Source organism: Megascapheus bottae, chromosome X, assembly GCF_031878675.1.
Source record: "Megascapheus bottae isolate mThoBot1 chromosome X, mThoBot2.hap1, whole genome shotgun sequence".
NCBI classification, from domain to species: domain Eukaryota; kingdom Metazoa; phylum Chordata; class Mammalia; order Rodentia; family Geomyidae; genus Megascapheus; species Megascapheus bottae.
The window spans coordinates 92,613,182-92,749,312 of NC_143547.1; the positions used below are offsets into that span (position 1 = coordinate 92,613,182).

The following is a 136,131-nucleotide window of genomic DNA, read 5'->3' on the forward strand; positions in this document are numbered from 1 at the left end:
CCATCATTTGAAATTAAGCTCAACTCAGTTATCCCGAAGGAGTCAACAGACAGAATCATAAAGTGTGTACCAGATATTAACGTAACACAGAGCAAACTAGATTTACAACAAAACCAATAAACTCTGTGGTAGTTTGGAGGATAAGCTTACGAGTCAATTAGGTCAGATGGTAATCGTAGGACTTCTCTGGAGCATGCTACTTGACCTTTATGAGTATTGTTTTCCTCATAGTGTTGCTCTGAGGATTAAGGCTTGCATAGAACCAACAACACTTAGCAAATGACAGATATTTATTGTGGTTATTTCCTGCAAAAATATTTAATTTAACATCTTCCTTATACAACTTTGTTCCTATATTGTTTGGGCTAGCCAGAATGATCTTGCTCTAGTGCCTGTTTCAGTGATTCTGATCTTGGAGAAACTTTCCCACTAGCCATCTGGAAATACTTTTCATTGCCACAATCCAGAAGGAAGGTGCTACTAACATCTACTGTTTGAAAGGCCAGGGATATACTACACTCTCAACAATGCTTGGTGTATACACATCAAAGAATTATGCAGTTTACAAAAAAAAAGAGAACGAGAAACAAAAAATAAGGGAAAGAATCACACTTTGAATGTCAATATAGTCAAGATTGAGCACCACTGACTTGGTTGAAGTCTGGGACAGCACCGATTATAAAGTAACATTTTCAATCCCATGAGTGCTATCTTCTAGGGTTGGCCAAGCTACTAGACTGTATGGCAAGGCCAGTTCAAATTTCAGTAATTTTCTTTTCTTTTTCTTTTTTTTTTGTGGGTCATGCAGCTTAGCTGAGCCTGGGTGCTGTCCCTGAGCTCTTCAACTCAAGGCTACTGCCTTAACCCTTGAGCCAAGCCCCACTTCCCATTTTCTAGTGGTTAATTGGAGATAAGAGTCTCAGTTCTTCAACCATCCCATTAAAAGATGGGCCAAAGACTTAGAGACTCTTCTCTGAAGAAGAAACAAAAATGGCCTATAGACACATGAAGAAGTGCTCAACATCTCTGGTCATAAAAGAAATGCAAATCAAAATAACTCTAAGATTCCACCTCACTCCAGTTAGAATGGCCAGGATCAGGAAAACTAATAACAACAGATGCTGGAGGGGATGTGGCCAGGAGTTGGAGTGCAAACTCATTCAACCACTATGGAAAGCAGTATGGCAGTTCCTCAAAAGACTAAACATAGAGCTCCCCTATGACCCAGCAATTCCACTACTTGGCATTTACCCAACCATCCAGAAACAAGGACATACGAAGTCCACTAGCACAACAATGTTCATTACAGCACTATTTACCATAGCAAAGATATGGAACCAACCTAGATGTCCCTCAGTTGATGAGTGGATCAACAAGATGTGGTATTTGTACACAATGGAATTCTATGCTGCTGTCAGAAAGAATGACATCGCCCCATTTGTTAGGAAATGGAAAGACTTAGAAAAAATCATATTAAGTGAAGTAAGCCAGACTCAAGGGAACTTAGGCTCAATGGTTTCCCTCATTTGTCATGATCAGTAGAAACCCTGTGCTCTCCTAGCAGAGATTTGCAATAGAGCAAAACCTTGATACATAAGGCCATATAGTATGACGATAAATGAAAGGACCTCTAGGATATAGAAACAAAATCCATATAATGAATGATTGTTGTCCTTAAGGTACTATGGTATCTCTCATCTCTTTTGCTGTCCCTTGGTTATCTCATATTGTTACAGTATCTCACCTTGTTACCTGATGTATCGGATATATTTGTATTTGGTAATTTGAAATTGGTTAGGGAAGGGGAAAAACAAGATGAGGGGTGGGAGTGGGGGGAGGGAAATGGGGACCAAGACATGTGAAAGGGTATCAAAGTATGGGAATTAATGCACCTTCTCTTTGGCAAATATCATGTAACCCTTCTATTAATTAAAATAAAAATATATGAAAAAAAAGTCTCAGTTCCTTTTGTGCCCGGGCTGGCTTTGAACTTTGATCCTCAGATCTCAGCCTCCTGAGTAGCTAGAACTACAGTTGTGAGTCACCCCACCCAGCCAAATTTCAGTAATTTTCTACTGCAGAATATATTGAAGCCATAAAAGGAATTAAACTATTGGCATAACAACCACAGTTGATTTTTTTTGTGGATCATGGCGCTTGAAGCCACAGCCCCACTTCCAGTTTTCTACTGGTTAATTGGAGATAAGAGTCTCATGGTCTTCAGTGCCTGGGGTGGCTTTGAACCGCAATCCTCAGATCTCAGCCTCCTGAGTAGCTAGGATTACAGGCGTGAGCCACCTCACCATGCTCACATTTTAATTTTTTTTTTTTTTGCCAGTCCTGGGCTTGAGCTCAGGGCCTGAGCACTGTCCTTGGACTTTCTCAAGGCTAGCACTCTACCACTTGAGCCTCAGCACCATTTCCGGCTTTTGTCTATGTATGTGGTACCAAGGAATCGAACCCCGGTCTTAGTGCATGCTAGGCAAGCACTTTAACCACTAGGCCAAACTCCCGGCCCCAAATTGTTTGTTTTTTTTTGCCAGTCCTGGGCTTGAGCTCAGGGTCTGAGCACTGTCCTTGGACTTTTTCAAGGCTAGAGCTCTGCCACTTGAGCCTCAGCACCACTTCTGGCTTTTTTCTATGTATGTGGTACCGAGGAATCGAACCCGGGTCTTCATGCATGCTAGGCAAGCACTTTAACCACTAGGCCAAACTCCTGGCCCTCACATTTTAATTTTTATTAGCATACATTAGTTTTACAAAGAGCTCACTCTTGTAACATGAAATAGTATGATTTGACCAAATTTACCCCATCTATATTAGTCTTTCTTATTCACTCTCCTGCCTCCTCCATCTTTATTTGGGTACAGATCCCAGGGCTTGAACTCAGGGCTTGGGTGCTGGCCCTGAGTTGTACAGTTCTATTTTTGTTCAAGGCTAGCATTCTAGCAGTTGAACCACATCCAGTACTGGCCTTTTTTGGTAGCTAAATGGACATAAGTGTCACATGGACTTTCCTACCCAGGCTTGCTTTTAACCAGAATGTTCAGATCTCAGCCTCCTTAGTAGCTAGGATTGCTGGTGTGAGCCACCAGTACTTTACTCCCACGTTATTTTTTTGGGTGCTTGTTGGAATATACATACACACATATGCATATATACATATACTATATAACTATATTACATTTATGTAATATAGTTCTATATTACATATTCCTTGTCATCCCTAATTTTCCCCCTCTTACCACTTGATAGATCCCCCAAAACAGTTTAGAATCTGCATGTGGACAAAAGCATGCCATATTTGTCTTTGTGTGAACTTACTGTATCTTGCTTAATATGGTGATCTCCAATTTCATCTATTTTCCTGCAAATGACATGATTTGATTCTTTTTTATATAAATGAATAAGACACCACTGTATATATACACCACATTTTCTTTATTCAATCATTGGCTATTAGAGACTATATCTGGGCTATTGTAAATATTGCTTCTATAAACATGAGTGTGCAGGTATCTTGTATATTGATTTGTGCTTCTTTGGATTATTCATGCATGAGCGTGGCACAGAAAGATTATATGGTAGCTCTGTTCTTAGTTTTCTAAGGAATCTACTCGCTCATTTTCATAGTGGTTGGACTAATTTACATTTCCACCATCAGTGTACGAGGGTTCCATTTTCCTCACACAAACATTTGTTGTTCTTCTTAGCTATTTTGACTGGAGTCAGATGCACCCAGTGCAGGTATGGTTTTCATTTCCTTTTTTTTTCTTTGTGCCAGTTCTGGGACTTGAACTCAGGGCCTGGGCTCTGTCCTCGGGCTTACTGAAAGCTACTGCTCTACTGGAGCCACAGCACCACTTCCAGCTTTTCTGTGTTATGTGATACAAAGGAATTGAATCCAGGGCTTCGCATATGCTAGGCGAGCACTCTACCACTAGGCCACACTCCTGGCCCTAATTTCCTTTATGGATAAGGATATTGAACATTTGTCTATGTATCTACTAGCTATATTGTAGGTTTTCACTGGAAAACTGTTCAAATAATTTGTTCACACATTAATTGCTCTTTTAGTATTTAATATTTGAGCTCTTTATAGTTTCTGGACTTTAATCATTTGTCTGATGAAGAGCAAAAATATCCTGAATCTGCTCCCTCTTCCCCATCTCTCTAAAACTTTCCCATCGCGTGCCCTACTTCCAGTCATGCCCTGCTGCAGTCCTCTGTCACCATTGCTGCCATGTCAACCAGTTCATGGCATTTTTGTGCTGAAACCTTAGGATGTTTTCCTAGAGCATTAAGAAAGGAATTAATTTCTTTCCTCTTTCTACAAAGCTCAGCATGACCAGATCCTGTTCTTCTCACCAGCCACTCTGCCATTTTTTTTCCTATTCTGTGGCTACTCATGTCTTCTTCAGTTCAAAAAACATCAAAGTTCTTCCTGATTCTGGGCACTTCCATGCCTTTCTTCAATTGATTAATACTCACGTGTCCTGCAAATACACAAGAATGCTTTTTTCCTTAGAGATAGGTTTCCAGATTGTCCAGTCTATAAGGATCATCTGTTATTTATTCTTTTTTTTTGCCAGTCCTAGGTCTTGAACTTAGAGCCTAGGCACTGTTCTTAGATATTTTTTACATCAAGGCTAGCACTCTGCTACATGAGCCACAGTACCACTTTTTTTTTGGCCAGGCCTGGATTGAACTCAGGGCCTGAGCACTGTCCTTGGGCTTTCTCAATGCTAGAGCTCTACCACTTGAGCCACAGCACCACTTCCGGCCTTGTCTATGTATGTGGTATTGAGGAATCAAGCCCGGGCCTTTGTGCATGCCAGACAGCACTCTACCACTCGGCCAAACTCCTGGCCTCACCACTTCTTTTTTTTAGTATGTAGTACCAAGGAATCAAGCCCAAGGTTTTGTGAACGATAGGTGAGTACTCTACCACTAGGCTATACTCCTAGCCCCTGTTATTTATTCTTGTAATACACCATTATATATATATTTTTTTCCATTGGATGCCCCATGATTTCTAGTTATATACTTAATTGGGTGTTCATTTGCTAATTTTCTTTGTTCCCTACTAATATGTTATTTCTCTCCAGGGTCTCGCACTTTTTCACCAATAATTATTTAGCAATGAATGGGCTAATCTTGCTAAATAGCCCGGAAGGGTTTCTATAAATGGAATCTTTAGGAGGATGCTGTAGAGACTGGCCTAATGAGGAAGAAGAGTACTAAAACTACTACACTGGACAGAGTAGAAAGAAGGCAGATGTTGCTTGAATGAATGCCCTCAGGTGATTTTGAAGCAGATGGCTCCAAAATGGGTCTCTCTCTTTGGTTCATGCTGCAAGTACATAATTAGCACTGGATGTTAGGACATGTAACAGCAGGGAACATTACAGGTCATCCTTACCTTCATGCAGTTCATATTTTAATGTGGAAAATAAACAAATAAAGCAATGTACTATAATATAATATCAGGTCTGCAATGATATCCTAGGACTCAGTCTGTCCTAATTATTTGCACTCCAACACATAGAAGTCCAGTAACTATCAAAAGTACCACCTTAGCCTAATCACATTTCTGTCTTCTGTCATAGGTAGAATTTTCATCAGGTCATCTCCCTTTCCGTTTGTACTATGCTTTCCAACCATGCCATGGCTGCACACTGGAATTATCTGTGGACCTGTGCAGCACAGCTAGCACCAAGACTCTCAGTTCAAATTGCAGTATTGTCATAAAAGAAAGAGAAACTTCCCCAAACATGACTATTACTATCAGAATCATTCATAATAGACCTTAAAGTGGCTAAATCTAAAAAATGTATTAGTCGATTAATGCAATATTCCAATACAATGGAAGGGTATTAATTTGTAAAGAGAAATGAAATACTGATACATGCTGCAATATGGATGAGCCTCAAAATAATATGTGAAGTGAGAGGAGATATTTATATAATTTGTCTGGAATGGGAAAGTCTCTAGAGGCAGAACTTAGTGGTTGATATATCTAGCAAAGTCAGAAAAGTAAGGAATGTTTGCTACTGGTTATATGATTTCCTTTTGGGAGTTACAGTGCTCTGGAACTAGAGATGTGATAGTTTTATAACTTTGTGACTATATACTGAATGCCATTGTATTTTATTGTGTAGAAAGATGAATTTTAGGGTAGTGGGTGTAGTCCAATGAGGAGTTTTTGCCTAGCACACATGTAGCCCTGGGTGTCAACCCTAGCATCACATAAAAAGTGAGTTTTATAAGTGAGTATATTATAATATCTGGCACTAGAATGGGGCCTATTATGTGTTCTTTTAATATTACTTGGAGTTATTTTGATGTTTGAGCAAGTTTAAGGAAATAGCTACAAAAAACTATTTGTTTTGTAAATGAAACTTGTATTTCCTGAAATGTTTTCATAGGTTGTTAGAATATGGTTAATTTAATCAAAATCTGAATATATCACACGTTTGTCAAAGAACAATTAAGTATCCTTATGTTTGAGCTGTTTTAAACAATGGGAAATTATCTGTGTATTTGTCAACTCCATTTGCTATTAAGTCTAATTATGTCTCTGTAGTTGGTCTCCACAGTTAACAGATGGGAATTTGTGTCAGCTATTTCTAAATGTTTGCTCATTGTTTTTTCCCACCTTATTACTTCTTTTCTTTTGTTCACACATTGCACATTCTTAACATTTGCATTATTTGTGCAATGTCTTTCAAGAAGGAAAATTTCTTTCCTTTGGACAGCCTTTAAAATATTCAAATTATAAAGAAAAAAGGCAAAGTTCTACATGGATTCTCTTCCCAGAATTAACTTCTATTATGAGTAGAATATGCATACTTTCACATATTTTCTACATATATACAAATGTGTAATTATAATATACCTGCTGTACTTTCACTTATTATGATTAACATTTCATTTCAATGTTTCAAAAATCAACTTGGTTTATCTTGACTTTATGATATTGTATGATATGTATATATGTTGTAGTTTTTTTTGAAACTTAGGCTGTACTCCATTTTGTTGCTTCCCTGTTCTTTAGCCTTTGGAATGAAGATTTAAACATATAAAATACAAAACCATGAATGTATTTATGAAAACATATTTATGACCATGGATAAGGGAGTGCTTCTTAAACCACAGCATGAACTCCAGAAACCATAAATAATATGCCAATCAAACTTAATGGCAGAAAGTTTAAAAGTTTCAGCTGACTCCATTAATAAAGTTAAAATATGTATTAACAGATGGATTAAATATGTATTAACAGATTGGATTAAATAGCTACAGTGCATGACAGAGGTAATATCATTAACGTACAACAAACTCATGGAAAGTATTAAGAAAAATTCAAACTTCAGTAGCAGAGTGGATGAAGGATATGAGTTAATTCGTAGCAAATGAAATATAAGTAGCTTATGAACATAGAAAGCTGTTCAGCTTCACTAATTAAATAAGCACAATGGAAAACAACACTGCAATAATACTTCTTTTAGTTAGTGTTGCCAAATGAAAAATAATTAATCATACCTTGTTTGTGGGAAAATGGGGACTCACTATTATAAAATTGAAAATTGATACAACCACATTAAAAAGAACAATTTCCATTCTGCATCTTGTTTTTTAATAAGGAAGGCTTGAACTCGGGACCTGGATACTGACCCTGAACTCTTTTGCTCAAGGCTACCATTTGAGCCCAGCTCCACTTCTGGTTTTCTGGTGGCTAACTGAAGATTAGAAAGTCTCATGGACTTTCCTGCCTGGGCTAGCTCTGAACATCGATTCAGACTCTCCTGAGTAGCTAGGATTATAGGTATGAGCCATCAGTATCCAGTCCCTATAGCTATTTAAAATGTTCATACTTCAATACATTGGTTACAGTTCTAGCTTATAAAAATGGCATGAATGTATAAAAACATTCACGATAATAATTCTTATCACTATGGTTGATAGTAAAGTACACAAACAATTAAATGTTTTCAGTAGGGAAATGGTTAAAAATAATGGTTCAGTGTTATGCAACTTTTAAACAGAGTGAAGCAGTTCTGCATATACTATGATGAAAAGATGTCCAGGAAGTAATATTAAGTAAAAAATGAAGAAATACATGCTCTGTGATCCTATTTTTTTGTGCCTGTTCTGGGGCTTAAGCCCAGAGCCTAGATATTTCCCCTGAGCAATAAAAACTCAGAGCTAGTGCTCTACCACTTAAGCCACAGTCTCACTTCTGGCATTTTTGGTAGGATATGAGTCTCACAAACTTTCCTAACTGGGCTGGCTTTGAACTGTAATTCTTAGATCTCAGTTTTCTTTTGTTTAAACTCAGAGCTCAGGCACTGTCCTTGGGCTTTCTCAAGGCTAGCACTTTATCACTTGAGCTACAGCACCATTTCCGCCTTTTTTCTGTGTATGTGGTACCAAGGAATCAAACCCAGGCCTTCATATATGCTAGCCAAGCACTCGATCACTAGGCTACACTCCTGGCTCAAATCTCAGTTTTCTGAGTAGCTGGGATTACAGGCAAGAGCCAGGTGCAGAGCTTGATCCAATTTTATATATAAAAAAGATTTTTAATCCCTACCTACTGTTTATATACTACTATATTTAAGCTCTGTGTATGAAACTCTTTCATCTTTCTGTCACACACACACACACATACACACACACCTCCTTTGAAAGATGATGTCTAACAGAAACTACCTCAGGTACCTTAGGTAAGTGAGACATTCACTTTGTGCATACTTTTTACAAATATTCCATATTGTTAGAAATACAAATTTACATTATTTTGTAAATATATTTAGGATATAATTTATATATAAACACATAAAATTTCATTTGTGAATTGTGTTTTTGGAAAAACACAATTTGAGAGCATGAGTAGGGACACAATTAGAGCTAGGCATTAGTTTAATCTAGAGAGTCAAGTATCAAAGAAAAGGAGAGATGGCAGAGACACTGTGGAAAGGAAAATCCATGGACCTGATAACTAATTATTGCAAGTGGAAATATAAGGTGAGTTAAAATAACTTAGGCAGGCTAAGAGAGGTGGCCCATATCTGTAATTCCAGATACTAGTGTGCTGCAAATTGGGAGTCTTGAGGACTGAAAGTGGCCGAGGGGTGGGGGTAGGACTCCCTACCTGAAAGAATAACTAAAGCAAAAAAAAGGAGACTAGGAGTGTGGCTCAAGTAGTAGAAATTGTCAGGCCTCAAGTTAAACTACTGCTCAGACACTGTCCAAAATAACTTCCCACAAAGATTTAATCAGTATAGGAAAGTTATAGAAGTGATTTTGAGGAAAGTAAGTCCTGACTACAGAGTCTAGCTGATGAATTATATATTGACTCATCAGGTGGCAGTTTTGCTCACATGTCTGACAGCTGATGTCAGATTGATGACTGCTCTTCTCTGGGGGTCTAACTATGATTGTTAGCAAAAACATCAACAGGTGATGGATGAATTCTGAAGGAGGAAGAGAGAGATAGAGAGACAGTGAGATAGAGACCAATAGACAGAGAAGGAGAGACAGAGACACAGAGTAAGACAGAGATCGGGGCAGTTGGAGATCTATGTGAAAGCCATATCACCTTTCAAGACCTTGCCTTGATTGTTGCACAGTATTGCCTTTATTATATTCATAAGCCAGGGAAGTTACAAACCCATCTCCAGATTCAATCGTGAGACACCTAGATCTCATTTCCCAGTGGAAAGAGTGTAGCATTGTCAGATCATGTGTGTTAGAGAAATGCATAGGTGTGGCAATTTTGGAAAAGAAATTTATCACAACTCATTAAATTTTCAAATGAACTAAAACTATTAACAGCTCCATGGATTGATTACCTCTAGAGAAGTTTGCCTATAGAAAATAGCCCAATAGCTCACAATTCCTTAATCTACATGAAATCATAAAGGTAGGCTATACCATTCAAAGTGAGGTACATGATTTGAAGAAGAGGGCTTTGGTCTTTAAATAATTCAACGCTTATTTTTATAGTAAAAAGCTTGAAACACTCGAAATTATTTAATATGGTGTATACAAGGTTCTCTAGTTTTCCTGTTTCTCAGGTTTAATCTTCAATCCATATCTTAACTCACACCTCAATTCCAAGGAATGCCACATGTCTAGAAGTAAATTGAATATACTCTAACATCTGCTTTTATTGAAGATCTGAAACCCTTATAATTTACTTTGGGAGCCCCCTCAAGAAGAAATAAGTAAAAGCAGTGTGATGGGGGGGGGGGAAGCAGAGCTGAACAAGGATATGGGCTCCTTTAAATTTAAGCTTTAGTCTGGATCCCCAAAGTTGTGAAGTAAGAATAACACCACAAAGGTGGCTCATCCTTGCAGTAACCTGAGAGGTTGAGACATTTTGAAGACAACTCAGGCAGCAAAGTCCACGAGACTCCATTTCCAATCTACCAGCAAAAAGCCAGAGTAGAGGGATGGCTAAAGGGGAAGAGCCCCAGCCATTGGGCAGAAAGCCAAACAAAAGCATGAGGCCTTAGTTCACGCCCTGCTATGCTGCTGCTTGAGAAAAGGAGATGGCACTGTAAGCAAGGGGACTGCAACTTGGGTGAGAGGAGAGGAACAGGATGACTGTGTGGCTCTTATTCCTGAGAGCAGTTTTCCAGAAAAGAGGAATCAACCATCATTCATAGCAGCTATAAGGTAGGAGTTAGATGCACTGGCCAGTAAAGGAGTCCTAGGCAGACAACCAGCAGGGGCCATTGTACATATGAATCCATTTCAAAGTCTCAAATCCTAACTCCTGTTAGTTCTTTTATCCTGAATGATTGTGTCTCTTTATGAGATAATTATATTCATCTCAGGTCACATTCAGGTACCAGTTCTAGCAGACTGTGCCTGATAACTGGTCAGTTATGCCTTACTTTTTTGTGCTCACATTGAAAATTCTCTCCCCCTCCTCTCCCCTTCCCTCTCTGTCTTCCCCCTCCCCTTCACTCTTTCTCTATTTACCACAATATATTGAAAACATGTGTCTCTATATCAACCTTCCCCAGCAGAGTAGAAGCTCACCAAGACAGGAACCATGTTCTGTTTGTCTTTTTTACCTCAGGCATGTAGGAAAATGCCAAGCAAAGCAGGCCTAAGTAAATAGCTCATGCACTGAACACCAAGTGAGCAACTCTGTGGCCACAAAAAGGCCAGTGAGCTCTGCTCAAGAGATCTTCCATTTGCATGTGGGAAGAGAGAAAATGGAAAGGCTGGAAAGGTATTTGGAATAAATGAAATGATTTATAACACATTGATAGAGATTCTGACTAGACCTAAGTAAGAATTCTATCTTATTAATCTTATAAGACATGTTCTAACATAGTTTCAATGTTGGCAATTTTTAACTGGCCTTAAGGGAAAGAGTAAAAATAATGAAACCTATACTTTAGCAGGAATTAAAATATCCCTTTTATTTATTAGTGGACATGGCTTGGTATAAAAGCTGCTTAAGAGTTTTTCATAACACTGATCCTTCCCAGAGGTTAAAATGGAATCCAAGGCTGTGTAAACACTGAGTCAAATAAAATGCAAAAGGTTCAAACCAAATGTCATGGTTTGGATCTCAAATATTCTTCAAAGGTCATATGTTAAAGGCTTAGTCCCCAGTAACTCATGTTCAAAGGTGATTGGATCAGAGGGGCTCTACCCTCATGAATGGATTCACAGGGCAACAAGTTTGGGGAGAAGGTTTCTGTTATGAAAATCTGCTCACCCTGCTTTCTGGCCACCAGCAGCAGAGCAGATTTCCTCCTCTACAAACAAACTCTCACTATAATGTACTGTCTCACCATGGTGGCCAAATGCAATGATGCCAAGTGACCACGGACTAAAACTGAAACTCTTTGCTCCTTTAGGTTAATTTCTCTTAAGTATTTTGTCATGAAAAAGCAGGAAGGAGGTGAATTAAGAAATACTTAAAAGGCCAGAACTTGATAGAACCTGATAGCTTGATGGATATAGAGTAAAGTTGGAAGAATGTTCTAGATTTCTGAAGGTAGGGCAGGCTGAGGCTGAAGTTGTAGTTAATAGGCTTCCCCCACCACTGTGCTCGGAATCTCTTTCTGTGTCACCTGCTCACTTGGGTCCCACCGAAACAATACTGTTGTTCTTGCCTTGTGAGCTCTTGCCATTGCAGCCCACAGGGGACATGGAGTATTGTCCTCAGGGTGGTTAAGTGATGGGAGGAAAGGTATTTTCCACAGAAGATAGAAAGGGTAAAGATGGAGGTTCCAGAGCTTCAGTCCAGAGGTTCCTGTACCATAGCTTGTGAAAGGAAGTTACCCAAGTGGCAAGACCCACTGAAGATCTTGTGTTGGGGCTGCTGTGGGGACAAGTTTCATCACCAGCTATTTTTAGTTTTAGTTTATGCCACCTCTCAGGGTAACCAGGTCTATAAATGTACACATAGCTTGCTGTGCCTGGGCCCCAAAGGGAACAGCTAAAAAAGGATTGGGCTAGGCCTTGTGCTGAGTACTTGGCTGCCCTTGATCAACAGATGCCTGGAACTTACTTCAATTTGCTCAGTATCCCATCACCATCATCACTCCTCTCCAGGCCTCCCATTAGATTTCAGAAAGAAAGTTCCCCGAATACAAGCAGACCAATAGGTGTCAATCAGCAGGTCACAGCAAACCCACATCCCCAAATGACCTACAAGATGGATAACCTGATGGAAAATCACTTAAGCTAAAAGTGTTCACCTTTCCTCCTGACAGCCATATCCTTAGAACTGTCCTTGTTGCTCCACTGAATCATCTCTCCTCCCCTTCCCTCTGAACAAACACACCCAGTGATCTTGGAAGAGAGCCTGAGACCAAGGCCACATCTGATGCTGACTCCCTGGTAGATACACTAGCTGTTGAAACCTTGAAACCCTTCACTCAAGATAAGATTGTTCTCCATCTCCATCTTACCCCACTTCCACATGTCTCCCTGACTTTACTTCTCTGCCTATCTGCCTAATATTTAAAGGAACCCTAGATGTAAGGGTGTGTGTGTGTGTGTGTGTGTGTGAGAGAGAGAGAGAGAGAGAGAGAGAGAGAGAGAGAGAGAGAGAGAGAGAGAGAGAGAGAGAGAGAGAGAGAGAGAGAGAGAGAGAGAGAGCGAGCGCCATTTCCCCTTCAGCTAGGCAGAAGGAGACTTCATGGCCCATCCCAAGTTTTCCTCCCTATTAAAACCTGTTGGACTGTTGAGTTAGCTTTTCTTCTCTTTTTCTTTGCTTACATCACCCGAGGTCAATTTTTGGGGGAGGGCAATCTCCAGCCTATTGTGTCACTTGAAGCTGCTTGACTCATGCCTTCTGCTCCCTGATCCCTCTGTATCCTGTTCTAATCCGCCCCCCCTTCTCTACGGGTGACCTGGCTCTGTGCTAGGCTCCTTCTCATGTGTATCTAGGCCTCACACTTGCCAGACAGATGTTTGACTCTGCGAGTCATGCTCTCAGCCCTTTTTCTCTTTTGTTATTTCTTGAATAATGTCTTGCTTACTGCCTAAGCCATTGTGGACCACAATTTTTCTATTTATACTTACTTCATGGCTAGACTGACAAGCGCATACCTCATGGGAGTTGTGTGAACTTTCTACCTAGGATGGTCTTGAACCTTGATCCTCCTGACACTGTCTCCAGAATAGCTAGGATTATAGGCGTGAACCACTACATTCAATGAGAGCTTTCTCTTTTCTATCTTATCTTTTTCAGTCTCTCTCACTGTCTTATCCATTTCACCATATCCTGCCTAATAGTCTCCACCAACTTTCATTCCCAAGTTTTATTCATGAGTTCTTGCACGTGATCTTAAAGTTAGATCCTTCAAGAAACCTCCATATGTAACATTCTCACCTTTCACTCTCTCTCTCTCTAGAATATAGGCTCTTTCTCAGAATTTCCATAAATCCTCTAGTTCCTCTCTCATAGCATTTAATAGTATTTTGTCTGCAGTTAATAGTACTTTACCAGGGCATGGGTGGCTCATGCCTGTGATCCTAGCTACTCATGAGCCTGAGATCTGAGGATCATTGTTCAAAGCCAGCTGGGCACAGAAGTTCTTGAGACTCTTATCTCCAATTAACCACTAGAAAACTGGAAGTGGCAGCAGGATGCTGTGGCTCAAGTAGTAGAGTGGTGGCCTTGAGCTGAAGAGTCAGGGGCAGCACCCAGGCCCAGAGTTCAAGCCCCACATCTGACAAAAAATATTTTATCTTCTTATTTGCTTATTTCTCTATAAGAAATACAAATTTCATAAGGGCATAGGTTATATCACTGCTTGCTGTTATCTAACAATTATGTTCAATTGTGTTCACTAGCTTATTCTAGGTTAAGTCCTTCTATAAGTTCTTTGTATTAAAAAGAATCCTATGGAGGTGCTGTTATCATTACTATTGTTTCAGATGGTGAAGGTAAGTCAGAGTGAGTCTAATCTTCCAGCAAAGCTGGAATTTTATTGGTTGATTGATTGATTGATTGTGCTAAGGATGAAATCCTGAGCCTTTTTCATGCTACCCAAGAAGCATCCTCAACTAACCTACATCCTCAACAAGAGCTGAAACATGTGATTCCAAATCCAAGCTATTAACACTTACAATATGTTATTTCTTTTTTCCTCAATGTATCCTCATTTCCTATAATACAAATGGTTGACTCCAGAAACATATGAATAAAACAGAATGATCAAATGAATAAAAATTATATAAGTAACACAATCCTCATATGGAAACAAAAGTAGAATAATACAGTGATTAAGATTAGGAGTCAGTGAAGGTGAACGAAAGTAAATGCAGAGTAGGCCATTGGATTTGGCCAGGAGCAGGGCACTGGGTTTGTCCAAGCAGTTTCCATGGACAGCTGAGGAAGGAAAGGTTCCATAGGCTTCAGGTAGTCAAGCTGGTAGAGAAAGCAGTTAGGGATATTTTACTCATCTTTGCTGAGCCATGAAAGGAAGGAGTTTTATATGTGTGTGTGTGTGTGTGTGTGTGTGTGTGTGTGTGTGTGTGTGTAAGGGGTTAAGTAAGTAAGGTCTTTTTGTCAAGATGTGGGGATTAGAGTTAGTTTAAAGGCAAAAAGAAACAAATCTTTGGACTGTAAGTAGTCAAACTGGCTTTCATAAAAATTACTCCTATATGGTAGTAGGCCACACCATGGCCAAATACATAAAATGTAAATATAGAATAATGTCTATTAATAATTCTGTGAATTTAGTGAAGACCAGGAGAGCAAATACTTGGTAGAAATAGTTTCCTAAGAGGCAAGTGGGAGCCTCAGATACAGGGTAGATGGTATAAATAGGATCATATGATGAAACAGACAAAGGAATTATTTAAGGGACTATTAGTAAATTACAAGCAGATAGAAAGTGAAAAGAGAAATCTGTTATCAACAGCTCACAAGTTCAAGCATTGTGAGAGGCCTTGAAACAAGAAAGGGTAAAGGTAATGAAGCTACAATTTAAAAAATTCATTTACTGGCCAGAGGCCAGGCAGTGAAAACAAGCCTGAAATGTGGGAGCAGATGGGAAGATTTGACTGAGGAAGACAAATATTGAGCAATGTTTCTCCCTAGAAAAATACTTTATAAGGAAACACAAATAGAACATAAGGGAAGTTGCCAAGGCTTGGAGGAGGCAGTTAATTCAAGAGCTTGGTTTAAAAGGGTCTGCTGGAATGCAGATCTAAAAGGTGCTAGATCCATTATGGCACACTGTTTATTACCTTGTTTAGGTGAGGAATGGTAGGCAGGGGGCAAAAGGAGAGGCTGGGTATCCTTACAGGATAATACCCAAACACAAGAGAAGACAATGAAAAACTGCAGACCACAGTAGATTCAATAATTTCTTTCAATAACCATTTAGTGAGCAAGTACTTTGCACCAAGAATTGGTGAGAGACTGAGTGCTCTCAAGGAGTTTATATTCTAGTAAGAGAAATGAGTCCATTCATGGCACCAAAAAACCCTCACAGCACAAGGGAGCTAGTGTTCTGAGTCAGAGAAAGTTGTAAAAAGAACCCTTGAGTATTACTATTGATGTGTACCAAAGAAACATGACACAAAGTTTACTTTGCTTCAGAAAAGGAAGAGTGGTTTCATTGTGAGGAAGTCACTTTGGGTTTGGTTGATGTGATTAAGTACATGAATCCACCAAATTGCTAATGTTTTTGGTATATTGTCCCTATTGCGTTTCTAGTGAGATGTAGGCATTTTTCAGAATCTATGTTTAAATTTCAGTTATATTTGAGCTTGAGCCAAAAAGATGCCTTGTTAGGGAAAAAAACAGCATAATATATTAAAAGGCATTTTCCCATGGAGGGTCTACCCCTGTGGAGCTTGCTTGTCCTTAATCACTAGAGAACAGTGGAATTAAAATTATTTGTGCTTTACTAATGCTCATAAATCATTTTGAAAACTGTTCTTATAGCATTCAACTAGAAAGGACTTTTTCAATATTTTATACATAATTATGAAAATAGCTTCCTTTTTCTGGTTATAGAAATAAAAGGTACTCGTAAAAAAAGTGGAAGAAAGTATAAATGAGATTTTGAAAATAATCATTAAAATACCATTTATGCGCTGTGTGCCCTTGGGCTCCCACTTGAAATCTACTCAGGAGGCTGAGATCTAGAAAATGGAGGTTTGAAGCCAGCCCAGGCAGAAAATGCTGTAAGACTCTATCTGCAAAGTAATCAGCAAAACTCCAGACTGAATGTGTGGCTCAAGTGGTAGAGCAACAGCCAAGTAACCTAAGCTGAACAAGGGCAAGTTCTTGAATTTAAACCTTGGCAAAGAAATTATTCATGAATTGGGCCATATTAAAGCTTAGCATTCCTTATTCATATGCACATGTATGTATTAATGAGGCAGATGTTTCCAGATAATAATCCCTTCCACACCTAATGTTAGTTAAAGTTCTGAGGCATAGTCGGTGTATCTGCCCTGTGTCATCTCTTCTCCTTTAAGTATGTGTGGGACTGGTGGTGTGTCACAATGCTAGAAACTTAACCATGAGAGTTTTCTCTGCTGTCCCTCAAGAAGCAGTAATATTGTGAACAGGCTATGGACAGGACCATGTGGCATGGAACTACAACAGCCAGTGGAACTGTGGGTGGTACAGCCTACATACATACCCCCATAAGGAAAGGAATTCTGAAAACAGCCTATACGAGCTTCAAAGTTGATTGTTTCTCAGTTGGACTCTCAGATAAAAACACAGATTGGCTCATATACCTCTTATGAAACTGAGTAGGAAACTAGCCAAACCCAGACCCCTGACTCATGAAAACAATGGCATCATAAATGAGTGTGTTATATTTATTTTTTGTCATTTAATTTTTGGTACTAGGGATTGAACCCAGGGCATTGTACTTGATAGTCAAGGGCTTTGCCATTGTGCTAAGTTCCAGCCTTAAATGAGTGTGTTCTAATATGTGGCATTCATGTTTTGCAATTTGTTACACAGCAGTAGAAAACAATTATACCAGTGCCCATGACTCCTAAATTTTAAGCTTATCCTATTCTAATTATATTTATACCAGAATGTAAATGGGGGCTTTGAGCATCTGTTTCATTGTACCCCATTAATTCTGTTCCATCAAACTGTCCTGAAATGCATCATGGATAAGAACATCTCTTGTTGTTCTAAATAAATTTTTGTTGTTACCAGGGCTTGAACCCAAGGACTTAGCCTTGCCCTAGCTTGCTTGTTTAGGGCTGTTTTTTACTAATTGAACCATACGTTAAGCCTGGCTTTTTGTTGGTTATTTTGGAACTGTAGTATCATAGACTTCTCTACCTGGCTTCCAAAATCACTGCTCTTGATCTCAACCTCATAAGTAGGTATGCTTATAAATGTGAGTTACCAGGGCCTGGCGTCTGGCTGAAGGTTTTGTTCCCATCATGTTTTCCAACTAAAATTCCCTTACTTCTCATTTTGTCTGTTGTTTATGAAAGGTTGTCAAGACCAGAGGATTATTGCTTCTCTTGTACTTATTAGTCGCATTACTCATTTGTGATTGATGTCATAGACTATCATGCGACTTCTTTTGAAATATTTGTTTCTTTAAAAATGATATTGAATGTGTTACTTGAACCAGGTATATATATATATATATATATTCAATATATATAGAATACCTAGATAAAGATGTCTACATAGAATATACATAAATATGAATATGTATATGAACATTTCTCATTAGAATTGTAAACTAAAGTCCAGTCTTCTAAGTTATATATAGCACATTGCTAGAATTATTCTGTATTATTATTATTATTATTATTATTATTCATGGTGCTGGGTTTTTAGTAGTTTTTGTAGTATGAATCCAGAAATAGTCTACACTTAAAATCTAGGTCACATAGTCAGTCAAGCAAGGTTGATCACTTATTGCACTTTTATGTGGAGTCATATGTAACAATATTCCACATTTCTATACTAACCACAGGGTAGCAGGAATTTTCTTATCAAAACCAAGTATAATACCATGTCCTATAATTATTTCAAGGATTAAGTGAGTCTTCCACGGGTACTTGGCAACTTTATGGTTGCTTAATAAATGTGAGTTCAAGAATATATATTGGCATACTTTCCATTTGTAAAGTCTGGGCAGACTCAACAGTGGTGGATTTGTCCCATACTCCCAATGCTTTGAAGAGCTCAATGAAATGTGGAAGTCTAGTTTAGGGTAACTGGGTAAACTTCAGTTTCTTTTCTGAGTACATATACAGTATGTTGAATACAGGAGAGCAAACGATGGAGAAATACTGATCGAGGAAGGGAGGAATCTAAAGGAATGCAAGTTAAGTGTGGCCAGGAAAGAAATTTCCTGTTTGTGAAGTTTTTTAGTCTTAGCCACTGGCAGGATTGTTGGATTACAGTTAGCAAAGCATTTTCTGCACAGCCTGTGTAGGTATTTGCTTGTATACTTCTGTACAAGTATTGTCCAATTCATTTTTACTTTCTGTAGTATCATCATCTTTGAAAACCAGGAGAAAATCTATCCAAAACACGCAAAGGAATTTTTCCAATGCCTTCCTGTATTCGTAAACTGCTTTGTTAAATGGGAACTTCTTTGTACAACGATTTCAAGATAATAAAAAGGGTGGACACTGAAATTTAAGGCATGGGAGACTCCTTTACCCTTGCACTTTACTACCGGACTGGGTTCAAACTTTAGCTCCCAGGCTTTACTAAAGTCTTCTCTTCTCACTGCCATCTAACGAATATGCAAATGTCCATAATTGGTAGCCAATGGCGTGGGTTCTGATCACGTGGTGCCAATCGTAGGTGAGCGAACTGAAGTTGTGTGTCAGTGAACAGCTTAACGTCTCATTCTGAGACGAGTGCTCCTGTGAGCGCGACAGAATGGTGAGGCTTGTAGTCCTGGCGGCGGGGGCAGTAGTGGTGGCTGGAGAGGGGGCAAGGGTGGGGAGGTCTCGGGGGTTACACTCACTCTTTTAAGTTGCCTTGGCAGCAAAGCAGTTACAGCTGCTAATCGAGGTCGCCAGAAGCAGTCTCATCTGTCCGTCCCGTCTCCCCCTCGTCCTCTTGCTCTCTGCTCTGTGGTTCTGAGAGTTGAGGGTTCGGGTAGCTGTACGTGGCACTAAGGGGAAAAGGGCCAGGACAGTGGGCAGCAGAGCCGGGTGCAGGAGAAGATGCCCATCCTGCTGTTCCTCATAGACACGTCCGCCTCCATGAACCAGCGCACAGATCTAGGCACCTCTTATTTGGACATTGCCAAGGGCGCTGTGGAGTTATTCTTGAAGGTAAAGCAAGGGAAGGGAAGGTAAAGGCTGATTCTCGAGGGACGGGGAGGTGGACTGGGTGCTTCTGTAACGTCTATATTGCTCCCACTCTTTTCCTATGCGACCCCTCCCTCATGCCTCGCCTTGCAGCTGCGTGCCAGGGACCCGGCCAGCCGTGGAGACAGGTACATGCTGGTCACCTACGATGAACCCCCATACTGCATCAAGGTAAGCGCGCCATCGGAGGAATGGGGGTGGGGAGTCAGCGGGACTGCTCGTCCCCTATTTTCTTCCCATTGAGGTCGTGCTTCGTCCAGCGGGGCGTGTGGGCGGGGGTGAGGGGCACAGAGGGCGGGCAGATCAGGGCTGTCTGCAGCTTCTGAGGGAGGGTTGCATCGCCACGATTTGGGGGAAGGAGAAGCGGAGAGGAGAAAACTTGGGGAAAATACTTTAAAAAAAAAGAAAGAAAGGAAGAAAGAGAAAGAAAGGGCCGAGCTCGTGGCGCTAAGGTTGTAGTTGCCATAGAAGATGGCGGACATTTTGCTTTTGTATGAGCTATTGAGGGAGACTGAGGGCGCTGCTGAGATGGAAAGGAAGGAGGGAAGGGAGGACAAGGAAGGAGGTGCCCAGTCCCTTAGGGGGGCGGTTAGGAGCCGCCCCTACAGGGTGTCGCCGCGCGTGGATGCGGTTCGTGGGTAGGCGGGGACTGGGACTCTGATGGGAGGAGCTTGGGGATGCGTGCGCGGACTTTTTTTTAGAGCCTAGGCTCCTCCTAACTCCGTTTCGCTCCGCCCCCAATCCTCCTCCCGATTCTCCCACCCTTCGCCTCCCCTCCCCCTTCCCGCTCAGCTGGTCCTTCTCAGCTTCTCCTACCTCTCCTCTTCCTCTCCCTCCCCTCCCCTTCCTGCCAAGAGCGTGGCCACGCCAGCCTTTTCTTGGCCTTCCAAGAGCACGCTCCTGCTTTTGCACTCAGTGGGCGCGAACCTTCCCCGTCTAATAGGAAACCTGCGTACCCAAGAGGCTCCTCCCGCCTCCCCCACCCCGACCCAGAAACGCTGGAGATCAGGTTCAACTCCGGTGTCAGTTATCTCTGCTATTATTCCTGTGTGACTGAACCACACGGGGTGGGTAGGGGAACAGGGAGATTCTAAGATAAAACCTTTTTAAGGACTTGGTTTAAATCTGGCACAAGAGTCTTAGGCCCCTCGCCTACTTGTCTACAAGCAAAAACTTAAGGCACGGGAACATTCAACTGTGAGCTGATACAGTATCCAAATTCAGTGATTTGCTTCACAGCATCTCACTCACAGGAGAAAAGGGAAATAATAGCCTCTGTGTCTAGTTCATTTATATAGTAAATTTATAGTGAACAGATACAGAATTACTTTGCTTGTACTGGCCATTAAGAATCGTGCTCACATTTACAAAAACTTTTAAAAAGGTCACTCATCACCTGCTGTTTTTCTCCTTAAAATTTTCTCTTAGTAATTCTTGAGACACATAGTTTGAATGGGCTGCAATTCATTTTGGAAGTGAAATGTCTTACTGGGCGATCCCTACCAAACTGAGTAGTTATCCAAAGCATTTCTTCAGACATAAGGAAACTAAGAAGAGACTTTAATTTGCTAACTTGTCGTTTCCAATAACAATTTGATTAGTTGGTTCTCCTTAACATTATTCTACTTTAGTTGTTTTCCTTTCAAGGTGTTTTGTTTTAATAAAAAATTCTAGACAAGTTGAGCTAAACTTTGACCATTGCTTTTGATACACACAAAAGATCTCTGGGCCAAATATATACACATGCATAACACTGGAGGATGGACACTTCAAAGCCAGTCTGAGCTACACATCCAAAATCTCAAAAAATTTCTATCTAGGGACATAGACTGTTATAGAGCTTGTTTACAATGCACAAAGGCCTGGGTTTCATCATCAGAACTAGCCCCCCACAAACAGGTCCAGAATTTGAATTTTTTTACCCTTTAACTAATACCCATACCCACTATATGTAGTGTGGCTATTTGAACACATCCTCCTTAATTTGAAGTAGCACAAAGGTTAAACTATAAAGCACCATGCCTATCTTGGTCTTTTAACATAACTTTTCTTTTTGGTCTGTCCTGAGGCTGGAACTCTCTGCCTCCTGAGCCCTGTTCCTGAGCTCTTCATCTTAAGGCTCCTGCCCTACTCTTTGAGCTACAGGTCCACTTCCAGTTTTCTGGTGGTTAATTAGAGCTGAGTCTCACAGACTTTTTGTGCCTGAGCTAGCTTTGAATCTTAATACTCAGATCTCACCCTCCTGAGTAGCTAGGATTACATAAGTGAGCCAAAGGAGCCAGGCTTAAAGATAAATTTTATTTACCACTTATTAAAAATACTAAGATTGATAGTTTTAAAATTTATTGATCTCTAACAATTACATGAAAATATTTACAGAATTCTTTCTATTTGAAAGGTTAAAAAGAATTTTATCTCACTTTTAACATTATATCTTTAAGCCTAACCTTGTAATCTCACAGAGCATGCCCCCCTCTCTCTCTCCCTCCCCCCTCCCCCCTCCTTTCTTTGCATTATTGCAAGTCAACCCAGGTCTCTAGCATACTAAGCCTTTGCTGTCCCACTGAGGTACACCAAAGCCCCTGTGCATGCACTATTTCGTATTTTTCCTTTCCCATTTATTGTATTCAATAAATGTTCTAGGTTGCCGCAAAATTTTTACTATATTTTTTGCCAGCCCTGGGGCTTGAGCTCCGAACTTGAGCACTGTACTTGGGCCTTCGCAAGGCTAGCACTCTACCACTTGAGCCACAGCACCACTTTCAGCTTTTTCTATGTATGTGGTACCGAGGAATCGAACCCAGGTCTTCAGCTAGGGAAGCACTCTTCCACTAGGCCAAACTCCTGGGTCTTAATATAATGTTTAGTAATTGGCTCTTATCCATATTTATTTGGAAAGCTCCAAACAGAAAAATACTGGATTTTATGTGTAGTGCAAATTTCATGTTCTTTTTGTTCCATTTCCTCATATACTACATTTAAAAATACTTTTATTTTATTTTAAAATATAATACAGCCATTCTTCTGCATCTGACTTTTTTCCTATGTAGATTGGGTATATGCATATGAAAAACATAAACTTATTACACAAACATTATTCATGTAATATGTGTAAGTATTACTGATTATCTTCCTAGATTTTACACTTTTCTAAATAAGTTTCTTTGGTTCTTCACTTTACTTTTAGGAAACATCAACATATTTGAGGGAAAGGTTAAACTTCTAATGACCGTATCATTTATTCTCTACACCAGAATTTCTAATGCTAAGCCATAATGTGGCAATGTTTTTCCACTTCTTATTCATTTTTGGTCATTCCCTTCTTCTTGTGTGCAACTATCCTCTCAGCATTTGATGCATATTTGTTCTTTGGTTCCAGGATCTATCCTGCTTAGGTCAGGAAATGTTAGAGCACCTGGTGACTTATTTCTTAAAATTTAGTGTAGTCTTTCATTTGCTAATAGCTAGGAGCTATAAAAGCCTGGTTCTGTCTGCACTGATTCTCAAATAGATGTTTCTTTGTCAGCAGGCACCTCAGTTTGTACTTAAAACTTTATCCTTTATTAGGAGCATGAGATCCATTCAGCAAAGTGATGTTAAGTATGGCTTTCTTGGTAGCCTGAAGAACAGTGTTTTGTAATTTCTCTGAGGTCGAGAATCTTTATGACTTTTTTGTTTATATTATTTATACCAAATTGGGCTTCATTGTAACCATTTCACACATAGCCATTGGAATCATTTTACTTCTAAGGTCTTGGTTTTAACCAATTCTAAATACTACAAAAAGGAATTTTATTTTCTACTAGAAAATTCTATTTGGTATTGTATTAGGCATGAGTTATGCATTTGGTTGGAAAGTTTTTTTCTTAACAGGCAGGCAATTATTCCCACCATATCCACTTACAAGTGTGCACAATAAATCTTGTAAAAAGTTATTGTGAGTGAAATTTTTCACTTATGTATAGTCTAATGTATGTAAATATAGTATTTCACTGAGGACTTGGTAAATTTTACATACCTCTTAGCACATAACAGTACTTTTTAAAAGAAGAATTAGGGATAGAATTAACCTTGATATGGGACCATATAAAAAGTTTATGAAGTGCAAGTTTTGTGTGTTACATCTGTTTTCAGTGTTGTTTTGAGGCAAGTGATAACACTGCAGCTATGCAAAGCATTTTTATTGTGCACAGCTAATGTGAAACTCTAATATTTATAATTTCCAATATGTCCCTGTAAGACTGATAGTTCATTATAGTCTTGGCTGAAGTTCTGCTGTCTTCTATGTTTTGCTTTGATATAAATAATTTCCTTTTTTTCAGTGAAAAAAGCAAATCTGGAAGAAAGATAGCCAGTAGACTAGGATATACATGCTAGAAAACTTATTCAAAGTGATTTTGCCTTCAAAGTTACTTAAAAATCATTCTTTTCTCATATAAAACAGAAGCACTTTTCTAGAAATAGTTGTGACATGTGTAGTGGCTAGCAGTTACACTTATTTTTATTTTGTTGTAAATAGGAGGAGAGTGCAGCTTAGAGCAATTTTCTAGACTGGTACTTGGAAAACATACATTTGAAAAAAGTGAATTATCTCCTTGAATGGTGCATTTTCACATTCTGTAGCTAGATTTGCTTTCTGGTGTCTGCATGCCTTTGTTAAAGAAAAAAAATCAGAACAAAGCAGCTTTGGGCTTTCAGACTGAGGAAGTAAACTTAAGCTTTTAACTTATTTGATCCTACTTTCCTTTGTGGTATGAGGTTTGAGCTCAAGGCCTGGCCCTTGCTAGGTAACTGTTCTGTTACTTTGTCTAGCCTCCAAGATATTTCATGATCTGGACCTGGGTTAACTTTCCAACAGTGTCTTTCCATTTTCTTCTCTTCTCATGGGGCCAGGCTTTAAAGGCATTTTCTTTGTCCAGATGGGATAATGGGGCTTAAACTCAGGGCCTTGAGTTCTTGCTTGTCCTTTTCGCTTAAGATTGGCAATCTACCACATGAGCTGGGTCACCAATTCTAATGACATATATTTGAATATCTGTATATTTGTACTTCTAGTGCCTAAAGTGTGCCTACAGTTTACCAGGTATTTACTAACAGGTAAAAAAACATGTCAAGAACTATGTAAGAGCCAAAGCTTCTTATCACCTTGATTTCCATGACTCCTCCCTAGAAAGTGATTATCATTAATAATTTAATGTAGTTAATGTTTATTACAGCTAACATTTTTATTTATATGAAGGTTCTGGTTTATAATATAATGTAATTGTGGGTTCTTTTTACAAGAACCCTATTCATTCTTTTGCTAATTAGTATGCTTTATGTAGAGTAGAATAATGGCTTTATATTTAGTAGACTACATGAATCCAGATGGCTTCCTACATTTTTATATTTATGCATTCACATGACCACCACTAAGGTAGAAAACATTTCCATCAATCTGGAAGATGCTTCTTGCATCTTCCTGTAATTCACCCCTCCCCTCTCCATCGTATGCACACACACACACACACACACACACACACACACACACACACACACACACACACACACACACACTGTTCTGACATTTACCACCACTGAACTGATAGTATCAGAATGATGGTTTCCAAGGATAGTCTGACAGTGGATTGCTCCTGTATCCTTCTAGGCATTCATTATCATATGTTTACTGAGCACTTCCTATGTACCTACTTTTTTGCATGGACCTGAAATGACAGAAACGCCTAACTTAAGGAGAAAGTAGAGTAGCAAAAGATACTTAGGAGGTGGTGGGGCTGCAGCTCAGTGGTTGAATGGTTGCCTAGGGTATGCAAGGCCCTGCCTGGGTTCTTTCCTAGCACTGTGCCCTCATAGAAAAAGATAACGGGCCCTGAGAACTGTCTCTGAAAAACATACCCAGAGAGCTGGAGTTGTGGCTCAAATGATAGCATGCCTATCTGGCAAGTACAAGGAGTACACGAGTTCAAATCCCAGTCCTATCATAAAATGGCTAGAGAAGGTAGTTGATGGCAGGAAAGTTATCAAGAGCAGTAAACTCAACCAAAAGACTGGAGATGAGGGAGGAAGAGTACATAGAAGTCTTAGTATTCCATTTATGTGGTCAAGATTGTAAGTAATCCATATCAGACAACCATAGAGTTTGAAACTAAGCTGAAGTTTGTTCATTTCTTCTGATATGAAAAACCGTGAGATGGTCTCAGAGAGACACAGGGTGAACAAGCATGATTGTCCATGTGCTCATTTGGTTATTATTACACAGCATTCCTTGATAGGGACCGCTGGAAAGGGTACTTGAAAGATAGGGCCCCATAGAAGATGTAGTGAAGTCACCTAATTTTAATTTAGTACTGGTTACTTGAAAGTAGTTGGCTTGGGTATTGAGATGAGTAGAAGGAAAATACTTTTAACTTTGCCTTTGTTGGGGAAGATAACTTAAACTACTTAGAACATGAGGTTCTCAGTTTCAGAGTGACCAAACAAGGCAAATTTTCAGCATTGTAGAGAAGAAGAAATGTACTTTCTAGGGAGGGGCGAGATTGAGAACCCTTCATCAATATGTGCAGGCTAAGAGCATAAAGAAAGGAGCTTATTAGTCCTTATGTAAGAAATACTCAAAAGAGCATGTCCTCCCAAAACACTGTAAATGAGACGTCCAACCTGACCCTCTGTGTGTGTGTGTGTGTGTGTGTGTGTGTGTGTGTGTGTGTGTGTGTGTGTGTGTGTACTTTGGGAGCTTAGAATATACATATCCCCTTGGATGAAGGTTGGGAATGATAATTAACTCCCCAGCCCTTCCTTTCCAGGAAAGCATTTATAACTCAGAATGGTCACTTAGCCATGAACTATTGTTTCAACTAGCAAATAGGTTTTCGGTTTCCAACCTGGTGTTTAAAAATACACATCCTCTCCCCTCCTTCATTAAATTCCCAGTGACCTGCTACTTCCAGTGAGAGATGAGGGCACCCAAAACACTTCAGCATAGCAAGTGTGGGTTTGAGGTGGCAATGGAAGTTGTGAGACTCTTCCAAGATGCCAGTTACGCATATCTGCAGATTGGCCATATTTTACTCTTTAGCTAGCATCTACAAGCCCTGTTGGGTTACTGAGCATTTGAGACAACTGCTTGTGGCTCCTTTATAAAGTGTGTCAAACAGTACAAAATAGAATATTTTAGAATATTTGGTTAAATAAGTATTTTTGGGCCATTTTTTTGCTGGTTGTGTGTGTGGCTTGAACTCTGGGCCTGGGCACCGTCCCTGAGCTCTTCATCTCAAAGCTACCACCCTACCCCTTAGGCCATTTTTTTAAAGCTATTGGCTCCCTATGTTGCCCAGGTCTGCCTCAGCTTCCTTAATTCCAATGATTCTCCTGCCACTGTCTTCTCATTAAATGGGCCTATATTATCATAACTGGCTTTTATTTTTTTAATGTAACTGCTTAGAAATACAAAGTTATATATGTAGCTTGCACTGTATTTCTTTTAGCAGTCTAAATTTCTTCTAAAGCTATTTTCAGTTGCTCATGTTCTAGAACTTACTTCTGAAGGAGGTGTGTCAAAGTTCTTTTTAAAATGAACACTACCATAAACAACTCATTTATTCATGAAAGGTTATTGTTGAGTTCAGAACCAATGGCTTGATAACCTTTGGCCCTGAAGCAAAATATGAAAGCATCCTATTCCTGTTTGTCTTGAAAGCCAGTTTGGTTGCTTAGGCTTTTAGATGCAGTTGCCAATCTAACTGGTTGGGTTGGAAGGGTTTTATTTGTGTGTGTGTGTGTGTGTGTGTGTGTGTGTGTGTGTGTGTGTGTGTATTTTGCTTCTCCTGGACCAAATACAACAAAATATCTATATGAGAGCTAATCTAACAGCAGTAATTCAGAATGTCTTAAACACACATCCATTTATGGTAGTTAATGTTGCAGGCTTACAGTAATAATATGTATCATACCACTCTTATATTTACATGGCTCTTTTCCTCAGAATTTTCCAGGACAAGTTTTGTTCAGGAAAAGTAGGATAAAGAAGAAGTTATCTAGTTTGTTAAAACCTAGGAAACAAAGAAGAGTTCGTATTCTTGCTCTTACTAAACTCCTCCTCCTTCTCTTCCTCCTCTCTCTCCTCCCTCTCCTCCCCCCCTGGGCCCCTGTCTTATCCTGGGAAAGCATCAGTATCATTAAAAATAGGGGGAGGTCCATGTCACAGGAATGCTCGCAGGGGTCTTGCAGCTGGCTTTAGTCAACTTTCAGTGGGGCTTCCAGATGTGTCTTATTATGGGTTTTGTTACCAATAATGGGTCCAATTGAAGGAACAAGTACCAATATCTAATTGTGAAGCTGCTAATTAATAGTTTACTATATATAGGCTATTATATGCATTTTATATATTATATAGCATATATAAGAGAAGCTAGGGCTAGAATAAAAGAGGTGATCCAGTTTCGTAGCTATAGTATCGGATTATCCTGAATCCTATCTTACAGTCAAAAGAGTTATCTGACTTTTATAGCATATCCTATATTTTACATAGCAGTTGACTCTTCTGCTTCTTTTTACTAATAGGCAATCACACGGTTGCTTTCTAATAATAGCAACTGACATTTAGTGAGTAATGCTTATGTACAAAGAAGTGTGCGAATGAATGTAATATATTTATTTAGTTTATCTTTCCACTCAGCCTATGTCATAGGTACTATTATTATTGCCATTTAATGGATAAGTATAGGGCCTTATCTGGGGCCCAGAGAGGTTAAGTAACAGAGCTGATAGTAACCCAAGTACGTCTATATTTCAGAATCTTATGAAGTTAACAACTTCCTTTTTCTTTCAATTGTGGCTCAACATTTTTTGATAATTCCTCACAGATAATTTCTCATGGTATATGTCCTGAACCATCATTTTCCAGACAGAATTATCCTATTTATAGCTACTTTTCAATATAATAGTGTTATAATTTAACACATCCAATGAATGAAAATTATTACTGCTGTTACTATTTTTCTTTTTACTATTTCCATGGTTATTTCTGGTGAACTTGTTATGCATTTGTTTGCAAAACCTTTCTATTGTTGATATCCTACTGTGAGTCCTCTCCTGGGGACAGATGTGGAATTGAGATTACAAGTTAATGGAACTCAAGATAGTAGGTATGTGTTGGAGAGTGGAGGGTGTAGCCTCTTGGCTAGGCTGAGGAAGCCCTGTTGGAACAGTGGCAAAGCTCATAAAAACAAGAGTAGGGGCCCAGAAGTTTGGCCTAGTGGTAGAGTGCTTGCCTAGCAAGCACAAAAACCCATGTTTGAGTCCTCGGTACCACATACATAGAAAAAGCTGGAAGTAGTGGTGTGGCTCAAGTGGTAGAGCTCTAGCCTTGAGAAAGTCCAAGCACAGTGTTCAGGCCCTGAGTTCAAGGCCCAGGACTGGCCAAAAAAAATCACAGTGGTCCTCGTCTACCAAATGGCAACCAGAAACTGCAGTGTGTTCTTTCCTTTACCAGTCTCTTGAGAAATGTTTGTCCTGTCGAGAAAACAAAAGCATTCAATATCCTCTTTGGTAGCTATTTGCTTTCTTATAATCCACAACCCACACCCGTGGCAGGATTTTTTCCAAAGGACGTAGACATACCATATTGCCTTTTTGAATTTTGCGTATCAGTTTGTGCCTTAGGCGGATGTGGTGTTCATTCTATCCTGTTCTCAAGCTATGGTTGGTAGTAGTCTATTCTGTTTAGTTAGATGGCTTGGAATGGACTGGTGAGTTTCAGAGAAAAAATGGAAATGCTGCTAGCTTAACCATGAGTTCTTACCTAGAGACATACTTCATGAAGGTATTTCTGGTAATGTGTGACCTATACAACGCTATATCTGAACAAATCTTTATCTTATTATATTATTCATTATTGGTCATCGCTCTTGCATTAACTTACATTCTACTTTGTGGTTCAGATAATTCAGTGAATAGCTATGCTCTGGGTTTCAATACTACAGACTTGAAACATTTTCATTTGTGCAGGTGAAGAACGGTGCTACTTAGAAAAGTAGTTATGATGTAAATGAAGTCTCAAGAGTTACTATAGAGTTACTCTGATTAACTTACTAGTGGATCTTATTTTAGATTTCAAAGTAACTACCCCTGCTCCCAGAAATTTGTCCTCTGTTCTGTATCCCAGTTTCTCTCTTAAAATTATAATTTCTCTTTTAAATTTCTAATTTCTTTCCATTTCTTTCCAATGCATCCTAACTTGTTTGTGGCCTCAAACTTGTCCACTCGATGCTTTACCACCTTTTCTTGGAGGTATTTCAGCTGACTACAGGACAATTCTCCTTGTTATATATTGTATTTTAAGTTCAGTCAGACCTGCAGTGTCTCTAAAACCTGTCACCTGTGCAAGTGAGTTGTTGTTTAGCTTTTATTCTTCACTTCCATATTCTTCTAAAGCCCATCTGTCATTCTTGAAACACCCTCAAGTTAATTTCTACTTAGTTACTTAAATTTAGGTCCTCAAGGTTTTTATGCTTTGACCATTGTACCAGTATTCTAATGGTTTCCCAAGTACCTCCCACATTCCTGTTCTGCACTCACACCCAGTGTTCGCTTTCTTCAAAAGCTAGTTTCATCACATCAGCCTCCCCACAAACCTTCAAAGGCCTTCCATGACTATGACATCAAGTCTAAATTGCTCAGTTAGCCATTCAGAGCTCTCAGGGACCTGCTCCACCTTCCAAATAAAGTTATTTCCTATCATTTTGGCCTTTCTACTTGCTGAGTATGTCTCCCCACTCCTGATGACAGCCCTCCAAACATCCCTTAAAAAAGGAAGATTTCCAGAGCAGGCAGATGAAGCCTTGGGGTGGGGAGGAAAGGATGTGAACTGAAAACACCCCATTAAGGGTGTGACTTGAGGGAAATGATGTGACAGCAGGTACTTTAAAATGCTATTATAATGATGAGAAGTTGCAGGACTGTGTGTGTGTGTGTGTGTGTGTGTGTGTGTGTGTGTGTGTGTGTGTGTAAGGGGAACTGGAAAATGACCTTTAGTAGTTGATTAGCCTGAACCAGACGAGGGCAGTTTGATTTAAATTGGCTTGAAGTTGCCCAGAGGCACAGTGTTTAATGAGAAGCTTCATCTCATTTCTGTCTCCACTAAAGAGAGCCCACATAAATAGGTGGTAGAGTGTAGGATTCTGTGAAGGATATGGAGCCTTTTATATGGCCGTAGCATTGGAAAGCCAGGGCTCTCTCTTGATTTATTTCTTGAACAACAATGCTGATGATATTTAAAGCAAGTTGTTTATTTTTTTCAATTTCCTTGAAATCTTACATGGGCAGACAAACATTGCAAACTCCATTTCACAGTAATGTTTTCTGAGCCATGTGTTAGAAGTAAATTCAGACAACTGTTTACTATTTTTATAAGAATCAGATTTTTAAGTATAGTCATACTATATCCTGTTTGCTAGATCACACCTTCCACCACCTGCTGTGTCATACAGCAAGATGTGTCACTTTAGTAGCTCTATAAAGTGCTAGACTAGAAGGCCTGGAGACCAGGTTCTTCATCCTCAGTCTGCTACTAATTACACACATTACATTGGGCAAGCTACTTAACCTTTTATGGTGTCAGTTTCCTCATCTGTTAAAATGAAAGGGTTAGACTGAATCATTTCCAGGGTTCATTCCAGACAAAGTATAGGACAGAAGTGTGTAACTGAAAGGAAGTAGAAAATTTGAAGCCTGAAATGCAGAGTGATCTCAAAATTACTTTGAACAATTATAAAACAGTTCCTAGATGTGCTTAATATGCTATGTAAAACATATAGTAGCTCAATTGGTAAATGGCATGCTATCTTATTGCTGTTATTTCTGGTTGGGGCTAACAGTTGAGTTTTTCAATAGTTTCTTGGGAATGCTAACAATGAGAATTTGGTAAACAGATAAATTGCTTTTGTATTTATTTTTGTGATTTTCAGCAATTAATGTGTTATTTCTATCATGTAAAAGCATCTCATAATTTTAAAAAATCAGTCTGTGGAGATGGTATATAATATTTACAGAGTTATAAATGGCCATTCTACCAGATGTGTTCAACTACTTTTTTGCATTATTTGTGTGGCTTCCTCTCATTTCTGTCCACCTGTGTTTTTTTCCTAGGCCATCTGAATTACTTTTTATTTTATATAGGGATCCATAATATGTCTCCTTAGAGTCTAACATGGTAGCATATTCCTGGAATCCCAGCATCTGGAAGGCAGGGAAAAGATCATAAGATTGAAGCCAGCATGGGCTACATAGGTTGGACTATAAAGTGAGATCCTGCATAAAAAGAGAGGTTAAATATAAACAAATGCACATGTGAGCGACTGAGTAACATTTTTAGCTGATTGCAAATACTGATTGGTAACTACAGTTGCAATGACCCGAGTCTGGGAAAGGAAACATTTCTAACCCTTGTTCTGGGAAATTTATCTCCAGGCCATCAGTGTGCTAGGCAAGTGTTCTGTCACTAAGGTGCATCTCCAGCCTTGGGCAAAGGAAGCTTTTAACATTTAAATATCACAGAGTTAGATTGAATTCTTAGATATTGTTACAGCTTATTTGGACAAGTGGTTTCTACTGATACAGATCAAATTTCTTTTGATCTTGTCATACATTTAATGAGCATTTTTTTTCTTTTTGCTCAAGGCATTGGAGATGTAACAGCTTCCTCCCTTGCATCTTGTGTTAGGCAAAGTGTTCTACTACTAAGGACATCTTCAAGTCTCCAGTGAACTCTTGGAAGGTGTACTGCTTTCCCTATTATATCCTAATTCCTTGGGATAAGAGTTAATGTATTTTGCAGATTTTCTGCATTCATCCTTATGATGGTTTGGCTTACTGAAAAAAAGGGCATATGAAGTATTTTAAAGAGGCTAATAAGGTACCATGTTGAACATGTCAGTGGAAGCAAAACATGTTTGGTTTTTGTTTTGTTTCATTTTGCTCAGTTCACTTAAAATATGTCCCCGTGAGTCATTAAATGTCTGCTCAAAAACTATGCAGCAGATCACAGGCTGTAGTTTCTGCAATATATTAGGGAGACAATTTCTTAACAACTTTGCTTCAAAGTAGGAAATTCAAATAAACTAGACTTCTTTATATGATCATGACAAGGTACTATTTCCTGAAGCATGCTGGTAGAAATTGGTAAACTGTAGGAAGCATTAAGAGTTCTTAGGAGAGAAGTTATTTAATGAACTATAATGGCTTTCACAAGTTTTAGCGACTGCAGGCCACTAAGAAGGGCCCTTGGGAAGTAATTTTAACAAAAAGGAGCCTAGGAGAATGGCATAGTCTTAGAACAAGTATTGTTTAAGAAAAAGCTATGCTAGTACATATAAATTACAAAAAAAGCATCCTGTCAGTGTATGTGGTAAGTGTATAAATACTGTGAGTCAAATGAGAAAACCACAAACAGGAAACCAAGCCAAATTATGACAGTATTAAGAGAAATAATTGCATCAATAAGGGTCAGAAAATATAATGTAAGCAAGAGTTTTAGAAGGAAGATCAAGAAGCAAGACAATGTCATTCTTATAATGATGTAGCATCTTCCTAATGTATACTGCCTAATTTTAACAGCCTCCTTTCTAGATGTGTTAGCTCTAAATATGACTTTAAAAGATACTTGAACTTTTTAAAGTGATCCAAGTGTCATAGTGTTCACTTATTGGTAGATGTAGCATTCAGATTTAAAGTTCATTGTAATGCTGAGAAAAAAATCCTTGGTAGTGCAAAGGTTTAACTTGTATAAATACTCAGGATAAGGATAAGGGCACTTGACCAAGAGAAAAGTCACTTTTTTTGTCTGCGACGGAGACCGAGTTGATTGGAAAAGCAGTGCTTGTTTTTCACATGATTCTAACATACTAGTCAGTTTACCAACATAGGAAGTTGGTGAAGACAAAGCCAATATATGGAATGATAAATTGATTAAATAAGTAAGTTGCCTAAAATATGACTAAAATTGATTTATTTCAATTGTCTGGGTGGTTGCACAGCATGTTTTCCTCAAACTTATAGACAGCAGATGGAAAAAAGAAAATAGTTTATATTTCAACAAGAGAATTGATGGCCCTGCTAAATTTAGACTCTGGCTTTAACTTGGGACATCTGGGAAAATACTCAAATCCGTTAATCATCTATTTTGTAGCATCTACAAAGAAGCCCAAATCCAGAATAGCCCTCTAACATGAACTTATGAAGACAGATATTATCAGGCTGATTTCATTTCCTTTAATAAAAGAGCTACAGAGAAGGGAAAGCAATATGTATTGTCTCATTCATTGTGTGGGGCTTGCTGGCAAGCTAGGAAGAGTTAGTCTGGGTTTCAGTACCATTCAGGAAATAGGGTGAGGGTTGAGTGGGCCCCAAATGGGTCAGTGCAGTGGTTGAGCATCAAGTTGAAGACACTGGGACACAGGAAATGGTGCCTTTCAATAAAAGTTTTGTGCTGTGTGAGAGAGCCTGACTTGTAACAATCTGTAATGTGATTAATTTTGCTTTTTGAAAGGGCTTTCTACTAGTTCATATAAAATGATGTTAAATGAGTAATTTTTTATTTACAAATATTTAATCTATGTACAGTTTATAAGGGGGCACTTTTATGTGGAAAGTTTTGTATAGCTGCTGTAAATATCTTTATCAGTTACCTTCAATGGGAAAATTAGGACTGTGTTTAGTAAACTTTTATATATTACACTAAGTCAAGCAAAGCCACAAATGACCTTTAGAGAGAGCAGGAGCTCTTTCAACTGCCCTTCCAGAACAGTTGATCTGCTTTTATCTCTTTTACTTGTTTATATTCCCTGGCAATATACTGATAGAAGACAGAGGTCCTCTATTTAAAAAACAACTATAGATAAATAAACAGCAGTAAATCAGCCTTATGCAAGTGGTTCACACCTGTAATCCTAGGTACTCCACAGGTTCAGATCTGATTATGAGGATTTGAACTCAGCCTGTGCAAGAAATTCCATGAGGCTGTTATCTCCAATTAGTGAGCAAAAAGCAGGTAGTGAAAGATGTTGCTCAGGTAGTAGAGCACCCATTTTTAGTGATAAAGCTAAGTGACAGTGCCAGGCCCTGAGGTCTAGCCACAGAACTCACTCTCTGTCTCTCTATGTCTGTGTCTCTGTCTCTCTCTGTGCCTCTCCGTCTCTGCCTCTGTCTGTCTTTGTCTCTCTCTCTGTCTCTGCCTCTGCCTCTGTCTCTCTGTCTTTCTCTCTCTCTCTCTGTCTCTTTGTCTCTGTCTCTGTCTTTCTCTCTCTCTACATACACACACACACACACACACACACACACACACACACACACACACACACACACAATCATTGACTCAGAGAAATGATCTGGCAAAATGAGATGAGGCCAGAAGGATAAGTACTGAAATACTGAGATTTGGGGGAACCACTACCTAATATCTCCTTATATCTCTATTCTACTTGAGAATAATGAGGAAATAGGATACAAGAACAAACCAGACTACTAAATAACTTTATTTCCAATAAAAACCAGATATGAAAATAAAGGTCTAGATGTGTCTTCATGACAAGCTTCCAAATAGTTGACATACTGATAGGTCTCCCTTGTAGATCAATTGTAGGGGCAGAACCTACATCTTAGGCATTACATGTCAGAGAACATGCCAGACAGTTAAAAAGTGCTTTGGCAACAGGACTAGAGAGAACATGCCAGCATCCAGTTTCCAAACCAGCCAGACAGGTTACAAGGTAGAGATGTGGGTACAGATTATAGCTGGAAATATTCTAGGCTGTACTAGTCTAAAAAGCGGAGTGTAAATTCTCCCTATTGTATAATGATCTGATTGAGAAATAAGTAACTACCTAATGGCCTAGCCATACAGGGCTGAGGGCATAACCCAAATCATTGTTAGTCTGAGAAGTCTTATGTTCATTCTTCTGTTTGTGTGAAAAGATATTTTTAGTGGAATATGCAAATTGAAACCAGGTCCAAATTAATATATTCTGAATCAGATCCCCCCCCTTAAGTCGGTTTTATTTAAAGAGTTATTACAAGGTATAGAAGAATAGGGTACATAAGTCCAATTATATAAAAAGTTCTTATCAGATAAAGATGAGAGGATAGAAAACCTGGAAGGGACTTTGAAGTTGTTGGGTTTTTTTTCCCCAGCTCTTTCATTTGCTCAATGAGTAAACAGTGCCTGAAAGGTTAAGTGACACCATGAACCATCCGCAAAGTTAGTATGATAGCCAGAAATAGATCAGAATTTCTAATTCAGAATTCACTGCTCTTCCCTTACCCAAATGTTCTGTACTTTACTTTTTATTATTATCTTTTTTTTTGCCAGTCCTGGGCTTGAGCTCAGGGCCTGAGCCCTGTCCTTGGACTTTCTCAAGATTAGAGCTCTACCACACTTGAGCCTCAGCACCATTTCCAGCTTTTGTCTATGTATGTGGTACCAAGGAATCGAACCTGGGTCTTTGTGCATGCTAGGCAAGCACTTTAACCACTAGGCCTATTATTATCTTAAAACAGTTTTACAGTGAGGTTTCAATGTAACATGTATAAAGCATCTTGATAAAAGTCACCATTTCCATCATTTTTCTCTCCCCTAGTCTAGTCTGTATTTAGCTGTCATGGAAAGTTGACTTAAATGACATGAAATTTGGAAGCTCCATTCAATTAGTTTTAAGCTAATCTAACAAGAAATGTCCATAGGTGAATATATGGTATATGTGGAAAGTGGTTTATACGAGGAAGGCTTCAAAATTAAGCTATTTGGGTTCAAATCCTGACTATATTAGTTACTGGTTGTTTAACTTGACAAGTTACTTATTTTTGATGAACATGTGTCTTCATCTTCAAACTGGACACAATAACATCTACTACGGTGTGCTTATAAGGCTCAGAAGGCTGTGTATAAGATGCTATACATTGAATGAGTCCCTAGCATATGTAGTCACTGAAATATTATCATTTTTTCATTACATCATCATTTTATTTCTGAGAGACCTAGAAAACTTGACCAATTAATGGTATACACACAGACATAGACATTTTCATTGGGTAAAAAGATACGAAACATCATTTTAATAGGTAGTACACATAAAATGAATCATAAGGTAGCTTACATTAGTTTGCAAAGATCTATGGCCTCAAAGCCCTGTATGTAGAGCTGGATGTTAGTTGAGCACTTGCTTAGCATTTATAGGGCCCTGGTTTCCATCTTCAGTCAAATGAAACAAAAGTTCCGCATATATTCCACCCTTGATTTATATATTTCACATCTAGATTTATACTAGCTACATTTCTAGTGCTCAATAGCTACCTGTGGCTGAGAACTGCTGTATCAGATAGTGCATTACTAGGGTGTAACTTGTTTCCCTGCACCCCACAAACAAGAGATAAGTGAACAAAATAAGGCTGGTATGATGACATAAGTGTGAAAGTGTTTGGTTAAGCTGTAGTTCTGTAAAAATATATGGAAGTCAATGGTACAATATATGTTGGCATGTATGAGGCCATGAGTTTGATTGAATTCTTTAGTGCTGAAAAAAATGTCACATTAGCTCTCTGAATACATTTGTGAAAAACACATTTCAGCACAAATGGAGAGTTTAATATGTATTTTTTTCCTGCTGTTTCTCTTCATAATGGCCTTTTGGGTTGAACATTTCATATTAATAAGCTTCCTTTATTAACTGTCCCTGAGCTTTTTCACTCAAGGATAATATTCTACCACTTGAGCAATAGCTCCAGTTTTGGCTTTTTGGTGGCTAATTGGAGAAGAGCCCTACAGATTTTCCTGCCCAGACTGGTTTTGAACTACAACTCTCAAATTTCAGCCTCTTGAATGGCTAGGATTATAGATGCAAGCCACTGGTGCCCACTTGATAAGTTTTAAAGTGATCCCAAATCTCATCCCAGCTTTTTAACAAATAGTCTACTCACTTTTCTTTTTTTTTTCCTTTTTTAAAAATAGTCCTGGGGCCTGAACTCAGGGCCAGGTCACAGTCCTTGGACTTTCTCTACCACTTGAGCCACAGCACCACTTCCGACATTTTCACTGTGTGTCGTACCAAGGAATCAAACCTAGGACTTCGTGCATGCTAGTCAAGCAGTCCATCACTAGGCCAAGATCCCAGCCCCTCACTTTTCTTTAGTTATATTCTAAACTAGTTCATGGCCCTTGAAATATGGCTATAGCCAAGATTATAATTGAGAAGTAAAATTGCTAAATAAAGTGACACCAAATAAAAGATCAAGTTTATTGTAATACTTCTATTAATTACAGTAAAAAAAGATCAACTTTATAAAGTGGCCTTTAGTCACAAGTTGTAAGTTTCCCCATGCCACAGCCCTCACCAAAGGCATGACTCTTTCTTCTCCACCCATCCTTCTAATTAATTACTGAATTCTTACAATTCCAACTCTTGAAATACTACTTTAATTTGCAGCCTCCTCTCCATCTTCACTGTCCTAGCCCAGGCTTTCATCAATTATCATAAGCAATTGCAACAGTGTCCAAACCAGTTTCCCTGCTTCAAATCACATCCTCCCCTCCACCCTACAATTTAGCCTCCAACTCCCGGGAGAATGATCTTGCAAAAAACGTGGATCTGATCACACCACTCCCATAATTAAAACAAAACAAAAAGCTGAGTTATTCTCAGGACCAACAGATACAACCCAAATTACTGATCGTGCTGTGCAAAGTACTCTACAGTCAGAACCCAAATGAACTATTTAGCTCTGCCTCTTGTCATATACCTAGAGCAAAGATAATCAGATTTTTCAAGCTTCCCCAGTAAGGTTCTTGTCCTATGAACTCTGTTTTCTTGAATGGTACTTCATCCCTCATACCAGAGAGGCATCACCTTTAAATTTCTTCAAATGTCCTTATTCTTTAATCACTTTTTCTTTTAGCCTCCATTTCTCCTAGTACTTTGGGAACATGACAGTGTAGTATGGGTAATGGACTAATAGGCTTTCATGAAGTTTAAATCATTTAGCTTATCTTGGCATCATTTACTCTTGCTTTCTGCTTCCTATACTGGCCCAGTTGGTTGGCATCATTATTTCAGCATTCAATGCATCACCTATAGTCCTGAGGTGGTTGTCCATTTACCATGTTGCCAAGCAGTATTATCTGTCTTCAGCCTTGTCAGCCCACTCCTCTATGACCTACTGACAGCTGCTGTCTTCTTTTGACTTCTCTCCTTGGCATTTTGTGAAGCTTTGTTTTTATAGCCATCATCAACCAGGCAGTGCCATGCTTTTCTTCCCTCTGGTCTACAGACCAATCAGTTAAGCATGTTGCTTGTTGACCTTATGGCTTTGGTTCTTTATTGCTATTCATAGCTTCTGGGCATGCCTAAAGAATGTTGCTTTTTTGGCAGTGCTTTTTGATTCTTTTTCTCTTTATTCTTGGGGCTTTCTGGATGCTTGATGACACCAGAAGGGTTGTTTCCAAATCAGTGATTCTAACCCCTTTACTTTGTTTTCTTGTTCTTTCTTTTTTTTCTTTTGGTCCAACACCAGAAGTGGAACTCAGTACCTGACAAACTACCAACTCAGCCATGCCTCCAACTCGCCCCACCCCCGCCCTTTAATTTCATTTAAAGTGAAAATATACTACTCTGGAGAAAGAATGTAAGCAATGTATGTAGACCAGACACACAACAGGCATTCATTTGTCTCCATAATAGTACATTTAACAAATAACTGTTCCTCACTCCTCCCCACCCCCAATCTATGCTTGTTGTCATTGATAGGCTAAAGTAATGGAAGTATTTTGGTAGTTTTCGTTGATGTGGAATAGGAAACTGGACCTTGCATGTCAAAACCCTCTTGTTACAATGAACGAATGTGCTGGTTGCTTGACTTCTTTGTGTTGTCTTGATCTTTAAAGCCAGCAGATCTGTTTGGTGCTGACTGCTTGCTGTGGTTCACTCCATCAGTCAAGGTCAGCATAGAATTCAGTTAAAGAGTGATTTGTCAGTTGGATGCTTACTTTTCAGTGCTTGTTTGCACTTTACATATAGTCATTGTATAATCAGGAATTTCTTTGTAAATGTTTGGTTTTCAGGCTGGTTGGAAGGAAAACCACGCTACATTCATGAGCGAACTAAAAAATCTTCAGGCTTCTGGATTGACTACTCTTGGTCAGGCTCTAAGATCCTCATTTGATTTATTAAATCTCAATAGATTAATATCTGGAATAGACAATTATGGACAGGTAAAAAACACTTTGAGTGAGTACAGATAATTTATTTTGGTGACTTGGGGCAAGAATTCAAAGTTGGGTATGGTTACCAAGATTTCAATTGCTCTTCTCAGCCTTCTCCAAAAGGTTAATATACTTTTAAAATTCATTCTTTAGTCTCCCTCCCCCTCATTGGTCTTTGTATTGTTATTTGATTATGAAAGTGTTCAAGTTGCCTACACTCACATCAATCAGATATCTAAGAATGGAATAAGTAAATGGTTGAGAAACAATTTAACTCTCCTCATTCCAACCAATCTTTTTTTTTCATTCCATCCAATCTTATGACTACCCTATAGAAAAAGAGGAAGGCAGAAAACCATTTGTTGTTGATATCATTGCCTTTAACTGCTTTAAACTTATTTTTTCCCAATTTCCAGAGTCACTCCTCAGGGCTCAGAAATATCATTAGTAGTTCCCAATCTGTGCCGTGATTGTGACTCAGGTGAATGGATTTTTGCATGTGGATAATACTGCCGTTCTATTATCTTTTACTTGGAAAGCAAGAGAAGTTATTTTGAGTGAATGCTATATTGTGAGTTCCTGAATTAGAGGAATTTCTCAGTTTGTACAAATGCTATCTCTTTGGGGAATATTTTGATTCCTACACATTTCAGTCTCTAATTTTGTTGTTGTTGTTGGGAGTGAGGCTTAAACGCTGGGCCTGGGTGCTGTCCCTGAGCTCTTCAGCTCAAGCCTAGTGATCGACCACTTGAGCCACAGCACCATTTCTGGTTTTTTTCTGTGTATATGGTACCAAGGAATCAAACCAGGGCTTTGTGCATGATAGACAAGCACTCTGCCATGAGGCCAAACTCCTGGCACAGTTTGTAATCTTTTTCTTTTCATTTATCCAGGCAACTTTTAGCATTTATTTAAGAGATAATTGACAAGGCAATTGCAAAAGTTTAAATATAATTTTATTACTTTATACAGCTCTAATACTTTTTAAATATATTTTAGGGGAGAAATCCATTTTTTTTAGAACCATCTATTTTAATTACCATCACAGATGGAAACAAGTTAACAAGTACTACTAGTGTTCAAGAAGAGGTGAGATTTTTTTTAATATTTCTGTGGGAGGAATTCGTTTCTAATTAACAATAAAGTTGGACAAACTTCCCATCTTGATAATCTTTGAGAAATTGCTTAAATTTATAGTTTCCTGAAAGACGTTATTCCTTTAACTCTTTCTTCATTTTTTATTGGGTGGTTATGATAAACCTTTTCAAATTTTGCCTTATCAGCTTCATCTTCCTTTGAATTCTCCTCTGCCTGGAAGTGAACTAACCAAAGAACCTTTTCGTTGGGATCAAAGGTTATTTGCACTGGTGTTGCGTTTGCCTGGAGTGGCTTCTACTGAACCAGAGCAACTAGGGAGTGTATCAACTGATGAATCGGCCATCACACAGATGTGTGAAGTCACAGGCGGTATTAATGATGTTTTATGCTTCTGAAGGAAGAATTTATGGATGTATAGTTTTTTGCTTTTTTTTTTTACTGTATCTAGTCTCTGTTCATTTTACTTAGTCCTTTACTTCTGAATTTTAAGCTCATAATTGGTATTATATCCTTGCCAGTGTAGTTAGGATAATTCCAAATTATGTTTTAGGATTTGCAACGCTGCTTGTATTATAAAATGGTTATTTGTTGATCCAAACCTTTGTTTTTCTCTTTGGTATAGGTCGATCCTACTGTGTTAGAACACAAAAAATGTTGAATCAATGTTTGGAATCTCTAGTTCAGAAAGTTCAGAGTGGTGTAGTTATTAATTTTGAAAAAACAGGACCAGATCCACTTCCTGTTGGCGAAGGTACCGTAGATAACTTTTTTAGTCCTGAATTATTGCATGGAAGGATGATCTTAAATTTGGAAGACATTAAACAAGTGATAATAGAGATTATGTTCTTTCCCTCTATGTAACACATGGTTACAAACACATATCAAAAAACTATGATAGGACCATAGCTTATGTATATTTGTCAAAATTCGAACAGCTTTATTTCCTGTTGAATGTTCTTAAGGAAACTCTTCTTTTGCTGGCCTATTTTGTGTATCCTGCTTCCTATATTGCAATTACTCTGGATTAGTTCACCTCTATGTGCACACAGTTTTCATTGTGATGAGACATTTGAGTACTGATCTCTTTTGGCACTTGTGAGCACCAAATTTGCTAAACTATCTTTACAAAATCTGTATTAATTACCACCACACAGCAAAACATTGTGAAGGCTTATTCAGGAATTTACAATATTTTGGTATTTTCCTGGTTACCTTTTAACTGAAGAACCATTTCTACATAAAGGAACTTTACAGAAAGTTTGACATCTAAAAGTAAACAAAGACAGAACTACTTTTGCATAGAGGAAGTTAAGCCATAGTAAATGCCAGGTACCGTTGGTATTTTTGGTTTTTGGTCTGATGGCATATGTGACTATGTATGTATGTATGTATGTATGTATGTATGTATGTATGTATGTATATCTGTATGCATGTAAGTATGTATGTATGTATGTAAGTATGTATGTATGTATGTGTTTGTGTGTACATATATTAAATTGTCCATAATAAGGGATTTCATCATGACATTTTCATGATCCCCAGCAACTTCAGGAAGCCTACTAAAGTAGGCAGGCTGTGGCCAACCCCAGGGGCAGTCCTAAACCAAAGCTCTATCCTAAAAATAACCAGCAACAAGCAGGACTGGTGGCAAAAAGCCAGCCTAGTAAAGGTGAAGCCCTGAGTTCACATCCTAGTTCTAACTTAAAAGAGCATCTAATATAGAGGACTACTGAAGATTCACAGCATAGTTTAAAAGAGTTAAAAGGAGGGCTGTAGTAGTAGCTATGAATGCCTAATCCATCATTTTTTGTGTTTCCTACTTATTGTGAACTGAGTCCAAATTGTAGTGAGATCTAGTGCCATATAAGTAGCTCAGATTTTCTTTCTAGCACCAGTTACCTCCCCTTTGTCTAGTGCTCTTAACCTTTGAGAATCTGATGAAAACAAAGAACACTTTCCTCAGAAAAATACAAATTACTTGTAATTTGGGCCGGGAGTTTGGCCTAGTGGTAGAGTGTTTGCCTAACATGCATGAAGACCCAGGTTTTATTCCTCGGTACCACATAAATAGAAAAAAGCTGGAAGTGGTGCTGTGGCTCAACTGGTAGAGCTCTAGCTTTGAGAAAGCCCAAGGACAGCGCTCAGGCCCTGAGTTCAAGCCCCACAACTGGGAAAAAAAGTGACATTAAAATAATTAAGCTATCTTTAACAAATATAATTTACATTAATTAATCATGATGTAAAGCAATGTCATTCTACCTTTTTTAAAGTAAGGTAGTTTAAATAATTGAAATATATTTATGGTACATTACCTGAGTATTAGACAATAACCATTTCCATGTAGTTTTACTGGTACATTTGGAAACCAGAATGAGTTAGCCATAATAACTTTGGTGTGTGTGTGTGTGTGTGTATTGCCAGTCCTAGGGCTTGAACTCAGGGCACTGTCCTTGGGCACTCTGCCACTTGAGCCCCAGCACTATTTCCAGCTTTTTTTGTGTAGGTGGTTCTGGGGAATCGAACCCAAGGCTCCATGCATGCTAGGTGAACACTCTTCCACTAGGCCACACTTCCAGCCCAGTGCATTTGTTCCCTACCCCCACTACATAAATACATCAGATCATCAGCATGCTGTTTACCATCAAGTGAACTTGGATAGTTTTTATTTCATTTTGTGATTATTAGCTCTGTTGAGTAAAAAAAATACATTTTTACAATCTAATTCTCACAGAAAGTATATACAAATTGAATTTATTATATGGTTTGTCAAATTCCAAAAGTGCAAAAACTATTCCAAGGACAAAATGACTTAATTTGCCTAATTTGGTAATTGAATTCTTGAAAGATGACTGTAATGTTTTGGTATGTTTAATTAATACATATCTCATGAAGTTGAAAAGTAGTTTTACAATAGCTTCCCAGCTAATTCCATATCCTCTTAGTAGATTAAGGATGGTGGAGGTGTTGAATTAGGTAAAAAGAGTCACTAGAGAGAACATTTAACAATATGAGCACTGTCGCTTCTTTTTCTATTTTTTTTCACAAACCACTTACTTTTTTTTGTACTTTGCCTTTAGCTGAAATTTTGTCTAAGAAGATTAGCACTGTAAGAGGAAACTGACGCCTTTGTCTTTTGTTTTATTTTTAGATGGATTTGTGGATTCATCTAGGTCAATCAATTCATTTGCCCCTCAACTGTGGCATAGTTGTCATAAACTCATTTATGTGCGGCCTAACTCTAAAACCGGTGTTCCTGTTGGACACTGGCCAATTCCAGAATCTTATTGGCCAGAACAGACTCTATCTTCACTAGTAAGTATTGTAAAAACCAGAAATAAACATTGTTCTTGTTTTCAGTTTGCGGATTATAGTGAACCTTTTCAGGCTTTTATGCTGTCTCTATCTTCCCTTCTGTGTCTTTCATTTTCTAATAGTAGTCTAGCTTATTCCTTAAAGTAAGGGAGGAAAATTCCCTTTTTAATTTTTTTGCCAGTCCTGGGCCTTGAGCTCAGGGCCTGAGCACTGTCCTTGGGCTTTCACAAGGTTAGAACTCTACCACTTGAGCTACAGCACCACTTCCAGCTTTTTCTATGTATGTGGTACTGAGGAATCGTACCCGGGTCTTCAAGCATGCTAGACAAGTACTCTACCACTAGGCCAAACTCCCGGCCAAGAAAACTTCCTTTATGTTATGGCACTTTTTATTCTTTCAGTTGCTTTTACCACTGGAATATTCAAGCATGGGTATTTTTAGTGCTGTCACAGTCTGTGATTTGCTTTCCATTTTTGAGTTCTGATTTGTTTTGTTTGGTAAATACATTGTCTCAAAAGTACCAGCATTGATTTTCATGCCTAGGGAATTTGAACCTAGTTGACACCTTGTAGAGTTTCTGGAAACAGATGCAAAATACCTCCCTTCCTATGGAGTCCTTAGACACCCATTTGAGCATGGTGGACCTACTGTTCTGTTTTAATCAATAGCCTGTAGCAGTTCACGTTTCAATTATATGGAACCAAGAAATATCTTAAAAACCATCTCTAAGTAAAGACTTGTTCTTTTTTTTAAGTCACTGTTCTGTTTTTTTTTGTTTTGTTTTGTTTTTGCCAGGCATGGGGCTTGAACTCAGACCCTAGGCATGGTCCCTGAGCTTTTCAATTCAAGGCTACTGCTTTCCCACCTTGATCCACTCTTCCACATTTATGATCACTGCATTTGGTAGAAGAAGGTTTAGTATTATAATTACTCCTAGTGCCAGATGAATTGGGTTTTTTAGGGGCTAGTGTGTAATAACTATGAAACATACCCCAATGTAAGAAGGCGTAATTAATCCCTAATGTGTGGATTGGTGCAGAGGTTGGGGTCGCAAACATATTATTGTTACATTAGCTTAACATTTTTTTCCTGTTAATTTCCAGAAATTTCCACAGTAAACTCCATTTTCTCCTGACTTTTTAGGTTCTTGAATTTTTTTTTTTGCAGAAATGTCCTAGAACATAAGAACTAAAGAGCTCTTCTAAATCGTTCCTGATGGTGAGGGCAAAGGTCCTTCTACTGGTATTCTGTCAAGGCCTAAGATGGCAAGCATGTCAAATTTCAGCCTCTTCAATGCCCAAAGTAGAAGCTTCAATGACAGATTTATTTTATTTTTACTTGTTGTAGAGCTTCTTCATTCATTGTCTTTCCACAAGAGTAATTATAACCAAAATCAGGGAAAAATTACAACTAAGGAATTATCAAGTAATCATACATAGTTTGTGTTAGAATTCCATCATCTTTTAGTACTGGAGTTTTAGCTTTGGGCCCTACACTTTCCGGGCACGAGCTATTCTATTTGAGCCACATTTCAACTCTTTTGCTTTAAGGTTTTTTTTTCACAACATCCACAACGGTGTTTTAGTGTAACTCCTCCCCCCCCAAAAAAAAACCAGAATGGGTAAGAATAAACAATCACAATCACTACATCATTAGTGATTAATTCAATCAAAGAAAAAACTAAATTCATTTTGGGGTTACTCATCCAAATCCTTAAGACTCTTATCCTTATTTACCCACCAATGAACCAGAATTGAAGATGTGGCTCAATTGGTAGAGCATTAGCCTTGAGCAAAAATGCTTAAGAATGGTGCCTAGGGTCAGAGTTCAAGCTGCCAAGACTTGTACCAACACACAAAGGAAATGTATGTGTGTGTCCTTCCATGTTCTCTGAATGTTTCAGGAAATAACAAGGGGATAAAGGTGTTAAGACAAGCCGGGCATGATTTAAGGTTTTTTGTTTTTTGATTTTTGTTTTTGTTTTTCTTCAGAAAGAGTTTTGCTTTTTTATCTGGGACAGTGATCCTATTGCTTGTGATTCCCTCCAAGCTGGAAATTACAGGCAGATATCATCACATGCAGCTTGTTTGCTGACATGAGGATGTTACTTTCTGCCAGGGCTAGCTTAGAATCATAATTCTCTTGACATCTGTCTTCCAATTATATGAGATTATAGGAAGGAGCCACCATACTTGACCTCATTCTTTCTTTAAAGGCTTGTAATAATGAAATAAAACAATACAAAAAAACCTAGATGTTTTTGCTGGTCATGGGGCTTGAACTCTGGGCTTGGGTGCTGTCCCTGAGCTCTTCAGCTCAAGGCTAGTGCTCTGCCACTTAAGCCACATTACCACTTCTGGTTTCCTGGTGGTTAACTGTGGGTGAGTCTCATAGACATCCATGCCCAGGCTGGTTTTGAACAGTGACCCTCAGTTCTCAGCCTCCTGAGTAGCTAAGATTATAGGCATGAGCTACCAGTGCCAGGCAACAAAACTCACTTGAGAGCTAATTTTCACAACCCTCAAACATCATGTAAGTTCTGCTGGTTTTGTGCTTCAAGAGGCAGAGTAGTTCCTTCCTAGTATGTGTTAAACCCCAAGTTTAAACCTTACTATTACTAAAAACTGTCTTGTAGGTTTTTAAATGACAAAGACAACTAGATGTGATTTTCCTTTAATAAAGGATGCAAAGAGGGGTGGAATGTAGCTCAGTGGTAAGAATGCTTGCCTAGCATCCGCAAGGCCCTAGTTTCCATTTCCACCACTGGAAAAAAAAGGATACAAAGATATTTTGTGATATTCATTATCTCCTGGATCTGTCATCCTTTGCTGACTGCCTTTCTCTGGTGCTTTCCAGTCACAAAGTTAAAAATGTAATACAGTGGCTTTTCCATTATAACCCCAGTGGTGTCCCAGGCATACACACCTTTGCAGTCCCACTAACGCATCCTTATCACCAGCTATCCAGGTGAAGCATGTGGATATATGCAATTGTGTAAAACTCTATCTAGGCTCTGGAGTTAAGACTTGCTCATTATCAGTCTGTATCTTGCCCATTTTCTATCTTTATTTGTTTTCATCTTGCTTATTAGTGGCTCAAGATCTGTTGTTACCATATTAGGAAGTTTCAAGATTCTTCTTTCCCAGCAGTACCTGGATTAACTAACTTTGTGATACATAGAAATGAAGTCCAGGCTGTACTTTTGGGAGTTGCAAAGAGGATATGAAATCCAGACTTTATCATGTGGATCAACTTGATCATCATCCCGTGACTTTGTCAACATATTCAGAACAGTTCTTTTTTACTTCTCTGAAAATCTAGTTATGAGGGTCATAATCTACTGTTCCTCTTCCCAATGCAAAGTAGATGGTACTGATTAAGATCCTGAACTTACCTCTCCTGAACAATCTCATTGGTGCTTCCTATAACTCAGAATACTAGTCTATATCATAGTGATAGTTTGGCAATGTATACAAGGGCTGAATGAACTGCCAGAATGTAAGCTTGTTTGATAATCATATTTTTCTCTTCATTTTTTTAGCCTCCACGAACCTCTCATCCAATTGTGAGGTTCTCCTGTATGGATTGTGAGCCATTGGTAATAGACAAATTGCCCTTTGACAAATATGAACTTGAACCTTCTCCCTTAACCCAGTACATTCTGGAAAGAAAGTCTCCCCATACCTGTTGGCAGGTACTTATGCTTAACTATTTATAGCCAAATGTGTGTAATTTATATTTTGAGATCTGGGAACTGTTTTAAGACGTTTCAAAGGTTAATCTACAAAGGTTAGACCATGTCTTGTTCTTATAAATGCTATCAAGTAAGCAATAAGTAATTTTAGATTTGTATGAATAATTAATCTACTGTACATTGCTTTAGACTATTTAGAAGGACTACCTAAAACCTATGCATGGACCACAGGTTAAGATCCTTTACCAGTACCAGGTGCTGGTAGTTCTCGCCTGTAATCCTAGCTACTGAGGAGGCTGGGATCTGAGGAGCATGATTCAAAGCTAGCCAAGACTTGGAAAGTTTGTGAGATTCTTATCTCCAGTTAACCACCAGAAAACTGGAAGTGGAGGTGTAGTTCAGAATGGTTGAGCACTAGCCTTGAGTGAAAGAGCTCAGGAACAGCACCTAGGCCCTGAGTTCAAGCCTCATGACCATTAAAAAAAGAGGGCTGGGAGATGGAATATTGGCCTAGTGGTAGTGTGCTTGCCCAGCATGCCCAAATACTGAGGTTCAATTCCTCAATACCACATGCATAGAAAAAGCTGGATGTGGTGCTATATCTCAAGTGGTAGAGCTTTAGCTTTGAGAAAAACCCAAGTACAGTGCTCAGGCCCTGAGCTCAAGCCCAAGACTGGCAAAAAAGAGCCCTTAACCAAAGGATATACTATTAATTTTGTATGGCTTCTGCAGATGAAGCAAGGTTCTCACGAGGTAGCTTAAACTTGACAGATTAGAAGTCCAAGATATATTGGGCAAGGAAACATAAGCCATCAAACTAACTTTTGTATTAATGTAATGCAATAAATCTGTTCTTTCTGTTGTACAAATCCCTCTGATATATGTAGTAGGATTTTATTTGAAGGAGGCAGATACAGAGATGTTGCAAAATTTAGCTTAGAGGACTTTACTGATCGCCTAATAGACTCACCTGTGGAGTTTAATTTCTTCAAATCCAGACATGATAGTCAAAGCCTCCTTTTATGTGGGTACAATATAAAAGTCCTATACTGTAAGAATGGGAAGGAAGGGGGAATCTAGTGAGATATAAGTACACATGAAGTATGCATGAAGACTGATGACATAATCTGTCAGAAAGGCTTGATTCTGTAAATTATGTGTCATTTTCCTAAGTCTATGCTGGTAAGCCCTTCTTTTTTTGGCTATTGCTCTATCACTTTTGAGCCACATCACCACTTCTGGTTTTCCGGTGGTTCATTGGAGATAAGGGTCTCACAGACTTTCCTGACTAGGTGTGATTTGTATCATGATCCTCAGATCTCAGCCTTTTTAGTAGCTAGGATTACAGGCATGAGCCACCAGTACCTAGCAACCCTTTGTTCTTTTGCAAAGTTAATTTGTTTTATTGGTTAGTATCATTTAATAATATAACCCCATTTTATATTATCCTAACAAACTACATGTTTTAATACTGTTGATGTGACTTGTGAACCATATAATTTCCTTTTTAATATAGCATTCAGAAAATTAAAATGCAAGCACATCATATTTGCTGTGATGTGTTGTCATTTAAGCAAAAACCACTGTTCCTATTTTTAAAGTTACAATTAAATTGTGCCAAAATGTTGCTACAAAATGTAGTATGAATCTGCATTCACATAAAATCATTACTGTAACTACATGTTATTTCCTGGCTTTCTAGGTATTTGTTGCTAGTAGTGGAAAATATAGTGAACTTGGATATCCATTTGGTTATTTAAAAGCCAGTACAACTTTAACTTGTGTAAACCTTTTTGTGATGCCTTACAACTACCCAGTGTTACTTCCTCTTTTAGGTGAGTGTGTGCCATTTGATTACAACAAAAACAATAAGTAGATCATGGATTTAGCACTTCAACATAATTAAAAATAATTGATAGGATGGGGAGTTTAGCCTACTGGTGGAGTGCTTGCCTAGCACGCATGAAGACCTCGGGTTGATTCCACAGTACCACATACATAGAAAAAAAAGCCAGAAATGATGCCGTGAAACTATAGAGTTTACCTATTTTTTATTAGTTTTTATTTTTATTATTTGTACATCAAACAGAAGACATACATGACCTCTGTTGTGTGAGTCTTGTCTTGTTCTTCAGCGGTTGGCTTACCCCTCTCCCATTTTTGCAATATATTTGGCTTTTTCTGTGGATTAATTTGTGTTCTCACTATACAGTTTTGGTGGAGTTAACTTTCTAGTAATTCCTATATGCTGCAATGAACTGGAGAACTTTTTCTTTTATCCTTAGAAGAAAAAGAACTTAAAGAACCAAGAACTTACATTTTATAACACTCTAATTCATCTAATTTTATTTCACCAGGACTGAATAATTTATTATTGCAGCAAAAGAAGGAAAATACATAATTGCTTGGCTTAACTAATGTAAAATTTCAAAGAATAGCTCTATATAGAACTTATGTATAGCTTCATTTCTGGAAGTCAACATTAATTTATAAAACTTTAAGAAACAAATAGAGGAGGAATATATATATATATAGGCATTTATAATATTGTGGCAGGTCCCTGATGATGGCTGGGGATAACAATTTTGAATTATAAGTATTTTTTATACTTTGAAGAGCAAATTAAGATGGATGAAATTTTTGGAAACTTTCATGTAGTATATTTAATGTAGTTATATAATTAAACATGTTTTTGGAGTTTTTTTCTTTTGTGCTAGATGTGAGGATTTAACTCAGGGTCTGGGTACTGTCCCTGAGCATTTGCACTCATGGCTGATGTTCTACCCCTGACCCATAGCTCCACTTCCTACTTAATGTATTTAGATTGCTAAATTAATTAAATTTTAAGTGTGAAAAGGTAGAAAGCATTCTTCCAACTTAAGGTAAATATCTTCAAGTATATTGACAAACCGGGTATTGAAGAAACATGTTTGTCCATAAACAATTTTAAACTTCAGTCTACCATCTCTACATACTTTTATTATCACCCAATATCTAATAACTTTTGCTTTAGTTATGCATAATCTAGCTCAAATTGCTCAAAAACATAGTCAAAGAAATGAATAGGCAAGAATATTGGCTAAATAAAGTATGGGCTAATTAAGGAGAATCCAAATGTAATTAGAGCTAGCCCTTCTTTTACTAGAAAAATATTTCAAGTAGAGCACAATCTGCATTTTATTTTGTTATGTTTTATGTAGCTTTGCAGATGGAAGGATCAAATTTTTTCTTGATTTTCTAGAAAAATACAACACAGTTTTGACGTATCAGGTTAAGTCTGATAAACCTAATATAAGTAAAAAGTGCACCCTTTCACACTTAATAACACAGCTTCCTGCACTGAGAATTGCTTCTTAGCCCTTACTATTGCCTGGTTGACTGGGTGTGCACCTCACTACTGCCACCTAGTGTTGGGAGAAAGTATACTACACTGCATATCACTAGATTGGGAAAGGAGGCATTTGAGAATTTGAAGTTTGGTTTTGACTGAATGTATATCACTTTCTCACAGTCAGAAAACTGAAAAATAATAAGTTGAACTGTTTTGAGCCAAAGACAATCTGAACCTAATTTTAGTAATTACAGCCACAAAGAAAGGCAAATAAACAGTAAAATATTAAATCTGAGATTCATAGATATGAGTAGTTTGATTTAGATCATGGAATTTAGAGCTAGAATAATGCAATGCTTTATTTGATTCTCTGTTACAGATGAATTGTTTAAAGTTCACAAACTTAAGCCAAATCTGAAGTGGCGACAGGCTTTTGACAACTACTTAAAAACCGTGCCTCCATACTACTTATTAGTATGTATTTCTGTGTATATATGTACTATGTCAATGATTATTCTTGCCATCAGAAAAAATGAATCAAAAGCTTTTCTCTTGCAACAAGGTAGTTATATTTTTATTTTATAGACATTTGTGTTGTCACTGTCTACTCAAGCCATGCATAAGAGCTTATAGATATCATGATGGTACAAAAGAGTAGTTTTCTTTTTTTTTAACTGCCATGGTTAATTTTTTTGGTCAGTCATGGGACGCAAACTCTGGGCCTGGGTACTATCCCTGAACTCTTCAGCTCAAGGCTAGCACTCTAATCACCATGTCCTCCATGGTTATTAATAAAAACCTCATCTGTGCTCTGTTATTAAAATTAATTTTATGAAATTTGTAAGTTGAGAATTTAAGAATAAATAGGTCTCAATTTGTGTGTTACACGAACTTCCCTTTTTAACTCTAGACATTGTCAATAGGAGATTTCCCTCTGTAAACAAAATTCTGATGACATTTTAGCTCTTAATCACTTGCCAAATATGATCTAAATACATCATGAATGGAGGCATTGGTAGTGGGGGGAATCCAAAAAGACTAAAATATTACTTGGACTCAGTTTTAATAATCTGAGGAAAGTATTTATGATAATTTCTGAGTTGGTAATTGAATCTGAGTCAAGATTATCAGTCCTTTCAGAGATTGAAAGCTAAAAGGCTGACTCTTTCATGGGCTCACTGATGTTACTGAAGAAGAAATTGGGGTATGTTGATATCTTAACATGGCAGGAATTGGGATGCACAACAAAATGCAATTTTGAATGATTTTTATGAATTGGGCATTAAGACTGAAAACAAATTACTTGTTTGAATTTGCTGTTACTTGCTCTTCTTTTCCACTCTCCTCTGATTTTTTTTGTGTTCTGTTACTTCTCTGCTATTTTCATTGCCACTTTTTAATGTTCCATGTTTGGTTTTATGTGCAGCACCTTGACTTCTAAGAAATGAATCATGTTCCTTTGCCCCTTATAACTGAACTTTGAGTATTTTAAGATTTATTCTATTCTTACTGTTGTGTATTTTGTTTCCTTATAGCCATTAAAGAAAGCACTAAGGATGATGGGAGCTCCAAATCTGATATCAGATAATTTAGATTGTGGACTTAGTTACAGTGTTATCTCTTACCTTAAAAAACTCAGCCAACAGGTAGTATTGGTAAAAACAAACAAACAAAACTCCTTTGCCCTCAGAAGTGCATTTCCTTATTCTTTAGTGTAATTGTAATTTTTCAAATTAAATGTGTATATATCTCTACAATTCATGGATTAGTAATAATGTGATTCTCTGTGGCTTCTAGCTTCACCATTAAACTGCAGTTGAGGGTCTGTCAGTATCATTTGATGCTGTGCTATCTCTCCTTCTGCTTGCAGTTTGTCCTGCCCATAGCTGGCTGATATTTGTGGCCTAAGAGGGGCAGAAGCTTAATAGAATTCTCTCATGGGTGACATTTTGTCTGTCCTCAACCTAGTTTCTCTTCAAATCCCTTTGGTAGGTCAGCAAACTGACCTACTGGCCTGGTCAATGAAAGGGCTTCTGTCAAATTTATTTCAAGTGAAAGACATGCTTAGATAAATAGATATTTGCTTTTCCCTGGAGGAGGGGGGCATGAGACCAGTGTTTCCTCAACTTGAAGGGTAATAAGCCCCAAAGGGACCTGGAAAGTGAGGTTCAGCCTCCTATCTCCTTGCCCTCACCTGTTCCTTTATACCCCACTTCATTCACCATTATTCACTTTGTCCCTTGCCTACCCCTCTCTATTAGTACCTCATCCTCCACTCACCCATCCTTATCATACTTCTTACCTCTAGCCCATTCTTATAGGATGCCATTGTTTGGGAAACTGCTGAATGAGATCTCTACTGCCATATAATTCTATTGTGTGACCAATTAATGCACCAACTCTATTCTCTTATGTACAAGTGTATTCATGGATAGAAAACAACAGTAGCATTTTCAGTGACTACGATATTTCAAATTGGAAATGTTTAGAAATTTGGCCTTTAGGAAACTAAGAGTAGTAAAAGTCTCAGATATTGCTGAAGGATCTAAAAGGCTCCACAATTGAGACATTGGCATACATTGCTAGGTGGAAATGTAAATAAGTTCAGGAGCTTACCAGCTCCAATTTCACTGGTATGTTCATAAATGGGAAAAAAGAGTAAAGCCAAACCCAGATTTCCAATGGACCAAGTCTCTCACTAAGTCCTATTCCTCTCTACTAGTAGAGTTTTTGTTTTTATAAAAGCTTTGATTTGGTTGTATAACTTTCTATTGATTTATTATTTTTCTTTTATATTTACCTTATGCCTTTAAGGCTGTGTCAACAGGGTATAGCCACAGGAAGAAAAAAGAACAAGTTGAAACAAGTTCTGGACCTTCAGGGGCACATAACTTGTATAATTGTTAATAAAGGAGCTTTCAAGGTCATTTAAAGAAACAAACCCTTTGTTTGCTCTTGTGTCGCATTTCATGGCTTAAGAATTTTTTAGAGCATGCACACATATATCTATATCTATATTATCTACTTTCAATAATTCAGGGAAATAAAATACCTCTAGCCAAACTATAAGAAATCAAAATTTATTTCAGACTAAATGAATACTGGTGGAATTCTAGCTGTGAATCACTGCAAACATAACTTCTCTATTAATTTATTAACTAATTTGATAGTCATGTCACTAGTAATTCCTTGAACTCCCTCAGAAGCTTCTAAAATCCAAAATTTTCCAACTACCCTGTTACAGTGTACTCAGGCTAAGTTAATTAATGTTATAGGGGTATCTATTAAGAGGATTTTTCAAAGTTAGTGAGAAACTTACAGTGTACACATTATAAAATATTTGCATGGTAGTAGTCATAAAGTCAAGTTTTATTTTATAGGACATTATATAGTCCAATGTCAGTCTGTGTAATCTTAATTTTGCACTACTTTACATGTATACATACAAAGTTTTAAACTTTTATGTTTGGGTCCAAAATGAATATGTTGATTTAAGGTAGAATTTACAGTAAAAATGTGCTTTTAAATATCTATGAATGAAATTCTTATTTACATTTTTTATTCTCTTCATGTATCAATTACAATTTTAACACTGGACAAGATAATTTGTGTAAAATTTACATGTCTTTCCAGCCCCTTTGTGTTTGCTTTGGTAGTACAGAAAATTGTAGGAAAATGCATAATTATGTTTATGACTCAAAAGTGAAAATTGTTGTATGGAGTTCTTAAAGTACTATTTTTCTTAAATAACAAAGTGATAGATAATTTCATAACATACTGTATACTTTCATTTTAGACCAAACTAGAGTCAGAACGAATTCTAGCATCAACGGGGAAGAAACCTCCCCAGGAAATTGGTATCAAAGTGAAAAATCAGTCTGGAGTTGGTGTGCCCTTGGCTCACAGTAAAAATTTTAGAAAACTATTGAAAGAAATCACAGGGGAAACTGTGCTGCAACTGACAGATTGGTATCCCAAAGAATTGGCTGGTTTTCAAGTAGGCCTCTTAAACAAGGTAAATTATATCCTAAAGAGGCTATATATGATGTGTTTGTATTATTTATGTTCTTTAGTTTTGAAATAATGATAGTCCAATTCTGGAGTTATTAAAGGAGCCATTTTGGAATTGTCCTGCCAGTATGACAACATGTAATTAAATGTACAAGATATATTTGGGGGTGATAGTCGTGAATGGCAAATGGAGCTGGGGAGTGAGAGGGAGCCTCCAGGCAACTGAGCTCCCCTAGCACTTGTAAGAGGAGGAGCTCCAGGAATGCCGAGGCCCAGACACTGGTGCGGCTTGGAGCAAGCTGAGGCCAGACCCGTGGGAGCCTCCAGGACCAGCCTTCCGTCTGGAGGAGATGGAGCCACGCGGCAAAGCTGGCTGGGCCTCCCCCGTGCTCTTCACAGCCCCTGGCACAGACAGCCTGGGAGAATCATGTCCCAAGTCAGAGCTACAGGACATCCCTGAAGCCCTGGCCAGGCTCTCAACTAACTGCCCTCCATGAAGGGTCACCATCCCTGTTCTGTAGAGCCATCTCAGCTGCCCACCTCCATGGCTGCCAGAAGAATAAATCTAGGTGACAACCAGTGGTCCTGCAAGACCATCACAGGGATAAATCTCAAGATTTGGAGTTTCAAATGATGTACTGCAAAACAGTGCCCCCAGTGCCAGTAACAACGTGTGTGTGTGTGTGTGTGTGTGTGTGTGTGTGTGTGTGTGTGTGTGTGTGAGAGAGAGAGAGAGAGAGAGAGAGAGAGAGAGAGAGAGAGAGAGAGAGAGAGAGAGAGAGAGAATGAATTCAGAGTAATGAATAATTTTTACTTTGGGAAACTTCTGCTGTTGTTAGTTGTATTGTTTTGCTGTTTTGATCAAAGTACATTATATACATTTATGAAAATAGAATGAAACTCGTAATAAAAAAAGAAAAACATCACTGTCTTTAGTAGGATTTTTAAAAGCCTCAAGAGTAACTCAAATGGTTTATTTCATTTCAAATAGGATGTAAAACCTCAGACATTCAGAAATGCATATGATATTCCACGTAGAAGTCTTTTAGATCAGTTAACCAGAATGAGATCAAATCTGCTGAAAACACACAAGTTCATTGTTGGACAAGATGAAGGTAAATGAACAATTTAGTACTTTTCATCATGAAAATGGCAAGCATGATTTACAACAACATGCTCATTGCATTATGAATTAGAAATAATTTTCTAATGTTCAGAATGCCTGTTTTCATTGGATCGCTATGTCTTCCCAGTCACACTTACTTTTCTCAAGTTTTAAGGCAAGCGTGCCTGAATCAGCAAATATGATTCACTCACTAAACAGCTGTACTTTAATGCATTTTAAAATATCTTTTTCTGGTTGTGTGTGTGTGTGTGTGTGTGTGTGTGTGTGTGTGCACATGTGTGCGTGTGTGCTGGGGCTGGGGCTTGAACTCAGGGACTGATCACAGTCCTTGAATCACTTTGCTCTAGACTAGTACTCTACCACTTAAACCACAGCTCTACTTCCAACTTTTGGGTATTTAATTGCTGGTAAATCTCACAGAATCTCCTTCCCTATCTGACTTTGAACAAGATCCTCATATCTGTCTCCTGAATAACTAGTCTTACAGGCAGAGCCACTGATAACTAGGTTTTATGTTGTTGTTGTTTAACAAACAGTGTTTTAATAAATTTCTTGATTGTATTCATGTTTTATCTATATACCCATCTATCTATAGTGAAAATATTTTTGAGAAATAAAACTTTTTTTTCTGTGTTGGTCCTGTGGCTTGTACTCAGAGCCTTGGTGCTGTTCCTGGATTTTTTTTGCCAGTCTGAGGCTTGAGCTTTGAGCCTGAGCACCTTGGGTTTTCTCAAGTCTAGGTTCTACCACTTGTGCCACAGCACCACTTCTGGAATTTTTTCTATGTATGTGGTACCAAGGAATCGAACCTAGGTCTTCGTGTATGCTAGGCAAGCACTCTACCGCTAGGCCAAACTCCCAGTCCCCTGTTTTTTGTGTTTTTTTTTTTTGTTTTAATTCAAGGCTAGCACTCTACCATTTGGGTCACAGCTCTTCTTCTGGCCTTTTTTGGTGGTTACATGGAGATAAGAATCTTATAGACTTTCTTGCCCTAGCTGTCTTTGAACCAAGAGTCTCAAATCTCAGCCTCTGAACTAGCTAGGATTACAGGTGAAATATCACTCTTTAAGTAGAATTTCTAGAACAGGAGTTATGTACATGAAAATTTTTGTGTATATCAGTCAGTACTGAGGCTTAAATTTTTCCTGCTTGAGCCATGCCTCCACTTCTGGCTTTTTTTGCTGCCTAGGCTGGCATAAGATTGCAATTCTCAGATCTCAACTTCCTTAATGACTAGGATTATAGGCATGAACCACTGGTACCTGGATGAAAACTTTTTAGGACACCAATTACCTAACAAAACCTTTATCAGTTTGTATTCTGTACCCATTAAACTGTTTTTTGGTGATAGTGATAAGAAAGTTGGCACAAAGCAAGGAAAAAAATAAGTGCTTTTGTGCCAAATAATCCAGAGGGCAGGTGATTTGCCTTTAAGGATACATCTTGTTTTATGCAGTTGAACAAATGGCAGTAGTTTCTGTATGGAAGGTCTTCTAAGAAACCCAGAAGTATCAAAAGGTGATTTCACTATTCTTTTAAAGAGACTCTCTACTTCCTGATTTTCTAGCACCTCCAGGTCATCAGTAGGTAATTTGAAGGGTTGTCTGATTAGCAGATCTGTGGATTCGATGTAGAAGGGTACAGTACATATTTGTGCTGCATTTCAGGGTTCAACCCTAGGTCTGTCTGTCGTCTTAGAATCATGGTCTCTGTGTATTCCACACTGTTTTAGAACTCTGATGTGCATCCCAGAGTGCCCTTGAACTCTTGATGTTCCTGCATCAGACACCAGCTTTTAGGGTTACAGGAGTACCACCACAGCCTGTACTCAAGTTCTTTTAAAAATTTGGCTTATAATAGTTATACTGAGGGTAGGGAGATGATGGAGAGTGAGGAGATTGCTTCAGTATTTTATCTCCATACATGTTTATACTGTATTCCTATGAATTTCACATCCGGTACTTTAGTTCTAATAAATCTCAAACAGCCCCAGGAGATATTTCTATACCCATTTTATATACACTGAAATTGTGAGTGAGCATTTGATTCATTTGCCCACATTCAGTCAACTGGAAAATGACAGAAACTAGGACTTAGATTTATGAACCTACACAAGCAGACACTATACCACCCAGTCTACTGTGGAAGAATAATCGAGAATATTTCATGTATATGAAAGTTAAATAAAGCAGATAGTACCCAGGAGAATTATAATTGCAATTTCCCTTTACTGAATTTTGTTTATTTTTAATTAAAATTAGAAAATGTTAGCCTGGCTGGTCCAATGAACTTAGAACGACTTTATGTATAGCTGTTGTTTTCTTTTTTTAAGGAACATATACTACATACTTAATCAAATTCTCAGAGTTGAAGACCCACTAACCAAGGTTCCCTCTCTGCATAACAAGCAAATACTATGTAACTTAGGATCTTATTAATACTCAATTCTAAATGTTGGATTTGAAATTTTCGACTATTTGTTGCCATGATACACATTGCTAAACCAGATGATGATCATGTTCTTGCAAGAGGACCAAATACTTCAACTGCACAGCATCAATTTCTTTACTGGTGGTTTTACAGATTCCCTTCACAGTGTTCCAGTTGCACAAATGGGTAACTATCAGGAATATCTAAAGACATTGCCTTCTCCTCTACGAGAGATCGATTCAGATCAACCAAAAAGACTGCACACTTTTGGAAATCCATTTAAACAAGATAAGAAGGTAGGATAATTATTTCTATGTCTTCCTAAATGATGATGTTTTTGCTATAATTTCTCCTTTGTGAGGAGAATACAAATCAGAGGCAAATATAAAACTAGTTCTCTTTGTGTATTGGAAGTGAGAACCTCCTGATACAAGAAGGTGTTTGTTGAATAAAATAATAGCTGCCATTTATTGAGTGTCTAATAGGAGCTGGTGTTTGGTGCTTTTTGTTGTTGGTTTTGTGTCTTTTGGGGGGGAGGTTGTTTTAGGTTTGGTTTTATTGTGGTAATAGGATTTAAATTCAGGGCCTCATGCTTTCTAGGCAAGTTCTATCCCCTGAGCATTTTTAATTTATCAGATAGAGTCTTGCTTTAAAAAAACAACTGACTGGCCCTGGGTCTTGAACTCAGGGCATAAGCACTGTCTCTAAGCCTCTTTGTGCTCAACTAGCCTCTACCACTTGAGCTACAGCGCCACTTCTGGCTTTTTCCGGGTAGTTTAATGAGATAAGAATCTCATGGACTCTTCCAGCCCAGGCTGGCTTTGAACCTGATCCTCAGATCTCAGCCTCCTGAGTAACTAGGACTATAGGCATGAGGCATCAGTGCTTGCATTTTTACTTCAGATGAAAATCTTTACCTTCCATTTGAGATGAGGTCTCATTGGTTAGTTTTGAACTGTAAGCCACCAAATCTCTGCTTATTTAATACCATGGATTACAGGCATGAGACACTGCATCTGATGGAGTTTGTGTTTTCAGTGATTATACTTTTCCCCTTTACTTATTTTGTCAGTCGCAGGGCTTGAACTCAGGACCTGAGCACTGTCCTTGGGCTTTCTCAAGGCTAGCGCTCTACCACTTGAGCCACTGCACCACTTCTGGCCTTTTCTGTATATATGGTACTGAGGAATCAAACCCAGGACTTCATGCATGCGACACAAGCACTGTACCACTAGGCAACACTCCCAGCCCTACTATTTGTTTACAATAGTTTCTGCAATGTTTAAAGTGCTCACATGAACAAACACTGACATAACTGATAAGAGACAAGATCTGAACCCACATCTTCCTGGTTCCACAATCTATATTCATTCCCACCACTATGCACTAATTCCTTTAATATGTAGATCACCAGTTATTTACTGTCTCCATGAATCAAGTGTGTAGTGCTCTGTTAAGATAGTGATGGGTGTGCCTCTTTAAATGTGAAATACAAGCTAGTCTTATTGTATTTCAGTTATGCAACCAATGACTTAACTGTGGTTGGTATGTGCATGTCTGTGTGTACACATGTGTGTGTGTATGTGTGTGTGTGTGTGTACATGCATGTATGCGCATGCATTTTAGTCTGGCCGCCATTTAAGCATGGAAAGCCATAGACCATTCAATATCTTTTTCATAACGAAAGTGCTCAAATATAAATCAACTCACTATAGTACTCAAGTAATTTGAGGGTTTTTTGGTCTTTCTGAGCTTTATTTCTTCATATATAACAGTAAATAATTATACCTGGTAGAGTTTTGTGCATTATCAACTTAGTGCAGTTAAAGTGCTTGCAATATTGCTGAACATGTAGTAAATGCTCACTGAACATATTTTTGCCTTTTCTGTATGACTTATATTGAAGAAATTCTTAGAAAAATCATTTACCATGATTTTGGTCAAATGTTCTTTGATTAACCTAGGATGAGAACAGCTTTTAGCCAACTTTGTATACTATTGGTTCCCATCTCTTTTTTTTTGCTGGTCCTGGGACTTGAACTCAGGGCCTGAGCACTGACTTTGGGCTTTCTCAAGGCTAGAGCTCTACGCCTTGAGTCACAGCAACACTCCCAACTTTTTCTATGTATGTGGTTCTGAGGAATCAAACCCAAATCTTAGTACATGCTAGGCAAGCACTCTACCACTAGGCCAAACTCCTTTCCTTGGTTCCAATCTTTTATATACCCCCCCAAGAGCAAAAGACATTCTCTCTCCCTGATTTGTAACAATATTTGAGATATGAGTAAATGCATTAGTATTCTGCACAGTGATAATGATGTTTCTTAATAATGAATTTAAAGCACAAAGTAGCACAAGGAGAATGTTTTTCCCTTACCAAGGCTAATGCAAAGTAGCATAAACTTCTTCAAAAATGTGACTAAGTTTATACTATTTTGGCTGATTAGAGCTTCTCATTCCTTGGGTATTCTCATTAATCATAATTAGTACAATTGGCTTTGGACAGGTCAAACTTTCTTCTTGTTAACTTCCCTCTACTTCCTTCAGACTGGATTAAAATTGTTTCATTTTCTGATAGCGGGGCTGGTATGGGGAAATTGGCTAACAATTAGGACATATCTTAGTGATATAATGTATGACTACTGATGAATATAAAGAGTATACTATGTTTTGATAATTGAATTTGTGTTTACTGGAATATGTTAATTGATGCTTTTTAGGGAATGATGGTTGATGAAGCAGATGAGTTTGTAGCAGGGCCCCAAAACAAAGTGAAACGACCTGGAGAATTCAGCAATCCCATGTCACCTAAAAGAAGGCGGAATATGTTCTTGCTGTGGAGGAGACCACCTACACCACCTATCGTAACTAACCATGATGATGGAAAGGGACTAATCTCAGCCTCATGGTTCTCATCTTGTCCGAACCTCAAAAGACTCACTCTTGTACATCCAGGTATGGAGTTGTAGTTGAAATTTCCTTATGGTTCCTAGAAGACTAAGGTACCAAACAGTTTTATTCTACTCTGTATTCTTTTTGTGTTTAGCTTTTGTTCATTAAGTTGACCATTGGTTGGTACAAAAGGCTCCATTGGGAACAGAGGCCCTGCCTCAAGACCCTGCTTCAATTTAAGTCGGATACTTGTGGCTCACACCTGGCTACTTAAGAGGCTGACATCTGAGGATCATGGTTCAAAACCAGCCTAAGCAGGAAAATCTATAAGACTGTTATCTCAAATAAACTACCCAGAAAAAGCTGGAATGCTGCTGTGGCTCAAGTGGCAAAGCACTAGCCTTGATTACAAAGCGGCTCAGGGACAAAACTCAGGTCCTGAGTTGAGGACCAAGGACTGGCAAAAAAAAATGTAAAAGAATCTCATTTTTTTAAAAAAAGAATCTCATTTTATATGAAAGGGACAAAGGACTCATAATTACATAGTAATTACCACATTGTAATAAAATAGTAATAATGCATGATGTAAGTAAATAATACAGTAAGCAATAAATAGACTTGTGAGTGTGTTAGTTACAATCATTTGGAGCAGTTGTAGAGTTAGGAAGGTAAAGCAATATTCTGAGGTGATAAAACTCAGGGGGACTCAGCTGGAATAGTGGCTCACGGTTGTAATCCTAGCTACTCAGGAGACTGAGATCTGAGGATCACGGTTCAAAGCCAGCCCAGGCACTAAAGACCGTGAGACTCTTATCCCCAATTAATCCCTAGAAAATGGGAAGTAGGGGCTGTGGCTCCCGGGGTAGGGCAGTAGCCTTGAGCTGAAGAGCTCAGCAGCCCAGGCCTAGAGTTCAAGCCCCATGACCCACAAAAAATAAAAAAAATAAAACTAGGGGGGACTCATTAACAGGCTGGATCAATTCTTATTCAATATAGTCTATGCTGATTTCTGTGTTCTTAACCCCACGCAAACCATTCTCAGTATCATCATTGTGTGTGGCACATGGCCATTCCTTCTCAGCAGCATTTCTTTGCTTCTTCTTCTGTGAAAACTTTGGCTCCTCATACACTTAGTTTCTTTTTCCCCTTGAATAATGACTCCTTCAGTTTTTCTTCTTTGTTTTTCTTACCATTAGATATTGTAAGTGACCAAAAGATCAGTATCAGGATATCCACTCTTTTCTGCACTGTCTCCTTAGGTGATTTAATTTTATTGGTTTCAACAAATCCCATGATTACACCTCTAGACTATGATTTGCTACTCAAATCCAAACTGTATAGTATCTCCACTTAGGTTTCTGATATGCTTATAAACCTCAGTATGTTTTATATGCATCAACAAAATTCCCATCAGTGCACCTCATAAAACTGCTCTGACTACATCTTTTTGCAGGTCATCCAGTGATGGACTGGTAAAGTTATAGTTGTGGGTACATAGATAAGGTAGAATTCTAGATGCAATTTTTGCAGATTTCCATAGTGTAAATAATGCTATTAATGACACCAAGCTATCTGACATCCCTGAATCACAGTGAGAAAGAAGCAAATCCATTTTCCAGAGCCAGTACTATACTAGTTCTTACACCCTTACACTAATAGTATAGGAGGTCCTGCACACCCACAGTAGAAGTATACTGGTTACTGCACTGTTGACCAACTTCAACAGTCTGTACGATTTTTCTTTTATTTTTTTCTTCCTTAAATCCACTTAGCAAGTCTAGGAAACCTGACATTTAGAATAATCCCTGCATTTCACTAATTCTCTCCATCCTTACACACCATGCTGCCATGATTTCTCATGTACAAACCATGAGAGCCTCTTTTCTGATCATTGTTGCTTCTATGTCGATATTTGTTCTGTGACCAATGAAGAGGTCTGTAGGTAAATGAAATCATGCCATATCATTGTCCTGCTGAGAACCATCCTTCATACTCCTAAGCACTCAGAACACCACCTGCATCCCCAATGGTGGAACACCATTAGGTACCTTCTAGACACATATCACGTTCTCTCCACTAAACCCTGGAAACCTCCATCCTCTCTTTGCCTCTCAGCTTCACTGTGCAGTCTGAGGTTCTTCCTAATGTGGCTGCAGCTCTAGCCCTTACCATATCCTGGAACTCTCCCTCTACATACACTCAAGCCACTTCTGCCTCCTCCTTAGACTCTGCTGAGAGGATTCCTCCCCGATGGGCCTAACACTTCCTGGCACATTGGACATTCTACTGCTCCTTCTTACATACCTGGGCCATTGCCTCTTCACCAACACAAGTCCAGTTGTGAGTGTGCTGCTGCCCACTGTGCACTTCCAGTGTGGTTTCCTTCCCGTGATTAATAAGCTGCAGTAGTGGTTCCTGACTGTCTTGTACACTGCGTGTTGCTAGCTTCTAGTTTACTACCTGCATAGCAGGACATTAATAAATGATATAAAAGTATCAGAATTATAGTGAAATATGCTCCACTTTGATATAGAAGGGAAGGATGAGCAAAATAACATATCTAGCGATACTCGATGATGACGTGGAGACTGCAGAGTTTTCAGTCCCAGTAGGCTCCTGTGTTTTCTCAGCATACTTGGCATAGAAAATAAGTTGAATGTGGTATACAAAAACTGTCTTCAAGCGCAGTAAAGTACGGTCGTTTGTGTGTGACTTTATGAAATCATGACATCAAAGCCTGGAGTGTGGCCTAGTAGTAGAGTGCTTGCCTAGTATGCATAAAGACCCAGGTTCAATTCCTTGGTACCACATACATAGAAAAAAAGCAGAAGTAGTGCTGTGGCTCAAGTGGTAGAACTCTAGCCTTGAGAAAGTCCAAGAACAGGGCTCAGGCCCTGAGTTCAATCCCCAGGACTGGCAAAAAAAATGAAATCATGACATCAATTCAAACTTGCGAAGTAAAACAAGTTAATAGTAAATGATGAGTACCAGGGCCTTGTAAATGTTTCTTATTTGTGCTATCATCTTGGTTTTTATATGTGTTTATAGTGGCAAGGGGAAGGAGGTAGTTTTGTATTATCTTCCTAGTTCAGTTTGAGGGGTTCTCATCTTTGTTCCTTTTTCTGTATTATGAAATAAGTAATTTTTTCAAGGCTTGAGGATCACAGGCATGTAACTGTGGAATTGGCATAGTGCACTTGTCTCACAACTGCTTCTCAATTTGCTTTTCAGATGCCACTGTCATTCCTGGTGTTTGTGAAGAGAAGATGGAAAATGGGCAAAGCCCATTAGACGGCTTGTCAAATTCTGCTCCACTAGAGCTTAAGAACATGACAGGAGATGGAATTTTATCGAATCATGTGGATTCTCTGTCTGATGATTTGACTGGTCTTGGGAAAAATGAGATAATTCACAAGCCCAGTAATAATATACTTGTAGAAGGATCCAAGAATGGCAATCTAGTTGTAGATGATCCAAAAACCATAATAGCACCTACTTTGGAAACTCTGTCAAATTCATTGCAGATCACTCCTGCAATGGCTCAAGGAATCAACGCTGATATCAGACATCAATTAATGAAGGAAGTTCGAAAGTTTGGACGAAGTAAGTAATAAAGTTACGTCTACCAATAATATAATAGGAAGTCACTTTTATTCTATGATTCAGAATAGATGTAAGCTGAATCGTGTATTTTTAGCAATTTTTTATTTCTATAGTTGAAAGCAAGTTCTTTGGCTTTAGCTAAAGTGATAAAATCAATTTTCTCATCTTTTGTGTTGCAGTATTTTTTTTTGCCAGTCCTGGGCTTGAGCTCAGGGCCTGAGCACTGTCCTTGGACTTTCTCAAGGCTAGAGCTCTACCACTTGAGCCTCAGCACCACTTCCGGCCTTTTTCGATGTATGTGGTACCAAGGAATTGAACCCGGGTCTTCATGCATGCTAGGCAAGCACTTTAACCACTAGGCCAAACTCCCGGCCCCTGTTGCAGTATTTTTTAATTTAGTTTTATTGTAAAGATATTGTACAGAGGAATTATAATTACATAAGGAAGGCAATGAGTACATTTCTTGTTGAACATAGTTACCTCTCTCATTTGTCTCCCAACTCCACCATATTCTTTTGTTGCTACAACAGGTTATCACAATATTTATAATTTGCAATACCACTAATTTATTATTTTAAAACATCCTCAGAGTATGAAAGAATTTTCATTTTGCTTGAACAAGTACAAGGACCTCTGGAAATAAAGAGACAGTTTGTTGAATTTGCCATCAAGGAAGCTTCAAGGTAGGTGTTTACTGGAATTTCCCAATATTTGTTGGTTTGATTTTGTTTCAGCAGTAGGGCTCAACACAAGAGAAAGAGAAGGATAGGCCCTGCCTTCATTTTCTCAAGCTCTGGTCCTCATTCATAGTTGAGGCTGTTTCTGAAGGACTTTAGATCAAAAGGACAGAGGAGTTGAATCCAAATAATATCAATCTGAGACTAATGTGACCTTTGACCTAAGCTGACACTTACAGTATTTATTAATCCATTTCTACTGAGGAGAACAAACTTCTAGTTCCATTTAGATAATATGCTGTGCTTTGTATCCTTCCCACTTTCGTTTACCTTTTGAGTGCTCTAAGTATCTTATGGTTAATAAAAATTTCTCTTTATTTTCAGATTTAAAAAACGAGTCTTAATTCAGTACCTTGAGAAGGTACTGGAAGAAATAGATTCCTATAATTTTATCAGCAGTATGAATCACATCAGCAGAAGATGATTATGTGAATGTAAAGACAAGTGAGAAAAATGACAAGTATTCTGTTCTGTAGGATGGAAAAGGATATTGTTGGAACCTCTAAAATATGTGCACCAAGCAAGTGGGAATGGCCTTCCAGAGACTGGGAAACAGCATTAGAGCTTTTTGTTATATGGCTCTCCAGTAGTGAAGTTGGGCTTCTGCCTTAAGAATTGTTGAGAGTATAAATTTTGGTTTGTTTTGTTCTTTTTCCATTTGAGAACAGTCATGTTCTTTAATTCAACAGGCTAAATCCATAAAACACTGATGGCCTCACTATAAGTAATAATGATTCACAAATTCAAGCTTCATTATTCTGGGCATTTTCAGAGTGACTAGGGGCTACCTGCAAGTGGAACCTACATGATTTTATGTCCTTCAGAGTGACCCTATAGAAACAAAGTGGTAATCTCATGTGCTGAACAAAATTTTCATCGATTCCTTAGTGTGCCTTTTAAACCATGCAATATTTAGGATAATCTGAATCAAAAAAATAAAAAGCTGCTATTTAGGTAACTTATTTCTCTCTGGGAACAAGCAGGGAGAGTTGCAAAACAATCTACCTCCAACTCTCTTCTTTTTGTCTAAAGACATTGCAAAGTGCACCTGAAATTTTGCTAGCCTCTCTGACATTTATTCTTGCCTATGACAACAAAGGGTTTTCAGGTGGACTTGTATATTCTGTGCTTTGGAAGCACTAAAAATATGTATATTTCCTTTAATGTTTATATGAAAATTTATATAGAGCAGTATTGTTATGTTTATATTAATTTGTAAAAATGTAAACATTCAAAGAGATTTTGACTTCACATATATGAAATAAATAATTTTATTGATTTTTATAAGTTGTTTTATGATAGAGAAATCTCTAGTTATGTGTCTTGTGATTTGTTATTCATTTCAGAAGAAAACAAGTGATGTTAATATAAGGAGTTAAACTTTTGAACAATAGTCATAGGGCAGTGTGATATTAGTAGAAAGGCACTGTGGGTGTTAATCCTTTGCAAAAATGGTGGCTCACACTGTAATCTTAGCTACTCAGGAGTCCCAAGATTTGAAAGCAATAATATTTCACCAGTGTTTAAGCTATGTATTTAGTACCAGAAGGAAATGAGTAGCTGGGATTACAGGCATAGTCTAGCAAATTCTAGATATAGAAAAACATGAAATACAATATGTCTTTTATGGTAGTACTTGGATTCGAACTCATGGTTTTATGATTGGTAAACTGGTATGCTTGGTCTACACCTTTAGCGTAATTAATAACCTCTTCAAGAAGTCAGTAACCATGCGTAATATTTAGGATTTGTTTAGTATTCGATAATGTTGATTTGAGCAAACAAAAATTTAAAAAGTAAAATTAACAAACTTTATAGGCAAGTGATATTATTAGGCTTAACAAGATTTAGTTATTTTCCTTCCTATAGCAATCCGAGTTCAACTAAGTAAGAATAGTAAACGATAGGTTATTATGTCTGTAACTGTTGCAGAATATGGGCCTTGAGTAATTGTGTAGTTAGTAAGACTTTATGAAGCTACTGTTATCCAATGCCAGTGAGTCATACCTATAATCTTGGGGCTGGTCCAGGATAAAACTGTCCTAGAATGTCTAGTTACAAACAACTCTATCATCACCCACACCTGTCAGTCAGGAAACCCTATAGTGCAGGGTTAGTTGAAATAGCAACCCCAGGAGCCTTGTTTGAACTATAAGAAGTGTAGCAAAAATGTGTCCCCTAGCGAGTACAACAACTGTGTGTTTGCATCACAGACTTTCCTAGGAAATTTTGTGAAGGTTTTCCCTGGGAAGAGTGGCTAAATTGTATCTAATGGTTTGGACATCTATTAGGAACATTACTGCACCTTTTGGGTAAAACGGTATGCAAGTTGTGTTTGTCAGTTTCATTTTACTGCTTTGTCATACTGAGGGAAAAAGAAAGGGGTTTTGGTGCCTTTAAAAGCCCCCCCTTTCCCCGCCAGTCTATGGCAGCCTTGGAGGTGTATCCTTACCACTTAGTTACATTCTAGCATTAAACCTCTCTGGAGTTGTTGAAACAAAAGAAAACTTAGAGATAGGGCTCCAGGCATATTGAGTGGCATGAGTCAGGCTTCCTGGGTGCCTTTGGGCTGGCATGGCAGTTGTGCTGGCCACTAGCCTTCTGCTCATCGGGTTGTGAATAGTTAAAACCTTTAGATTCCCCAGGCGGACTGGGAAGAAACAGATGCTACTGGCCAGTGTATAGGCGGCGTGATCCTTCCATCCTTGGATATATGCATGACTTGTGGGAGAAAGCCTGCCCTGCACTTCCGCCCCCCGCCACGGAGGGCGCACACGTGACCTTGTCTATACCTTGCCGGCGATCCAAGGAAACCCCATAGAACTCGTGACTCGCGGCTTACAGGCTTTCTAACAGCGAAGCTCGCTGCTTTCCGCCATATTGGACCTGTGGTGTGCAGTTATTCTCCATTTTGGAGGTGAGGTGTGTAGCTAAATTGCCAGTTTTGAGGCGCTCTTGGGTTTTTTGAACTTTAGGATGGTATTTCAACCCTGGGGAAGTATAAAGAGGCAAAACCCACTCCTACCAAGCCGTGAGGTGTCTGTCATGGATTGTTTAACGGGATGGGAGTCGTTTTGGGATCTTTTTGGAACTGCATATCCTGGCCATACCCTGAAATTTTCTGAGGCGATGGGGGGTGAGCAGTGGTGGGGGAAGGGGTTTATGAATGGGCATTATTTGTGGAATGGTACGGCTGTGGTGAGTTGACTGTGCTGTTTTATGAGGGTTTTAAGGAGTGATGTCCTGGTTTCTGGATTAGAGGCTTCTATTGGGGCCTGCAATGCAGATGTTTCCTATGTGGACCCGGACATTGGGACTTTTCCTTATTTCCTCTTCCTTGGCGTTATTGGAGATTCCGCTACTCCTTGGACACTGGGGATATTTATCCACAGTTGTATCATGGAACTGGACTAGGTCTTCAGTTGTGACTCCCCCCTTTCCCTGCCCTAGTGACGGAGAATCCTTGGCCAGGATACACAATGGCTGAGAGTTTGGTCTAGTGGTAGAGTGTTTGCCTAGCATATACGAAGACAAAGGTTAAATTTCCTGAGTACCGCATACGTAGAAAAAAAGCCACAACTAGTGCTATAGCTCAAGTGGTAGAGCTCTAGACTTAAAACAAACAAACAAAAAAAAAACCCAAGGACAGTGCTCAGGCCCAGAGCCTAAGCCCAGGAATGGCAAAAAAATCATAAACAGGGGAATTAAAGTTACAAAAAATGAGTACATTTCTTTTTAAACACCATTACCCCCTCCCTCATTTTCTCTGGCTTACCACTTCCCCACTCCTCCCCCCTTCAACTTTTAAAGCTCATTTCTGACATACTGTCCAGTAAGTATCATTGTTGTATTAGTTCGTCCTTTGTTCTGCTAACTGTCATTTTCTTTACCTTCCACGGACCAGATAAGTTTATATATACAAGACAAAGGGTACAGAAAACTAATACAGAAGAAAAAATAGAAGTAACTGCACAGAGGACATAAAAAGGACCTCTTGTTTCTAATTCTTGGAGTACAATACTTATTTCTTCAAATCACTTGCATAAATTTTATTTCTGTATTATATTTAAAACTGTACTTTATTAGATGGTCCAAAAATGTAATTCAACTACTTCAGGAAGAGATCAAGAATTCTTTTTTAAGCCAGCTTGGATAAAAACAGGACTTGGAAAAAATAACTTAATTGAAGCAAATGAGGCCCAGGGAGACAAAGGTTACAACTTGTTCCTCATATATGCTAGAGTTAACATACAAACTAACAAATACATACATGCATGTATTTGGGTGGCATGCAACTGTCTACAAACGTACCAACATGAATATGGTAGATTCAAGGGAAAATTCAAATAACATAATTCCTTAGACAAAAACAAAGTTGAACAAAATGAACAAAAGGAAATAGGTACTTGAAAGGAGTGGAGTAGAGTCATAGGGAAAGCAGTACATGAATAAAAAGTAGGAGGGAGTGAGAATGCAGTCAAGCACTCAATATACATCCTACAAAATAAAGAACAGTCATGGAAGGAGCCAGTTGGAAGGGATCAAGAAGAATATTGAAACAGGTAACATTCATTGAGATGCGGCCTTGTTAAATGGCAACTCCTTTTTACAACTACTAAAAGATAAAAAGAAGTCAATCTAAACAAAAAATAATGTATATGGTTGGTTGCACCTTTTTTCATATTTTTTATTGTAATGGTTGCACCTTTTTTATCGTAACTAGAGGAGAAGCAGATTAGGCAAAGGCAGCGACAGGCTACCCCTTAATTTAAACAAAAGCCCTTAATTGAAAAACAATGAAAGGAAAAAAAAAGGACAGGGAGACTTGGCTCAAGTGGTGGAGTAAATTCAAAGCCTGGTAGTGCCAGATAAACATGGTCTGCAACTGCGTGTTTATTCTGCATTCCTGTCATATATTAAATACATATATAAAAGAATTTTGAAAATATTTTACAATTCCCTGTTTGCTTTCATACTGTTTTAACAATGTCTGTTACTTGAATAAAAGTTCTAACTTTTACTAATGAATATATGCTTGGTGATTAGGACTTTATTCTCTTTCTTTTCTTTTGTGTCACTACTGCAGTTTGAATTCAGGAACTCTCCTTCTCACTTGGCTTTTTTGTTCAAGGCTAGCACTGTACTTCATTTTTTCCTTTTTCCCTCCATATATTTTTCATTGTAATTAATAGAAACGTGCAAAAGCATGCAGTAGAGAAAAGGTTCCATCTCCAAAACTACAAAATGCTAGCCTTCAAGCATAGTTAAGTAGTATGCCATCAGCCAAGAAAATAAGTCAAGTGATTATGAGGCTCTGAGCTCAAATCTTATTACATACAATTTTTAATAAAGTCTCTGAATTTTTTGTAAAGGAAACTGAGGCAATTTCTTATTTTCCAAATTTTTGTTCATTTTTAGGTGTGAATATGACTTGAAATGTAATATATCTTTAAAAAAGATGGGTTATTCTTGCAGTTTTTCCAGATGTCGTCAACATGGACTAATTTTCAAATATTAAACCAGCCTGTGCCACCAGCCTTAAATTTTACTAAGATTATATATATATACTATATATATGAGTTATTTATTTACTTATGCATTTTATTTTTCTTTTTTATATATTTTTATTGTATTTAATAGAAGGGTTACATTATATTCACCAGATAGAAGGTGTATAACGTCACATCCATTGATATCCTTTCTTATGTCTTGGTCCCCATTTCCCTGTCCCCTCATCTTGTCTTCCTCCCTTCCCTATCCAACTTCAAATAACCAAATGCTCATATATACAATATATCAGATAACCAGGTGAAATACTGTAACAATATGAGATAACCAGGGGACAGCAAAAGAGATGAGAGATAACATAGTACATTAAGGACAACAATCACTTGTTATATGGCTTTTGTTTCTACATCCTGGAGGTCCTTTCATTTAGCCTCATCCTATATGGCCTTATGTATCTAGGTTTTATTCTATTGTATATCTCTGCTAGGAGAGCCCAAGGTTTCTACTGATTATGACAAATGAGGGAAACTATTGAGCCTATGTTCCTTTGAGTCTGGCTTACTTCACTTAATATGATTTTTCCTAAGTCTTTCCATTTCCTTACAAATGGGGCGATGTCATTCTTTCTGACAACAGCCTAGAATTCCATTGTGTATAAATACCACATCTTGTTGATCCACTCACAACTGAGGGGCATCTGGGTTGGTTCCATATCTTTGCTATGGTAAATAGCAAATGACATCTTTGTGCAATGAACATTGTTGTGCTAGTGGAATTAGTATGTCCTTGTTTCTGGATGATTGGGTAAATGCCAAGTAGTGAAATTGCTGGGTCATAGGGGAACTCTATGTTTAGTCTTTTGAGGAACTTCCATATTGCTTTCCATAGCGGTTGAACGAGTTTGCACTTCCACCAACAGTGTAGTAGTGATCCCTCCTGGCCGCATCCCCTCCAGCATCTGATGTTATTAGTTTTCTTGATCCTGGCCATTCTAACTGGAGTGAGGTGGAATCTTAGAGTTGTTTTGATTTGCATTTCTTTTATGGCCAGAGGTGTCGGGCATTTCTTCATGTGTCTATAGGCCATTTTTGTTTCTTCTTCAGAGAAGACTCTCTTTTAAGTCTTTGTCCCATCTTTTAATGAGATGGCTGTTTCTTTGGAGATTAGTTTTGGAATGATTCAATTTTTTGAGCCGTTGATAGATTTTAGATATGAGGCCTTTGTCTGTTGTATGGTTAGTTAAGATCTTCTCCCAATCTGTAGGCTTTCTAGTTAGTTTGCTAGCTATGTCCTTTGCCATACAGAAGCTCTGCAGTTTAATGCAATTCCAATTATCTAGACTTTCTCTGATTTGTTGTGATTCTTGGTCCTTATTAAGAACCCCTGCCAAGGAGACCTACTGTGTCTCCTATTCCTTCTTGTAAAGTTTTCAGTGTATTTGCTTTTACCCCCAGGTCTTTGATCCATTTAGAGTTAATCCTGGTGCAGGGTGACAAAGAAGGATCCAACTTTAGTTTTCTGCATGTGCCAGCACCACTTGTTGAAGAGGTTATCTTTCTTCCATTCTATTTTTTTTTGGCTCCCTTAACAAAGATTAGGTGGCCTTTATTTTCAATTTCGTTGAAGAGCTTGAGGAGTATTGGTGTGAGCTCTGCTTTGAAGACCTTATAGAATTCAGCTGTGAATCCATCTGGCCCTGGGCATTTCTTGGATGGGAGATCTCTTATTGCCATTTCTATTTCAGTGCTTGAAATAGGTCTGTTTAGTTGGATTAGATCTTCTTGTTTCAGTGTGGGTATGTTAATCTTGGCTAGAAATTTATCCATTTCTTCTGGATTCTCAGATTTGTTGGCATAAATATTTGAAAAGTATTTCCTCATGATACTCTGGATCTTGGTAATTTCTGTCGTGATATTACCATTCTCATCTGTGATTTTGTTTATTTGGGTGTGCTCCCTTCTTTTTTGGTAAGATTTGCTAAGGATCTGTCAATTTTTTAAATTTTTTCAAAGAACCAACTCCTTGTTTTGTTGATTCTTTCTATAGTTTTTTTTGGACTCCAATTCATTTAATTCTGCTTTGATTTTAATAATCTGCTTCCTTCTACTGGGATAAGGGTTGGTTTGTTGCTCTTTTTCCCAGAGCTTAAGGTGAGACATTAAATTGTTGGTTTGCGATTTTTCCAATTTGTTATTGTAGGCACTCAGAGCTATAAATTTTCCTCTGTGTACTGACTTTGCTGTGTCCCAAAGGAGCTGGTATTTTGTGTGCTCTTTTTTGTTAAATTTTATAAACTGTTGAATATCTGTTCTGATCTCCTCGATGACCCACTGGTGATTCAAAAATGTGTTGTTCAATCTCCATGAGTTACAGGGTTTTCGTTGGTGGAGATTCTTGTTCAGTTCCAGTTTGATGCCCTTGTGGTCTGAGAGAATGCAGGGAATAATTTAAGTGTTTCTAAATCTGCACAGGTTTGTTTTATGCCCTAAAATGTGGTCTATTTTGGAAAATATTCCATGTGCTGCTGAAAAATAACATATATTCTGATGTAGCTGGGTGAAATAATATGCAGATGTCTGTTAGATCTAATTGGTCTATACAGCTGTTCAATTCTGAGGTTTCTCTGATGAGTTTTTGCCTGGTTGATCTGTTTATGGGGGCTGTTAGCTTGATAAACTTTATTACAACCTCTCACTTTCAAAAACTGTTTTTTTGTGGGAAGATGTATCTCTTGAAGACAGCAAAATGATGGATCTTCCTTTTTGATCCAGCTAGGGAGTCTATGCTGGTTAATTAGAGAGTTAAATCCATTGATATTGAGAGTTAGGATTGAAAAATATTTAATAGTTCCTGCCATTTTTAAAAGCTTTCATTAGGGCCTGTGGCTTGACAGTTCTTGCGGTACTTAGCTGGTATGATTTTTAGGTGCCATTTCATTCTCAGTATCACATTTGTGTTGGTTTTCAATGTGTAAAACATCTTTTAGAATTTTCTGTAATGTTGGATTGGTTGCTACGTAATGTCACAACTTTTCCTTGGAATGGAAGTTTTTTATTGTTCCCTCAGTTATGAATGAAAGCTTAGCTTAGTGCAGTATTCTTGGTTGGTAGTTATTTGTCTTAAGGTCATGACATATATCCTTCCAATCTCTTCTTGCTTGCATGGTCTCTGCTGAGAAATATGTGGTTATTCTGATTGGTTTTGTAGGTGATTGTTCTCTTCTCCCTGGCTGCTTTTATGATCCTCCCTTTGGTCTTTATTGATCCTGTACAGATTATAATGTGGCGGTGGGATATCCTATTCTGGTCAGGTCTGTTTGGGGTTCTAAAAGCTTCTTGTATGTGGATGGGCCTGCCCTTCTTGATATTTGGGAAGTTCTCTGAGATGATTCCCTGAAGTATATTTCCAATACCATTGACCTCTTTCTCCAGACCCTCCTCAGTACCAATTATCTTTAATTTAGGCTTCCTAATTGTATCTTGGAACTCCTGAAGCGTTCTCTCATATTTCCTAGATTTGGTTTGAGTCATTTTCTATTTTTTCTCTATAACAACTAGATTATCTTTAACCCCGGAAATTCTCTCTTCTGCATTGTCTAACCTGCTATCAAAACTTTCTACTTTAGGGCCGGGAGTTTGGCCTAGTGGTTGAGTGCTTGCCTAGCATGCATGAAGACCCAGGTTCGATTCCTCGGTACCACATATATAGGAAAAAAAACCTTTCTACTTTATTCTCCATCTCCCTTCCTTTTAATTGCTCATTTTTATGCCTTACATCTCTTGTATTAGATCATGTATGGACTTCTTTAACTCCTTGATTTCCATTTGAGTGGTTAGCTCAGCAGCTTTACTCTCATTGGACATTGTTAGAATTCTGTCAGTTTTTTGTTTGTGGATTCTATAAATTTGTCCATTTTTTTTAAATCCTTCATTATGGCCTCCTTTATGGCCTCCTCTCATTCACATATCACCATGTTTGTGGTTTCATCTTGTTTAGATATGGTTTCCTCAAGTATTTCTTTCTGTAAGTTTTCAAACTTTTCATTAATCATGTTTATCAATTGCATTTATATAGCATTTAGAGGACTTTCCTCTAGTTTTGTCATTGATTGCTCCATTGCCTGTTTATATTGGGTGGTAGATGCTATTCCCTTGATTTGTCATTTTTCTTGAGTTTCTTGTTCTGCCCATTTGAAAATGGGAGCAAGAGTAATACTGCACAAGATTATAATTTTTAAAATATAACCAACCTAGAGCTCTTTAGCTGGCCAGACAATAGAGGTTTACAATTTTAGATTGGTATTATCACTCTCTCTCTTTTACTGCACTTACAGACAAATCTAATACCACCATCAATCACTGTTTTATGACCAAAAAAATAAACCCCTCAATCCAATCTCTATTGTAGTTAAGTCCCTCTGGACCTACAGTATAATTGAACATCTAGATATACAGTATTTCTCAACAACCATCAACTGTACATCCATGCATTATAAAAGTTGAAGGATGAGCAGAGGTCCAGAGATAGAAAAATAGTATGAAAGACAAGAGGGGAGGTAAGAAAAGAGTAATGTAGGAGTGTAAGATTAATATTGTAATGAAGAAAAGAGATAGAGTAAGGATAACTGACCTAAGGTGATAGAAAGGTAAAATAGTTGAGTACAAAATTTAGAAAAAATAAGATAAAACTTATGAAAATAATAATAAGAAGAATATATAGAGAAAAGAGGAAGGTATATATAGGACAGTTCAGTGATAAAAAATTAAAAGTGTAGAAAGAAAAAGAAAACAAGAAAAAGGTGGGGGTAGATCCCACACAATTGTGAGTTCTTAGACAAGAAATACTAGGATTAAGAACCAACATTAAAAAGCAGGTGACTGTATCAATATAGATATTTGTATCCAGTCTGTACCCAGTGCTATCACTATGTTTCTAGGAATGACCACAATGACAGAAGGAAAGTGGAGGGGGGAGGAAAAGAAAGAATGATAACATAAAAAAAAGGTGGCGGTAAAATGGCAAAAAAATAAGAACACATAAAAATGCAAATGAAAAAGGGTAGAAAAAAAGAAAAAAAAGGGTATTCTTCAGTTTGTTGTATTTTTTTTAGGGGGGGACAGGATAGGAAACATGTGACTCCACTAAATTTGAGATCCAAAACCTTCAAAAAGTCTTTTTCTCTTGTGATTTAGGTTTGAGGTTTCTCTGATCAGTTTGCTTGATTGGGCAGAAAAAAAAATGGAGTCACGACCAGGTTTGTTTACCAGGACTGTGGCCCTGCCTAGCAGGAGGAACTTCCGCTAGCTCCAGGGACGGACATCAGGCTAAGCTGCCTCTGGGAAATCATTTGCCCTTTTGAATGATGGTGCTGCCAGCACCACTTCTCAGGCTCCAGTTGGTTTGGCAGGGTCTTTGCCAGCAGTCAAGATGGCGCTGCTCTCAGCTGGTGGGTGAGGAATTCCTTCCCAATGCCGTTCCATGAGCAGAAGTGAAAACTTCTCCACGGAGGTACTCACAAATGGCTGGACTTTCTGGTTCCGTGAAGCTGGCAGGTCCACGCCACAGCTGGATGACGTCTCTGGGCTCGCTCAGGCTCTGTGTGGCTCTGTCTGGAGCCGGCAGGTCTGTGCTGCCAGAAGCACTGTTGCTCAGGTTCAGGAGGGAGGCTTTGTCTCCACGGTGGCTCTGAACGGCTAGCACCCCTCCACACTGTCTTCTTGCACCTTTTTCCTCTCTGACTGAGATCTCTGTGGTGCTAAAGCTTACTTAGGATGGATCTTTGGGTATGAACTTTCTCCTACGATGCTAGAACTGGTACCTTGGCTAGAGCTCAGAAAGACTCATACTGAACCACCGCCATATTCCGCCAATCTCTGCATCTTATTTTTCTGTGGAACTTTTTTTTTCAAATCAAAGGTTCACTCTTTTTTATTAGTAAGAATTTTAATTGTAATGTATAGAGGGGTTACAGTTATATTTACCAGATAGAAGGTGCATTATTTCTCACATATTGATACCCATTCTCATGTTTTTGTCCCCAATTCCTTCCTCCCCCCTCATCTTTTTTCCCCTCCTATTTCAAATAAATAGATAAACATATATATATATACATATATATATATACACATAATATACCAGGTAATAAAGTCAGATACTGTAACAATATCATATTAACCAAAGGCCAACACAAGAGAAGAGAAAAAATTGTACATTAAGAACAACAGTCACTCATAATTAAGCTCTTGTTTCCATGTCCTTGACGTCCATTAATTTGGCCTCATCCTATATGGCCTTATGTATCCGGGGTTTGAGCTATTGTAATCCTCTGCTAGGAGAGTCCTAGGTTTGTACTAATTATTTGGGTCTGGCTTACTTCACTTAATATGATTTTTTCTAAGTCAAAACTTCATTCTTGCTATGATTTGAGCCATGACTCCATTCATTCTATTTATTTAGCCATTCATTCATTTATAAATGGCACTGAGGTTTGAACCTAGGTCCTCTTGCTTGGTTAGCTTGCTTGCTCAGCTGGCATAGTACAACTTATACCATACCTATAGCCTGGTTTTAACTTGGTTCATTGGAGATAGACTCTTATGGAATATTTTGCCTAGGCTGTCTTCAACTGAGTCTGGAGTAGTTAAGATCCACACCTTTGCTACTGGCACCAGGATTCTTTTGTTTCCTTCCCTTTTTGTCTCTCTTCCCCTCACACCTACTACTTTCCTTTTCTTTTCTGTTGTCTTTTCTTTTCCTTCTGTGCTGATCTTGAAGCTTTACCTAAGGAAATAGGCACTGCCCCTGAGGTATTTAGCTCAAAAATAGTGCATTAACATTTCAACCACAGTTCCACTTCTGGCTTTTGGGTGGTTAATTACAGCTAAGAGTTTCATGGATTACCTCCTACCTTAGCTTTGAAGGAAGCAGAATGTTATCATGAATGGATGAATGGAATATTCTCATTTGCTGTTTTCCAGGAAACAATGGCTGATGAAGCAGGTAAGAATTTTGGAGAGCCAGACGGAAACTCAATGAATAATGACGTGGATCTTTCACCACCAGTTAAGAAGAAATATACTGAAGTATTGCCATTCAAAAATCAACTAGCAAATGAGGGAGAATCCCATATTGAGACAATGGCCAAGGAAGAGGGAGAAGGTAATTTTGATGGTTGATATCTGCATATCCATAAGGGGAAAGTACCTCTCTGAAATGATGAAAGTCCTGGAAGTTGCTATGAGCATAAAGAACTGCCTGCAGGTAGGACAGTGGCAGTTTTTACAGAGGAAGCTTGTGCATATCTTTTCAGCCCATGGTCACCTTCTACTCATACTTTTCCTTCCCCCATCATCAGCTTTTCTGCCTGGTGTAATACAAGGGATCCTGCTTTCTTTGTCATATAAAATCTATTGTGGACAGACTCACTGAGCTGATGTTGCCATTCACTTTTCAGCATTATGTTTTCCAGTTGTCCATTCCCTCCTCTGTGGCAACTTCTAGTATTTCCATTCTCCTTGTTTCCTTTCTTATTGGAAAATAAAGATAAGATGAGCATCTTGGACAAGATGTCCATCTTAGTGTTTTCCATTTTCTTCTGATGCAATTGTAATACCTTTTTTTTTGCTGGTCCTGAGGATTTAACTCTGGTCCTGGGAACTGCCTTTGAGCTTCTTTTGCTCAAGGCTAGCACTCTACCACTTGGCCACTTCTGGCTTTTTCTGAGATTTAATCGGAAATAAGTCTTACAGACTTTCCTTCCCAGGCTGCTTTGGACTATGATCATCAGATCTCACCCTCCTGAGTACCTAGGATTACTAGTTTGAACCACCAGCACCTGGCTTATAATAACTTCTACATCACATATTGTTCTTTATTTACTAACTTATGCTAGCGCATCACCCATTAACTCCAGCAGTTTTCTTCTGATCAATCTGCTTTCAAATCCTGCCTCTGACATATACTCTCTCAAGGCTTCCACAGCAACGATGAAACAAGGGGTTACAATATGTCACTGCAGACTATGCTGAAAGCAATCCTCCACGCTCTAAGCATTCTAAACACCATCTGAGACCACAGTAGGATCCACAGGCTGTGCATTTTCTGCATCATCATTCTTGTTCTCTCTTTACCTCTGAGCTACTACTGCAACCTTCACCACATCCCATCACTAAGTCACTACATGTGGTAAAGCCAGCTCTGTCTCCTCCTTGGACTCTCCAAGGATACATCCAAGTAAGAACTGCCACCACCACTGCCATTTTCTCTAACTGCTTCCTTTCACATCCCCAATCTGTGATTAATCAACATGAGACCAACTATTAGCATACATTTTCCCACTGGGTACTTCCTATTTGACATCATCCCACCATGACAGTGTAAGCTGCATTAGGATAAAGGGTTTCTTCTTTTTTTGTCAGTCATGGGGCTTGAGCTCAAGGCGTGGGCACTGTCCATAAGCTCTTCAGCTCAAGGCTAGTGCTCTACCATGTTGAGTCACAGCACTACGTCCAAGAGGTAGTTTCTGATTGTATTCCTCACTGCTTATCTCCAGTTTTTTACTGGGTGTCTGGAACTGCAGGCATGTGTAAATGACATTTAGATGTCATTTGACCCAGAAGTAAGTGTGAGAAGAATCATCTCCATAGGGTTTGGGGGAAATGAGTACTAATTTCATGAATATGAAATATGAATATGTCAAGGCAACAGTTCAGTTTGGATTGTAAGGACCTTGAAAAGTTGATTCGTGGCTGTCCTGTCCACCTAGGTTTTTGCATGCATTCACAGAGCCAGAGGCTATCAGGAAGATTTATTTTTCAATTTGTGGGCTGAGGCTAACTTTCAAGCATGAGTTTTTTTTTGAAACAACTCATCTTCTGAAAACAATTAGTTTATCCCATGAGAAGCACCTCGAGATGCCTGTGGTACCACAAAACCCTCCCACCTCATAGCTTATCTTCTCCATTTGGTTTGCAGGTGCTACTGGCATCCAAGACACCCATGAACAGCCCAAAGAGAAAGGCAAGGGCCCACATAAAGGCTCCTTGTGGAAAAGTGATCCATCAAAACTTATACAGGAGGCAGGAAGCAGCACTCCCTCCAATCCACTGGATTCTGAACAGTCCCCTGGCAACAGAAAAGGTTTGCTTCTCAGAGGTGGTGGTAACAATTTGGGGAAGGAATGTGAGCAGCAATATTTCCACAGATGACTTAGAAGTTGAAGCAATGTCTGCATCAGCCATGGTACCTGATTTTTAAAAACATCTTTATTATCTTCAAGTACTTATACAAAGGAGTTTCTACTGGCCAAAGCAGTTTTGAATACCATGCATCGTGATCAATGTCACTCCTTTCAACATTCTTACCCACCCCTCCCAACCCACCTCTTTCCATACTTATGTTAAATTTAGGTTGTGTTTTGAATTTTTGCCATTTAACAAAGCAGTTTATGGGTACAGTGCATCTTGATCTATTTCATCACTTCAACATCTTCACCCCTCTTCAACCTACCCCTTCCCTTATATTTCTCAATTTCTTACTGGCAGGGCCTGAGGAAATCAATGCTGGTATAAAAATTGAACTCACTAAGGCAATTCAGCAGCTGGGGAAAAGTAAGTAAGAATGGCTAATGAATACCTGGGGGAAATGGTCATGTGGCCATATAAGATATCTGGCCAACTGCTTTAGGAGACAGAGGCCAGATTTGCATATTTACAAAATTCGCATTGGTTCCTCTGTACTGTGCCTAATGAGTCCCAATACATCTTTCTTACTCTTTTTATTTTAATCTTACTGGATCACATTCAACTTTCTTGATTAAGTATGGGCTATTATGAACTGAAGGTTTTCTGTTTTTTTGTTTTTGTTTGTTTTTGTTTTGCCAGTCCTGGGGCTTGAACTCAGGGCCTGAGCACTGTTTGTGGACTTTCCCAAGGCGAGTTCTCTACCACTTGAGCCCAGCACCACTTCTGGGTTTTTTTATATATGTGGTACTGAGGAATCAAACCTGGGTCTTTGCGTATGCTAGGTAGGCACGTTCTCTTACCTCTAGGCCAAACTCTGGGTCCCTGAACTGAAGTTAATTATTTTATTTTATTTTATTTTATTTATTTTTGTGGGGCATGGGGTTTGAACTCAGCCTGGGTGCTGTCACTGAGCTCTTCAGCTCAAGGCTACCATCCTACCCCAGGCTTGGGCATTGTCCTTGAAGTTTTCAGCTCAAAGCTAATACCCTACACTTGAGCCAAGCCCCACTTCCCATTTTCTAGAGGTTAATTGGAGATAAGAGTCTCAGGATCTTTTGTGCCCAGGCTGGCTTTGAACCTTGATCCTCAGTTCTCAGCCTCCTGAGTAGCTAGGATTATAGGCGTGAGCCACTACACCCCGACTATATTTTATTTTATTTTATCTTTTATTGTGTATTTTATTGTCATGATAATGTATAGAGGGGTTACAGTAACATTCATCAAGTACTGGGTACATTACTTCTCAAACATTGATACCCTTTCTTATGTTTTTGCCTCCCTTTCCCTCCCCCAACCCCTTCCCTTGAACTGAAGTTTTGAAAACACCCCTCCACACTACCATTATATACCATGTTATTTAGACAGGCATTCATAAAGATTGTGTTGTGTTTTTCATATTTGAAAAACATGAGTATTTGTTTTGTTTTGTTTTGTTTTTGTTTTGCTTTGTTTTGGTCTATTCAGGTTATACAAGAATCTTCCAGTTACTTGAGGAAGCACAAGGAACTCTGAGAGTCAAGGAGAAAGTTGTTGAATATGCCATCTATGAAGCAATGAAGTGAGTGGCAATAGGAACTGTCCGTATTTTTTTTTTTGCAGCTGGGCCAGGTATGAGGGATAGCCCTTTTCACTGAGCTTCTTAGCCTGTGACCCTCACTCACAGATAATGAATACTGACTTAATTTATGTTGGTTTCTTCTTAACCTGCCTTAGCTTTCCAGGCCCATTCAGCCTGGTTTCACTGGGGGAGAGCTGACCTGAGTTTGGCATTGGCCCTTAAATAACAGTTTTTGTCAGTGGTTTTGTGCCATTCACTATGACAAAAAACTCCTTATTCTCATGTCTGTGGTGGTTTCTCTGCCATGCCCCACAGTACTTACAGATTCACTGGTTCTACCCATGTCTTTTGGTTGATGATCTCCCTCTCTCTTTATTTTCAGATTCAAAAGCCAGTACTTGATTAAGAACTTTATGACGGCTATGGATATAATCGACAACCTGTCCAACAGTGATAATGAGAACCCCAATGAATAACCCTGTTACGAAATTGATTGGTATAAAGCCAGAAGTAGTTAGCTATGTTAGCTAATGTACCAGGCTAATACTGAAGCCTTTCAGCATATGTTATGAGGATTGTATTACAGAGACAAAGAAAAATAACTAGAATCTATAACTGTTGTGAATTTCTGTTAGTAAAAAGTTACTTTGGCACTGTGTTTACCATGCAAGCACAACTTGTGATGTGTTCTTTTGTTCTCTTACCTGTATTGGGACTGTTACTGTCTCCTTGAAGAAATCTTATTAACCTCTTGGTCTCTGCAGCAATTATCTAAGTCATGGGTTATATGTATAATAGTCTTCTTTAGAACTGTCTATCTTGTTTAGATTTGTTATTACTAGTATGTCTTGAAGCAGGTTCTCCCTATGTATCCTCACTGACATAAAACTCACTATGTAGTCCCAGCAAGTGTGAATGTCTGATGCCCCAAGCTCTTGAGTGCTGGAGTTAGAAGTGCGAGTAACCATGGCTGGCTTCCCTATCCATTTCATATTCATTTTGTCCTAAGAGACCTCAGCAGGTCATGGTGCCTGGCATGGCACCATGGAATTATTCACACCAGATTTACTGAAGGGTCTGGGCCATTAAATTTGACTCCCCTGGATAAAAATTTCTCTTCATTCTGTCACAAAACTCAGGAGTACAAAGAAATGCTCTAAACACTCCAGGCATATTACTACTAAGCCCTTGTTCAGAGTCAGTTTCCTTTGAGCCAGGAGTTTTTAATGCAGATTCCATTGTAATCCATTTTGTTCATGATGCACTGGTTAAAGTTTCAATTTCCACACAGATGCATTAATTCTCTTTCTGTGTATGTAACTTGATTCTGCTAGGGAGATCAGGCTGGCATGGAAGCTGGCATGGAGTCAGACTAGCCCTAAATTCACCATCTTTCCACCTCAGCCTCTGAATGCTGCATTATGGACATACATAAACATGCCTCACACACCAAGGTGTAGTTTTGTTTTTGACCACACTGGAGGTCTTACTAAGGACTTTGTTCTTGCTAGGAAGGCACTGTACTACTTGAGCCATGTCCTTAAGTCCAATTGTTCTGTGGTTATTTTCAGCATTTTTTTCATGTGTTACTGTTCTGGCATGAGATCCTTCTGTGCTTCTCTGTACAACTTGACATCACAAGAACATACTACTTTAGTTCAGTCATTGTCCTTCAACTGAATGAGGAAACAGGAATGCCACCATGCCCAGGCATTGATTGAGACAGGGTATTCAGAACTCTTTTTTTGTCCCTACTGGCCATAAATTGTTGATAACTGAGTAAATTTAGGACAGATCCTTTTCCACATCAAAACAAACACGTGTGAGCCCACAGCCAAAAGCTGCTGAGAATAAAAATTTTGCTAGTGGCTATGAAAGAATAATATCGAAAGGAATCCCACACATTATCCTTTCCTTGCTGAAATTGTGAACTCCACATAGCTCATAATAAGAGTTTTCCCTTTCAAGAAGCCAAGAGCACTGATGTCACAAGCCAGAAATCACTGGGGTCACAGCTTAAATGGTAGAGCATCTGCCTGGGCAACATATGGTCCCAAGATCAGACTCTAGAACTGACAAAACTAGGACTATTATTGAAGCTTCAATCATGCTAATGTTTGAGACAACCATTTAAGGATGGTGGTGATTGTGACAATTTGGTGACAGTGTTTCCATGAATCTATCGCTGTAGATTTCATGGAAGAAAGTGCCATGTTTAGAAGTGGGGTAATATGCGATACCATGCTGGTTATGATGACCCTTCCTAACAAGACAAATGATTCTCCCAAAGCATAATGAATAGCAATAGAAATTTAAATCCACAATGAGTATCTAGTCATGTATATACCAAAGTACCTTTTCTCCGATGGAAGCAAAACAAAACAATCTGCCACTTGGAAGCTGATTAAGCACTCTGGGACATGATACTAAACTGGCAAATGCAAAATTGCTTTTCTTATAATTTTCTTCACTTTCTTTAATTACCTTTTCAATCCTTTCCTTTCTTCTGTTCCCTGTTCTTTTTTTCCCCTCAAGCTGCTTTTATCACCTTTCACTTTTCTTTTTTTCCTTTTCTGACCTTTCCCCTTCTTTTATTCTGTTCTTCTTCCTTTTCCCCTCCCCTTCCACCCTTTCCTCTTCTCCCTTCATTCTTTGTCACTCTCCTACCCCCCCTCCCTTCTCATTTCATTTCATTTCATTCTCTTTTATCTATCTGTTTTAAGTTGTTTTGGTGCCTGTAATCCCCTGTGTCAGTCACTTGAATGTTGGAATTGTAGCCATGGTCATAAGACTCAGTTCAAAATGAGCTGCATTTTAACCACGTGTCTCGAGTCACAGGTCCTACATCGTACACGCGATATATACAGAGAGACAAAAAGGGATTTCTTTAGGAAAGTAGATCACTTGACTCAAGAGTAAAGAAAACCCCTCCTAAGAGTACATATGGTAGATGTAGACCCAGGAAGAAAAGTCATCTGGCCCATATCTAATTTCAGAGACAGGGAAATTAATGATGTAACTCTCACTCCAGGGTCATGGACACAAAGACTTGGGTGTGTGTTAGGTGCTATTTTTTCCTTGTGCTACTATAACAAGTTATCACAAAATTTATAGTTTGAAACCACACAACAGAAGTATTATCCTGGTTTGATTTCTCAGTACTATATACATAGAAAAGCCAGAGTGGTGTTGTGGCTTAAGTGGTAGAGCACTAGCCTTGAGGAAAGCCCAAGGAAAGCGCTCAGTCACTGAGTTCAGTCCCCAGAACTGGCAAAAAAAATAAAAAATAAAAATAAAAAAAACAACCTTCTGGGAAAGACCATCCTGCACTAACCTGCACTTCCACTCCAGGCCCCTAGAGGGCACGAGTGCGTAACCTCATCTGCACCCTGAAGGTGCATCTTGGAAAGTCTGTCTGGAAGCGAGGCTTGCAGCTATCTCGCCATTTTGGAAGTGAGGCGCATAGCTGCCGGACTACTTTAGAGGAACTTGCAAGCTTCGAACTTTGGGTCAGTATTTCATCACTGGGGAGGCAGGGGTGGGTTTCTAATTCTGTCCTAAGGTGGCTCTGCCTTCGGGATTGCCTACGCCTTAAAGCATTTCTGGTGGCTTAGCGTCTGTGCTATACAAATATGGGAATGTCCAAACAACTGCAGGGAGAGGAAGGCTTTCCCATCGGGCCTTCTATTGTTTTCAGCTGTGGGACCTGAGGGGCTGCGCTCAGTTCTCCTAGGCTCTTTTCGGGAGTGAGGCCATGAGGGACGACACCTTCTGTGGAGTATCAGCGCATTTGGCGGCGGGGGAATACACACAGTTTTGCAAATATTTTCGTAAATATTCTCTACCACTGGGACTCTTCTATGTTGGTGGCACCTGGCTTCGGTCACTTGGTTCCTGGTATCCGGTCCCTCCTCGGCAGTGGGGGGAAGTTGTTTCTACACCATTTTAGCACTGAAGGATGCTGACCTCTCTTTCTCTGCCTACAAGATGGCAAATTCTTAGCAACGCCACTTTTGTGACATACATGTCCAGAGAGCTGCTTTGTCGAGGCAGCTATAGAGGAGGACCGCTATGCTTTTAGAAAAGCGGCATGGAGAGGTGGCTCAAAGGTAGAGTGCCTGCCTGTCTTGAGTTCAAACCCTAGTGATGGCAAATGAAAAAAAAAAAACAGCAACGTGCTGGGAACTGAACTTTCAAGGTCATGTTGACAGCATACTCTAAGATTTTTTTTTTGCCACTTCTGGAGCTTGAACTCAGGGCCTGGCCGCTGCCCCTGAGCTTCTTTTGGTCAAAACTAGTACTCTACCACGTGGGCCACAGCACCACTTCTCTTTATGTGGTACTGAGAAATTGAACCTAGGACTTCATGCATTCTATCACTAAGCCACATTCCAGCCCTGTGCTAGTCCTGGAGCTTTTGGGGGTTTTTTTGTCAGTCCTGAAGCTTGAACTCAGGACCTGGACACAGTCCCTGATCTTCTTTTGCTCAAGGTTAGCATTCTACCACATAAGCCATAGTGCCACCTCCAGCTTTTATTCGCCCAACTTCCAGCCTGCTCTTCCTCAACAAGTTTCATTGAGATTCAGAAAGTATCACTGTTTATTTTAATTAATTAAATATTTAATAGGATACAAGCATATTTATATTTTATGTTCTATAATGGAATTTTCATGTGTTTTAATTCCCTATATGTGTTATTGTACCCAGAAACTTGAAGCCCCCCCTGATAGCCAGAGACCAAAGATCAATGCAAATTGCAATGAGTCATTTATTGACAAGCTCGAGCACGGGTGTCTGCGCACTGATAGTCGAGTGCAGACCAGAGGCCCCGAGCACAAGATTACAGCCCCTTTTATACATTTTTTGGTAGGGGGAAGGCCCCAGCAAGTAATAGCAACAAATCAATACGCCATGCGGGAAATTTATACTATAATTCCATTAAATGATTGGTGCAATATAAAGCAGGAAAGGGGTCGTGGCTAATCATTGGTCAGTCTAGCTGGCTGTCATTTTAGGAGGATGGTTTTAGGCCAGATATGAGTCTAGGGAGATCTCCATGGTGATGGGCTTGTGATTGGTTGACATCTGCCTTAGTTTGCTGGCCCTCGCAAGTCCAACTTTGTTGGTACCAGATGGCTACAATCTCTAGCTCCCGGCTTGGAATGTGTATACTTCTTACTACAGTGTAGCTCAGTCTGGGAACCAAGGACAAATGGGTGGTTGTAGATTAGCCACAAGGACAGCAGTTGCATTTCTCAGGGTTTTAGCAAGCAGATATACAGAAGCAGAAAGGCAAGTTAAGGAAATACAAGTATAACCATCCAAATGAATACAAGTATAAAAATACAAATGGCTAACATAGGTTTATAGAATATATATAGATATTTTCTATGCTCCTCATTCCCCCCCCCCTTTTTTTTAGTCTAGTCAAATCTTTGACTATTTACCTCAGTATAAAGGGGTTATACCAGGTGTGTAGGATCATCAGTTTGATAACTCCAACCCTCTTTTTTTACGAAGGATATCATCGCATTAATTACACAGGGGGCAATTAACAATAACATTACAATAATTACCAGTGGGCCAATAATGGCTGAGATTAGAGAAGTTGCCCAGGGGGACCAGTTGTACAGCCTTTTATATTATCCTCGGGACCCCTGTCTCTTTTTTTTGTGTTTATCTAGTCTCCTCTTGACAGTTGCCAGACTATTTTATTTTAATTTTTTATTACTACAGCATGGTTTGTTCAAAAGTGACATAGGGTGACACACAAACATCCTTTTTGGAACCCAATAATGTTAAACTCCGTTTTTCTGGGAATCTGAAAGTCCAAAGTTTTTATACGCTGTCTCCACAGGAGTGATGAATTCAGTAGGACTTTTTCCACTACCTTTACAGTGGTTGGAGTGCTGGGTATCACAGTGCAGGTACACTTGAGTGCCAGGATACTGGAAACCAGACGATGAACATGTCCGCAAATCAGCTTGTAAGGCCTGTAAGGACTGGATTGAATCATGGTTAACAATGCCAGATGAGATAATGCATGGCTTGCGGGGCCAGCAATTGTTATCAGACTTGGGCAGACAGCATTTTTTGGTTTGGAGGGACATATAGTGTGCCCTCCCAGTTCTGCACCGAAGAAAAAGCTCTCACAATCCCTCAGGTGGACACAAAGAATAGTTTTATAGCAGTCTACCAATCCTGACCCAGCTTGCATCATGGCTAACTCAATTACATACCTACCAATTTTACTTGTAATTTTTATTTTTAAATTAATGCTCATACCATTGGCCACATACTCAAACCTTTTATAATTTACATGAACATATCCTTTTATTACCCGTTATAAACCATTTTTTTACTCCTCTCCCAAAACCTTTACTACTCTTTTTTTTTTTATCTGAGCCCTTATTTACATTTGCACCTCTCACGTCTAGGCTGTTTAGCACTGGATGGAAAATTTCCTTTACCCATCCAGAGTCACCATAATGGCTGTAAAAACCTAGAGGACTTTGAACTTAGCACAGATAGAATGTCCCATCACCAAGGGTTTAGTTCCAGTCCTCTCAGGAAGCAGCTTTGGAGTGGTAGAATCAGGCAGGACAGGATATGTGGCATCAACCTTGTCTCTCAGCAGTTTCAATGGACTGTCACATCTCCTGCTAGGTCGCCTGCAAATTTTTATATGGACTGGTTAGAGAAGCTTGCCCTGAGGCCTGACTTTGATGAAGTCTTTTAATGATTTTTTGGTTGCTTTACCTGAGCACACTCATTTTTGCAGGCTGGCACCCCACTGGTTTTTAAGACAGTAGAAGGTGAGACCCCAAAATAATTTACTTTTAGTAACCAGATTTCCTTTAAATGAGGCTAGGATTTTTTTTAGGCAGGCATAGAAGACTTGAACCTGTAGCCATTTTTTATAAGTGCAGTCTCCACTCTTGCACATCTGTTACTACTCTTTTTTATATTTTTTAATTTTACTTTTTAAAAATGACTCTGGTCCCTTTATCTAAAGGGGATTGATGGGCGGAGATTCAGCTTCTGTAACTTTTTTAAGTGGACTTAGGGACGTTGTCTCTAACCTTGGCCAGGGACCCTAAAAGCTTAGCCGATTTTACCAAGGGTTGCCAGGATTACATATACAATATTTAACAACTGTACAATTTTTTTGGCTACAATAGTGTAGCTTACTTAGCACCCATTTGCAAAGGTATTTTTTTGATTTTCTGGGGAACTTAATCCCTGTGACCCCAACAATGCCTCAGTTACCTATGTAGGCCTATATACTGATCAATGGGGACATAAGCCTCAGATCCACAAACTTTCCTGAATTTGTGGCTGGTGTCAAATCAAACTTTACTCAGTTAGGACCTTAAACTACTCATTATCACAGATGATTGACAAGTTCCTGCCCAGTTATGAAAGGCACAGGCATTAGTAAGGCATGCTTACAAACTATTTTATGACCTCCCGGCTCTGATTAATATTGAATGGCCAAGCACGAGTGACTCTAGGATCTGACACCATCTCTGCCATCCAAGCAATGGCTTACTTGCTTTAATCCCAATAGTGTCTCTTCACACCGGGATAAACATCCCACTGGCATTTCACTTTGTTGGTTGCTGGACTTGAACTCAGGGTCTGGGCGCTGTCTCTCAGCTCTCCAGCTCAAGGCTAGCACTCTGCCACTTTTAAGTCCCAAACTCAGGGCCTGAGTGCCGTTCCTCAGCTCTGCAGCTCAAAGCTTGCACTCTGCCACTGTGAGTCCTGAGCTTGGTGCTTGAGTGCTGTCCCCCAGCTTTTCAGCTCAGAGCTAGCACTCTGCCGCCTCGAGCTCCAAAGCAACTCTGCCTTAATAGCACTCTGCTGCCAGATTAGACAGCACAGTCTCACAGGGACTTTGCTTTGCCCGGGCTGGCTCAAAACTGCAGCTTTCAGATCAATGAATCCTACAAAAGGCCACATTACTCCAATTAAAGCAACAAGGTGGTCAACACAGAAATAGTCTCCAAGCATGACCTTACCTGGAATCTCTGGGTTATTTTACAGCGTCCGGTAGAGCCTGACAGGACATTTAGCTATGATTTAGATGATCTTTAGTGGTTTAGTACCTTAATTTTAAAATTTAACTTTATAACTCCTAAAAACTTATCTCTATTTTTATTATCTCTTTTTAGGTAGCATTTGTAAAGCCGGAGGCCCCATGTTTTACCTGGTTTCCAAGTCTGGCCCCCTTTTTTTAGCAGTCAATAGTCCCCTGGTGCCGCCCAGACCACCTTAGTCTCAGTCACTATGGCTGTTCCCGCATACCGGCATCCTTGGGAGATAAAGCTACTCCCATCTGTGAACCATACCCAGTCAACATCTGGTAGTGGCTGGTCAGTCAAGTCCTCTCGCGTCCCGTGGACTTGTGCCAGTATCTTTTAGCAGTCGTGCAATGGGGTCTCCAGGTCTGGATTAGGCAGCAAGGTTGCTGGATTGAGTGTCTGCGGTGCCTGAAACGTAGTGTGTGAGTCTGGCATTGCTGAGCCATCGGTCGGGTGGCTGCTTTAAAATTTTCTCTATTGCATGGGGGGTGGTCACACACAGTTCCTGCCCCATAGTTAGTTTGTCTACATCCTTGACCAGGAGTGCAGTGGCAGCGACCATCCTCAGACAAGGCGGCCATCCTGCTGCCACTGGATCTAGTTTTTTTGATAAGTATGCAACTGGTCTCTTCCAGGGTCCCAGATATTGAGTTAGGACCCCCTTTGCCACTCCCTTCCATTCATCTACATGCAGGTGGAAGGGCTTGGTAACATCAGGAAGGCCTAGGGCTGGGGCTGACAGCAAGGCAGTCTTTATGTGCTGAAACGCCTGATCAGCCTCCTCTGTCCATTGGAAGGGCACATGATTTTACCTGAAACCTGGTAAGAGCCAAAGCTACATCTGAATGACGATTGCTGTCCTTCTCCATGGGCCAGCTGGAAATTGCTATAAGGAGACTCACAAGAGCAAGCTAAATAGCAATTAAGCAATTATTTTGGTAGTCGTAATTTTTTTCCCTTGAAACAAACCTTTAGGACAACTTTACTTTTAAATTTCGTTCAGAAACCCATTTTTAATTTTTTTTAAAAAACTTTTACTGATATTTGCTTAAACCATAATGCTTTAGCCTTTATTTGCATCTGAAAAAACTTTAAGGGTTCAAGGAACTCCCTTTGCCTTTTAGAAGAGGCCTTTTTTTTTCTGCAGTTAAGATTACTGCCTAGAACTCCAACTGTTTAAACCTAAATAAGTTTTTCCTTAATGCAAGAACTACAAACATCATCAATGCACTCGAATTATACAGAGATAAGCTTTTAAACATTTCTTTAAAATACTAATCACATTACCCAGATGTTACCATCAGATTTCCAGTGTCAGTTTGCAAAGAAAAAGAAGACGAAGATGGTCCACTCAGTCCATCTGATCAGGTTTAAATGAACAGCTTCTGTGCCAGCTCATCATCTTTTATCATGCATGGATCCTCCCTTAGGGCCTTTTCCACCATGGGAACCCAGAGCTGCACCTTTCCATTCACCTCTCACCTCTAAAGATGGCCACACAGGACTATCCTGTTTTCCCATTCTTTTTCTTCGCATTTGATTACCTAAACAACTTCAGAAGACAGGAAAAGTTTCTGACATTAATAAACAATTTTACATTTAAATTTCTGATACTTATCTCCAAATTTTAACTTGAAATGAATTTTAAATTTCCTACTATCTCTGGGCTAAACAGGATACAATATTTATAATGTAAACAACTCTATGCATTATAATACCAAATTTTTTAATGCAGATTTTAGAATCTTTAGAAAAATTCTATTAACCGCTTCCTTTTAAAATAATGCAATAATTCTTTGAGACATTGTAAAACATTTAAACCTAATAATTTTCTTAAAGTTTTAGGCTTAAATTTACCCAATTGCCTTTGTGTTTCAAGTATGAGCTCATCCATTGTTTTACACAGCATGCTGACAATTTAACCTTGAACATGTTCTCTCACACCCATTCATACACACAATTTTACTCAAAGATCTTAAAGCGTGCAAAATTATAATATCGGCCGTTTATTTTCCGGAAGTTTAACAGCTTTGCCAATTTTACTCTTGCAGGTGAGAACTAGGTTTGAAACAAAACTTTTTTACAAGACAACTTAACTGAAATTTATTTTTCCAGAGCTTGCTTCTGATATCAGACATAATACTTTTTGCAGATGAAAATTGGGTGGGAGTCTTAAACCTAGGAGAACTAAGACTGAAGCCTGTGTTCTGCCACCAACTGACTCCAGACTGCCACTTCAGCAGGTTGTTAGGAAAAAGAAAACTAGATTAATCCTGCAGCTGCTTCCAGGGTGAAAAAGTAAAATTAAACCTAAGTATCTGGAGCATGAGGAAAGGGGGAACCCAGCCGCAACCCGCACAGAAACAGAAACAGTTATCTAGTTATCCAGTGATAAGACGGTGAGAGCCTGTAAGAGAAACTGAAACTGGTTGTAGAGTACAATCAGGGAACTCAGTCCCCTTAAGACACATAACCGACAGTTTTAAACACCACTTGATGAGGCTGCCACCACCAACGAGCAGACAAACAGCTACAACATTTTTACAAGTTACAAGGTAGAGATCTCACAGTCAGAGGCAGCAGTCAGAGGGGCCCTTCCGTCCTCAAGCAAACCTCACCAGACAGATACAAAGACCAAGGGTGGTCTGCAGGGTCCTCCTCTGCACTCTCCTCCTCCCTCCTGCCCCAGGCGCCAGTAGCGCCGCGAGGGCAGGTGAGTGAGCTTTTGGAATTTTTACACCCAGATTGAGTGTTTCCCCTGGCTGCACTACCCTGTCACTCAAAGACACATCAGCCAGATGTAAACCTTTTAAATTTTAGCTGTTGTAGTTAAGACAAACATTTAACAGGACAGATAACCCAAACAAACAGGACAAACAACAAACAACATCTGCCCAATATGCATGCGCGCCCAGACTGCTAACCAGAAGGGAGCTATCAACCAGAGAGGTGGTCGCAGCACGGCTACCCCGAAAATAGCCCCCAGAAGGGCGCAAGGGACGTCTCCCACGGCCCGCTGGCTGTCTTATAGCGCGTCTGCCAAGACATGTTGCCAGCACAGACAGAGCTTGCAAGCAACCAGAAATTATACAGATTGGTTATAACCAGTACAGATCGGCAATGCCTTTGAACTTACCGGCCGTTCCTGACGACTCAGTGACCGGGTGTCTGGGTGTCCGGGGGTGGGGCTTCCCGGCCAATGCACCAAATATTGTGCCCAGAAACTTGAAGCCTATAAACATAGGTTTATAGAAAATATATCGATATTTTCTATGCTCCTCAGTGTGTCCATTTTATGCTGAGTTTTTTCCTTAGTTTGTGCCCCTCTTAGATATTGAACTCTGAGTCTTGGACTCTTGCTCACCTCTTGGCTGTACCATTCAAACCCCACCTCCACTTCATGTTTTTTCTTTTTTCTTCATAATTAGAGATAAGAGTCTCTTGCATTAGTTGGTTGGCATGACTTTTAACCTTCACTCTCACATTTCAGCCTCCTGAGTGCCTAGGATTATTGCCATGAGCCACTAGTGCCCAGCCAATTTTAAGCTAAAAGCAATTCTCATTTATACGTCTTTGATTCCATTCTGTGTCTCCCCTTTCATTTCTAATATTAATAATTTTCAGGTAAGCATTTCCTCCATTAATCTTGCCCTAACTTTGACAAAATAAAAATTCAGTTTCCAAAAGACTCACTTTCCTGTTGAACTATTCTTACCTCCCTTCACCTCATTAGTGTCCCGCAACATTAGCAATAATTAACATAAAATAGGTTTAGGAATAAAATTCCAAGCTACACATTGTAATCTGTGAATTTGATCCCAGCCACTGCAAAAACAAGTAGAGCAAGACAAAAAAAAAAAAAACAAAACAAAGATCCATCCTTCCACATGACTTCCATTTGAATTTGATGTGCTATTTTTTTCTGTATTCCTAAGACTATACAGCATACCAATTTTCAGACTGTTTCCTTTCCAATATTGGCATGTCATATATAAAATGTCTTCTAACTTGTACTTTGTACTTAACCACAGTAACAGTTTGTTGCTGCAATATATTCCTCATGCACAATTGTATTATTTTGATTTTCACCTAGGTTCATTTTTTTAGATTAACAAAAGAAAAGTATTGCCTGGCACGTTTCTAACAACTGAACTCAAGCAACCCTCCTGTCTTAGTCTCTGGAGCAGCTGGGAACTATGATGTGTATATGTGCTACTGCACCAAGCTCCCCGTTGAATTTATTTACACGTGTCAACTTATTTGGAAGACTTTCTGTTTTGGTGGTAGTCACAATCACTCCATTGTAAAGAACATAGTCTCTGAGATAATAAATATTTCCAGGGTTAAGACCTTGGCTAAGAGGGCCAGGAGTTTAGCATAGTGGTAGAGTGCTTGCCTAGCATGCACAAAGAACCAAGTTTGATTCCTTGGTACCATATACATAGAAAAAAGCTGGAAGTGGTGCTGAGGCTCAAGTGGTAGAGCTCTAGCTTTAAGAAAATCCAAGGAAAGTGCTCAGGTCCTGAGCTCAAACCCAGGATTGGCAAAAAAAAGACCATGGCTAAGTTTTTTCATTTAATCTTCAGTTGCATTTATATTTCCATTGGTAGGCATAGATTTCTATTTAAGTTAAGCTCTGTTTTCCTAATGTCTTACCAGTGTTTATTACATTCATATAATGAATTCCGCTATGTCATTTCTACAGGTACATCACCTTGTCTTGGCCCCTTTTAACCTCCCATACCCTAATAATTACCTTTTAACTTTTGTGACGTTCCTTCCTCCAAACTGTGTATGGGTGAGAAAAATTAAGTATTTGCTTTGTAAAACTGGCTCATTTCACTTAGGCTAATGATCTCAGTTCCATCCATTTTCGTGCCAACATTACTTTCTTTTTTATGGCTGAATAAAATACATTTGAGTATGTTTACCACATTTTCTGGAAAATCTTTTTGCATACTCTTACATAAGAGCTAAGAATTTGAGTCCCTTTGCCCTGACTGCCATGTTTTCATGTTTCCGTGGTTTCGTTTCTTTTCTTTTTGTCACTTGTGGAGCTTGCACTCTGGGCATGGGTGTTGTCTCTGAGCTCTTCAGCTCAAGGCTACCGCCCTACCCCTTGAACCACAGAGCCACTTCTGGTTTTCTAGTGGTTAATTGGAGATAAGAGTGTCACAGACTTTAGTACCTGGGCTGGCTTTGAACTGCAATCCTCAGATCTCAGCCTTCTAAGTAGCCAGGCATACAGTGTGAGCCACTGGGCCTGGCTTTCTGTGGTTTCTTGATTATTTAATGATGCATTCACATGGAAGAAACTTAATAGTCACCATCTTTCCAAGTAAACTTTTTGTCCTGTTTCCAATATTGTAGTAGTTTAATCCTATCATGAATGGAATATGTTCATTGCTGTTTTCCAGGACATGATGATGGCTAATGAAGCAAGTGACAGTTCTAAAATGCTTGAAAAGGAACTGAACCCAGTGAATGAAGAAGTCATCATTTCTCTATTGCCTACTAAAGAGAAGCTAACTGAAGAGCTGACATCCAAGAATAAACAGGAAGTAGAAGGAGAATTCCAGCCTGAGACCTCAGCTGAGAAAAAGGGAGAGGGTAATTGTATCTTTGTGAATGAGTAGATACTTGCATATCTGCAAGAGCAAAGAAATTTCTGATGCAATGAAAGACTTGAATCATGCTTTAAACAGAGATAATTGCATGTGGACAGGGACTGTTTTCACACAAGAAAGCAGTTCATTTCTCTTCAGCCCTTGGTCGTCTTCTGTTTATACTTCTCCCCCCATCATCACCTTTCCAGCCTGGTGTACTACAGGGAATCCATCTCCTTCACACAGCACCTATCGTGTGCACAAGACTCACAGTCCAAACTGACAGTTATTCTTTTACCAACAGTATTTGGTCCACTTGTTCACTCTCATTTCTGTGACAACTTTCTAAGGCTTCCTTTCTCTCTGTTTCTTTAAGTTACTTGTATCTGTCTGAGTCTTTTTCTGCTTTCCACATTTTGTTCACCTCTAATGCCAATGATTTAAAATGACACATTTTTCTCTATTTTCTGCTCACTCTAGTATGACTTTTCCCGAGTTAGCTGAACAGTTGCTTTCTGATCCTTTCCCATTTGTATTCTTACCCTTCTGCTAGAATTATGAAATAAGGATGTGATTAGACAATACAAGATACTATCATATACAGTATTCATCCTCCGTGCTTCTAAGAACTCACAACACTAGCTGAATCCTCACTAGAGTCCACATCCTGGGAACCTCCTGCGCCTATCATCTGCTCTTCCCTGAATCCTGGCAACTTCCTTCTACTTTTGTTTGCCTCTGAGCTATACTCTGTGGTCCATGGTTCTTTTCTCTATGGAGGCTTCCCTGGCTGTCACTACATCCTGATTCTCTTCCTCTGCATGTACTCCAGTCAGCTCTGTGTGGTCCTAGGCCCCTGCTTTGAAGACATCTCCTATCAAGCCCTACTACCTACTGGCAGCTGTGAACATAAATTATGCTGCTCTTCATGTCCCTTCTAACTTCTTCACCAGCATGAGTCCAGCTGCACATTTGCTGCTGAATGCTGTGCACTTTCTTTGTGACTTCCCCACGAAGACAGTAGATGTGTCATTAAGGTAGAGGTCACATTAGCTTCCTGCCTTTGTTGCTCACAGTTGATCCCAGCTTTTGCTGTGATCCCAGGAACAGCAGGGCAAGTATAAATGATATAGATATATCAGGCTTGAACTGAATAATCCCTGTTTTAACACAGAAGAGGATCCTGAGCAGAATCATCTTCACCACAGAATTTGGGGTAACGGGGTACAAATATCTGACACTTGGACATCATGTGAAATTAAGCTCTTTTCCAAGCAGATTGTGCCAAGACAACAGCTAATTATAGATTCCAGAGATCATTGAAGGGTTGATTTGTTACTTGTTTTGTCCACCTCAGTTTTTGTAGGTATCAGGAGGAATTATTTTAATCTCAGTGATGAGGTCACATATATAGAAAAAAGCTGGAAATGGTGCTGTGGCTCCAGTGGTAGAGCGCTAGCCTTGAGAAAGCCCAACAACAGTGCTCAAGCCCTGAGTTCAAGGTCCAGGACTGGTAAAACAAAACAAACAACAATAACAAAAATGGGTCTTTGTGTATGCTAGGCAAATACTCTACCACTAGGCCAAACTCCCAGCCCCAGGCATGAGCTTTTTCTCTTACAAACCCTTGTCTTCTGAAAGCAATAGGCAAATCCCATGAGGAACACCCCAAGGTGCTTGTTGTGCCCTGACACCCTCCCACATCACAGTTAATCCTCTCCATCTGGTTTGCAGATGCTTCTGGAGGCCAAGGCACCCATCAGCATCCCATGGAGAAAGGTGAGGGCCTGTGCAGAAGGCTCTTTGTGGGTAAGTATTACATCAAAGTTTAAGTAGGTGGAAGGAGGCAATGCTACCCCAATCCACTGAATTGTGTATGTGGACACTCCCCTAGTAGCAGTGAAGATGCAATGCTTTTATAACCTGGTATCACCAAGTTACACACATATGGGGGAGGATATTTGACTCAAGACCTCCACAGGTGATGTTGCAACAATGCCTGAACTGGCTGTGGTAGAGGATCCATTGCCAGAAGGAGCTGAGGAAATGAATGCTGATATAAAACGTGAGCTCAAGAAGGAAATTCAGAACTTGGGATATGGTAAGTAGAGGGAGCATGGCTGATGATTAAAAGCTTAGGGAAACTATCATTTTATTATGTAGGATGGTTTGTTACTGACTCAGGATAGTCTGCCAGAATACCATTTTTTCACATAATATTTTGTTCTGTATTGTTGCTAAAATGTTTCAATGGAGAATTATTCTTTCTTTTGAATTTGATCTTACTTGGCTGTTTTCTATAAGACTAGGTGATTAGCTATGGGAGAGCACCTCAATATAAGGACTTAAAACATACATGCATTCATATGAGCATATACACACAATGTAACATTCTTTATCATTATTCCTAGTTATTGAGATGGGCCTTAGCAAGATTGACTTGTTTCTTTTTTTAATAATTGTATTTTATTGTTGAGGTACTGGGTAAATTACTTCTAGAACACTGATACCCCTTCCCATGTTTTTTTCCCCAATTTACCACTCCCCACCTCTCCCAATCATCTTGCTTCCCACATCCCTTCCCTATTTCAAATAAACATATATACAATACACCAGGTATCAGAGTCAGATACAGTAACAACATAAGATAAACCGTAAGAAGAAAAGAAAAAAGAGAGAGAAAATTTCACATAGGACATTAAGAACAAAAATCAGAAAGATAAACCTCTTGTTTCCATATCCTGGAGTTCATTTCACTTAGCCTCATCCTGTACAGCCATATGCACAAAGCTTTTGAGCTATTGTGGTCCTCTGCTAGGAGAATCCTAGATGTGTACTCATTATTACAGATGAGGGAAACCAGGGAGCCTATGCTTTTTTGGCTCTGGTTTACTTCACTTAGTAAGATTTTTTTCAAAGTCTTTCCATTGCCTTAAAAATGGGGCAATGTCATTCTTTCTAATGGCAGCATAGAGTTCCATTGTGCATAAATACATCTACTTGATCGATTCATCTACTGAGATGCATCCGGGTTGGTTCCATACCTTAGCTATGGCAAATAATGCTGCAACGAACATGGTTGTTGTGCTGTAGCTTTAGTATGTCCTTGTTTACGAGCATTTAGGTAAATGCCCAGGAGTGGGAATGCTGGGCCATAAGGGAGCTAGCTCTATGTTTAGTCTTCTGAGGAAACACCATACTGCTTTCCAGAGTAGTTCAACAAGTTTACACTCCCACCAACAGTGTAGCAGTGTTCCTTCCCTTCTGGCCACATCCTGGCCAGCATCTGTTGTTGTTATTAGATTTCCTGGTAATGGCCATTCTAATTGGAGTGAGGTGGAATCTCAAAGTTGTTTTGATTTGCATTTCTTTTATGGCCAGGGAAGTCAAGCATGTCTTCATGTGTCTACTGGCCATTCTTATTGCCTATTCGGAGAAATCTCTAGGTCTTTAGCACACCTTTTAATGGGATGCTTGTTTCTTTGAGGATTTCTTTTTGAGAGATTCACTTTTTTGAGCTGCAGGTATATTTTAGATATGAGGCCCTTGTCTGTTGTATGGCTAGTGAAGACTTTCTCCCACGCTGTGGGCTTTCTATTTAACTTGCTAGCTATGTCCTTTGCCATACAGAAGCTCTGCATTTTCATGAAATCCCATTTGTCCAAACTTTGTTTAATTTGTTGGGTTTCTGGGCCTTTATTAAGAACGTTTCAACCTGTGCTCAGGAGCCCTAGTGTATCTCCTACTCCTTCCTGTAAAGTTTTCAGTGTATCTGCTTTAACCTCAATGTCTTTGATCCATTTGGAGTTAATTTTGGTGCAGGGTGACATATAAGGATCCAACTTAAGTTTTCTGCCAGCTCCATTTGTTGAAGAGGCTGTCTTCTTCCATCCTATTATTTTTGGCTTCTTTATCAAAGATTGGGTGGCCATAGGTCTGTGGGTTGATTACTGGGACTTCAGTTCAATTCCACTGGTCCTCAGGCCTGTTCTTGTGCCAGTACCAAGCTGTTTTGGTTACGATAGCTCTGTAATAGAGTCTGAAGTTTGATATTCCTCCAGTGCTGTTCTTTCTGCTAAGAACTGTTTTTGCTATACAGGGTCTTTTATTATTCCATATGAATTGTTGGATTGCTTCCTCTATTTCATTAAAGAATGACATTGGGGGCTCGGGAGTTTGGCCTAGTGGTATAGTGCTTGCCTGGCATGCATGAAGACCCGGGTTTGAGTCCTTGGTACCACATACATAGAAAAAAGCCACAAGTGGCACTGAAGCTCAAGTGGTAGAGCTCTAGCCTTGAGAAAGCCCAAGGACAGTGCTCAGGCCCTAAATTCAAGCCTAGGACTGGCAAAAAAAAGATTGACACTGAGATATTAATGGGTATTGCATTGAATTTGTGGATAGCTTTTGGGAGGATTGCCATTTTTTACTATGTTAATCCTGCTTCCTTTCTTTTGCTATGATTTTATTTTTCAGGTTTTTAAAGTTGTTATCAAAGAGGTCCTTTACTTCCTTGGTTGATTCCTATTTATTTTTGTTTTCTGTTTCTTCAGGATATCAATATATCTTCCAGTTGCTTGATGAAGTGCAGGGCCCCCTGGAAATTAAAAGAGAAATTGTGTTGCATGCGATCAAAGAAGCAGTTAGGTGGGTGATAATAGGAACTGTACATATTTCTTTCCCCTTTTTTGATACCTGTCCTGAGGCTTGAACCCAGAACCTGGCCACTGTCCCTGAGCTTTTTTTTTTTTCCCTCAAGGGGAGTATGGTACCATTTAAGCACCAGATCTATTTATGGGTTTTTTTGGTGCTCAATTGAAGATAAAAAATTTCATGGGTTTGTCTTTCCAGGCTAGGTTTGAACTATGATCCTCAGATCTTAGCATCCTGAGCAGCTAGAATCAGAAGCATCAGTAATTGATGTCAGCTGTCTATCTTTTAGCCCACCAGAGTGATTCAGTGGTGGGCATGAGGAGTATGAGAAGTATAAGGAGGGGTATAAGAAGCTGTTATTCTGAGCTTATCAATCCCTGGCCTTCATTCAGTGTTGAGGCCTACTTGAATGATATTTACGCTGATGTCTTCTCAACTTGATTTAGCTTTCCAGACTCACTGAGCTTTCTGGCTTACTGCAGTCTGACTTGTACAGAGCATTAATTCTCAATTGACAGTCTTTACCCTTGCTTGGATGATTTTACTCTTTATATACATATAGGTGGTCATCTCCCTTCCTCATGTCCTTCACTGATTCCCAAGTAATTTGTTGATTGATTGTCTTTTACTAAATTACCCTTCTTTGTATTTTTTCAGGTTCAACTGCCACGATTTAACTGTAAACCTTGAGAGTACACTGAAAAAAATCAACTGCTGTCTCAACAGAGATGATGACCCTCCAGACATATAATTCTGTTTTTGACATTGATCAATAAGAAGCAAGAACTCTGTGTTATATTTAAGAGTATGACAGGCTAAATCAGAAGCCTTATAGCATGTGTTAGTTAAGTGCATCTTCCAAAGTCTTAGAAGAAACAATGGATGCTTTGAATGTTTTGAATTTCTGTTAGTAAAAGTTGGATTCTTGCTCTTACGTTTGGTGGGAATGGATAGTTTTTTGTTAGTGTGTTCAGTTATTTTCTTTCCTGTGTTGAGGATATTATTTCTTCATTAGAGAAATCCGATTACACTCTTGGTCTTCAGAGCAGGTGGCAGTCATAGGTAGTATTTATAGTTTGTTCCCATTATTGTTCATAGCTTTTTGCATATTTTTTTGTTATTTTTTGACAGATGTTCACCCCACCCTGTATCTCAAGTGACACCAAACCCACTGTGTAAACCACGCTAGTATGGAAGTTCTGATCCTCTTGTCTCAGCATGGCTTCACTCTACATACCTTATCCCTATTTTCCCAAGACATATTTCAGTAGGGGTCATGGTGCTTGGGCTGGACCTAAGGATGAACCCACATTCTCTGTGCTGAAGGGTCTGGACCATTACTTAATTTGAATCACTCAGGTGTTCCATTAACACTCCCACAAAACTCAGGAAAATGAAGAAGACACAACCACCATTCTTCTCAGTCCTTGTATTGCTGCTCAGCCCTTGTATTGCATCCCAGTTTCCTTTGATATATTCAAATGCAGGTATTCAATGCGGACTGTATAATAATCTACTTTGCCTATGATTGATAAATGAAGTGCCATTGTGAGTCTTTCAACCTCTGCTCATGTAGAGTTGCTATCTAGTCTTTTGGGGGTTTTGTTTTTTGTGTTGTTTTGTTTTCAGCTCAAATCTAGTGCTCTACCATTTTGAGCCGCAGTGGCACTTCCAGTTTTCTGGTACTTAATTGGAAGTAAGAATCTCACAGACTTTTGTGCTCAGGCTGGCTTTGAACCATGACCTTTAGATCTCAGTCTCCTGAGTAGCCAGAATTATAGGCATGAACCACCAGTGCATGGCTCTAGTTTTTGTTTTTTCTTTTCCATCTTGGGGCTTGAACTCAGGGCCTTGGCACTGCCCTTGAGCTTCAAGGCTAGCACACTACCTTTGAACCACAGCACCACTTATAGCCTTTTCTGTACATGTGGTACCAAGGAATTGAATCCAGGTCTTCATTCATGTTAGGCAAGCACTCTGCAACTACACAACACTCCCAGCACCCTTTTGGTTCTGAAATAATAGTTTCATACTGGGTTGCAGTAGCACTGATGGCTCACTCCTGCAATCCAGAGGTACTCAAGAGGCTAAGATCTGAAGATTGATGTTCAAAGCCAGCCCAGTCAGGAAAGTCTGTGAGACTCTTATTTCCAAGTGGTAGAATGACAGCCTTAAGTGGAAAAGCTCAAGGACATTACAAAGGCCCTGATTTCAATCCCTAAAACCACCACAACCACCAACAACAAAAAGATGATTTTATAAAGTTATTACACTTGTTTTATTTTATTTCTATAGCAAAATAAGGCCCCGGGTGCTGGTAGCTTATGCCTATAATCAGGAGCTACTCAGGAGGCTGAGATCTGTAGATCCCAGTTTCAAAGCCAACCCAGGTAAAAAAAAGTCTGTAAGACTCCAATTTCCACTTAACTACTAGAAAACTGGAAGTGGAGCTATAGCTCAAGTGGTAGAGCACTAGCTTTGAGCAATGAGCTCAGGGACAGTGCCAATGCCCAAGTTCAAGCTGCACAACTGGCAAAAATAAATAAATAAATAAACAAACAAACCCAACCATTAAATTATAACATTTCTCATTCCTGACTTTAACTTGATTGTCTCATTCTGCTCAGACATTTCAAGCTTAAATGCAGGCATAAAATGTGTGTCAAAAAATAGCAAAGCACACCTTTTAATGGGATGCTTGTTTCTTTGAGGATTTCTTTTTGAGAGATTCACTTTTTTGAGCTGCAGGTATATTTTAGATATGAGGCCCTTGTCTGTTGTATGGCTAGTGAAGACTTTCTCCCACGCTGTGGGCTTTCTATTTAACTTGCTAGCTATGTCCTTTGCCATACAGAAGCTCTGCATTTTCATGAAATCCCATTTGTCCAAACTTTGTTTAATTTGTTGGGTTTCTGGGCCTTTATTAAGAACGTTTCAACCTGTGCTCTGGAGCTCTAGTGTATCTCCTACTCCTTCCTGTAAAGTTTTCAGTGTATCTGCTTTAACCTCAATGTCTTTGATCCGTTTGGAGTTAATTCTGGTGCAGGGTGACATATAAGGATCCAACTTAAGTTTTCTGCAGGTGTTTAACCAGTTCTGCCAGCACCATTTGTTGAAGAGGCTGTCTTCTTCCATCCTATTATTTTTGCTTTTTAATCAAAGATTAGAAGCATGGGTCTGTGGGTTGGTCCTCAGGCCTGTTCTTGTGCCAGTACCAAACTGTTTTGGTTACTATAGATCTGTAATAGAGTCTGAAGTTTGATATTGATATTCCTCCAGTGCTGTTCTTTCTGCTAAGGATTATTTTTGCTATTCATGGTCTTTTATTATTCCATATGAATTTTTGGATTGCTTCCTCTATATCATTAACGATTGACACTGGGATATTGATGTGTATGGCATTGAATTTGTAGATAGCCCTTGGCAGGATTGCCATTTTCACAATGTTAATTCTTCCAATCCAGGAACATGTGAGGTTTTTCCACTTCCTTATTTTTGCTTTGATTTCCTTTTTCAAATTTTAAAAGTTTTCATCATAAAGTTGCTTTGTGCATGCTAGGCAAGCTCTCTACCACTAGGCCATATTCCTGGCCCCAGGCCATTGATTTTTGAGAGTTAATTTTATATCCTGCCACTTTGCCAAAGTTTTGAAATAGCTGAAGTAGCTTGGGAGTGGAGTCTATAGGGTTCTTTAAGTAATGAATTTTGCCATTTGAAAAGAGGGGAAGTTTCACTTCCTCTTTCCCTATTTGGATCCTCTTTATGTTTGCTTCTTGCCTTATTTCTCTGGCTAGGAATTCTAATCCTATATTGAAGAGGAGTGGAGAGGGTGGGCATCCTTGTCTCATTCCTGATTTTAGAGGAAATGGCTTTAGCTTTTGACCATTTAGTATAATGGTAGCTATAGGTTTGTCATACACAGCTTTTATAATACTGAGGAATGTTCTGTGGATTCCTAGTTTCTACAGATCTTTTCTAAAGGGGTCTTGTCAAATGTATCTATTGAGATGATCATGTGATTCTTGTCCTTGCTCCTGTTAATGTGATGAAATATATTGATTTGCGAATATTGAACCCTGTGATGAACCTAGTTTGATCATAGTGTATAATTTTTTGGATGAGTTGTTGAAGTCGATTGGCCAATATTTTGTTCAAAAGTTTTGCATCGATGTTCAGCAAAGAAATTAGTCTGTAGTTAGTTCTCTTTCTTTGATGAGTCCCTGTCTGGTTTTGGGATGAGGATTATGCTGGTTTCATAGAATGAGTTTGGTAGAGAGCCTTTGCTTTCAACTTCATTGAAGAGTTTGAGGAGTATTGGTGTGAGCTCTTCTTTGAAGGCCTTATAGAATTCAGCTGGGGATCCATCAGGTTTTTCTTGAATGGAAGATCTCTTATTGCCATTTCTATTTCATTGTTTGAAATGGATCTGTTTAGAAGGTTTAGATCTTCATGGTTCAGTTTGGGTATGTCAATATTTGCTACAAATTCGTCCATCTCTTCTAGATTCTCAAATTTGTTGGCATAAAGGTTTGAAAAGTATTCCCTCCTAATGCTCTGGAACTTGGTAATTTCTGTTGTGATATTAGCCTTTTCATTCATGATTTTGTTTATTTGGGCGCGCTCCCTTCTATTTTTGATCAGATTTGCTAAGGTTCTATTTTGTTGATTTTTTTCAAGGAAAAAAATTTTGTTGATTATTTCCACGGGTTTTTGGGGACTCTAATTCATTTAATTCTGCTTTAATTTTAATAATTTGTTTCCTTCTACTGGATTTGGGTTTGGTTTGTTGCTCTTTTTCCTTTGTCTTAGAAACAATTGGAAGTGTTGGAAAAGATGGCTTTGTGGAATAATTTCCTTTTAAACTTAGATGGTCTTTACTTGGCATTATCCTCTTTTGGCAACTTCAGTGGGTTTTTTTTCCTGAGTTCTGAGTTGGCAAATGTCCACCAGGCTTCTTCCAGCTTCTGTGTTGTATTTGTAGATGTAGCAGATTTTCTGAGGAATCTGTATTATTGAAATTTAAAAGATCCGTTTCTCTAGAGCTTCTTTGTATAAATCAATCAAAGTCTACTGATTTGGGTCTAAATAGCTACTGCTCAGAATCTGGCTTTGGATTTGATACTGGCTCCATTTCAAATTTTTGATGAAATATTAACTTCTCCATTACTTTTGGCTGTGGGTGCTTGTGGAAGAACCGGTTTTTCGGGTTTCTTTGGATACACTGCTGCAGGAGATTTCAATAAATTATTTGTGGAGTCAGCATTTTGGGTGGGGTTTATATAAGCAGTTGCTTTAATAAGTTTCTGATCCAGTAGTGATTTTTCATCTTTTTCTTCTGGCTTCAGTGGAGAAATCTTCTTTTCTGCAGCTAACAGGTCAGGCTTTGGAGCTGGACCCTTAGGAGGTGGTGGTTTCTTTGGTTTTGGAAAGTCATTATCCAGCTCAGTTACCTGAATAGTGAAATTGTCTGGAATTTCCCCTTCTTTTCCATTACGTTCTCCCTTCCACCAGCCAGGGTCACCAGTCTCTTTATTATCAAATAGACTATTTTTCCCTCTTTAAAAGTAAGCTCATTTTCTTTAGTAACTTCACAGGCAAATAATCTTCTACAATACTCTTTGGCTTCAGTGTCTGTTTTCATCCTTTCCACACTGTCCTTCGGATCCTTATAGCTGTATGATTTAAGGCATCTTCACTTTCAAGAGTGGATGTTCTTGTTCTTAGTTTCACTGAGCCTTCTTTATAAATATCTCCAAACCCAATTCCTTCAAATTTTTTTTTGGCTGTGTAACTGATATTGATACAATGTCACTCCAATTTTCCAGAGATGGTGATGGTGAAGTAGGTCCAGCCAAAGCAGTGTATGGGATGTTGAATTATGTCAAAGGATTTTTCTGCATCAGTTGAGACAGTCATGTGTGTTCCGTTCGCGGTCCTGTTTATGTGATATGTTATATTTATTGATTTACCTATATTGAACCATCCCTGCTTGTGATTTCTATTTGTTTTTAATGCATTTTTGCCTGTTACCTATATGTTTGATTTTTTTTTTGGTTGTGGGACTTGAACTATGGGCCTGGGTGCTGTCCTTGAGCTCTTCAGCTCAAGGCCACCAACCTATCCCTTGAGCCACACAGCACCACTTCTGGTTTTCTGGTGGTTAATTGGAGATAAGAGTCTCATAGAATTTAGTGCCTGGTCTGGCTTTGAACCTCAATCTCAGATCTCATTCTTCTGAGTAGCTAGGATTACAGGTGTGAGCCACCTCACCCAGCTTGTTTGATCTTTTTTTTTTTTTGGCCAGTCCGGGTCTTGGTCTCAGGGCGTGAGAATTGGCCTTGGGCTTTTCCTCAAGGCTAGTGCTCTCCCACTTGAGCCACAGCACCACTTCCGGCTTTTTTAGGTATGTGGTACTGAGGAATCAAATCTGGGTCTTTGTGCATGCTGGGCAAGCAGTCTACCACTAGGCCAAACTCCCAGCCCTTGTTTGATCTTTTAACAGAGTCCAAGAGGTCTTGTAATTCTTTCTGATATCTTTTAAGTTGCTTTTCAAAATTTTTGGCATCCAATTCCCCTGCTTTATCAACACCATTCATTACCTGTTTTCAACCTCTGTTCTTAGGCTTTTAACTTAGTTTTATTTTTTAACTTGGTAAACTGAACTCTTCATTATCATTCATTTATTTACAGCTTCTATATCTTTATTGAATTATTCTCTCATATTCTACATTCAATTGTTCAAATTTATCTTCTTGTTTTTTGTTAGAATCTTCCTGGAATTAATCCAGTTTTTCAACATCTGTTTCTTTATTTCATTAACAATTCTTATCACTTAAATTTTTTATTGTGGTGTTACTGGCTTTTGAGAGAAAAATGTTGTCTTGTTTATTTATAAAAACTCTTTGGCAAGGACCTGAGAGTTTGGCCTAGTGGTAGAATGCTTGCCTAGCATGCACAAAGACCCGAGTTCAATTCCTCGGTACCACATGCATAGGAAAAGCCAGAATTGGTGCTGTGGCTCAAGTGGTAGAGCTCTAGCCTTGAGAAAGTCCAAGGACAGTGCTCAGGCCCTGAGTTCAAGCCCCAGACTGGCAAAAAAAAATCTTTGGCAAATCCTGAGCCCCGGATTTGTGGTGTCATTCATCTATATCTCCTCAGTTTGTTGTTCATTGTAGCCTCATTAAGATGAGTTGATAGCTGGGTGGTAGTATATTGAATGTGGTCGCTGTTGACAGTCCATTTCATTGCTTGAAATGGAGAATGTGGATTGCTTCTTCACTCAGAGTAAGGAAGCTTTGAAAATCTTTTTAAGGCTATTGAAGGTAGTAAACCATGGTGTTATATCAGTGTTAAGTTTTGCTGAAGGTGAGTCACTGCTACTGGTCTGATATTTTAGATGAATATAGGGTGGTAGTAGAAAGAAGAAAGAAGGGACAGTCCTATTTGATTATAGTAGGTATTTGATTAGATAGGATGAAAGAGAGTTAGAACCTTAGCTTTATGTGAGAGCTTAATGGAAAGGTGAAATGAGGTAAGTAGAAAAAAATTATTGATGTGTTGGGCTAGAGAATGGTGCAGCTGAAATAAGGGGAAATGGGTAGATGTGTATGCACATATTAAATAGTAAAGGATTAAGAATTCAAGCTAATTGGGGCTTGGAGTTTGGCCTAGTGGTAGAGAGTTTGACTAGTATGCACGAAGACCCGGGTTTAATTCCTTGGTACCAGATACATAGAAAAAACTAAAAGTAGTGCTATGGCTTAAGTGGTAGAGCTCTATCCTTGAGAAAGCCCAAGGCCAGTGCTCAGGCCCTGAGCCCAAGCCTCAGGACTAGCAAAGAAAAAAGAATTCAAGCTAATGTCTGAAAGCTGATGCCTCCCTTGTTTGCTTAGCAGGGAATTTCAGGGTTGTTGTCAGGTATGGTTTCACCAAGCATCACAGAGTATTGTAACTAATGACAGACTGTTCTAGACTATTTTAGTTTTAATAGACTGGTGGTACATATCAAGTGCATGCTAGGTTTCTGAGATACCACAGAACTTTCTGCACGGTTGCCACCTAGGTGCCTATACTGTCTAGCTTGAAAAGTATTTGTGAATTTCCATCAGGTGTCTGGCATCTTGGCTTCTGTTTAGCCTCCTCCATCTTAAACTTTTGTCATAGGTACTACCTTGTACACCCAATTTCTCTCTCACTCCTTTCCTTTATTTCTTCCAATACTGGGGTTTAAAATCAGTGTCTTATAGTTGCTCAGTTTGCTTCCTTTGATAGCCCTTTATCACTTGAGAAATGCCTCTACCCCATCTTACTTTCTGTTTATTTTGCACGGAGTCTTGGAATTTTCTACTCTCCGTGCCTTTGAATCTCTTTGCTACAGCTCAGGTCCTGAGTAGCTGGGATCAGAGGCCTGGATTACAGGCACCCAATTAAGCTTTTTTTTTTCTACTCTGAGCTCTTCATCTCAAGGCTAAATCTCTACCACTTGATCTACAGCCCCACTTCCTATTTTCCAGTGATTAATTGTAGATAAGAGTCCCATAGACTCAGGGCGGGGTGTCGGGGAAGCTTTGAACTGTGATCCTCAGATCTCAGCCTTCTCAGTAGTTAGGCTTATAGGCAGGAGCCACCAATGCTGGACTTGTTTGCACATTAATTTGTATGTGCATTTTTCACTTCACAATTAACTTTTTTGGCTGTTTAAATCCATCAATAACTCCTGCCCATTTCACTTTTTTTTTCACGATGTGAAACATACATACTAGATATCTGGTTCTCCTTGATAGTATCTTGTAAAAACCCCTAAGTTCTCTTACTCTACTATCTTTTCTCAAGTCTTCAGCCTGATCATTTCAACTCTGGCTTTCATGTTTAATCATTCTTTTGCCTGTTAAAGTCAGGTTTCTTTATTTTTGCCATTTGAGAGACTTGAGTTCTGGGCCTGGGCATTGTCCCTGAGCTCTTTATCTCAAGAATGTCACCCTACCCCTTGAGCCACAGTGCCACTTGGTTAGTTAGAAATAGGAGTCTTAAGGATTTTAGTGCCCAGGTTGGCTTTGAACCATGATCTTCAGATCTCAGCCTCCTGAGCAGCTAGGATTACACATGGAATCCACTGTGCCCAGCTAGGTCTGCTGTTTGAAGTCCTATAATGAATTTTTAAATTAATATGTTTTTATTTGTGTGTGTGTGTGTGTGTGTGTGTGTGTGTGTGTATGTGTGTGTGTGTGTGTGCCAACTGGGCCTTCGACTCAGGTCCTGGGTATTGTCCCTTATTGCTCAAAGCTGGTGCTCTATCACTTCACTGACAGCTCCACTTCAAACTTTTTTTTGGCTAATTGGAGATAGGAGTATCATGGACTTTCCTGCCCAGCACATTGCAGATCTAAACATCCAGTGTATCTATGGCTATAGCTACTAAATCAGTTAGCTCAAAACCATGTTGAAGATGTGGATAAGATAAGCCTTCCTCAGGGCAATCCCTGCAAAACAGACTGCTTTCCCTCAAAGAAACAGAAGAGAGTTTCAGTACAAGAAGGAAGATAAATAGCAGGTCATTCTGAGGGTAAAGCAGTGTTTCTGAGCAGCCATGGTCATGGCTGTGTTTACAACATCCCCTGTCTGATTAAAATTCTACTTTGCAGATGAGCTTCACAGTAAATTATCCCACAGACTCTAGATAAGCCCCCTACCTGATTGCCACTTTGACCTTGTAACATAAGCAGCAGAGATGCCAGTTGCACTGTCTAGCTTTTTAATTCTTTTAAGTCACTAAATTGTGGTAATTACTAGTCAGCAACACAAAAAAAGAACAAATGACACCTAATTTGCTGACTCAGCTACAGTGCAGGCCCTAGTCTTATTTTCCTTGTCAATTCATCATAAGAAGTTTCCTATGAGGTCATTTGCATGTAATCAGTAGGTTTTCTCTTCTAGGCTCTGACACCAAAACCTATAGAACCTGAATCAGGTCCTTCCTCCATGTGGTCTCAAAGAATGAATGAGTCCAGGGACACCGAAGGAGAAGTAAAATGGCAAAGATTTATGGAAGAAAAGATATACAGAGCTAAAGATCAACAACGAGGCCACATTGTGCAAGGATTGATGAGTTGTCTCTAGGAGAGAACTATGTGATTGTCAAGATTATTGGACAGCCTGAAGGTCCTATCAGTCCCAAGACACAAAAGCTGCATCCAGCTGTCCATGCATCAAATAGCCCTTCTGACTGAGTTTTGTTCATGCACACACCTCTGGCTTCCAATCTATCCATGTTCATGTCCAGGAACAATGGGGTCATGGTATAATGCCTGGGAAGCTCTGAATGCGTGACTACTAGTTAGATGTGATGTCTATTGACCTGTATCAAGACTGCTCAAGACCATTTGAGGGTCATGAAACCTCTAAGGGAGGGGCTCTTGCCCTGAGTGCCTAGACAGGCTTTTTTTGTGTTCTCAACTCCACTCAAAATGAAGAGATTTTCAAGTCACTGGAAGATAATTCATAGCAGCACACCACAGTAGAGTATGTATTTCTAAACAAAAACCAAAGGAGGTTTGTCCTTTGTTGTGTTCCTCTTTGCAGGTTAAAAAAGCTGACATATTCCTCTCTTGTTTTTTATAAGTGTCCAGATAGCACTTGACCAATAAAATTTCACTAAAATTAAAGACCCTTGAATTTTTTGCCAGTCCAGGGGCTTGAACTCAGGGCTTGAGCACTGTCCTTGGACTTTCTTAAGTTTAGAGCTCTGCCACTTGAGTCACAGCATCACTTCCAGCTTTTCCTATGTATGTGGTACCAAGGAATTGAACCTAGGTCTTCATGCAAGCACTCTACCACTAGGCCAAACTCCTAGCCCTAGCGTTTGATTTTTATGGGAGTTAACACACAAATACACTATCCATGTTTCTAGATTAACTCCTACTTCCTACTAAATTAGCATATGTCAACAATACAAAAGAAGAACAATTCCTGGTATAGGAGAAAATGATAAAATATCTAAATACTATATTATTACTGTAACACGGGGTTTTCAAGAAAGCTAGCTTTAATAAACATTATATATATTCAGCCAGGTGCCTGTGGCTCACGCCTATAATCCTAGGAATTGAGGAGACTGAGATCTAAGGATCACAGTTCAAAGCCAGCCTGGGACACAAAAGTCTGTGAGACTCCCGTCTCCAATTAAGCACCAGAAAACTGGATGTGGCACTGTAGCTCAATGAGGTAGAGTACTCACCTTGAGCTGAAGAGCTCAGGGACAACACCTAGGTCCAGATTTCATGCCCCATGACCAACAAAAAATGAAATCTATATGTTAATATATAAATTCATACACTTGAAGTATTCATATGCATATATATACTCATTAGTGCATATATACATGCACATATATTGCATGTAGTACATATAACATAATCCAAGGAACACATGCACTTTCTGATGTGCATTAGGCCTGACAAAATATTTTGACGTCATTGCTTTAAAGTTGTCACATATATAATACTGGAGTATATAGGAAGTATTCCTACCTCTCAAAGTATCATTTGAGATAAAAATGAAAAGCATTTAAGTAGTCTGTGCTTGCAGAATTGTTGTCAGTGATAAAAGAAGCGATTACCTCAAATGTTTTAGGCTTCTAGTTCATAGGAAAATTGTGTTCCAATTGCTGGCCCTCAAAAGCTCCATTGCTACTATGGAACTCATTGATAGTCAGGAATAGAATCTCAGATCATCTGTAGGAACAAAGCAAACTGTGTGTTAGTCCCAGAGATTTTCATAAGAGTCACTGTAAAGATATTTGGGGGGGGGTTATGGGGCTTGAGCTCTTCCTGGGTGCTCTTCCTGAGTTCTTCAGTTCAAGGCTACCACCCTACCCTTGAGCCACAGTCCCACTTTCCATTTTCTAGTGGTTAATTGGAGGTAAGAGTCTGTCCACTTTGTATTTCTCCGGCTGGGTTTGAACGTTGATTCTCAGATCTCAGCCTCCTGAGTAGCTAGGATTACAGGTGTGAGCCACTGTGTGTGGCTTCTGTGAAGGTATTTCATCACATAGTTTTTGGCATTTATAAATACCATTAGTGTACCTTTTAGGTTATATGGCATGCAAGCTGCATTTCCTGACAGTTACAATTACCCCTTTGTTTTGTTGAGGAGAAAGGAAAGGGACTTGGATTCATTTAAAGGTCGTTCAGACAAGAGAGACAAATATGCTATATGGGGATTTGCACATAGTGGACAAGAGCCTTACTATTTAGTTACATCATGAAATATAGACTTGTCTGCGGTGGTTGTCACAACAGAGTATACACGCCTATGAGGTGGTACCAGATACAGTGAGTGACAATAGGTAGGCTTCCTGGGTCTCTCTAGGCTAACAAAGATAGCCTGCAGTGCTCTAGCCACTGGATTATCAGGATCTCATATGCTCAGCCTCAACCTCCTGGTTCAGCTGGGGCCAGGCAAGAGCTGTTGGCAGTGTATAGATTCCACCCTCAGGCAATAAATGTTATCAAAGAGCTCTGGTGACACTAGACCTGTAGTTCCACTATGTATCACTAGAGGTCGCCTATCTGTACAAGCTTCCACAAGTCCAAGGGTAGTTTACTCACACAGCTGTTCTGCCATTTTGGAGATGCTCATGGGGTCTGCACTTCGGGTCAGTATTTCAGACTGGGGAGGTGAAGGGGGGGGTACAACTTACTCCTTGGAGTGTCATTCAGCCCTTAGGTATGTGTGTCTCAACTATTTCTAGTCAGTGTGAGGGTCGTACTCCTTGGCGATGTAGTGGTAAGTCTGTGGTGGCCGCACGCAGAGGAGAGGAAGCTTTTCGCATAGGCTGTGAATATTGTTTGTGCCGTGGCGGCTGTGGGGCTGCAGTTTGGGGGGAAGGGGGTTGTGCTCAGATTTGTCATTCTCAAGTTATGCCTCGGTTGCTGGAGAGCACATTCTGTGGGGGCTTAGTTCCTCGTGGAGACTACCCACAATCCCCATGTCTCGTGACCTACGGAAGGGGCCCTTTTTTGCTTGTTCCTCCTCACCGCTGACCTGGCCGGGTTTACAGAGTTTGGGGGAAGCTGCTCCCTTCTGGTCGTGTGGGCTGTTCCTTTACTAAAGCTATTTGGCATCGAACTAGGTCTTCGATGTTGAGCTCCCTTTCTGTGATCATGTTAGGGGAATTCCTGGCCCTTCCTTCTGGAAGATGGAGGAGGAAAGAATGTTTTCTCAGAAGGTTGCTACATTGAAAAAAGTCCACATGTGTCTTCTACCTCCAGCCATGGTAGAGAGCACGTTTTTAGGGTGTACATCTTAGAGGGACGTTTTACGTAAGCATAGTGTGGCAGCCTGGGAGTCGCGAGGTTTAGTTGTGGGCGGAGTTTATCTCAACCCTGAGTGTCGGTGTTTCCTGGATTGCTTGGCCTTGTCCTCCAAACGCTTGTTCTTTGAGGATATATTTCTACAATGATGTTGCAGCCTTTTTGAGCCGGAACTGCAACTATGGACATTCTCGGATGCTTACCTAACTCACAGGGCAGCGCTGTCATTTCCCTTTATCTGCTTAGTTTAACACTCCTTTTCAGACTAGGGACTCATGCCTATAATCCTATATACTCAGGACCCCGAGATCTCAGGATGGCAGTTCAAAGCCAGCTCAGGCAGGAAAGTTTGTAAGACTTCTATCTCCAACTAACCACCAGAAAAACCCCAAGTGATGCTGTGGCGCAAAATGGTAAAGGACTACCCTTGAGCTGAAGAGCTTAAAGAAAGTGCCTAGGCCCAGAATTGAAGGCCCACCACTGACCCCCCCCCACCCAAAAGAATACTTTTCAGATTATTATTTCAGGGCCTCCATGTTGCTCTTAGCATTTTAGCTACCCCCTCCCCATCCCTTATTTCCTTTTTTTACTTTATACTTATTTTATTTTCAGAGAGGTCTTTGCTTTTTCCTGGGGCCAATTGGAGACCAAGGCTCTCATAACCACTTCTCTCAGATAAACAAGGTTGCTGTCATCATGATTATTCGTTGAGATGAAGTCTGCCTGAACTTTTTAGTTTATGATTCAACTATGATGTTTTTGAAACATGCCTACCCACTACCTTGAATCTCACGTGTGAGACATTATACAAAGCTTATTTTTTCAGATATAGTGTACACATTTTTGTCATTTTATAAAATTGAGCCAATTGCTAGTAGAATATGCCTATAACTATACCGCATGAGGAGGCAATAATTATGAGGATGGAATTTTTGATCAGCAAGGGGAAAATATTATTGCTATGCCACTAAGTACATTTTGGGGAAAGGATTGCTAAGTATTTTTTACCTGTTTTGTATTTGTCATAGTCTTTTTTCAGCCCCTCCCCCCCACTTTTTGGTCCAGACCATCATCATCCTTCATAGCTATAAGTCAAAGTTATAGACTGACATCAGGACGATTGGGTTTAGAAGCAAAAAGTTCTCAGAGACTACCACTAAGTTATGCAGCATAAATCCTTGGCTCAAGTGATACAATGCCAGGCATGAGACAGGGAGGCCAGCAAGTACGAGGTACTGAATGCAAATCCCAATAATTGAAAACAAAAAAAAGTTGCTTTCTAAATTTATTTTTAGAAAGTTGTGGCCATTTCCTGTTATTTGAGCTGCTATTTTAAAGCACGAATAGGTGTTAAATTATGACCAAAAAAGATGTTTCTATGAGAGGCTTAGAGGAGATGATTGGAATACACGAGACCCCTAGTAGAAATTTTTTTTCTTTTTGTCATTCAGGGGCTTGAACTCTTTCCCTGAGCTCTTCAGCTCAAGGCTACCAGCCTACCCTTTGAGCCACAGTGCCACTTCCAGTTTTCTAGTTGTTAATTGGACATAAGAGTCTCACGGACTTTACTGCCTGGGCTGTCTTTCAACAGCCATCCTCAGATGTCAGCCTCCTGAGTAACTACGATTAGAGACACGAACCACAATCCAGGCCCTAGTGCAAATTTCTCAAACAGACAACCTTTTTGTATAACTAATGAGTATGGATAATGACATTGTTTTCTAAAGAACTGTGTTATTTTGTTGTGAATGTGGTTAACTTGGACTGATTGATGTGCAAATGTTAAACTAAGCTTACCCTCCTGCATTGAACTCCACCATAAGTTGATGTACATAGTTTACTTATGTATTTATTTGGTTTTGATCATACTCTCATTTGAACTCATGGTGTAGGCAGATTTCCTACCACTTGAAGCCTTGGAACTACCCTAGGCTGGATTTCACTTCTTGTTTTTAGTCTATTCATTTTACCTGGGAGCTTAGCTATGGCATACTAATGCACACATTTTATTGGTTGAGTTGGGATCTTGGAAACTTACATCTACATCAAAATTCTATCTTCCCAAATTAGCCTCCTGAGAAGTATAGACCTGAGCCAAACCTCAGGCAGCTTCCCCCGCCCCTCCCACAAATCTACCCTTTGATTTTTGCTTGATCATTCAGAACCTGAGCACTGTCCTTCGGTTTTCTCTACCACTTGAGCCACAGCACCACATCTGGCTTTTTCTATGTATATAGTACCCTGGAGTCAAACCCAGGGTTTTGTGCATGCTAGGCAAGCACTCTACAACTAGGCCACATTCCTGGGCCCAATAGTTGTTTTTTGTTTTGTTTTTAATGGTGTTTGTCTCAGAACATATCCTGCCCATAGTGAAATTTGTACAAGACCTGAGTGTTTCCAGGGCTCCTTACTGGAATTTTTCAAGGAAGTTTGGTTGCTATTTCCACTTGGTTTTCAGACATGCTTATACTTCATTTATTTATTTGCCAGTCCTGGGGCTTGAACTCAGGGCCTAGGCATTGTCCTTGGACACTTTTTTGCTCAAGGCTAGTGCTCTGCCACTTAAGCCAAAGCACCACTTCTGGCTTTTTCTTTGTATGTACTACCAGCTAATCGAACCCTGGGCTTTATGCATGCTAAGCAGGCACTTTACCACTAGGCCACACTCATGGTCACTGTATTTTATTTTTATAAAGTATAACTATCTCTTTTTTCTTCCTGACCTCCAACCTGCTGTTCATCAGTAGGGTTCTTTGAGATTTAGAAAGTTTCATTGTCAATTTTCATTAAATATTTGAACAGATGCAAGAACATTTAGATTTTCTCTTTGACCTCCACAAATTTTGCATTTTAATTCTCTACACATGTTAATTTATGCTAGTATTTTTTCTTTTATTTTATGCCAGTCCTACGTATTGAATTTTGGGCCTCGGTCTCTAGTTGAGCTTTTTATACTCCCTGCTTGTGCACTACTACTTGAGAACCACATTTCCATTTCTAGGTTTTATTTGGTTAATTAGTGAATAAAAAAAGAATCTCTCAGATTTGCTTTGTGGGATGACTTTGAACTTCCACTTTCATATATCAGCTGCCTGAGTAGCAAGGATTACAGACAGAAGTTACTGTTGCACCACCTGTTAGGCCACTTTTATACTGCAAGAAATCCTGTTTTCCTAAGACCCTTTTTTCCTTATTTATACCTCTTTGATTCCATATATATCTCCCTTTTCATTCTTAATATTATTAATTTTCAGATCCTAATTTCCTTTATTATTGTATCAGTCTTGGGGCTTGGCCTGAGGGCCTGGGGACTGTCCTTGGAAAAATTTTGCTCAAAGCTAGTGCTCTGCCACTTGAGCCACAGAACCATTTCCAGCTTTTTCTGAGTATGTAGTAACAAGGAATTGAACCCAGGGCTTTGTGCATGCTAGGTGAGCACTCTACTACTAGGTTATGCTCCTGGCCCCTCAATTGCCAGTTCTATGATGGTTGAATTTTGTTATGACTAGAGAATGGTCATTGCTCTTTCCCAGAAAATGATGGCTGATGATTCAGGTGAGAATTCAAAAAACCTTAAAAGAGAAGTAAACTCAGATGAAGAGGTCATGGATCCTGCACCGCCCCCTAAGAAGAGGCAGTATGAGGTCCTGACATCTAAGAAGAAAGCAACAGAAGGGGAAGAATCCAATCTTGACATCTCATCAGAGAAAAAGAGAGAAGGTAATCATGTATTTGGTATGTCAGCAGACTCCTGATTGTGTACAAGGGAAGGAAAATTCTCTGAAATGATGAAAGTGTTGTGAGTTACTGTTAGCCTAAACAGGTTCCTTCAGATGGACCAGGAGCAGCTTTCACACTAGCTGCCAGTACAATCTCATTCCTCATTGTCCACCATCTTCCATCGTCATTTCTCCTTCCTGGTAAAATACAAGGGATCCCTTATCCTGTCTCTTTTTTCACACACTCTGTTGTAGAGAAGGCCCACAGTTTGACTTGGCATTGCCATTCATTTCTCAGCAGTCTCTGGCTCAGTTGTCCACTTCTTACTCAGTGGCAACTTTCTTGGATTTCCATTCTCCTATTTATTCTTATTGAGAAATGTATGTATCAGACTTTTCTGCCTTTCATTTCTCTTCTCCTCTATCCTAATTTTAAGAATTCCTGAATCACATACTTTCCCCCATTTTCTGCCCACTGTGGCATAAACATATCACCAGTTAGCTGGAAGTGTCCTTTTCTAAAAAAACTGATTTCACTTCCTGCCCATGTCCCACTAGTCTCTCACTTTGCTGTCAGAATGATGGCCTCAACAAGTCATCAACCTCAACTACATCCTCATCCTCACTGTGGTCCATAGGCTGGGCATCTACTGGACCTACCATGCAATCCACACTAATTCCTCAAGTAACCTTTATCCTTCTTTTATTCTTCTTCTTCCCACTCTTTTTATTTTGCCAGTTGTGGGGCTTGAGTTCAGGGCCTGAGCACTGTCCGTGGGCTTTTCTCAAGGCTAGTGCTCTACCACTTGAGCCTCAGCACCACTTCCAGCTTTTTTCTATGTATGTGGTACCGAGGAATCAAACCCGGGTCTTCGTGCATGCTAGGCAAGCACTCTACCACTAGGCCAAACTCCTGGCCCAAATAATCTGACATAGCTCAGTAGTAGAAACTTTTTTTTGCCAGTCCTGGGGCTTGAACTCAGGGCTTGAGCCCTGTCCTTGGGCTTTCTCAAGGCCAGTGCTCTACCACTGAGCACCACTTCCTGTTTTTTCTATGTATGTGGTACCAAGGTCTTCCCACTCTTAACTGCTGCTCTTGTCCTCACCACATGCAAGCATTTTCCATCACTGTGTCCACACCAGATCTGTCTCCTTGTTTTCTGCTTTGAGGACACATTCCTACATGGTCCAGCACTACACGGCAGCTTTGTACATTCATTCTACTGCTCACTTTCACAACCCAGCTTACTTTTCACCAGCATGAATCCAGTTATACATGTCAGTTTGCCATTATAGTGTGATCATCTCCCATGACTATGTAAACCGAATAAGGACAGCCAGTAATTTCTTCCTTTCTCACACCCTGCTAATCCCCAGGTTCTAACCCTGTTCATATAGGTCTAAATGACATAATGGTGCCATACTTGGAGCAAAAAGCACTCTACTAGCCAGGCTCCACCTGAATTCCTACCTACTCAGAAGGCTAAGATCTAAGTATCACAGTTTGAAGCCAGCCCAGGTAGAAAAGTCCCTCTGAAACGCTTATGAATTAACCACTTAAAAAGTAGTAGTGAAGCTGTAGCTCAAAGTGGTAGTATAGTAGCCTTGAGCAAAAAAAGCTCAGGGATAGCATCCACGTCCTGAGTTCAAGCCTCACAACTGACACAAAAAATAGTACCTTAATATGACATAGAAGGGAAACATGAAAAGAATCATCTATAACCTGGTTTGTTTCTATGTGTATGGGGAGTTCTGGGGTCTTATCAAGCTTTATTTGTCTCTGGCAAACACCCCCGTTCTGAACTAAATTACTTTAACATGTAAGAAGCACCCAGATATCCATGTAGCATGAGGAAATGAAGAACCTCTCCCACCACACAGCTTATCCTTTCAATTTGGTTTGCAGATGCTGCTGTCAGCCAAAACTCCCACTTGCAGATTATGGAGGAAGCTCAGGGTTCATGTGAAGGCTCCTTGTCAAAATGTGTTCCGTCAAAGGTTATGCAGGTAGCAGGAGACAGTGCATCTCCAAGCCCACTGGATGTGTGTAAAGATTGGGCTGCTAGCTGTGGAGCTGAGCTGCTTGTCACACCTGACGGTCACACTGTTGATGATGAAGATATGAGTGACTACCTCCCTAACAGTGACTCCAAAGCTGAAGCAATGCCTCCACCTCCTGGAGTAGCTAGTTTGTTTCCAGAAATGTCTGAGGAAGTCTATGCTGAGATGGAATGTGAGCTCCAGAAGGAAATTAAGGTGTTGAAAGAGAGTAAGTAGGGGGACAATGTCTAATGATAAAAACCGTGACTGAATGTCATTTTATCATGTTGAGTACTTGCAACTGCAATACCTGATTTATGAAAGTATCTCTTTACTGGTCGTAAAGTATCCCAGTGACCCTTCTTCTTTCCATGCTAATCTTACTTGACCATTATTTATAAGAATTTACTTATGACTTATTGTAATTGACATGCACACACAATATTTAACATTCTGTGCTATGATGTATAGTTGCTAAGACAGGTGTACACCAAGACTGATTTATGATTCTTCATTATTTTTTTGGTGCCAGTACTGGAGCTTAAATTCTGGATAATGCACAGTTGCTTTGTTTCTTCAGTCAGGGCTGGTACTCTAGCTCTTTAGCCACATCTCTACTTCTCTTCATTTTTGAGAACCATTGAGGAATTTTTGTCTTTCCAGGATATGAAAGGATCTTCGAGTCACTGGACAAATTGGAAGACACTCTGGAAACAAAAACAGAATAAAGAAACACTAAAGGTGGGTGGTGTTGGAATTTCTCCACGTTAGTTAACCATCGGGCTCATTCAAGCCTGGGATTGAGAGGTGAACAGCCCCTACCACAAGCTTCTCAATTCCTGACCCTCACTCAAGATTATATTCTGATATTTATGTTAGTGTCTTCTGTGACTGACTCAGCACTCCAAGCATATTCAACCCTTTTGCCTCAGTGTAGCTGAACAAAGCCTGGCATTGATTGTCAGTTGACAGTCTTTGTACTTGCTTGAATGAATTTTACCATGTAAATAACTTCACTGCATCTATAAAAAGGGTGGTATTCTTTCTCCATCTCCTACAATACCCCCTAGTCATTGTTTCTTTGATTGTCTGGTTAATGATTGTTTGTTTTCTTTTTCAGAAAGAAAATTACAATTTAATTTGGTACCTGGAGAAGACTGAATAAAAATCAACATCTGCCTCAAAGACAATGAAATATTAAATATACAAGCTTTTATGAACGAGCTCAAACACAATACAATTAGCAATACAGTTATAAGCAAATAATTTCTTTGTTAGAGGGCTGAAGCCTGGTAACATTAAGAGAATTATCTTCTAGCAGAGAAGAAAAAGAAGTGGAATCTTTAGGAGTGTAATGAATATCAACTTTGGCCCTATGTGTGTTTCTTGACAGGATATCTTTTTGTTGTGTTGTTATATCGCCTGTGCTGGGGGCATTATTAGGGAAAACTTATTAAAGGGAAATCTTATTATCCTCTGCAGCACGTGCCAAATCCATTACCTTTTCATAGTAGTTCTTTTCTGTGTGTATGTGTTGGTACTGGGACTTGAACTCAGGAATTATGTGCCGTTTCTGAGATTTTTTTTCACTTAAAAGATGTTCTACCACTTGAGCCACAGCTCTATATCTTGCTTTTTGGTGGTTAATTTGAAATAAGAATTTCACAGGCTTTCCTGCTTAGGCATGCTTGGAACTGCAGTTTTCAGATCTCTCAGTCTCCAGAGTAATTAGGATTTACAGGCATAAATTTCTCTAGTATTTCTCTTTTTTTGGGGGGGTGGTCGTGGAGCTCAAAATCTTGGCCTGGGTGCTGTGTCTGACCTATTTAGCTCAAGGCTACTGCCCTACACCTGGAGTGACAGTGCCACTTCCAGTTTTCAAGTTGATAATTACAGATAAGAGTCTCACAGACTTTAGTGCCCAAGCTGGCTTTGAACCTTGATCCTCAGCTCTCAGCCTCTTGAGTAGCTAGGATTTACAGGTGAGATCCACCTTGCCAGGCTTTCTCTAGTAATTCTTCAGCTAAAATTTCCTTGTGTAGGCCAAATGACCTTGAACTCACTGTATAGTCCCAGCTAGCTAGGAATCCATGTTGCTCTTGCTGCAGCCTTTTAAGTGCTGTACATATAAATGTGATTCACCATGCCTGGATTCCCATTGGTATACTATTGCCCCACTATTTCCCTCAGCAGGCTATAATGCCTGGCTTGGCACAATGCAATCATTTACAATTTTTACTGAAGGGTCTGGGCCATTACATGTCCTACCTGAATTGAGCTCCTGAAATTTTCCATTGAAACACTTCAGATATGGTGCTCTCTGACCTTGCACACAGTCCCAGATTCCTTTCACAGCCAGAGATCATTAGTGCAGTCTATGGTAAACCACTTTGCCTATAATTGCTTTTGAGTAATCAAAACTTATCAGTGCAGGAATTTTCTTTTTCAATCTTAGTATTGCTATTGAGGCAAGGCTGTCATGAAAGTTGTTATGAAGCCCACCCTGGCCATGAACTCAACATCTTTCTGCCTCAGCCTCTGACTGTTAGATTAAAGGCATACCCCAACCTGTTTGGACCCTATAGTATGTTTTCCCCTCATAGTACTTGGGGTTGAATTCAGATCCTAGTGTTTTCTAGGCAGGAATTCTATTCCTCTTATGCCTACAATTTCTCCTTTTATTGATTATTTTTCTGAGGAGACCTCCCTTTATGCCTGACTGGCCTGGTATATGATTCTGCGCATATGCTTCCCTATGTCACTGGTCATGGAGTGTATTTACTACTTTTGACCAGCAATTGTGCTTTCTCTCCTGGCTGGGATACATAATACTCAGGCATTGATTGAAATGAGGCCTCTCAAATTCCTGTTTAACGCTAATAGCCTCATATTGCTATTACTCAGTGAAGTAATTTGTACTTCTCTATTGAATCTCCTTTTCATTGAAATAAAAAACTGTACTCATTTGTAATAATTAGTATACATCTAGGATTCTCCTAGAAGAGGATCACAATAGCTCAGAAGCTATGTACACATGGCCATATAGGATGAGGCTAAGCAAAATGAACTCCAGGTTATGAAACAACAGGTTTATCTTCGTAATTGTTCTTAAATTACTATGTGAAGTTATTTCTTTTCTCTTTTCCCCCTATGGTTTATCTCATGTTCTTATTGTATCTGACATTGGTCCCTGATATATTTTATATAAATTCATTTATTTGAAATCGGAAGGAAAGTGGAAAAAACAAGATGATTGGAAGGGGTATAGGTAGGGAAATCGGAAGAAAACCATGGGAAGCGTTTAAGAAATAATATACCTACTACCAACAAATGTAACCATAACACCTCTATACCTCAACTTGACCAAAAAAAAAAAACAATAGCAGCAACAACTATGAGCCCACAGTCAAAAGTTTCTCAGGATGGACACAAAATTTTGTTACTGGATATGGAAGAATAATAGTGAAAGGAAAAATACATTTCCCCTTTCTTGCTGAAATTGTGAACTAGACTGTAGAGGCAGTTGCGTATAAAGCATATTAAGAAAGACCATTAATACCTTCTAGACCTTCTACCTTTTGGGCAGCCTTACCCAAAGCAGTTATGTTACAAAGTAGAACAAGCTGAAGATGTGGTTCAGATGGTAAAGTACCCACATAAAAGCACAAAGCTTTGAGGTTAGTCCCCAGAACTGACAAAGCTAGAGCTATCATTAAACCTTCAATCAACCAGGCCCATGTCTGTGGCAGTCATTTCAGGATGGTAGGAAGTATATCAAGTTGGTGACAGTATTTTCATAAGCCCAGTGCTTATACTTAATTTCCTGAAAGAGAGTGTTCTGTTTAAAAGCGATGTAATGTATAACACATCTAGCAGATACTGTGATGACAGATGAAGAATTGACCATGCAGTGGTATCTCATAGTTAATATTTATTCTAATACCAACATAAGGCAAAGAATAGGTTACACAAACATGATTAAACTGAAGGAGTCTTTCCCATCCCTTTTAAGGAGTGACGGGCTTGCCTGAGGCAGTTTCCATCACAGATGAAGAAGGCACATTGGAAGGGGCAGATAACAGGATATCAGGAAGCAGTAAGATAAATACACACACAGAGGAACTCATCCTGTCTTTTTTTTTTTTGCCAGTCCTGGATTTGAGCTCAGGGTCTGAGCACTGTCCTTGGACTTTCTCAAGGCTAGAGCTCTACCACTTGAGCCTCAGCACCACTTCCGGCTTTTTTCTATGTATGTGGTACCGAGGAATCGAACCCGGGTCTTCATGCATGCTAGGCAAGCACTTTAACCACTAGGCCAAACTCCCAGTCCCTCATCCTGTCTTTTGATAGAATTGCTACACCAAATAAGACAATTACCCATCTAGTAGTTTTCTGCTGGGATCAGGCATTCTCCATGCATTCGTACTTCTTGCACCCATTCATAGTTTCTATAGGGCCCGAGGATCCCCACAGAATACCATGTTAGTGGTTGTGGCCCTTTTTTTTGTCAGTCCTGTGGCTTGGACTCAGAGCCTGGGCACTGTCCTTGAGCATTTTCTTGCTCAAGCCTAGTGCTCTACCTCTTGAGTGACGGCACCACCTCTGGCCTTTTCTGTGTATGTTACTGAGGAATCAAACTCAGGTCTTAATGCACGCTCGGCAAGCACTCAAGCACTAGACCACACTCCTGGCCCCTCATGGCCCTTCTTAAGACTACAAAAGATTCTTCCAAAGCACAGTGGGTTGCATTTAAATTTTGAATCCATACTCACAGTATATTCAGTTCAAACAGTGGTGCCTTTACCGTGATGGAAACACACCAAAATATTCTGCCTGTGTCCTTGAAGCTGACTACATAGTTTGGCACATGGTGCCAAACTGAGGGATCAATGTGGTGTCTATACTTGGGGAAGACTGTGGAGTTGACAGTGACTATGACAGCATTGGTCTTGCCAAAGTTCATATTCTGGGCCTATATTTGCCTATTTCCTTGACTATTACTTCATAAGAGATGAAATGGTGCATCTAAGAAGGTATGGGACTCCTAGGAAGTTAGTGACGTCTATGAAGAGTTATTAATGAACTGCAAAACAGGTATTATTCTCTTTTTTCTTACCACATAGTATAAGACTATGTATCTTTTTCATCTTATTTCCTTTAAGTGTCTTCTCTTTCTTTTTCTCTTATCTGCTTTGTTCCTCTACATTTCTTTATATTTTATTTTATTTTTCTCATCTTGGGGCTTGAACTCAGTGTCTGGGTGTTGTCCCTGAGATCTTTTTGCTCAAGCCGCAGCTCCTCTTCCAGTTTTCTGGTGGTTAATTGGGGGTATGAATCTCACGGACTTTCCTGCCCAGTCTAGCATTGAACCGAAATCCTCAGATTTCAGCCTCCTGAGTAGCTATGATGATGAGCTTGAGCCACGAGTACCTGGCTTATTATATTTTTAATTTTTTTGTTCATCTCCTCCCCACTGCTATATTCTCCTTCTTTTGACTTTTCATTTCTCTTTTCTTCCCCTTCTTTTCTCATCCTTTTCCTTGCTTTCCATCCCCTTCTCTCCTCTCGCCTCTATTCTCTTCCTTTCCTTTCATTCCCTTTCCTTTCCCCTTCTCTTTTAATTTCCCTAACCATTTTCCATTCCTCTTCCTTTCTTTTCCTGTCCTCTCATATCCTCTCTTCTCCTCCTCCTCCTCTCCTGCCTCCCTTTCCTCTCCTCCATTCCCACTCCCTTGCTCTCCTTTCCCATTTCATTTTTGTTCTTTTTTGTATTCTAGGCTATCTCGATTTTATCATCTTCTGATTGAGTATCCTAAATGCTCAAATTGTAAGTATGCCAATCAAACTCAGTTTGAAAGCTCCATTTCTTTGTTTTGATCACATTTCTCCAGAAACAGTAACTATATGAAATATAGAGAGTAAGATATGAATATTTACTTAGAGAAACAGCTGCTTTGACTCTAAAGGCTGAAAAGGCACCCCAGAGGCTACAGCAGGATTCACCCCTAGTAGCCCTAGCAGCAAGGCTCAGCCTTCGTATGTGATTTCTGAGGCAGGGAATTGCATGTTGTTACTCTCACTTCAAAGTCAAGAACACAAAGTCTTTGGCAGGTTTTACGTACAGTCAGTACATTAAGTCAGATTCATGGCTCATCTTGAAGGACTTTTAAGATTTTTTTTCCTTTTATTTTTTGGGGGGATGGTCATGGGGCTTGAACTCTAGGCCCGGCACTGTCCTGAGCTCTTCAGCTCAAGGCTACCTCCCTGCCCCTGGAGCCTCAGCCCCATTTCATATTTTCTAGTGGTTAATTGGAGATAAGAGTCTCATGTTCTTCAGTGTCTGGGCTGGCTTAGAATTACAATATTCAGATCTCAGCCTTCTAGGTAGCTAGGATTACAGATGTGAGCCACCGCACCAGGCTAATAAGATCTTTTTTTTTCTATTTCCATTTTTTTCTCAGATTTTAAATGGCAATGAATTTCCTCAGTTTGTGTTTCTCTGAGTAATTCCTGATTGTTCATTTCTGAAGAATATTTGTGCCTTATACTGAAGTAAGGGAAAGGCTAGGCTTCAGTAAGTCACTTTGTTTTCCCGCCACCCTAGCACCTAACCAGGCAATGGGGGCTGTCCACCCAGCTTCCAAGGCCTAGAGGTGAAACAAACCATCCTTTGAATTGCAGATACATCCTTTGAATTGCAGATACATTTACATATCCTCTCTGGGATATGTAAATGTATCTTGTTGTTTGACCCTAGAGAAATCCCACCTCCCAGGTGCTGGGCAAGCCTGAATCCCAAGAGGCAGGGGCATGAACTTGGACAATAAATAACTGGACCTGTTAGTCCTGTGCCTTGAACTTGTGACGTGTCCCTGGAATGATCTGATTTTAGGGTCTGACCTTGGCGTCCCACTGCAGCTCTCCATTATCATTGATCTGGACTACTGGTATTATTTTTCTGTTCTTTCTTTCCTCTCCTGCACTCATGGCTCATTTTTCTAACAGTGTTGAGTGTTTTAGTGTTGCTGCAGGTCTTTGTGACATAGTCTGCTTGAAGATGCCAGCTTTCTAACAAAGACTCCCAGTTCGACCTCTCAAAATGTGGCTTCTCTGTATCTCACTGACTGGAATTCACCTTACAACACCACACTCTTGGTTGGCAGGGTTAATTTTTTTTCCTACCATTTCACTTCTAGCTCAGAAGGTTTCTTTCTGGAATCTGAAGTTAATCTAATCTAATCTAATCATCCATATACATCAAGAATTACTGTCTTTCTCCTCTTAGCCCCTGTCTGTTTTGTCTGTATAGACATTTAACATCTGCAGCTTGCTACTGGGAGTTCTTCTCAGTCTATAATTCATGAGGTTAATGTTACCTATGAAAGTGTGTTTTTTCTAATACTGGAGTTTCCTATAGTTGAAAGCATTTCCTTTGGCTTTGGCAAAATGGTCTATTTGTCTTTCCCTTAACTTTGTGCTATAGTTTCCTTTTGCTGTTATAACAAGTTATCATAACATTTGCAGCTTCAAACAGCAAAACAAGAAGATTACTTGAGTCTAGCAATCTGGGAACAGCCTAGAAAACCTTTGTAAAAATCCTAGGTTCATTTATTAGCAAATCTATAAACACATTCCCAAACTAACACAATGGTAGAAACAGCCTCAAGCATGTTAACTCAATTAAATGAGGCAAGTCACACAAGAACTATAAACCTTAAGAGTTTTAAAACTTGCCCTATTGTCACCTTTATGTTCTACAATTTCACCACAGGACAAATTCATCCTTAAGCAACTATACCAAGCACTAACCTATAATCTCCTAGAAACAATACTTTTCTTGGAGATGTGTCCCAAACCCTCAAAGTAACTTTGTTGAAGCTGGTCCAGAAGAAAACTCTGAACAACTGGCCACAAGTAGCTCCATCAGTTTGAGCAGTTGGCAGTCAAGAAACCCTTCACTATGAATTTGAATAGAAGTTGCAAGCCCAAGAGCCCTTATTTTTTATTTTTTTTGCCAGTCCTGGGGCTTGTACTCAGGGCCTGAGCACTGTTCTTGGGCTTACTCAAGGCTAGAGCTCTACCCCTTGAGCCACACCACCACTTCTAACTTTTTCTATGTATGGGTATCGAGGAATCTAACCCAAGTCTTCGTGCATGCTAGGGAAGCACCCTATCACTAGGCCCTTGTTTGATTTTTTATAGGAAATATGGCTAATATTTCTCCCATAAGAATAATGTGAACTATAGGTATGGGGAAGAGACTTTTGTTTTGTTTCCCCATAAAGTTTTCACTGGATTTTCTTCTCCCTTGTCATAGGGCTTGAACTCTGGGTTTGGGTATTTTCTCTGAGCACTGGTGCTAAAGGTTAGTGCTCTACCACTTGAGCCACAGCTCACTTTCTGCTTTTTTCACTTTTTAAAGGGTTAACTGGAGATAAAAGTCCAAGGACTTTCCTGCTTGGGGTTAGCTTTGATTGGTACTGGAATATATATATATATATTTGGGGGGTTAGCATTCTACCACTTGAGCCACAGCGCTACTTCGGGCTTTTTCTGAGTAGTTTCTTGATAAAGAAGTCTCAAGGACTTTTCAGCCCAGGCTGCCTTTGAACTGCAATCCTTAGATCTCAGCCCCCTGAGTAGCTAGGTTAAAGGTATGTGCTACCGGCACCCAGCTTGTTGCTAGATTTTATCATGTGGTTCTGACATCCATTAGAACCACCAATACAGCACGCAGATCAGATATTGCAATTTCTGCCAGCTCCCGTTTACCTTGTCTTTCTGAGGGAAAAATGAAAGGAGCTGTATTTCTTTTAAAGGCTCCATCCTCACACAAGGGTGGTGGATGCCATGCACAGCTTTCTTCATGTTGGGCATGAGTCCCACAACTTGGATACAACAGTTTTAGAACTGTATACAGTTGTTGTTACAGCAGAAAACACCTTGATGGGGCACCAGGCATAGTGAATGGCATGAGTACAGCTTCCTGGGTTTCTCTGGGCTGGCATACTAGTTGTCTGGGTCACCGTAAGGTTCAGGGGGTGCATAGCCTCAGGTTCTCCTGGTCTGCTAGGACAAATCAGGTACAAGTGGTTTGAATCTACATTCCATGACCCCTCCTCTCAATCCCCTCCACCCCACACTTCGGCCCAAGACACCTAGAGTGCGCATGTGTAGCCTCGCCCACCACCCTGGAGGCAAACTCAAGAAGGTCCACCTGGAAGTGAGGCGCTCTCTGGGTTTCCAACTGCAGGTCAGTATTTCAGCCTTGGGAAGAGGGGGGGTTGTGGGGCAGAACGTACTTCCCGAAGGTCTTACCTACCCCTAAAGTTTCTGGCTTAGAAAGTACTATTGAAGGCTGGCAGTTTTGCCTAGTGGTAGAGTGCTTGCCTAGCATGCACGAAGACCCAGGTTCGATTCTTCGGTACCACATATATAGGAAAAAGCTGGAAGTGGTGCTGAGACTCAAGTGGTAGAGCTCTAGCCTTGAGAAAGTCCAAGGACAGTGCTCAGGCCCTGAGCTCAAGCCACAGGAGTGGCAAACAATTTTTTTTTATAGAAAGAAATTACTATTCAGTGGCTGAAGCATGATGGCTTTCTCATAGGACCCTCTGCTTTTTGTGCTGTGGGGGTTGGGGAGCTATTGTTAGTTATCAGTGCTCGGATCTGTTTTGCCGCAGGTGCTATGAGGTCACTTTAGTTGGGGCTCAGTTCATCCTGAGGGCAGCCTAAAGTTTCGTTTCATTTTTTTTTTTTGTTTTAAGGGTTGGTTATTTCTCTTTTTGTTTTCTTAGCCTGAGACCATGCCTTGAACTTGGTCCTGCGGTGACTTCCACTTATTGGCCAGTGTTCTACCAACTGAGCCGCGCCTCTTACTCATTGGCTAGAACTCTACCAACTGAGCCGCGCCTCTTACTCATTGGCTAGAACTCTACCAATTGAGCTGTGCCTCTAGCACTGCAGCCCAGTGCTCTGGTCTGGTGTGGGGAACCAAGCATGGGTGACTGTTCCAAGCTCTTTTCTCCTGGGCACCTCAGCCTTGCTGGTGGCTTCTAGAGGTCTGACTTTCCGGCGCAAAGCTTCATGACAGAGGTGTGGCTTGTTGATCTCATTCAGCCTGGATGCTATTTAATAATTGTCAGTCTCCATGCGGAAAGAAAGGGTGGAGAGTATTTTGTTGTTAGGTGCCTGTTTAGGAAAGGACTCATTCCAGCCAGAGACCAGACTGAGGAAGTGTGTGTGTGTCTTCAAGGAAATGTATATCATCTAGCAACAGGGAGTGATGGTCTTGATACAGAAATCAGCCCTGGCTGCGGAGTATTCTTGATTTGCTGGACTTTGACACCAGGAAACTCTTAAGGACTCTAGACGATATTTTCACTATGCCTATAGATGCCCATCTGTGAATCTTCAAGCAACAGGGAACAAAATACAGCTGCACCCTGACTCACAAGCCAGTGCTTCAAATAGATGTTGCTCACTCTGTGCCAGTGTTCGAACTTCTTTACTAAGTGGAGCAACTTTTGTGCGGTGTTTTTTTCTTTTTGTTGTTGTTTGTTTGTTTGTTTGTTTGTTTTGGGTTTTTTTTTTTGGCAGTTCTGGGATTTGAAGTTCAGAGTCGGGAAATGGCTAGGCAAGTGCCTCAATCCCTCCCATACTTGTTTGCTAGTCATATTTTAGTGTGAATCTTGCTTTTATGCTGAGGCTTCCAAAGTATCAGTGAGTAGTGATGTTCCTAGGAGGAGGTTTTAAAAGGAAGTGCTTTGCCTGGTCTTTGGCTACTGAGTTCATAGTGTTGTGTCCTGATGGTCTACTGTTTGCACCATGATGCCAGCATGGCTTTTGCTGAATATTTTCTGGATATTTAAAAGTCCCAGCTGGCTTCCGATCATGATCTTCTAGAGTTAAAGCTCATGAAACCTGATAATTAAAAACATGTGATTCTTTCTCAGGCACAGTAGTAGCAGTTGTTGCTGTTTACTATTTTCATTTTTTTGCCAGTTCTGGGCTTAAGCTCAGGGCCTGAGCACTGTCCTCTGGCTTTCTCAAGGCTAGAGCTCTACCACTTGAGCCACAGCACCACTTCTGGCTTTTTGCTAGGTATGTGGTGCCGAGTAATCAAACCCGGGTCCTTGTGCATGCTAGGCAAGCACTCTACCACTAGGCCAAACTCCCGGCTTGTTTAGTATTTTCTTATCTGAGACTAGTCCTATCCAAAAATTTTTTGACCAGTCCTAGAACTTGAACTCAGGGTCTGGGGATTTGTCCCTGAGTTTTTTTTTGCTCAAGACTAGCAAGCACACTACCACTTGAGCCACAGTGCTGCTTCCAGCATTTTCTGTTTATGTGGTATGGAGGAATTGAACACAGAACTTCATGAATGCTACATAAGCATTCTACACCTAAGCCACATTCCCAGCCCCCACCTCCAAATTTTGAATGTAGTTATTGAGTTTTGAAAAAGACCAACATCATTCTTGTTGATCTAGTTTTTGTTACTTTCACCTCATTGGTTGTCCTTCACATTAAAGTGACTGGGCTGCATGAGTAAATGGATGATAAAGCACCTGACTACCATGTGCGAGTCCGTGCCTTTTTCCTTTATGGGTCCTCGGGCTTAAACTCTGGGCCTGGGTACTGTCCCTGAACTCTTCAGCTCAAGGCTAACACTCTACCACTTGTTGAGCCACAGCACCACTTTGTTTTCTGGTGGTTAATCAGAAATAAGAGTCAGACTTTCGTGCCCCAGCTGGCTTTGAACCTCAACACCCCCAGATCTCAGCCTCCTGAGTAGCTAGGATTACAGGTGTGAGTCGCCGGCACCCAGATGAGCTCATGCATTTCATTCCAAGCATTGCAAAAAAATTTTGAAAGGATCTTTCTACTTTCCTTGGATTGGAATTTTCAGAATTTATTATCTATTACTAGCATATACAGTTTCTTCAATATTCAACTTACAGGTTAAATAATACATTATTTCCCTCATTCTCATTATTTTCCAATTATATATCTTTTAATCAGATCTGGTTATGTTCCTGTGGCTGGTCTCCAGTGCTGACCTTAAGTTGGGGTCCTACCTTAGCTTCTGGAACAGGAAGAGATTCAAGCATGTCCCACTGCACTTAGTTTTCAACTATATTATTTATAACTCTTGTTTCGATGTTGAGGTAGTTTTTTTTGTTGATAATGTTGCTAGTTCCATTGCATTTTACTTAGAGACCTTGCATTATATAAAACTAAGTGACCATGGATTATATAAAACTAAGCATTTCCATTGTTTGGCCGAGCTTTTCCACATAGGCATTAAATGAATTTATATTTTCAGTGTTTTGGATAGGTTTCTATTTAAAATTGTACCTCAGGCTGTTTCTACTGGTATTTCCATCATTGTATATATAATTGCCCATGATAATGAATTTACTATGGTCATATTTACATATCTGCAATATTCATAAACATCTTCCTTCTTCACATTCATATGCCTAATTCACTTTTATTTGCATGTTCTCTTTTTTTCCCCAAATTCTGCACACGGAGACAATATTCAATACTTTCATCCTGAAACTGGCCTATTTCACTTAGCCTCATGTTTACATTTGCATCAATCATGGGCAACAAAACTCTTCTTTATGGTTGAATGAACTGTATATTTTCCACATTTTCTGTCCCATCCATCTGCTTTCTCTTATGGAGGAGTTATGAACATTCAAAGGCGTTGCCTTGCTTAGCTGTGTCATATTTTGTACATTTTTATTGTTTTCTGAATAATAAAAAATGTAGCCACAAGGAAAAAAAACCTTATTTATTGTGGTTGAATTTTGTCTTGAATTGGATATGTCTATTGCAATTTTCCAGAAAGTTATGGCTGATACAGCAGATAATAATTCTGCCAGACATGAAATAGCAGTGAATTCAACTGATGAAGTCATGGTTCTTCTATCACCACCTAAGAAGAAATACACTAGAATCCTTCCAACCAATAAATCAGAAGGAGAAGTTGAACCCCATCTTAAGGACTCAGCGAAGGCAAAGGGAAACGGTAATCTTTTGGGGGGGGCGGGGCAAGCACCTCCATGTGTGCTAGGGAAAGAAACCCATCTGAAATGATAAGTTTGGAGGAAGTGCAACCATCAAGTGCTTCTGCAGATGGGACAGAGGCAGCTTTTACACAGGATGCCACTGCAGACTCTATCATTGTCTCTTTTGCTTGGTGTTATGCAGTGGATCTGCCCCACAATCTGAGTTGATGTTGACATTCATTTCTCAGCTCAGTTTGGCTCAGTGTTCCTCTCCTTCCTCTGGGTGAAATCTCTAAGATTTACATTCTCATTGTTTCTTCTCTTTATTGGTCTTTATCTTTTTATGACTTTTTCTTTCTCTTTACCATTAATTTAAATGTGATAATTCCAAAATCACATATTTTTCTTTATTTTTAGCTTGAATTATCACCAGGCACTTCTGTAGTTATTTTCTGATCAGTCTGCTTTCTTTTCTTACCCTTGTTCCAACTGCCCTCTCATCCTGTTGTAAAAATGATGAAACACACAGGTATATATATAAATCATCATGAAGGACTGAATTCAGTTCTCCATGCTTCTAAGCATTTGAATGACAACTACTTGAGTTCTCACTATATCCACAGACTCTTCATCCCCTAGACCCCATACCTCTCTCTACACAAAATTCAGAATGTCTTCTTTTCCTTCTTTTTGCCCTTGAATTTTACTGCATCCCTACTTTTGCTGACTTTGATTTCTACGCTAGACTTTAACACATTGTAGCGCACTTTCTTTGTTATGTGCTCCGGCCAGCTCTGTCTCTTCCTTTTGATCAGCTAAGTTGACCCTGCCACCCTCTGGTGCTACTGCTCCTTTTCATATTCTTCTTGCACCTTCACCAACTTGAGTCCTGCTGTTAGTGTACTGTCCCTACTTTACACTTCTGGCATAACTGGATAATTCTCTGTGACAATTTAAGCTGTGTAATAAGAGGACAATTTCTTCCTATCTTGTTGATCTGCTATTCCTATCTGCTGATCTCTAGCTTCTGTCCTAATCCCAGGACCAGCAGAACATGTGTAAGTGACAGAGGTATCAGACCTGGAATGAAAGCACCTCACCTTGACACAGAAAGGAAACATGAGCAGAATCATCTACACCATAAGATTTTGAGTAATGAGGTGCAAATATCATACACTATGTGCAATTTGTGCTTTCTGTATATAAATTGTGTCATGAAAGTAATTAATCATGTAAGCGATGTTTCAAGGAAGCTTTACTATTTATCTGGGTACAAGTATGGTACCAAGGCCACAAGAAGGAAGATTTTATTGTACTCTATGTGTGGAGGGAAACTTGTCAATACAAATTTTCCCTGTGGATAACTCTTTCTCTGAAATAAATTACTTTAGCTTATATAGAGTACTCACATGTGTATGTGGGTTGATGAAATCCTTCAACCTCATAGTTCAGTTTCTCAGTTTGGATTCTAGGGGCTACCATCAGTTAGAATATCAGTGAACACACTTTGTGGATAGATCGGGGTCTACCTGAAGCCTCTTTGTCAAAATATGTTCCATCAAATCTTATGATTTTGTAGAAATAGTGCTTCCCTTACTCCACGGACTTCTGTCTAAAGACTTCCCTGGTGTCCTTGGGGCAGTTGTTTGTTAAACAGTTAACAAATCGTTAACTGTTACTACAGTTGGAAGAGGAAATTTGAACAATGATCTCTCTACAGGTGACTGCGAGATGACAGCAGCACCTAAATCAGCTGAGGTGCCTAAACGGAAGCGTGGGAGACCTAAAGGAGTCATTAATACAAAACTTGCACTCAGGAAGGAAATTAAGAAGTTGGGACAAGGTAAGTATATGTTTAGAGGTTGACTTCTGATAAAACTTGGGTGTTCCTGTCTAACTTCATGATGTAGGGTAGTTTTTGTTTTGGTTTGGTTTTTTGCCAGTTCTGGGGCTTAAACTCAGGGCCTGAGCACTGTCCTTGTGCTTCTCAAGGCTATCACTTTACCACTTGAGTAACAGTACCACTTCTAACTTTCTGTTTAGGAGGTACTGAGGAATCAAAGCTAGTGCTTCATGCATGCTAGGCAAGTACCCTACCACTAGGCTAAACTAATGGCCCTATGGGAAGCTTTTAAAGGATTTAGGAAAAAGAGTCTCTGCCAGAATTTACATTTCTTATATAATTTATGATGGTTCCCCTTTGTTGTGATAAAGGGAATAAGCAGATGCTTTTTCTTGCTATTCTAGTTTTCTTATTTACAAGAGATTGGTACTTTCATATGGGCCAGTATTGTAGTTTCAGAATTTGAAACACACACACACACACACACACACACACTTGCTTACAAGCATGCACACATGCACAGACATATAGACTGTAACATTGTATGCCTTGATGCCTAATTGAGACAGGAATTAACTAAGATTGACTTGGTTTTCTTCATTTTTGAGAAGCATTTTTTTTTCTCTTCAGGATATGAAAAGATCTTCGAGTTGCTTGAGGAAATGCAAGGAACTCTGGAATTTAAGAAAGAACTTGTTGGATATGCTATCCAGGAGATGAAAAGGTAACGTGTAACAGGAGGTATCTATCTTCTTTAGCAGCCCATGCAGGACCTGAAGTGAGAAGTAAAAAACAGCCCCTGCCCTAAGTTTGTTCATTAGTAGCCTTTAGTCATGGTTAAGGCTGACCCCACTGAATTTATGTGGGTTTCATCTGAACCTCTCTATTTTCCAGGCCCGCTCAAGGCTCACGGCAGGGTGAGCAGAGCAGGATATTCATTTTTTACTTGACCAATTTTGTCCTTGCTTGTGTGACTAATTTTGTAGACACACTCACTGTTTACAAGCTGGTTGTAAGTGCCCATCTCATTTCCCACAGTGCCTCTAATTATGAGGCTTTTTGTTTGTTTTTGGATAAGTGACATATCATGCTCCAAGTCAGTAATTTCTAAAAAGGAAGGGGCCTCAGTCTGCCTCTGGGTACCACATTGTTGATGTTGTCACAAAAAGTAATGTGAGAACACATTGAGGTTATAGACCAAGAAAGTTTATTAGTGAAGCAAAGGCAATTAAATAGTACATGATCTA

General features: G+C 39.4%; 4 protein-coding genes and 1 pseudogene across 9 annotated transcripts; 4 read left to right on the top strand and 1 right to left on the bottom strand.

Moving 5' to 3' along the window:
• The first annotated feature begins 19,337 nt into the window (after positions 1–19,337).
• On the top strand, positions 19,338–67,544 carry Ints6l (integrator complex subunit 6 like). Of its 3 annotated transcripts, XM_090326845.1 has the most exons (19): positions 19,338–19,387; positions 19,494–19,785; positions 19,915–19,992; positions 39,923–40,072; positions 41,063–41,152; positions 41,347–41,530; positions 41,784–41,912; positions 44,310–44,473; positions 48,016–48,168; positions 49,871–50,003; positions 51,879–51,973; positions 53,035–53,145; positions 55,296–55,514; positions 56,502–56,625; positions 59,220–59,362; positions 61,787–62,021; positions 65,190–65,561; positions 66,151–66,244; positions 66,623–67,544. In XM_090326845.1, exons 2-19 carry the CDS (start codon positions 19,675–19,677, stop codon positions 66,720–66,722), a joined length of 2,685 nt encoding a protein of 894 aa, XP_090182971.1. In that variant the 5' UTR covers positions 19,338–19,387; positions 19,494–19,674; the 3' UTR covers positions 66,723–67,544. The 3 variants fall into 3 exon arrangements, with proteins under 3 accessions (XP_090182971.1, XP_090182973.1, XP_090182972.1); XM_090326847.1 differs by lacking the exon at positions 53,035–53,145; XM_090326846.1 differs by lacking the exon at positions 19,338–19,387 and having other exon boundaries at positions 19,490–19,785.
• A 1,611-nt stretch (positions 67,545–69,155) lies between these two features.
• On the top strand, positions 69,156–83,290 carry LOC150041576 (uncharacterized). 3 transcript variants are annotated; one of them, XM_090326226.1, is made up of 6 exons: positions 69,156–69,220; positions 78,784–78,964; positions 80,780–80,944; positions 81,349–81,414; positions 82,513–82,606; positions 82,989–83,290. In XM_090326226.1, the coding sequence occupies exons 2-6, from the start codon at positions 78,790–78,792 to the stop codon at positions 83,080–83,082; spliced, it is 594 nt and encodes a 197-aa protein (XP_090182352.1). In that variant the 5' UTR covers positions 69,156–69,220; positions 78,784–78,789; the 3' UTR covers positions 83,083–83,290. The 3 variants fall into 3 exon arrangements, with proteins under 3 accessions (XP_090182352.1, XP_090182353.1, XP_090182351.1); XM_090326227.1 differs by having other exon boundaries at positions 69,158–69,215; XM_090326225.1 differs by lacking the exon at positions 69,156–69,220 and adding an exon at positions 76,884–77,314.
• A 2,771-nt stretch (positions 83,291–86,061) lies between these two features.
• Positions 86,062–101,820, top strand: LOC150041577 (putative SAGE1-like protein). 2 transcript variants are annotated; one of them, XM_090326501.1, is made up of 6 exons: positions 86,062–86,115; positions 96,112–96,304; positions 98,035–98,109; positions 98,282–98,401; positions 100,854–100,947; positions 101,611–101,820. In XM_090326501.1, exons 2-6 carry the CDS (start codon positions 96,115–96,117, stop codon positions 101,702–101,704), a joined length of 573 nt encoding a protein of 190 aa, XP_090182627.1. In that variant the 5' UTR covers positions 86,062–86,115; positions 96,112–96,114; the 3' UTR covers positions 101,705–101,820. The 2 variants fall into 2 exon arrangements, with proteins under 2 accessions (XP_090182627.1, XP_090182628.1); XM_090326502.1 differs by having other exon boundaries at positions 98,035–98,079.
• Positions 101,821–105,827: 4,007 nt separating this feature from the next.
• On the bottom strand, positions 105,828–106,829 carry LOC150041578 (CD2-associated protein pseudogene; annotated as a pseudogene).
• A 10,988-nt stretch (positions 106,830–117,817) lies between these two features.
• On the top strand, positions 117,818–120,763 carry LOC150041579 (integrator complex subunit 6-like). The gene is made up of 3 exons (XM_090326240.1): positions 117,818–117,998; positions 119,889–120,251; positions 120,686–120,763. Exons 1-3 carry the CDS (start codon positions 117,869–117,871, stop codon positions 120,748–120,750), a joined length of 558 nt encoding a protein of 185 aa, XP_090182366.1. The 5' UTR covers positions 117,818–117,868; the 3' UTR covers positions 120,751–120,763.
• Positions 120,764–136,131: the final 15,368 nt, after the last annotated feature.

What these genes read in the sequence shown, in the direction of transcription:
- LOC150041576 (XM_090326225.1), top strand. Translation starts at nt 77,285, where the DNA reads ATGAGCAGAAGTGAAAACTTCTCCACGGAG. An exon ending in GTGAAAACTTCTCCACGGAG is followed by an intron (nt 77,315 to 78,783) that starts GTACTCACAAAT and finishes GCTGTTTTCCAG; the next exon opens with GAAACAATGGCTGATGAAGC. An exon ending in AATTCAGCAGCTGGGGAAAA is followed by an intron (nt 81,415 to 82,512) that starts GTAAGTAAGAAT and finishes TGGTCTATTCAG; the next exon opens with GTTATACAAGAATCTTCCAG.
- LOC150041579 (XM_090326240.1), top strand. Translation starts at nt 117,869, where the DNA reads ATGGATCCTGCACCGCCCCCTAAGAAGAGGCAGTATGAGGTCCTGACA. An exon ending in AGAAGGTAATCATGTATTTG is followed by an intron (nt 117,999 to 119,888) that starts GTATGTCAGCAG and finishes TTTGGTTTGCAG; the next exon opens with ATGCTGCTGTCAGCCAAAAC. An exon ending in AATTAAGGTGTTGAAAGAGA is followed by an intron (nt 120,252 to 120,685) that starts GTAAGTAGGGGG and finishes TTGTCTTTCCAG; the next exon opens with GATATGAAAGGATCTTCGAG.
- Ints6l (XM_090326845.1), top strand. Translation starts at nt 19,675, where the DNA reads ATGCCCATCCTGCTGTTCCTCATAGACACGTCCGCCTCCATGAACCAG. An exon ending in GATGTGTGAAGTCACAGGCG is followed by an intron (nt 41,531 to 41,783) that starts GTATTAATGATG and finishes TCTTTGGTATAG; the next exon opens with GTCGATCCTACTGTGTTAGA. An exon ending in AGTTCGAAAGTTTGGACGAA is followed by an intron (nt 65,562 to 66,150) that starts GTAAGTAATAAA and finishes AAACATCCTCAG; the next exon opens with AGTATGAAAGAATTTTCATT.
- LOC150041577 (XM_090326501.1), top strand. Translation starts at nt 96,115, where the DNA reads ATGATGATGGCTAATGAAGCAAGTGACAGTTCTAAAATGCTTGAAAAG. An exon ending in GTGCAGAAGGCTCTTTGTGG is followed by an intron (nt 98,110 to 98,281) that starts GTAAGTATTACA and finishes AGACCTCCACAG; the next exon opens with GTGATGTTGCAACAATGCCT. An exon ending in GCGATCAAAGAAGCAGTTAG is followed by an intron (nt 100,948 to 101,610) that starts GTGGGTGATAAT and finishes GTATTTTTTCAG; the next exon opens with GTTCAACTGCCACGATTTAA.